The sequence below is a fragment of the Ictalurus furcatus genome, chromosome 9 (genome assembly GCF_023375685.1).
Source record: "Ictalurus furcatus strain D&B chromosome 9, Billie_1.0, whole genome shotgun sequence".
NCBI lineage: Eukaryota > Metazoa > Chordata > Actinopteri > Siluriformes > Ictaluridae > Ictalurus > Ictalurus furcatus.
The window spans coordinates 16,854,679-16,998,857 of record NC_071263.1 but is presented as its reverse complement, the minus strand read 5'-3'; the positions used below and the strand labels follow the sequence as shown (position 1 = coordinate 16,998,857).

At 39.4% G+C, this 144,179-nt stretch overlaps 9 protein-coding genes, 1 long non-coding RNA gene and 1 pseudogene across 13 annotated transcripts in view; 7 read left to right on the top strand and 4 right to left on the bottom strand.

Moving 5' to 3' along the window:
- Positions 1 to 1,895, bottom strand: part of psmc1a (proteasome 26S subunit, ATPase 1a) — a 7,781-nt gene extending 5,886 nt beyond the window's left edge. Inside the window, exons 1-2 of the mRNA XM_053632915.1 lie at positions 1,793 to 1,895; positions 1,371 to 1,424 (exon numbers count right to left, since the gene is read on the bottom strand). Of these exons, the coding sequence (XP_053488890.1) occupies positions 1,371 to 1,424; positions 1,793 to 1,795 (57 nt within the window). The 5' untranslated portion in view covers positions 1,796 to 1,895. The remainder of the gene's footprint in view (positions 1 to 1,370; positions 1,425 to 1,792) is intronic.
- Positions 1,896 to 25,049: 23,154 nt separating this feature from the next.
- LOC128612744 (antimicrobial peptide NK-lysin-like) lies at positions 25,050 to 26,273 on the top strand. Its single transcript, XM_053633123.1, has 5 exons — positions 25,050 to 25,248; positions 25,348 to 25,412; positions 25,613 to 25,735; positions 25,824 to 25,981; positions 26,097 to 26,273. Coding segments are annotated over exons 1-5 (390 nt in total). The 5' UTR covers positions 25,050 to 25,205; the 3' UTR covers positions 26,098 to 26,273.
- A 7,240-nt stretch (positions 26,274 to 33,513) lies between these two features.
- LOC128612563 (tonsoku-like protein) lies at positions 33,514 to 52,606 on the bottom strand (annotated as a pseudogene).
- Positions 52,607 to 64,833: 12,227 nt separating this feature from the next.
- On the top strand, positions 64,834 to 67,234 carry LOC128612735 (antimicrobial peptide NK-lysin-like). The gene is made up of 5 exons (XM_053633108.1): positions 64,834 to 65,736; positions 65,898 to 65,959; positions 66,167 to 66,271; positions 66,358 to 66,515; positions 66,631 to 67,234. The coding sequence occupies exons 1-5, from the start codon at positions 65,694 to 65,696 to the stop codon at positions 66,686 to 66,688; spliced, it is 426 nt and encodes a 141-aa protein (XP_053489083.1). The 5' UTR covers positions 64,834 to 65,693; the 3' UTR covers positions 66,689 to 67,234.
- Positions 67,235 to 70,710: 3,476 nt separating this feature from the next.
- LOC128612774 (uncharacterized) lies at positions 70,711 to 72,847 on the top strand. Of its 3 annotated transcripts, none has more exons than XR_008386797.1 (4): positions 70,711 to 70,928; positions 71,358 to 71,465; positions 71,552 to 71,706; positions 71,830 to 72,847. It is a non-coding gene; the product is annotated as an uncharacterized LOC128612774 (long non-coding RNA). The 3 variants fall into 3 exon arrangements; XR_008386798.1 differs by having other exon boundaries at positions 71,325 to 71,465; XR_008386796.1 differs by having other exon boundaries at positions 71,322 to 71,465.
- Positions 72,848 to 74,739: 1,892 nt separating this feature from the next.
- On the top strand, positions 74,740 to 76,201 carry LOC128612772 (antimicrobial peptide NK-lysin-like). The gene is made up of 5 exons (XM_053633173.1): positions 74,740 to 75,173; positions 75,273 to 75,337; positions 75,538 to 75,660; positions 75,749 to 75,906; positions 76,022 to 76,201. Exons 1-5 carry the CDS (start codon positions 75,131 to 75,133, stop codon positions 76,077 to 76,079), a joined length of 447 nt encoding a protein of 148 aa, XP_053489148.1. The 5' UTR covers positions 74,740 to 75,130; the 3' UTR covers positions 76,080 to 76,201.
- Positions 76,202 to 76,857: 656 nt separating this feature from the next.
- tonsl (tonsoku-like, DNA repair protein) lies at positions 76,858 to 105,022 on the bottom strand. The gene is made up of 28 exons (XM_053633174.1): positions 104,693 to 105,022; positions 104,282 to 104,377; positions 104,034 to 104,176; positions 103,745 to 103,928; positions 102,473 to 102,602; positions 102,190 to 102,361; positions 101,535 to 101,649; positions 101,257 to 101,402; positions 99,787 to 99,939; positions 99,557 to 99,682; positions 99,216 to 99,408; positions 99,079 to 99,134; positions 98,836 to 98,925; positions 98,679 to 98,751; positions 98,324 to 98,487; positions 97,136 to 97,259; positions 96,451 to 96,671; positions 95,108 to 95,564; positions 94,717 to 94,892; positions 92,155 to 92,255; positions 91,269 to 91,425; positions 89,986 to 90,064; positions 89,550 to 89,857; positions 86,336 to 86,507; positions 82,793 to 82,968; positions 81,125 to 81,198; positions 78,952 to 79,085; positions 76,858 to 77,657 (listed from the first exon to the last, which is right to left on the bottom strand). The coding sequence occupies exons 1-28, from the start codon at positions 104,715 to 104,717 to the stop codon at positions 77,470 to 77,472; spliced, it is 4,233 nt and encodes a 1,410-aa protein (XP_053489149.1). The 5' UTR covers positions 104,718 to 105,022; the 3' UTR covers positions 76,858 to 77,469.
- Positions 105,023 to 108,674: 3,652 nt separating this feature from the next.
- On the bottom strand, positions 108,675 to 123,267 carry edrf1 (erythroid differentiation regulatory factor 1). Its single transcript, XM_053633043.1, has 25 exons — positions 122,414 to 123,267; positions 120,810 to 121,018; positions 118,719 to 118,785; positions 118,458 to 118,583; positions 118,170 to 118,294; positions 117,926 to 118,082; positions 117,313 to 117,408; positions 117,036 to 117,157; positions 116,559 to 116,670; positions 116,323 to 116,470; positions 116,092 to 116,203; positions 115,859 to 115,970; positions 115,492 to 115,764; positions 115,300 to 115,371; positions 114,226 to 114,364; positions 113,892 to 114,083; positions 113,579 to 113,779; positions 112,065 to 112,286; positions 111,674 to 111,900; positions 111,250 to 111,408; positions 110,996 to 111,145; positions 110,583 to 110,736; positions 110,204 to 110,322; positions 109,849 to 110,021; positions 108,675 to 109,481 (listed from the first exon to the last, which is right to left on the bottom strand). The coding sequence occupies exons 1-25, from the start codon at positions 122,510 to 122,512 to the stop codon at positions 109,346 to 109,348; spliced, it is 3,702 nt and encodes a 1,233-aa protein (XP_053489018.1). The 5' UTR covers positions 122,513 to 123,267; the 3' UTR covers positions 108,675 to 109,345.
- Positions 123,268 to 123,703: 436 nt separating this feature from the next.
- LOC128612696 (creatine kinase B-type-like) lies at positions 123,704 to 128,761 on the top strand. Its single transcript, XM_053633044.1, has 9 exons — positions 123,704 to 123,822; positions 123,928 to 124,040; positions 124,875 to 125,079; positions 126,175 to 126,329; positions 126,435 to 126,567; positions 127,415 to 127,586; positions 127,879 to 128,002; positions 128,114 to 128,303; positions 128,431 to 128,761. Exons 3-9 carry the CDS (start codon positions 124,887 to 124,889, stop codon positions 128,607 to 128,609), a joined length of 1,146 nt encoding a protein of 381 aa, XP_053489019.1. The 5' UTR covers positions 123,704 to 123,822; positions 123,928 to 124,040; positions 124,875 to 124,886; the 3' UTR covers positions 128,610 to 128,761.
- Positions 128,762 to 131,749: 2,988 nt separating this feature from the next.
- tex36 (testis expressed 36) lies at positions 131,750 to 133,582 on the top strand. 2 transcript variants are annotated; one of them, XM_053633701.1, is made up of 4 exons: positions 131,750 to 131,939; positions 132,134 to 132,271; positions 132,480 to 132,557; positions 132,960 to 133,582. In XM_053633701.1, the coding sequence occupies exons 1-4, from the start codon at positions 131,889 to 131,891 to the stop codon at positions 133,281 to 133,283; spliced, it is 591 nt and encodes a 196-aa protein (XP_053489676.1). In that variant the 5' UTR covers positions 131,750 to 131,888; the 3' UTR covers positions 133,284 to 133,582. The 2 variants fall into 2 exon arrangements, with proteins under 2 accessions (XP_053489676.1, XP_053489675.1); XM_053633700.1 differs by having other exon boundaries at positions 131,752 to 131,939; positions 132,477 to 132,557.
- Positions 133,319 to 137,342, top strand: vcpkmt (valosin containing protein lysine (K) methyltransferase). Its single transcript, XM_053633699.1, has 6 exons — positions 133,319 to 133,430; positions 133,701 to 134,280; positions 135,064 to 135,177; positions 136,101 to 136,173; positions 136,278 to 136,397; positions 136,540 to 137,342. The coding sequence occupies exons 2-6, from the start codon at positions 134,015 to 134,017 to the stop codon at positions 136,645 to 136,647; spliced, it is 681 nt and encodes a 226-aa protein (XP_053489674.1). The 5' UTR covers positions 133,319 to 133,430; positions 133,701 to 134,014; the 3' UTR covers positions 136,648 to 137,342.
- The last annotated feature ends 6,837 nt before the right edge of the window (positions 137,343 to 144,179 follow it).

The following is a 144,179-nucleotide window of genomic DNA, read 5'->3' as shown; positions in this document are numbered from 1 at the left end:
GGGCCATATTCACACCGAATCGGGCACTGCGGAACCTTCCCACAGGGTTAACAATCAGAAAATAATGTTTGATTTCTCCCGTTCACCGGTTTTCTCTCCAACACCACTCGCTCTCTTCATTCACTGTCTAGCTCGCTCTCTCTGTGCAGTCAGCTTGCGCTCATCTTTTTAAAAGTGAGTCGGGATGCCGACAACTATGCGGTTAAAATCGTTTCATAATTCCAAATAAATAGATTCCGATCCACAAATAAATGTGAGATTTACAAAAATTCAACAAATTCACAAATGCACTGAATGAGATCCACAAATATGTTAGTAGTTTCACAAAAATAAATTAAATTGACAAATACAATGAGATTTGCAAATTATATATATATATATATTTTTTACAAATATTTTAATGTCACAAACAACTCTACCCTACATTCATTTGTGGATCGCATCCTGTGCATTTGTGGATTTTGAAACTTTTCTAGCATCAAGAGTGCACACAAATCCACAAATAATTGGACTCCACCCACCTTCTACTGCAATATGACTCTTTTCCTGTCCAGATTGTAAAACAAAACGTGATTGGTTGGAGCGAGACCGTGCTACGATTGGTCAAGTGCAATGTGGCCGTTATCTGATTGGCCAGAGTAGACTGTGGGCGGAGTCTAACTTTTAGACTGCTAGAAATGTTTCAAGATCCACAAATGCACAGGATTCTATCCACAAATGAATGCAGAGTTGTATTTGTGACATTAAAACATATTTAGAAAATATTATTATTAATAATATTAGCAAATCTCATTTTATTTATTTGTCAATTTAATTTATTTTTCTTAAACTACTAACATTTGTGGATCTCATTCAATGTATTTGTGAATTTGTTTCATTTTTGTCACTCACCACATTTATTTGTGGATCATAATCTATTTATTTGTAATTATGAAACAATTCTACCCCCATAGACAACAAGCCTGACTTAACTTTTAATGTTATTAAATGAAGATGGATCTGCCCCTGAAGCATACCTCATACCTCTACAGACAGCCTTTGGGGGAAAAAATATTCCAAGAGAAGGAAAATGAAATGTTTCAGCAAGCAATGCGAACTGTGCAAACAGGCACATTTGAAAATATATTCCATAATGTAAATTATTTATTTCAAAAGTTATTTCTTTTGATGTATTTATTTATTTAAGTTATTTATGTTGACATGTGGATAGTTATTTCTTTTGAGCAGTAATTCGTTTGCAATAAACAGTTGATTCATAACCCTTTGTTTGACTAGTTTATTACTGACCCCGCACAGTCACAATTAAATTCTCATCCTGTGGGAAACACTGAGCTGCATCACAGTCAAGGGGAAATAAAGCAGATACTTACTTTATCATCTTTCTTCCCTCCTCCAGGGCCATGTCCTCCACTCTGATTCTGTCCCTATTCAACACAAGCGTACAGCACATTTTATGTCCTCATGATGTCCTTAATGACTTGTAAGGTTACAATAATTCACATAAGGCCTTTGTATTTAACTAAATGGTTACCCGAACTGCTATAAAACTACGGGTAATTTACTGACCGAGGCAGCGGCTGGCTAAAATCTGTTATGCTCCACAGCATGCTAGCGAACGCTAATGTTATAACTCTAACACTAAAAACATAAAACATTCTAAAATTACTTTTCACAGTTAAAATTGTATGATTAAACGAGATCTCAAAGTATTCCTGCAAATTATCCGATTTACTCAAATACTTATTTAAGACTGAAATGTCTAACTAGATAGGAAATAAAATCGCTTGCTCACCATTGTCGCTTGTTTGCCAGCTACTGCTTCCGGGTTAAGAAACACAACTTCCGATTCCTTCGCCGTTTTTTTTTGGCATTAATGGCAGTTGGGAGAACACGTACAATAATGTAATACTGCCACCAACTGTGCTGGAGAAACAACAAATATGTTGAAAGTGGCAGATTTCTAGGCCTTGTTTCAATACTCTTTTTTTAACATACCATCATCTACGTGCTCACTACAGAGGGGTACGATTATGCAATATTCATTATATAGTGCATTTTCAAGCTCTGACATTTTGTAATGCTGTCCCAGATGCTGTATAAGTGTACTTTAATGCAATTTTTAATAATAAAAAAAATGGGTATAAAGTTAAAAAAGTTTAATATGTTAGGTGGTGTGGTGGTGGATGATTATACCTCACAGCTCCGGGGTCCTGATCCTGAGGTTGGGTGATTGTGGATGCTTCTCATTTCTTATTTGTGCATCCTCATTTCCTTTCCTCTTAGGATGTGAGAGAAAGGTGCAAGGATGAGATGCGAGGAAGCTTTACCCAAGCTTACTGAAGCTTTAGCAATACAGATGTTAATATTTGTCATGCCAATAAAACAACCTTTTGCTTGTCTTTGGCTTTGATTTGTGATGTAAATCTTTTCTGGATTATTACAATGCTTCAGCTTCACCAGAAGTAAGATGCTTGGAGAATCAGGAGACCAAGAGCTATGGTATAGTCAAAGAGATACCCTGGGCACTACAGTGTTTCGTAGTCTCAGTCTTAGTCTAAATATAAGTTGGATACAGTTGGCTTTTATACTCAGCTGTACGTGCAAGCAACATACCCAAGGCTGGTTAAGGAAAACATAAGAGAAAAACATAAAACAAAAGATAAAACACCTTGACAAAAACATAATCAAGGACAGAAACCCAAAAACTTAATAAGACCATGAGTAAGCAAAAATCACATTGAACTGATCTTAAATGATTGAAAGGAGAGAGGAATCAAAGCAAGTCAGATGGAATATCCTCACTTTCTCAAACGTCACGTCAAAGTGGCGTCAATCAATGATGACTGTGCTTGGCTGGATTCCCTCACTGCGCTTCAGGGATCCGACATTATGTTGTTGGAGGTTGGTTAATAACAACATTCTTAATAAAGCTAAATGCACTGATAGTATGTGACATGTCTGGGTTATTCAACAACAAATTAATGAATAATACATAATTTATCGCATCTTTTGTATAGCTTTGCATATCCAAACATGCAAGGATCAATTAATTACAATACTAATTGTAAGCATATTATTATTTAATTATATTTCACACAAAATGCCATCACATCATCAAATGACTTTTTGTTAGAGATTGTGGCAGATGTAAAGGAGGTGGGGAATTTAATCATGTGTCAGGTTTTTCGACAAGAAACACTTTTCGACAAGAAACACTTTTTGTTCCTAGCTCCTCTGGCAGCTTCCTCAGTCCTCGTTCGTTGCCTCCTCATGGTGCAATTAGAAAATTGATATGTTCTTCAAGATGGTTGACTTTGATCGATTTCTGGTTCACGGGCTGGAGGGCAGAGGTGCAAGGAATCAAGGAAGCTTCAGTTTGAGTATTAAGAAGCACCCTGTGTGAAAACAGGTCTGTCACAGGTTGTCCCTGTGTCCATGTGGGTTTCCTCCAATCCAAAAGATTTTAGAGCTTTGAGTCATGACTGACTGAACAACTATTTGTTAGCTAGCTGATAGTATCCATCATTTTAATCAAAGTAATGCAAGTATAAGTAGCTAATGTAAGGTACCAATATGCTACACTGTAAGACAGAACAGAAAAAGTTTGATAAAGCTAATTTGATCAAGATAGCCAGTATACTGAAGGAATTGCCAGAGTGTCACCCAAATACAAGGCTTATTTCACTACACATAATTGTAAAACTCTACAGAAATAATAAATAATAATGAAACATTCTGCAGCTGTAATAACAGATAATGTAAAAACTTTTAAACACTTTTTACATTTGTCAAGTGATAAGCTTGACAGATGGAACAGGTTTGTTTTTTTTGTTGTTGTTTTTTTTTTTTTTTTTAATTTTAGGGGCTATGTTGGGCTATTGTTTACCCAACATTTCAGCACATTACCAGTCTTTCACTTGCAAGAGGGTTAAGACTCTTGACAGGCAAATGCCAATGTTCACCAGTAGCTCATATCATGTAAAAGATAAAAGTCAGATAAATGAACATGCCACTTAGTCAGAGGCTGTTGCACATTTATAGACCACAGAAAACAACAAACCTGAAGTGAAGAAGTAGAACTGACATTCAAGCATTTGGCTTTTAAAATCGCTTGTCCTGCCACTCACCCAACCTTTTGCTACAGTGTGTGTTGTGGTTGGCATCAATATTTACACTTATGGAAAATTTCTGCTCAGATTTTTGTCTGGCCAGTGACAGCATTTTTTGCAGTGTACACCATGAGCACTCAATTTTTCCATAATTTTCACATCTCTCTCACACCTTCACACACCTAAAACATCGTCGTATCAATCTTAGAGCCACCTTGACTTTTTCACTCCAGGTCTAAACATGTAAGAATCATAACCTTTTGTTGGTCACAGAGCTTATTTTCTGCAATAATCCAAAAGCCAATTGAAATAATCCTATTGTTTTTTTTTTTGTCGAGGGAACCGGGGTTACGCTAACTTCCGTGGTGGCCTACAAAAATACCTCATCCCTGCAGGATTGAAGACTTCCACATTAATGTCTGACACCTGAGAAGGGGACACAACTCTCTCTTAATGTGGAGATAAAGTCCATCTCTACAGACGGCAATTATTACATTTATAATGGCAAAGATGCCAATGTGCACGTAACACCAGTCCCATTCACAAAGCGTGAGACTTTCTCGCATTAAAATTATTTGGTGAGAAAACAGCTTTTGGTTATGTCAAGAGCACAAGAAAATTAAATCGAGATCACGAGAATACAACAAAGAAAAAAATTAATCATGCATGGCCGCTAAGGGCTTCAGTAGTTTCCTATACATAAATGTAGCCCATTTAAAAAGACCATGCTCTGATAAGTGAGTAAATTAAATGCAGTAACTGTTGATGCCCCTAGATGGCGGTTACCTCTTTTTTTTATGAACACGTGGTCTGATCGCGTTTAGTAGATTTTCATCTTCAGAGAGTGCAGAGCTACTCATTAGCCTGCTGATTAATCAGTTCGTGTAAAACATCTGAGAAGCGTGTTTAAAGTGTTCATTTTTAGAGGAGTTGTCTTTCTTTGAGTATTTTGCTTCAGACATCTCCGGTGAATTTGTTTGATCTGAGTTAAATTTTAAGATATGTAATCCCTGCTTTAGTTAAGGCTATATCACCTATTCAAAATGAAGTGTTATACCACTGGTCAGAAGTTGATTCTTTTTTCTTTTCTTTTCTTTTCTTTTTTAACAACAGCTCTAACACTAGCACTGGCTCCTTCAGTGAAAATCTAAAGAAACAAAATGTGTTTAAATTCATTCATGATGTATTATGAATTGATGTATAATCATACAGTGTTTTTTGTGTTCAAGTAATCTCTCTACCCACTTAAATCTCATATACATGGCTTCTTTTAGTGAAATTGAAGTAGAATTGATCAACCTTCAGTAAACACTTTATCCTGGTCCGGGTCGAGGTGGAGTCGGAGTCTATCCTGGGCAGGGGTGCAAAAATGGGGTTTTGGCGCCATTTACGAAAATCATTCTTTGAACATCCATCCATCCATCCATTATCTACACCACTTATCCTACTAGGTCACAGGAAACCTGGAGCCTATCCCAGGGAGCATGGGGCACAAGGCAGGGTACATCCTAGACGGGGTGCCAATCCATCACAGGGCACAATCACACACACATTCACACACTACGGACACTTTGGACATGCCAAACAGCCTACCATGCATGTCTCTGGACTGGGGGAGGAAACCAGAGTACCCAGAGGAAACCCCCACAGCACGGGGAGAACATGCAAACTCTGCACACACAGGGCCACAGCGGGAGTCAAACCCCCAAACCTGGAGGCGTAAGGCAAACATGCTAAAATCTTCTTTAATAAAATGTTATAAATTATGTGTTATAAACATTTTTATTTAACTTTTGTTTAGCATTTTAGATGAGTTCAAAAATGTATTTTATTACATCAGGTGATTGCATATCACTTTATTTGCACAATTTGTAGATGCAGTTTTTCACAGATTGGTGAACCTTTTTACTTCTGAGAGACTCTGCTACTCTTTTTACACCCAATCATGTTACTGGCATGTTTCCAATTAATCTGATAAATTACAAAGTGTTCCTCCAGCTGTTTATTTTTAGTAACACTCACTTTTCCAGGCTTTTGTTGCCCCTGTCCCAACTTTTTTGAGATGTGTTCTGGCCATCAAATTTAAAATTACATTATTTTTTCCTTAAAATTTTATTTTAGTGTAATTTCCCCAGTTTAAACATTTGGTGGAATTTTCTAGCTGATTATTTAACCAGATTTACAGAGCAGCACCTTTACTGCTGTTGCTTTGAGTCATTTACACCAACATTTATATTTTAGGACAGTGGTTTTCAAAGTGGGGGCCGCCAGGGGGCGCCCGGGGGCCTCAACAATTTGGTGTGCCCATTCCTCCCACTAGTATGTTTTCTCTTTCTCACTCTCAGACAACCACACACACACACACACACACACACAATGTAATGTAAAGATGTAAGATGTTATTATTATTAATTATTAATTATTAATTAAAAAAGGGGGATATATTCAGAAGTCTGTATTTTTAATGTGTTTTAAAAACATCTTGCAAAAGGGGGGGCCTCGGTCAAATGTTAATGTCATTTGGGGGGCCTTGCCTGGAAAAGTTTGGGAACCCCTGTTCTAGGATAAAGACCTAGATCATTTGTGCAGCATTTTTTTTTTAACCTTTTTTATTTTTTATCTTTTTACCAATGTTCACTTATTCAGAAAAGAAGAATCTTGTTACTCTGAGTGTGTGTGTGTGTGTGTGTGTGTTTACAGGTGCAGTACACATGTTAGATATTGTTATATAACAATAATTGTAAAACCTTTTATCTTGGTATACAATATTATTGCAAAACTGTATTACCACTGCACTATTCTAGATCAAAATATTGCATTCTAAAGTATTGTCTCTAAATGTGCTTTATTTATTTAGAATAGACCCATTCAATAATATTGCTGCCCGCCCTCTGCACTACCTGGGCGAGGTAAGGCTTGCGCTCCTCTCTGCTCTTAGAGAGAGATACATGCACCGGCCTCTTGCCCAACATCTTTCCATTCGCTCCTTTAATGGCCGCCATGGCTTCTGTTGAAGATGAAAAATTAAAGAAGCCAAATACTATGGAGCGGCCATTCTCCATCATCACCTGTAGGGGACAGCGAGGAGGAACAGAAAGCAAAGAATGAGCATTTTATGCACACTAAAATCTAAACAGATCAGCTATGTTATAGGGCTGCACAATTAATCGGATATCGATCGTGATTACGATTTTGACGGCCCATGATTACATGGACATGATCGACTGCGATATTAATGTTTAAAGTTCGTCCTCCGCTCATAGAAAACTCCCCTGCAGATCAAAACAAGCGCTTCCTAAACTTACAGCCAGTCACCATAGAGTGGCACAGGGATGACTTCATTTTGTAATGCCAAAATCCTGGAAACGAGAGCATTTTAGCGCTCGAGTGCTAAATGGCACTACAGAGGTTGTCGGGGACATTAAACGTCATTACGCCAAACAGGAAAAAGCTTTGCAGATAAACTCAGGGTGCTATAGTGCAACCATTTCACTCGCATTTGCGACTGAAAAGTACTTTGTGCGACTGTGAATAAATATTTATTGGCACCGGTGCGAGTGACCTGTTCGGAGTTGTGTAATACAATCGGGATAAAAACTACAGGAAGTCCAAAATGCATCTACACTGAGCAAATTACTTTCACACTGCTTTTCGTCACCTCAGTCAAACAAACAAGTGTGTAAATACTGCAGAGAAGCCATTATGATGACAAGTAACACTGTACATCATCTGCTTCAACTTCCTGATCTCACAAACCACCATCTTTTATTGATCCCGCAATATGACCTGAACCTGTGACTGTCACCTTGTATAGACACAGCGGCGTCGGGCGGAGTAAATTAATAATAATGCTAACGCTACAAGGTGGGTTTTAATTCAAACTTCTTTATTAAATAATTCCTCACCAATCATAATCAAGAGTAGCAACTGTTCAGTCTGTAAACATACAGAACACTGCTGCTCTCCTTCACTAACTCTAATTCACTTCATTTAAACTCACAGTTGCCAGATATCACTAGAAAAGTCAACTCCAGTTTCCATGTTTTGATTTAATCCCCCCGAAAACACAATATTATCAGCAGACATGGAACAGTGTACTGGGGGAACCAATCTAAAACTGATAAACAAACAAAATTAAAACTACTAAAATGTAAAGAAAAGAAAATGTGCTTAGTTATAAATAAATCATTTAATATAAAAAATAGATATTATAATAACTTCATAAAATATAAATAAAATGAGAAATTAAATAATGTTTAATTACTATGGGTTGCATTTAATATCAAATTGACATTAAGCTTAGTTGGCTATTTCTTTAGAAGGCTATTGGCCTTTTTCCTAATATGGATCATATTTGTGTTAGTCTACTTTTAATTAGGACTCTTTATTGTTTAAGATATTTTAAAATAAATATTTTATGTTGTTTATTTAGCAATTAACCAACAGTATCTCATTGCTATTGTTTTAACTCAACAGTGACCATGAGCAGAGAGCTTACATTTAACTGTTTATGACAGACCTCCTGATTAAAGCGTAAACAAAAAAGATTGGTATCTGGATCGGTATCGGCTGTAAAAATCCTGATCGGTGCATCCCTAATGAACACCATTAAACTAAAGCAATTTGCATCTGGCGGATAAATTAACTCACCCAATCACATCCTATATGAGATTATTCAGATATATGCACAGTGCACACAGAGTGGTTCGAGAACTGGCTCCAGCCCAGAACTATGACAGTGGAAATAATAGTGTAGCTTTAAATATATTTAAGAGGAGCAGACTTCAAAGACTGAACATTGATGTTTATTGTATTTGTTTACAAGGTGGAACAGGTTAAGGGTTGTTTTTTGCATACAGTCTGTAAAATTAACTGAAAATATTAAATTTAGTTTATCAGAAAGTAAATTAATGTGCACTGACTCACACTATGTTCCTAAATTCTGTCATAATTGACAAGCTCAAGTTTTCTCATGCCTACTTGTGTGTTATATTGTAGCACATTAATGTTACCATCTCTAAAAAAAAACACCAAAAAAAACTCCCCCTAAACTTCAACCGTGCACCTAAATTTTTGACTGTGCTCCTAAAATAAATTGTTACCGTAGAGCCCTGAGAGGAGGCAGCTGAAAATAAAGATAAACATCACATACTTTATTGCGAAAGAAGAAGAACCTTTCGTCAAATTTGGGCCGCTTATCAGACTCCACCACAAAAACGGAGTTGACATTAATCCCACATACGATAATAATGTAAGATGTGTGGAGATGATGACATAATCAAATTTCTGACACAATGAGAAAGAGCCTGTCAGCGAAGCTGAAAGCCACGAAGTATCTAGCCATTCTAATAGACGGAGACACTGATATATCAAACACCGAATGTGAGATTTTTTATATACGCTTGTTGGAGGATGGGAAGCCAGTCAACCTCCTAGTCGGATAACGGACCCTTGAGCACTCCCATGCTATTGGTAAGTTGTTTCTCTTGATAGGATTTATTCTTGTATAAAGTTGAATAGGGAAACTGCAATAATTTGAATACTTCGTCTCCGGGGTATAAAGTAAATTAATCCCTTTCCATTGCGTTGCTAACAATCACTCCGCTAGCTAGGTTAGCAGCAAGGCTGACAGTGTCGTATCTGTGGGGCAAACTGTGGCTTTTGCCGTGTAAAACTCTGCATGATGTAGGTCTATACACCAACTCAAACACAAATTCTATGCTTTCATTCATAGCAACTTTATCTTCCACTTATCTAACTTAATAAACAGATTAGTCGATTACCAAAATAATCATTAGTTGCAGCCCTAAAGTTGAATCATTATTCATAATGGAGATAGTATTTAGTTTGTCAGAAAGACTTTTGTATAATTTAATTGTTTTTTGTGTTGTCATTTGAGGTGTTTTGGATGCCACCAATCCTGCATTTTGTGCTGTTTGCCCAGAGGAGGATGGAGGGTCATGTATGAAGAAGTGCATCTCCTTTGGGACAGATGGTGCCTCTGTGAACATGGGCCACCATGGTGGAGTGATTGCCCACCAGCAGAGAGAGGCAGGGAGGCATATAATCCCAATCCACTGTATGCCACATAGGTTTGTAATTAATGAAAAATGATTCTCTATGGTTTATTTGTATTTATTAGCAGAGAATGTTAAACAATACTCTGTGTGTGTGTGTGTGTGTGTGTGTGTGTGTGTGTGCTAAGTGCTGGAATGGAAAATATTTACCACCAAATTATTTACAAGAGAAAGACAGTGAATTGTTTGAAAGATTCTGTTCTGACTTTCACAGGCTAGAGCTGGCAATACTGACCATTCAAAAGAAAGAGCCAAAGCTGTCTGTTGTAAACAATCTTCTGCATCTGATATGGAAGACTTATCACTTCAGTGGAAAATCCAAACGAGAGCTCTATGGTCTCGGACAAGAGCTCAATGTGGATATTTGCACACCATCTAGCGTCAAGGGAACTCGCTGGATTCCCCATGTCCACAAAGCCCTTAAAGTGTTCCTTCGGCATGGACAAGACAAGGACCTCGCCACTGACCAAGGCCAGTACTCAGTTGTTCTCCAGCACATGCAGCACCTGGCCATAGCATCAACAACATTGGAAGTTCAAGGGCGGGCAAAGAAGGTCAGTTTTAGTCAGTAAATTTAATACAACTAATTTTAAAAAAGAATCAAGTAATTGACAGATGGCTAAGGAAAAAAAACCTAACACTTTTACTGTGTATTTATTTACTCACTACTTAACAGATAAAGCAGGAAATGGAGAATGCACTCTTTTGTGTATTCTGCCATTTTCTCTCAGACATGTTTTATGAGCTATCCTCACTTAGCCTCACCCTGCAAAAGAATGACCTAATCCTCCCCCAAGCCATATCAGAGTTGAGGAAGACAGTGACCAGACTGGAAGCACTAAAGTTTAGGGCAAAGGCATGGGGCATGCTGGAGTAGATCCAGACCATGACTGCTCAACTCAGGGTGATGAGAGGACATTCCAGGTGTGTTATGATGAGAGTTTGTTAGGATGGAAGAGAAATTGATTATTAAGACAGATTCTTAGTGTGAGAATTAATGTATTAATTGCACAATACAACCAATTAGAGGATAAGGAGGGAAATGCAGTGAACATTGGAGAAGTCTATAAAAAAATTTGAGGCTGACAAATGGCCAGACATTTCGTTGTCTGTTGGTGTGTCTGTGTGTGTATGTGTATGTCTGAAAGGCTTCACGGACCTCACCAATCCCCAGTTGAAGCAGCACATGGAGGCGGCCATAAACATCGGCATGGAAGATCTCAAAGCCAGGTTTGGTGGTTTGGTGAAGGATGAGGGTGCTCAGACCCCAGTGGAGTCTTTCAGAGTGCTAAACCCTGACACATGGCCAGAGGACCAGGCCAGCCTTCTCACCTTTGGTGATGATGATGTGGCAGACCAGGTGAGGCATTTCAAGGAGCCTCTAGAGAGGTAAGAATTTATTTGACACTGCACTACCATATGAGGCAATGCTATATAAACTCACTTGCTCTGTTCAATTCTGCAGATCGGGGTGCAACATGGCTGCAATGCAGGATGAGTGGCAGGGGCTGAAAATCCTGGTCAGCCACAATTTCAAGGACAAGACCTACAGTGGCCTGTGGGAGACCATGTTGACAAAGGAACCCTACAGACTAGATTACAAGATAGGCCAGCAGTAGTACTGAGTGGTTGGTATGGTATCCTTCTATGGTTGGTTTTGATAAGTTAATGGTAAGAGTTTAAATGAAATTGAAAAGTATCATCTTTTCTCTAGAACATACTGGAGTTGGTGCAGATTATGCTGGTACTGCCCATTTCAGCCGCTCAGGGTGAGCGAGGCTTCACTACGCAGAACCGCATAAAGCTCTCTTGGGGTCTCCACCACCGAAGACCTGATGAGGATTAGCCTGGAGGTGCCTTCTGTCGAGGAGTTCGATCCTACTCCTGCTGTGGACTGCTGGCTGATCTCTAAGCGTTCCAGACGGCCTACGTACAAAAGCAGCTGGACAAACTATATCCTTTGTGTCTAGGCCAATGTGTGATTTTGCACGAGCAGTATGTATGAAATAAATCATTTGTTTAATAATCTAATTTTTTAGAGAAAACCTTTTTCACTGTGTTCCTAAAGTTCTTTGTGTGCTCCTAAATTTTTTAATTTAAAATCAAACATTTTGGCTGCAACAATCACATAAAAGTAGTATATTAATCTTTTCATTTTTCACACCATTATGTGTAAGGTTTAAGTGCCAAGTCAGGAATTAAAAACATAAAGACTGTCATTTATATATATATATATATATATATATATATATATATATATATATATATATATATATATATATATATATACACACACATGTACATGTTTACTAACCACAAAATCAAGGTCCTGTGTCCTGGGTCAAGGGGCGTCGTTGCCGCCCTGCTCACTCTCTCTCTCTCTGTGTTAAGGTACCATTTTTGGGATGTTTTACTCGGTTAATTCTCTTCTAATGACCGACCTGTAACCATGCGTAAGCCTATGGTATCCTGCAGTGTAATAAACGAAGAACAACACTTTCAGTTTGTGTCCGGCTGAGTTATATTAACTTTCCTGAGAAACCCGTTAGGATCTAGCCGGATCCTTACAAGTGGCGCCCGAACTGTGAATGAACATCCTAGGAAATAAAAGTTTGGACACCAGAGAGTGAGTGAACTTTAAATGTGGCTTTCATACTTGATGCTGATAAGGCAAGTGAACTGTAAGTGAAGTTTCATTCGTACTGGACTTTTAGTTAGCTGGCACGCATGCTAGCAAGATAAACTAGCAACCACCACAGTCTCACTACTGCGTTGGTGGAGATAACCCACTGTGGGATAATTTTCTTCTTTTTTTTGCCACTATAGGTTTTCTAAGTGTTGCCGTCTACATTTTTCGAAGGGTATTTCCCTCGCTGTTTTTCTGCATGTTTCCGAGTTCTTACTTTTAAAAAAAAAGACCTTTTTGTGATTTTTGTTTGTGTGGTTCTGCTGTGAGAAATTGTGTGCAGTGGCATCATCAGAGACCCGTGCATGCAAGGCAAGGACTTTGGAAAAGGAAAGGCATGCTTTTGGTTGATTGATTCGACAACACACCTCGGCAAGCTCCGGCTACAACTGGCCTGCATAGTGGAGGAGAGGACAAGGCAGGACTTTTGTGTCTGGATTCTATGGACAAACGAGCTAAGTAGCACTTCGTGAGCAGAGAAAAACGCACCTTGTGTTTAATACTTTTATGTGATCGGGTGATTTAAAAAAAAAAGTAAACACCCATTCATTTAAACTGTTAGTGTTTGATTTAAGGTCATCTGTTGCTATTGGGAGTACATGCAGTGACTGGGTATTTTGGGATACATGTATATATACATGCATATATCTTTTCTTCTATATATGTGTCTTAGGATCATCACTGCTGTCCATTGAGATACATTTTCTTACTGATATTAATGTAACTAATTTTAAGCATTTTTTTTCAATTCTCATTTAATTATTGATAGGGTGTTCTGCAATAGTATAACCACATTTCTCCCTAGATTCTTACACAGCTTTTGCAATGGCTAAGTGTTTGGATACATTTAAATATGGGGTGGCAGTGATGAGGGTAGTTTGGTTTCGCCTGAAATTTTGGATGGTGGGTCTTTCATAGTTCAGCGTCTTGCTGTTCAGGTAGATAAGCTGCAACGACAGGTAGACACACTGACATCGGCATTTAGTATGTATGTTGACTTACAACGCAGCTGTCTGCAGCAGTTAGAAGATCAGACTTCTCAGCATTCATGTAGACAGGACACAAAGGCACACCCTATACTTACCTCAACCCCTGCAATGTGCACACTCGCTACCCACACCAACCAAGATCATCAGACTTCTCAACAGACACAGGGACAAGCCTCTAATGCCTATCCTGTAATTAGCTCAACCCCGGTTACACACACTCTCACTAGCCACACTGAGCAATTACATCCACGGACACCTGCTGTTCATTCAGCCCATCTCCCTGGATTTATGCCACCCATGTTTGATGGAGGTAACTCTCTTGACCCAGAAGAATGGCTTCAGTCTGTTTCTTTGTACAAGACAACGCTTGGTTTATCTGACACTCAGCTTTTCCTTGAGTTGACAAGTTTATTTGGAAAGGAGCCCCGGAAGTGGTATTCTGCCTTGCAGCCTCACCTACTCTCATGGGAGCATTTCTCAGCTCTCTTTCGACAGGCCTTCCTGCCTACAGACAATGTAGAGAAAATCTGGAGAGGGATTTTGGACAGAGTTCAAATGAGCCACTCCCCACTTTTGTAGCTCACCTAGTGACTGAGTTCAAGCGACTAAAGCAACCCCCCTCTGAGCGATAACAGATTGAAGTAATCTGCTGGCATGTTTCTGATCAGTATAGACTAGCCCTTCATGCTGCCGCACCTACAACTTTAACAGAGCTACTTCTGACCGCCCATGAGCTACATGCTGGATTAGGGCCTGTTTCTTCTAGTAGAGCCCTCATTGCCCCGACACCTCCTCGCCAGGACCTGCACTGCTACAAGTGTTTGACTCTGGGGGTCACCACACGCAATTGTGGGAACTGTAGGAAAAATAGGCAGAGTGGTAGTGCTGAACCTACCGGAGGGGTTGCTGTAGTTTCTAAGATAGGCCAGGAGACCCCAGGTACTTCTGAGGTCACTAGAGGTGGGACTGGTGCTTGGCCTCGTAGGTTTCAAAGGGCTCGTGAGTGTAAGCAGAGAACGGAGTCAGGGACCAGTGCACAACAGACAGTGAGTTCACACACAGTTAATTTGGTGCAAAACAGCCCAAAGAGGTCAAAGAATACTCCACTGACAGCAGTGGTGGTTGTCAATCAGGTTTCACTGAAGGCGACCCTGGATGCAAGCACATCCATTTCAGCAGTCCATCCATTCACCCTTCTTAAATGCGGGATAGAAGAAGATGTCGTTCTTCCTTGGAATTTTTCCCTGCTGTAGTTGGTGGACTCAAAACAATGCACCCCATCTGGTGTTGTATGGCTACCTGTTCAACTACTGGAGCAACCATTTACTCACCGCTTTGCGGTGTTTCCAGACCTGTCTTGTCCCATTCTCTTAAGGACAGATTTTATGATTCAGGTTGACTTTCACATCCACCCAGCCAGAGGAAGCATTAAATTAGGAGATAATGCCATCTCAGCGCCAGACCTATGCTTGCTGGAGTTTGATGATTTGGAGGGCCACGTAGCTTGCCTCACCTTTAAGGATGTCCAGACCGATCTTGGTCCAGTGGTGGAACAAGCAGCCCTGCCTTCAGTGGACAAGAAAAAACTGGCACACCTATTGGGAGACTTTGTTCATCTTTTTGGGGCAAAGCTGGGACGTACTTCATTGGTTGAGCACATAATAGACACTGGGACTCCAAAGCCACTCTGTTTTCCTCCCTACCGTGCTTCACCTGCAATAAGAAAGATTATCGAGGAGCAGATTTCCAGAATGTTGGAGGATGGCATTATTGAGCCTGCTTCAGGGCCCTGGGCCTCTCCAGGCACAGATCCAAGATTTTGTGTAGACTTTAGGAAAATTAACAAATATACAGTGAAGGACTCTTACCCACTTCCGAGAGTGGATCACTCTCTGGATTTTTTGGCACGTGGTAGATTTATTTCTACACTGGACCTTGCATGGGGTTACTGGCAAGTGTCAGTGGCCCCAGACGCAAAACCAAAGACAGCCTTCATGTCACACAAAGGGTTCTATCAGTTTAAAGTTATGCCTTTCAGGTTATCAAATGCACCTGCAACATTTCAAAGATTGATGAATACTGTATTGGCAGGGCTCACCCACAACTGCTGTATGGTGTATCTGGATGACATTGTGGTCGCCTCACCGACCTTCGACCAGCACCTGGCAGACCTCACCAGTGTGTTAGGGCGTTTGGCAGATGCAGGCCTTTCATTGAAGCTGGCTAAGTGCCATTTTTGTAATCCAAAGTTACGCTACTTGGGTTACCTGGTGACACCAGAAGGCCTTGGACCTGACGAGGGTAAGGTGGCTGCGATTAAACAGTTTCCCACACCGAAGACAGTTAAAAATGTGCGACAATTCCTAGGAATGACAAGTTACTACTGCAGGTTCATCTCAGGGTATGTCGTATTGCCGTGCCGATGATGGTCTCAAGAGGGAGGATGCCCCATTTGTGTGGTGCACTGACTGCCAGGTGTCTTTTGATTATTTAAAACAACAGCTAATCAGTGCCCCAATCCTTATTTTGCCTGACTTTGAGAAGCCTTTTGCAGTACACACAGATGCCTGTGATGTGGGCCTTGGTGCCTCATTGACCCAAACTGGTGAGGATGGCTTGGAGAGGGCTGTCGCTTTTGCAAGCCGTACCCTGCACAAGTCAGAACACCCATATTCCACTTCAGAGAAGGAGTGCCTGGGGGTAATTTGGGCTCTGGAACATTTTCGTCTGTACATTCAGGGCTCTAGTGTCACAGTGGTGACGGACTACAATAGCTTGAGGTGGTTGATGGCAAGGCCCTCCCCATCAGGACGGCTAGCTCTCTGGTGCTTGCAGCTGCAGGACTTTGACTTTGAGTTTGTCCACAGACACAGGCTAATCTAGTTCTGGATACACTCTCGCAAAACCCTACCAGTGACCCTTTGGCACCTATAGACCTGTTACCACCTTATGCCACAGTTGGCTCATTAAACCTAAGGCGCCAGCCACTAATGGTATTGGAAGACAAGAAACAGCTTCAGTTGCTCCAGCAGTCTGACAAAGTCATCTCATCAATATATACTGAATTGGAAGGCTGCCCCTGTGTGGATTCCTCAGACTTCTGTATTCTGGATGGGCTGGTTTACTTTGTGGACAAGAGAACTTCCTGTCAGCATCATCTACACAAGGATCTACGCTTCTATGTGCCAGAAGCTCTGAGGGGCACTCTGCTGAAATACTTCCATGATCACCCCATGGCTAGTCACTTGGGTGTAACCAAGACACTTGGGCGCTTACAGAAGCGGGTCTACTGGCCAGGTATGTGGGGTGATGTTAAGAAGTATGTACTGTCCTGTGTAACCTGCCAGCTGTCCAAGCCGACCAACCAGAAGCCGGCGGGCTACCTAAAGCCAGGGGTGGCTATTTACCCGTGGGTAAATAGCCACTTTGCTGGCATTGATTTCATGGGACTCCTCCCCAGATCTTGCCGTGGGAATATGTACATTTTAGTATTTATTGACTACTTCACCAAATGGGTGGAAATCCTATTCTGGAAGCCACAGCAGTGGTTTGTCTCTGAGGTGTTTGCAAGACATGGCGCTCCCACACATCTAGTCTCAGACAGGGGTGTCCACTTTGTGAGCGACTTCTTTGAAGCGGTAGTTGCTGCTCTCGGCTCAGACCACAGGCTGACAACAGCGTATCACCCTCAGGCTAACCAGACAGAATGGGTGAACCGTACCATCAAGGTGGCAATCCGCACTTGTGTGGGACATAAACATAGGGATTGGGACCTCCACTTACCTTTGATCTCTTTTGCGTTGAGGACAGCGCCCCAATTTCTCTTGTATGGCAGAGACCTGAACACACCTCTCGATTTAGGGATATCGCCAAGCCCTGGGTGCGTGGCTGACTCAGTTTCTGATTACAAGATGGAGCTCACTTCAACTTTGCAGGAGGCGTATGACCATGTGAGAGGTTCTCTGGCAAGCAGCCACGCTGCACAGAAGAAACACTATGACAAGAAACGGCGCAGGATCTTGTTCCATGTGGGTGACTTGGTTAGGCTGAAAGCTCACCCTCGGTCGATGGCTCAGCTAGTTTTACTGCCAAGCTAGCCCCAGTCTACAAAGGCCCATACAGGATTGCCGAAGTGATGTCAGACCTGAATTACAGGCTGGCCAGAGTAGCAGATGGTGCGGAGGGTGGTGTTCACCATGTTTGTAATCTGCTGCCCTTTTTCACTTGGGCTGAAGGTGAGGAAAAGCTGGAGAGTGCACCCCTAGAGTTGGCTGAAGCTAATGTACAGGACAGAGTAGTGGATATCCCTGATGACCAGGGGGAGTATGGATTGACTTCTTATTTGAGGAACCACGATCCCATGACCAGTTCACAGCCTGTCCAGCCATGGTGGCACAGGCTCCCTCGGACAATACGCCTGTGTCCACACACCCTGACTTTGTCTTACCTCACACTGATGTGCACCTCACTCACACACAGTCTGTGCACACAGAAACCCACTCATACGCCCTTGGCCCTAGGCATGCAGAGGTTCCTTACCTCACACATCTGCATACACAGCCTGCTTACACAGGAACGCACTCATACGCCCTTCACCCTAGGCACACACCAAGGGTTACCTGTAACTGGGAGGTTAACAGGTGGACAAATCCTTATTTTGCTCCTCTATTTGAATATTGAAGTGATCTGTTTTCAGTTTTTCTCATTCTCTGGTCTTATTCTGCTTTATTTTTTTTTAATGCTGTCTGTGAAGGCCTTATATTGGTTTGGCAGTCTATTGTCTTACAAGAGTGAACGTTTATTAATATGGTAATGTAACATACTGCTTTGTTTTTGCAATACTGTTAATGCCTGTGTGCCTTGAGGTTTTGATGTTACGATATTATTTCAGGCAAGTGTGAAGTTCTGAAGATGTTAATTCAGTGCACATTGAGAAAAAGAAATGCTGTTCTTGTTGCAGAATGTTGGACTATATTTATGTGGAACAGGCAAAGGTGTGATTAATGGTACTGCTTTCTGTAGCCCTACTTATGTCAGCTGTCACACAGGCACCTAGGTGCTGTTAAGTTTCCTTTATGTTACGGCCTGAGGACAGCCCTTGTTTTAAGTGGGGGGGATATGTAATGATCGGCTATGATGATGTCACGTGGGGTCAAGGGGCGTGGTCGCCACCCTGCTCGCTCTCTCTCTCTGTGACCTACACATCAAGTGCTGACACGCGGTCTCATGTTAAGGTACCATTTTTGGGATGTTTTACTTGGTCAATTCTCTTCTAATGACCGACCTGTGACCATGCATAAGCCTATGGTATCCTGCAGTGTAATAAACTATGTGTCCGGCTGAGTTATATTAACTTTCCTGAGAAACCCATGAGGATCTAGCCGGATCCTTACACCTGCCATGGCCATCTCAGTCCCCTGACTTGAAACCCCTAGAAAACCTGTGGGGTGAACTGAAGAGGAGAGTCCACCAGCATGGACCTCGAAATTTGAAGGATCTGGAGAGATTCTCTATGGAGGGATGGTCTCAGATCCCTTGCCATGTATTCTCCAACCTCAACAGGCATTATAGGAGAAGACTCAGAGCTGTTATCTTGGCAAAGGGAGGTAGCACAAAGTATTGACTAAAAGGGTGCCAATAATTGTTGTACATTTGTATTTAACAAAGATATTTTTTTCTGATGAACCTGTGTTGTGTTTGCAATTGTTTGATATCCATGAGAGTAGAGTATTTTTGTGATTTTTTTAAACAAAAGATTAAACAATGAAGACAAATTTTCACAGCCTTATTTGCTCATATTAAGGGTGCCAATATTAGTGGAGGGAACTATATATATATATATATATATATATATATATATATATATATATATATATATATAATTAGTTGCAATCAAAATTATTCAACCCTCATTGCAAATCAGATTTAGACTTTAAGACTTTAAATCAAACAACACAACAAGTTTTCCCCAAAGTTAATTGAAAATGCAACTTATAATTACTTCTCCAGTTTCAACATGATTTTTGAATTTTTGATTTTGATTTTGATTTTGATTTGAATCTTTAGTATTTAGTAGAGCACCCTTTTGCTGTTATGACCTGCTGCAAATGAGATGCATAGCGAGACACCAGCTTCCTGAGGAATCGTATCCCATTGCTCATTGCTCACCGCCTTCTTCAAATCCCACCAGATATTTTCTATGAGGTTCAAGTCAGGTGACTGTGATGGCCCTGTAGAATCTTCCAAGATGACTTCTACAAGCAAGTCTTGGTGGAATTTGAGGTATGCTTGGGATCATTGTCCTGCAGGAAGGTCCAATGACGCCCAAGCTTCAGCTTCCTCACAAATGGCATGACGTTTTCTCCTAGGATTTCCTGATACTTCAATGAATCTTTCCAGTGACAGAGGATGCAAAGCAGCCCCAAAGCATCACTGAGCCACCACCATGCTTGACTGTGGACAGAGTGTTTCTTCATTCTTCTTTCTCCAGACATACCGCTGATCCATCGTGCCATAAAGTTCCAGTTTTCTTTCATCGCTCCACAGAACCGAATCCCAAAACTTCTATAGCTTATTTATATGTTTTGAGCCGACTTTTCCTGTGATTTTGCGTTGGGCCTAATTGTGCTCACTGAAACCTCAGTGCCTGTTGCCACCAACAGGCACACACACACACACACACACACACACACACACACACACATATATATTTGCACTTCTAGTTATATGCTAACTGCATTTCATTGGCTCTGTACTTGTACTCTGCACATATGAATAATATGTGAATAATAAAATAAATGAATAAATGATAATAATAATAATAATAATAATAATAATAATAATAATATAAAATACATAAGTTGTAATTAAACATCATAAAATGTTCTTTCTTGTAAGATAGGTGGTAGGTGCACTGGAAAATACTGAGCATGACTTTGAGCTGGTCTGCATCAGCATTTCTGGTTTGTGGCTGTTGTGGGAAGATCAAAATGATAAAAGACCTCCAGCAGATGCTATATAAAGACAGACTATTCGGATCTCAATAAGTCACTTACCTTGTGCATCTTCAACCAGTATGCTCTGAAACATCCTCATTGCTTCTTTCCTCATAGGTGCAGGTAAATACACACAATTCTAATCAGTGTGGTTATTTTACTAAAAATTAATCAAAAGGTAAAACACTAGTCATTATGTCTATTCTTAAATGCTCAGAACTAGGAGGTCATATAAATTCTATGATTATTCAGTTAAAAGGACAATGTTTTGTTCCCTCTGCTTCTCAGCCTATGCAGTGCACCTGGAATACCTGAAAGTTGATTCTGAGAAACTCCTTGATGGGACTTGGGGTTTATTCGATAAATTGCCTATTTGATGTTATTTTTTAAAATCAGTACAATGTATGCTCAGTCTCATCAGAGTCTACTCTAAACACCACCAAACTGAAAAAGTCTCAATTGTAAAATGGAGTTTTACTCAGGTTTAATTTGTTTGCAATATTTACTCTTTGCTCAGGTGCTTTCAGCCACTTATAATGTTTCTGCTGATCAGGATGACGATTTGCTGATGCTCGAGGAACAGTTCGCTAATATCCTGCGTGGGATGTGTAAGAAGTTCATGAAGAAAGTGAAAAAACATCTTTGTAATAATGAAAATGTGGTGAGTGATAAGTATCATACAGAATAGGTAAAATAAAGAAATTGGTACCTTTAATTTTTCCTCACACAGTTTAAAATTTACCACAGATAAAGATTTTTTAAAAACACTGAAGAGCATCTGTAACATATTCAGAGGTGTGAGATTCCTGTAAGAAAATGGTTAATAAGAACATTGATCTCTTGGTGGAGGAACTTTCTACTGTTGATGATCCAGAAACAATCTGTGCTACAGCTGGCCTTTGCAAGTGAGTTATGAACACTTATTCTGACTAAATAATTCCACTTCTCCATGCAGCATCCAGTATTTGTTTTAAGAACACTTTTATAAGATTTATTCTAAACATTTATCTTGCATTAAACAATTACAGGTCAGTGGGCATGTGGGAATTGATCCAAGCTTTTCCACAAAACTACCAGTAGCACAAAACTCCCGCATTCTCTGCTAATAAAATATTTGAAAGCATTAATTCTCTCTCTCTCTCCTTCTATGTGTACAAAATAGTTAATGATGGTTGAATGTGTAAAGAGTCTGTAAAAAGTGCTATGTCAGATTTATTCAAAGAACTTCTCCAACAAAGTTTTACAACAAAGTTTTACAAAGTAAAATTTTATTTGCAAGTGTAGACCACACCAAACGGTAGTGACATGGAGTGTGATTCAGGAACTATAATAAAGAAGAACGGTGAGAACTTGGACTGTGGTTTTAGATGGCTTCTACTCTGCTCTAGACAACCATGTCCCCCCAAGATGAAGTCTTAGGTAGAAGTTGTTGTATAGTAGGGAGGACAGTGTTGGGGAAACTTCATCACAAGAAACAAAATGGAGAGATGAGGATCTTCTGTGTTCTAAGTTGTTAGCTGAAGTTGTTAGCTTCTAAGTTGTTAGCTTAAAAAAAGGTGCAGTTTCAGGCATGGTCTTTCTCATAAACTTCTTTTACTTTATCACTCCATTTGTAGCTTTGAGAAATAATAAAAAGGGAGAAGCTGATTAAGATACATAAAACAAAGTTAAATTCAAAGACATTAAAACTTTATTTTAGAGTTTTCTTCTTAAGCAATCACATCACTTTCAATCGGACTGATTTTTCTCCTCATTTTTCATATGCAAAAAGAAAATACTCCCACAATGTCTGGCTTGTATATGTGTGTGAGTATGAGTCATAGTCCCAGTCCCTGCATAAGACCCTATTTATACCTTACATTAAATCAGAATATCAGTCAATATTCAGTGAATAATTAAGCTAAAAGCCGTACTGGTTCTTGCAGACTTGGAATAAATGTAATAACGAAGAGTCAACCCATTATAAATGAATTAATTATAAATGTACATATTTAAATATATTTTCATTATTTTTCAGGATTGATTATTAAATAAAAAAATATTTAAAAATGCTTGTGAGAAATCATTAATATTTATTGAGCAAGGATATCAAGATATTTCATTATTCCTTTGAAATATGATGGTGATTAGAAGTAAAGTTTTTTTTTAAAAAAAAAGCATGTTTATATCTCTTTTTATAATAAATTTTACTTTTTGAGTACATCAAAGTAGCTCTCTAGATTATTTTATCCTATCAGGGAGCCCTCACTTACAAAATGTTTGGAGACCCTTCCAGTAGACAGTTGTTTAGCCAGGTCTCAGTTTTTTGACAAAATTCAAGATAGTTGACAGGAAGTACACTTAAATTTCAGATGTTGGTGTTCGTTCACCGCAGCATACTCCTGGGAATTATAGGAAAAAAGACCTGTGAATTTAGCACAAATTTCTCAAATGATATGAGGAAAAAATTGAAGTTGTTACAGTTCTTGAGCACAAGGTGGCACAGTCACAAAACCTCTTGAGTACATTCGGGTGTGATCCTGAAAATGCTTATCAATTTTTGTAATATGTAGATGCACTGCTGAGATACACCCTCATATCCTGGTTTTTTGTTTTTTTTTGTTTTTTTTGTTTTTTTTTTGCATTTGCCAGCATGTTACAGGAGAACGGTTTTGAATATCAAAATTTCTTTGATAATGTTTTTAAACTGGTCTCAAGATGATGTGAACCAAATTTGGTGAAGAGTGCACAACATTTGGAGGAGGAGGAGTAGCAAAAATGTTTAGACATAAGCATTTTTAGGATGTTATCATTACTCTTGACCAGTAGGTGGTAATGGCATGAAAATAGTCTCAGGTAATGGTTCTGAAGGTGCCTACCACGTTTTGTTTCAGTGCACAAAGTCGATGCTGAGATTGCACCTCACTTCTTGTTTGGTGGCTTTGCTGCCAGATTCATTGGCCCATTATGGACAAACCGTTTGGAGTATTCAAAATTCATTTTGTAGGAGAAGAAGTCCACTATGGCGGAAAATCTAATTAGTTGGAAATTGACTTCATAGGCTGCGTTAAACTCATCTTCACTCAGGTAATCCAGGGATACCTGGCTTTTAAATTGGACACACGGTTCAAAAGTTACAACCATGTACTTTCAAATTAGTACTTTCAAATTTGTCCCAGTGGTGGCGCAAGAGCATTGGCAGGACTTGGTTCCAAATTTGGTCAGAATGTTCCTTAGAACCTCCGCAATCAGTGTGCCAAATTTCACAACTTTTTACTAGATGGTTCTGTGGGCTACCTCAGACACTCTAGCCAGAAGACGTAGATGATAATAATAATAATAATAATAATAATAATAATAAGTAGAAAAGGTAGAATAACAATAGGATGCCTATGCACCTTCAGTGCTTGGCCCCCTAATAATATCAATAATAATAACAATAATAATGATAAAGAAAGCCACAGGGCATCTAAGATATCTGAAAGTTGAATTGGCTGAGAATCAATTTAAGAGTTCATTCAACCCTTTATACCCAGCCTAAACTTAATTCTAGCCTAATCTCTGCAAAATAACTTACTTTGGATCTAGCCAGTTTTCTTTATCTGTCTTCAAAAAGTCAAAGCTCTCTTTTCACCTGACTATACCCTACTTCTGAAGTAAGACACAGCAAAACAAACCTACTTCCTACATAGCAGCATAATAGGCATCCCACCCAGTGTGTATTTCTTTCTCATGTTTATAGTGTTCCTGGGGATAGGTCTGGAATCCACCCTGACCAAAATGAAGTAATTACTTAGATGAATGAATGGATAATACCTGCATCTAGTATCCAGTTCAAAGCAACTTAAGTAATCATTATCAAATTTAATGACATGAATTCTATGCATGTTTTCATCTGGTATTCTTAAATAACACTGCAAGAGGTGGGGTAATAGTTATAATAAAATAGAAATTAAGCAAATAAATAATATATATAAATAAAAATTACTGGACCTTTATTTACTAAAAAAATATAGATCTGTAAATAAATACACATAATAAATACTGCATAAAAATTAAACAAATTGCATTTAAACAAGATAGAGATGTAATTTATCATCCTAAAATAATATTACTTTGAGGGTGCACTGATAAATATTGAGCATGACACTGGGCATATTAGCATATTTCCGGATCAGAACATGAGCAATAATGAGCAGGCATTTTGAGTTACAGAACAGGATATATATAGTTTTGGGTTGTGGTCACAGAAGGGGCAAACTTACTGTAGGAAGTCAACGGAGATATAAAGCCCACCAGTAGGTGTTGCATTAAAACAGACTCTTCTACTCTCTGGAAATCACATATCTTTTCCATCTTTAACCATCACTATGTTCTGGAACCTCCTCGTTGCTTCTTTCTTCATAGGCTCAGGTATGATTTATCAGACAATTCTAGTCAAACAATTTTATTCAATGTGGTTATATAAAATCTATGTTAAAAGTATATTGCTTTGTTCACTCTGATTCTCAGCCTGTGCAATGCACATGGAATACCTGAGAGTTGACTCTGCTGAGGAACTCCTTGATGGGACTTTGGTATGTTATTTAAATTGCAAATAATATATATCTTTTGCATTGTACAATGTGCACTCAGTCACACTAGAGCTTAAAAGGCTATGAATGCCTCCAAACTGTACACATCTCTAACTGTAATACGCAAATATAAAATGTTTTACCCAGGCTTCATTTGTTTGTAGTATTTGCAAGTTGCTCAGTAATATTTGGTCACTTCTCAGGATTCTGCTGATAAGGATGAGGATTTGCCGATGTCTGAGATTCACCTGTTCCCTGGTGCCTGTTGGGCTTGTCAGTGGGCCATGAACAACGTGAAAAAACATCTTGGCATTAATCCAACTGTGGTGCGTGATAAGCATAATACTATATAGATAAAAACTCAAAGCAACTGGTGCCATGAACATTTTTCACACAGTTTGTGCATTACCACAGGACATGATTAAAGCACAATTGGCGGAAGTCTGCAATTCAATCGGATTCCTGCGAGGTCTCTGCAAGACAATCATTAATAAGTACTTGGATACCTTGGTGGAGGAACTTTCTACCACAGATAATCCAAGAACAATCTGTGTTAATATTGGTATTTGCTAGTAAGTTACAAAAGCTTGCTCTGATTAAATACTTCCATTTACTCACTATCTTAGTTTTAAGAGTAATTTAATGCCACGTAACTATAATCCTATATCTTTCATTCAAAAATTACAGGTCATTTGGCATGTTGGAATTGTTCCAAGCTTTTCCACAACACCACAAGCAGATCTGAAGGAGAACTCGACAAGAAATTAATAAAAGAGGAAATAATAAATGTTTGAAATATAACATGCTTTCAAATCATGATAAATTCAGTGATTTTGTGCTAATAAACATATTTGAAATCAACAATTCTCTCTCACATTCTATATGCACAAAACAGTTAATGATATTTGAGCCTGTTAGGAATCTTGAGTTCTTGAATGTTGTTCCAGATTTATACAAACTTTTCTAACAAAACAGGTTATGAATCACAACTTTTTTTTTTTTTTTGCTGGTGCAAACCACACCTTCAAATACGGAGAGAGATAGTGGAACTGTAATAAGGTAGAACTCAGAGAACTTGGGCTGGGGTTTCGGATGGCTGCTTCTTAGCACTAGATCAGGGGTGTCCAATCTTATCCAGAAAGGGCCGGTGTGGGTGCAGGTTTTCATTCCAACAAGCAGAAGTATACCTGAATCTATTGAAAGCCAAGATCAACTGATTAAACAGATGGAATCAGGTGTGGCTCCTGCTTGGTTGGAATGAAAACCTGCACCCACACCGGCCCTTTCTGGATAAGATTGGACACCCCTGTACTAGATAGTCAGCCATTCAGGAGCTATATATTAGAGAGGATGCAGGGAGGTGCAGATGTGGAATCTCCATCATGAGGAACAAAATGGAGAGATGAGAACCTTTAGGAAGTTTACTTGAAGGAAAGTACAGCTTCAGGCATGGTCTTTCTCTTAAAATAATAACTCTATTTGTAGATAACATGGCGTGTGTTTTTGTGCGTGTGAACATGAGTCATGTGTTGGGAGAGTTGCAAATGTTGAGACATTCAACACACTGCATTCTCATATTGTTTGAACCGTACCACAGAACACAAATAGAAACTGACACCGTGTGGTACTGTATGGGTTGCTTACATGAGAAAAAAAAAGTGTAGTTTTTGTTATGAAGTCCAGTTTGAGTCTGCTGTTTTCAAATCAGGTTAACTTGCGGCTGACTTACTATATCACTGGCACACATTCATATAGTTTCGTATTTATCAGTACATTTCCTATACAGGATCCTCATCATTATTAATATAAATGCAAAAATGAATATCACTCTGCATCATGTGCAGCTCTGCTGAGCTCTTCTGTCAACTCACTGTCTATTTTTTAAGGCTGAAAGTTGCTTATAGACAGGGCTGCATAAGGAACAGAGGCTGCTTCTCATAAACAGTGGATGGGCACAAACACCGTTACTGCTTCTGCAACACACATGTACATTCTGACTGACACTGAACACCAAATCACCAGATTTGCAGGGCTAGTTAGTGTGGAACAGGAGCAACACTAAGCAGGCACTTAGAGTTACGGGACAGGATACGGCCTGGCCAGCTCCGCCACAGTATTCAATTCAATTCAATTCAATTTTATTTGTATAGCACTTTTTACAGCAGACATTGTCTCAAAGCAACTTTACAGAAACATATAAACACGGTATACAGATTTTAAATGTGCGAATTTATCGCAATTGAGAAAGCCGGTGGCAACAGTGGCAAGGAAAAACTCCCTAAGATGTTAAGAGGAAGAAACCTTGAGAGGAACCAGACTCAGAAGGGAAACCATCCTCATCTGGGCAACAACAGATAGTGTGAAAAAGTTCATTATGGTTTTATATGAAGTCTGTTTGACCTTAGAAGCAGCCGTAGTCCCAGCATTCTGGAATTGGAGCAGATGAGAGCTCCATCCAGAGGTAGGGCATCCAAAACGGATCAGGCAGGTCCGGAGAGCAGAAAGGATCAGGATCTCTAGTATCTCCATAAAATCGCGTGTGGCTCGACAGAAGGAGAGAGGGGGAGAAGATATTGTTAGGACTATGCTTAGCGTAACAGAAAGTCTAGTCATGGTAGGTTTGAGTAAACAAATACATTTTAAGCCTAGACTTAAACACCGAGACTGTGTCTGAGTCCCGAACACTAATTGGAAGGCTATTCCATAACTGTAGGGCTCTATAAGAGAAAGCTTCCCCCTGCTGTAGCCTTCGCTATTCGGGGTACCGTCAAATAGCCTGCATCTTTTGATCTAAGTAGGCTTGGTGGATCATAGAAAACCAAAAGGTCGCTTAGATACTGTGGCACGAGACGGTTTAGTGCTTTATAAGTTAATAATAGTATTTTATAATCAATGTGAGATTTTACTGGGAGCCAATGCAGTGTTGATAAGATCAGGGTGATGATGTCGTATCTTCTGGTTCTAATTAGGACTCTAGCAGCTGCATTCTGGACTAACTGGAGTTTGTTTATGCACCTACTGGAACATCCAGACAGTAAGGCATTACAGTAATCTAGTCTAGAGGTGACGAAAGCATGAACTAATATTTCTGCATCATGTACTGACAATATAGTTCTTATTTTAGAAATATTTCTGAGATGAAAGAAGGCTATCCTAGTCATATTATCTACATGAGCCTCAAATGATAGACTGGAATCAACAATCACTCCAAGGTCTTTTACTGCTGTACATGACGTAACAGAGAGTCCTTCCAGAGTTACTATGTGATCAGAAAGCTTACTTCTAGCTACATGTGGTCCTAATACAAGTACTTCTGTCTTATCAGAATTAAGTAATAGGAAGTTAATAAGCATCCAGCATCTAATGTCCTTTACACCTTCCTCAACTTTAATAAGCTGGTGTCTGTCCTCTGGCTTCGTTGAAACATAGAGCTGTGTATCATCAGCATAACAGTGGAAGCTAATTCCATGATTAGAAATAATTTGACCTAGAGGTAGCATATATAAAGTAAAAAGCAGTGGGCCTAAAACAGAACCTTGTGGAACACCAAATTTAACCTCGGTATGCGTGGAGAAGTCGCCATTTACATCTACGAACTGATACTGATCGGTCAAATAAGACCTGAGCCAGGAGAGGACCGTTCCCTTAATGCCAACAACATTTTCTAATCTATCAGGGAGAATAGTATGATCTATAGTATCAAAAGCTGCACTAAGGTCAAGTAACACAAGCAGCGAGACACAACCCTGATCAGAGGCCAGTAGTAGGTCATTTACCACTTTAACTAACACTGTCTCTGTGCTATGATGAGGTCTAAATCCTGACTGATACATATCATGAATGTTATTCCTATGCAAGTATGAGCATAGCTGCTGTGCTACAACCTTTTCTAAGATCTTGGAGGTGAAGGGGAGATTTGATATAGGTCTATAGCTGGACAGTTGAGAGGGGTCAAGGTCAGGTTTTTTAAGCAGGGGTTTAATAACTGCTAATTAAAACAATTTTGGTACATAGATAGTGCTAAGGGAAGAATTGATTATATTAAAAGCGGTTCAATTACCCCAGGACAAATCTGTTTAAAGAAACATGTAGGTACAGGATCTAGTATGCAAGTTGATGATTTCGCTAAAGAGATTAAGGAAGCTAGTTCGGTCTCTCTAAGGGGAGTAAAACATTCTAAACGTTGATCTGATATTGCTACATTATCATCTACAGGGTTAGTTATAATACTGTTTGGTTTTAATTTAATAGCCTGAATTTCCCATCTAATATTTTCAATCTTACCAATGAAAAATTTCATGAAATCTTCGCTGCTATGTAATGATTGTGTGCTTCTTTCTGCAGTGGTTTTATTCCTAGTTAATTTTGCTAACGTGTTGAATAGAAATCTCAAATTGTTTTTGTTATAAATTTGCTTGTATTTTTCTCATTTGTAAGTCGCTTTGGATAAAAGGGTCTGCTAAATGAATGAATGTAAATGTAAATGTTATCTACTATTAAGGTGGAGAGATAGACTTTTCTAGCATCACTAAGAGATTTTCTATAATTCAGTAGGCTCTCCTTCCATGCTATTTGAAATACTACCAATTTGGTTTGACGCCATTATGTTCTAATTGTCGAGTGGTCTGTTTTAAGGTACATGATTGATCGTTATACCAGGGTGCTAATTATCTCCTGATCCAGCTTGTCAAGCCTTTGAGAGCACAGCCGCAGATCCTGAACACGCTCGGCCAGGCTGTCCAAACCCACCGCGTCCCATGGCCCACACACCTGGCAACCTGACAGAGATCCATGCGCTGAGATGTTTCATCAGACAGACACTCACAAGTAGGGCAGCAATAATGATTATTTTTATATTAAATTATTCAAGGATAGCTAAAACACAAAGAGGCATGGTAACTGCAAATTCTCTGTATTCAAGTTCATGCAGATGCTTCAAAACAAGGACTTTTCAAGCACCAAATTCCTGTTTTCAAAATAACATGATTTTTAATATTTTCCTTCTGTTTTGGGAGTGTAATGTATTCAGTGATTTTGTGCTAATAAACATATTTGAAATCAACAATTCTCTCTCATATTCTATATGCACAAAACAGTTAATGCTATTTGAGTTTGTAAGGAGTCTTGAGTTCTTGAATGTTGTTCCAGATTTATACAAACTTTTCTAACAAAAGACGTTATGAATCACAGCTTCTTTTTTTGCTGGTGCAGACCACACCTTCAAATACGGAGAGTGTTAGTGGAACTGTAATAAGGTAGAACTCAGAGAACTTGGGCTGGGGTTTTGGATGGCTGCTTCTTTGCACTAGACCAGGGGTGTCCAAACTACGGCCCGCGGGCCAACTGCGGCCCGCGGTCCAATATTTATTGGCCCGCGGCAAATTCTGAAAATATAATTGAATATGGCCCACACAAGAAGCTTGAGCTCGACTCTGTTGCACTTCTCAGTTTCAATACTAGATGGAGCCAGCCACGGAAACGGTGCTTCTCAACCGTTAGCGCTACTAAACAAAATTAAGCAAAGAAAAACTTTTACCGCGAGTCACCATAAATGGCAGCACTCAAAAAACGAAAAATAGCAAGTGAGTGTAGATTTCAAACACGGTGGGAAAATGAATATTTTTTCAAAGAAATCAATGGAAAGTGTGTCTGTTTGATTTGCAATGAAGATGTTGCTGTGATGAAAGGCTATAATGTCCGTCGGCACTATGAAACCAAACATCAGAGCTACACATCGTACACCGGTGCCGAACGAACACAGAAAGTCAAGCAAATAGCAGCTAGCCTGCAACCTCAACAACAGTTTTTTTTCGTGCTAACAAAATACAGGAAAACGCCACAACAGCAAGCTATGAAGTCGCTAAACTTATTGCCCAGCATGGCAAACCGTTCTCAGACGATGGTTTCATAAAGCAGTGCCTCATCAAAGTCACAGAAATAATGTGCCCGGAGAAAGTGCAGGATTTCAACAACGTGAGCTTATCCAGAAATACAGTGGTGCGAAGAATCGAGGACTTGTCAGCTAACTTGAAACTTCAGCTGAGAGACAAAGCTTGTGCTTTTGATTTTTACTCGATAGCATGCGATGAGAGCACAGATGCTACAGACACTGCGCAGCTGTTGATTTTTTTGCGGGGAGTAGATGATAATTTTTGCTGTACTGAGGAGCTGCTTGATATGAAAAGCCTAAAAGGCACAACGATGGGTAGAGATATTTTTGAAGCTGTGTCAGAGGCAGTTGAAAAGATGGGGCTTAAATGGGACAAGCTCTGTGGAGTAACAACGGATGGAGCTCCGGCCATGACGGGCGATCGTAAAGGAATGGCATCGATGGTGTGCGCCAAGGTAAAAGAGAGTGGAGGTGAGGCTTTTAGGATGCACTGTATAATCCACCAAGAAGCACTGTGTGCCAAGACTGTCCAGCTGGGCGATGTGATGAACACTGTTGTACAAACTGTCAACATAATTCGAGCTAGAGGACTGTACCACAGAGAATTTCAAGCTTTCCTTTCTGAAGTGGATGCTGAATACGGGGATGTACTCTACCACTCTGAGGTGCGCTGGCTGAGCCGCGGCTATGTGCTGCAGCGGTTTTATTCGATGAGATCAGAAATCGATCAGTTTATGAAAGAAAAGGGCTGACCTCTTCATGAACTGAGTGACCCTCTGTGGCTAGCCGACCTGGCATTTTTAGTTGATCTTACTCATCATCTGAATACACTGAACAAGAACCTACAAGGCAAAGAACAGCTGGTGCCACACCTGTATTCGCACATGAAAGCCTTCTGTGTAAAGCTCCGCCTGTTTGAGACGCAACTACGAAGCTTTAATGCTGCACACTTCCCTGCGCTGTCTGAAATCAAGTCTGCGTTTCCAAAGGCCGACCTTTCTGCTAAAAAAGAGAAATATGTGTCTGTGATTGCATCTCTTGTGACAGAATTCAACCAGCGTTTCCAAGATTTTTCTGTCATTGAAAAACAAATCAAGCTGTTCTCGACCCCCTTCCTGGTGGATGCAGAAGAAGTGGAAGAGAGTCTGCAGTTAGAACTGATTGAAATGCAATGCGATGATTCTCTGAAGAGTCAACATCAGCTTCTCTCCCTCTTTGATTTCTATCAGAGTTTGGATAGTGCCAAGTTTGCTCTGATGAGACGCCACGCAAAAAGAATGATGAACATGTTCGGCTCAACATACATCTGTGAACAAGCATTTTCTCTGTTAAATCAGAACAAAGGCAGATTGAGAACCAGAATGGCTGATAGCCATCTCTGTGAAGTCCTTCGTGTCTCAACCACCAAACTTTCTCCTGACATTTCAGCCATCCTTCAATCCAAAGGACAGCATCACTGCTCCCACTGAGTGCAATGTTCTTCACATTATAGGTGAGTTAGAAATAGACACACTGTTACGACCCCCTGTGCCACCTACAGGCCTGTTCGTTCCAGTGCACGGGCAGTGCAGTTCCAGTTATTAACCTGACTCTTTGCAAACACACACAACTGACATTGTATTTAATTCATGCCACACTTTTTACTTTAATAATAAACAGTTCTTTATTCATTTTAAATTTTAAACCCTAAACTGTTTGTTCGTATTCATGTGTCAATATTTCACCTCTAGTGTGTGGCCCAGCCCGTTGTTTATTTTCCTGTATTTGGCCCTCACTAAAAAAAGTTTGGACACCCCTGCACTAGACAGTCAGCCATTCAGGAGCTGTATATTAGAGAGGACACAGCTAGGTGCAGATGTGGAATCTCCATCATGAGGAACAAAATGGAGAGATGAGAACCTTTAGGAAGTTTACTTGAAGGAAAGTACAGCTTCAGGCATGGTCTTTCTCTTAAAATAATAACTCTATTTGTAGATAACATGGCGTATGTGTGTGTGTGCGTGTGAACATGACTCATGTGTTGGGAGAGGTGCAAATGCTGAGTCATTCAACACACTGCATTCTCATATGGTTTGAACCGTACCACAGAACACAAATAGAAACTGACACCGTGTGGTACTGTATGGGTTGTTTACATGATAAAAAAATGTAGTTTTTGTTATGAAGTCCAGTTTGAGTCTGCTGTTTTCAAATCAGGTTAACTTGCAGCTGAATTAATATATCACTGGCACACATTCATATAGCTTTTTTTTATTTATAAGTACATTTGCTATACAGGATCCTCATCATTATTAATATAAATGCAAAAATGAATATCACTCTGCATCATGTGCAGCTCTGCTGAGCTCTTCTGTCAACTCACTGTCTATTTTTTCATGCTGAAATATTGCTTAAAGACAGGGCTGCTTTAGGAACAGAGGCTGCTTCTCATAAACAGTGGCACAAACACCGATACTGCTTCTGCAACACACATGTACATTCTGACTGACACTGAACACCAAATCACCAGATTTAAATACATCTTACACAAATATATTTGTACAGTAAAATAAGTGATCAAACATGAAGTGAGGGAAAAAAAAAGAGTGCATCAGACACAGGAAAACACCAGCATTGGTGCTGGCTCAGTTCAGTTCTCCAGCACAGCGTGACTGCACCAATGCTGCAGTGCTAGTTAGTGTGGAACAGGAGCAACACTAAGCAGGCACTTGGAGTTACGGGACAGGATACGGCCTGGCCAGCTCCGCCGCAGTATCTCCTGATCCAGCTTGTTAAGCCTTTGAGAGCACAGCCGCAGATCCTGAACGCGCTCGGCCAGGCTGTCCAAACCCACCGCGTCCCATGGCCCACACACCTGGCAACCTGACAGAGATCCATGCGCTGAGATATTTCATCAGACAGACACTCACAAATAGGGCAGCAACTAATGATTATTTTTATATTAAATTATTCAAGGATAGCTAAAACACAAAGAGGCATGGTAACTGTGCAAATTCTCTGTATTCAAGTCCATGCAGATGCTTCAAAACAAGGACTTTTCAAGCACCAAATTCCTGTTTTCAAAATAACATGATTTTTAATGTTTTCCTTCTGTTTTAGGAGTGTAATGTATGCAGTGATTTTGTTCTAATAAACATATTTGAAATCAACAATTCTCTCTCATATTCTATATGCACAAAACAGTTAATGCTATTTGAGTCTGTAAGGAGTCTTGAGTTCTTGAATGTTGTTCCAGATTTATACAAACTTTTCTAACAAAACAGGTTGTGAATCACAGCTTCTTTTTTTTTTTTGCTGGTGCAGACCACACCTTCAAATACGGAGAGTGATAGTGGAACTGTAATAAGGTAGAACTCAGAGAACTTGGGCTGGGGTTTTGGATGGCTGCTTCTTTGCACTAGACAGTCAGCCATTCAGGAGCTGTATATTAAAGAGGACACAGGGAGGTGCAGATGTGGAATCTCCATCATGAGGAACAAAATGGAGAGATGAGAACCTTTGGGAAGTTTACTTGAAGGAAAGTCCAGCTTCAGGCATGGTCTTTCTCTTAAAATTATAACTATATTTGTATATAACATGGCGTGTGTGTGTGTGTGCATGTGTGAACATGAGTCATGTGTTGGGAGAGTTGCACATTCAACACACAGCATTCTCATATGGTTTGAACCGTACCACAGATAGACACAAATAGAAACTGACACCGTGTGGCACTGTATGGGTTGTTTACATGAGAAAAAAAAGTGTAGTTTTTGTTATGAAGTCCAGTTTGAGTCTGCTGTTTTCAAATCAAGGATAGCTAAAACACAAAGAGGCATGGTAACTGTGCAAATTCTCCATATTCAAGTTCATGCAGATGCATCAAAACAAGGACTTTTCAAGCACCAAAATCCTGTTTTCAAAAACTTCAAGGGGTCATAACATGATTTTTAATGTTTTCCTTCTGTTTGGGTGTGTAATGTATCTGTTTGTGCATGTATGAGCGCTGCAAAGTCCAAAAGCTCATATTTTCCCCCAAAGGGATTTATTCTATCTAATAGAACACTGCTCCAGACCTGCCTGAAACGCATCGCTCCAAGTCATGATTTACTTCCGTAATTTCTGTGTTTTGGTATGAAAGCAAAACCTCTTTGTTTAGCCTTCTGAAAATGGACGAAATCAGTGTTTACCGTTTATTTATAATGCTGCTCCTGAGCAGTACAACCCAAACGTTTACTTGTGCACAGCACATTTTATGGAGGACAGCTTCCTGAACATGAACAAGGCAGGCTATACACGAAGGCTACTCCTGAAACGTGGGGCGGTTCCCACTTTGCTCAGACAATCTTGCGCTTCTGAATCAGAACCTGGAAGTGTGTTTGATTATTTTATGAAGTATCTGCTATTGACTGTCCAAATATGGAGTTTTGTGTTGTGGCTCAGGTGTAGACCTCTGCTAACGTGCTAGCTAAAGTTTGCTAAGTTGCCTCATTTTTTTAAGTGTTTGTTTGTATGTCGGTGGTCTGACAGAGATGTTGACTGTAACTGCTGTTGTGATTGTATCTTGAAACGGTTTATATCAATTGAATCACAAGAATCCTCACTTTCCTAAGATATACTGCATGAGTATCCATATACACACAGTAGCTGTGTACATAGCATAGACTGCTGTGTACATAGTATAGGCATCAGAATTGACATCGTATCTGAAAAGTAGGAGAGTTACAAAATAAAAATTTACCACTGTGAAATGTACTGCTCAAGCTGTGTTTGCAAACTTGTTTCCGCTTGATCATTGAGATATTCTGCATAATCAGGCTCAAACTGATACAGTAAAACCGAGGACATGTTGCTTAGGAGCTTAAAATTGCTTTAGAAGCCTTGGAGGCTAAAGCTAAAGCTAAGGGGCGTTACTTTTCTGACGCACTCATGAGGCTTTCGGCCAATCATAACGCAACGGGTCAGCTGGCCAATCGTAGCACTCTGTACTTTTCGGAAGGAGGAGCTTTGGTGAAATCGGAGCCTTTCAGGCAACCTGGGAATAGAGGTACTGCAATAATGTACATTATTTGACAAATGATGCATTTTTTGAACATTAAAGCATGTTAACCTATTTTATTACACCCAATAAACAAAAATAATTAACATTTAAAAATCATGATTATGACTCCTTTAACATGTTCACCAGACGATGCCTCATTTCCAGGATTTCCAACATTTTCCAGGAATCACAAATTATTTCATCATTCAGTCATGAAGTCTGGCCAGTATGTGTGAAGTGCAATGTGTCCTGGTGCCAGTACTGATTAGGGGGATAAATATATTACTAACTGTTATTCTGTTTCCCATAGAGCTATGCGTTTGCCTCTGATATGATTTAATGGACATGCACACATGGAAAAAAGGAAATCTTCTGTTATACTGGTGATGTTCCTAGTTTACATCTGCGTGGAGGCCTATGTTCAATTAAACAAATCTTGTCATCCTATCCATATTACATTACGGCTGCAAAAAACATGCATTTTAATAATCTGAAAAATTATTTAGTTATTATATCATGAAAAGTAAAAGGATATATCATCAATGATAATCCATGCGACTTAATGGACAAATAATAAATGGCTTAAATTTAGCTTACAAATAAGAATAGTTGTTATAAAGATCATTTAGCATTTTTGTTTGTTTGTTTGATTTCTCAAAAAGTTAATTATGCAAAACAAAACTGTGAGGATCAACATTTAACATCTTGCTGCTCTAATGAAATTTGATTCTATCTATTTAACAGTACTAAAAATCACATAGACAATGCCTCATCATTAATCTTAATGGGCCAAAATGTGCCATTATTAAACTGACATTTATTTGTTCATTTTCAGTAATTACTTTATCCTGGTTAGGTTTGTGACGGATCTGCAGCTTATCTAGAACACCGTTCACAAGGTGGGAGAATTCCTCCCAGATCAGATACCAGCCCACTGCAGGGGCACCATGCACATTCACATACTCATTTACACTTTACCACAGCCAGGCCACCTACTGGAATGTTTCTGGACAATGGGAACCAGAGAACCTGGAGGCCACTCAGCAAAAAACACAAGCAGACACAAGGCGAACAAGTAAACCTCCACACAGACAGTAACCTGGGCTCAAAATTGAACTGGTGACCCTGGTACCATGAGGCACCAACACTTTTTGCTATGACACCATGCCACCCACACTTGAACATGTTTCTGTTAAGTAAACAACAAATCAAATGTCAAAAAATAGTCCATATATAACAATGTACCAGACAATATAATGCTATCACAAAGACATATAAAAATCTCAGTTGACTAACCTTGAAGGTTAAGATAAGTCAACGGTTGTCGTGCTTCGCCAAGAGCACTGAGGAGGCTCTGAAGTCCAGCTGAAGTCACAGAGGGATTAGCTGACAGGTCCAGAGACACAAGGGATGGACAAAGAGCAAGACACCGTCAATGTCAACAGACAATTTCTGATTAATTGCAGTATATTCCTATACACAGAGAATCTTACAGTCACTGACAATCTGCACTTACTCACACTAGCTACCTGATTTTACACACTGAACCAGTCCCCAGAGGGAAAAACCAGAATCACTTTGAATAGAACTAGGAAAACGTCATGATACAGTCTCCTCCAAAAGTATTGGAACAGCAATGCCAATTCTATTGTTTTTTGCTGTACACTGAAGACATCTGGGTTTGAGCTCAAACGTTGTACAACCCCAACTGGGATACTGTGGGACACTACCAACATTTACTTTTCCAGCCTTTTGTTGACCCATCAGATTCAAAGTGACCTTATTTTTTTCTTCAAATGGTACATTTACTAAGTTTAAACATGTGATATGTTTTCTATGTTCTATTGTGAATAACATATGGGTTTATGAGATTTGCAAATCATATGAATATCAATATGAATGCATGTATAAGAATGAATATGAGTCAACAGACCAGAGTTTCAGCTTTCGTTTCCTCATATTTACATCCAGATGTGTTAAACAACTTAGAACATGGCACCTATTGTTTTAACTCATGCATTGTTTCGATCAAAAATATCTGAACACGTGACTGATGTTTCTTGCTGCCCAGGTGTGCCCTGTTAAACTGATTATTTAAAGAATTAATAGCTGAATGTCTTCTCTTGGTCTGAGCCCTAGGTTTCGACTTTGAATAATGCATTTTTTATTAAAAAGGATAAAACAAAATGAAGACCAGAGAGCTGTCTATGTTAGAAAAGCAAGTCATTTTGAAGCTGTGAAAAGATGAGAAACTCTATCAGAGGCATTGCAGAAGCATTGGGTATAGCCAATACAACAATTTGGAACGGCCTGAAAAGAAAGAAACAACTGGTGTACTAACAGCCAGACATGGAACAGGTCGTCCAAGGAAAACAACAGCAGCTGATGACAGAAATATTCTGAGATTTATGAAGAAAAACCCCCAAACCACAGTCAGTGACATCCCCAACAGTCTTCACAATGCAGGGGTAAAGGTACCACAATCTACCGTTCGAAGAAGACTTCACATGAAGAACTATAGAGGCCATACCACAAAATACAAACCACTCATGAGCAGTAAGCATCAGAAGTTCAGTTTAGAATTTGCAAAGAAATACAGAGGTGAGTCACAAAATTTCTGGTGAAAAGGCCAAAGTGTGGAGAAAGAATGTATCTGTTCATGATCCAAAACATAGAAGCTCATCAGTCAGGCATGGTGGAGGTAGTGTCATGGCTCAGGCTTGCATGACTGCTTCTGGAATGAGCTCACTAATCTTTATTGATGATGTAACTCACAACCGCAGAATGAATTCAGAAGTTTACAGAAACAATCTGTCTTCCAGTTTACAGAAATTTACATCATGCAGCCAGTGCAGCCAATGACCTAAAAAAGCACTGCCAACACAACAAAGGACTTCATCAGGGGCAAAAAGAGAAGTCAATCACCAGACCTTAACCCAGTTGAGCATGCATTTCGCCTTCTGGAGAAAAGACTGAAGGGAGAAATCCCCAAAACAAACCATAACTCAAAGAGTTTGGTGATATTAGTGGGTCACCGGCCAGATGCACTTATTGCAAGCAAGAGATATGCAACCAAATATTAAGTATTATTTAATTTAAGACTATTTGGTCCTACACTTTTGCTCACCTATAAATTAGGTGGCCTGTCACCAAAGGTGCCACATTTTAAGTTGCTTAAAATGTAAACAGAATTTGGCCTATAATTCTTTTGTTTTTGCTGTACACTGTCACCTGCCCTTCAAATCAAAAGATGAATATGAGATGATATATGAAAATTCCAGCCTAGTTCACAGAGTCCATTGCATTTCAGGGTAACAAAAAACACCTCAGCACAAATAAGAATGAATATAAGAGGTAGGCTTTGGGTAGAACACATAAGACTTCACCATGTGAAAGATCTGACACTTTGATCATTCAGGCCATTTGCAGCTAGGCCCAGATGTGCAAGTGAGCAGTCACCCTGAAATACGAACACACGCACGCACACACACGCACGCATGCACACACACACATGAGCACACATATGTGCACATGCATGCATGCTCACACAGACAGACACACACAGGTTACATTGGTTTGCACACAGCAAAGTAAAAACATTTCAGAAACATTTACTTAAATGTATTGAGAATAATTAAACCAATAAGATAAAACTAAATTTGACAAACTGACAACTAAATACATGAATAGAATGAAATGCAGTGCTGCATGACACAGACTGATGAAGGCATATTAATCAGTTTCCCACAACTGGTCACACTCACTGGGCCAGAAAGAAGCAAGATGCAGATCTAAATGTGTAAAGCCTGCTTTAACCACTACCTAACCTTAGTGTGCAAAGTTCTCAAGAACAGCTCATGCAAACATCACACACTGCCCACATTTCTGTTCTATCAGTGAGTGTCACCTACCTATATATCTAAAGCCTAAGGAAAATATGACTTCTAAGGAAATTACTTCCTTATGGTCAGTATTGTCTCTTTATAAAGCTGAACAATTACTTTATAAGATAGTCAATGTACAAGACTTTTTCAATAACACATTATCATATAAATGTGACCTTGGCCTCAAATGACACTTTTTTTTTGTAGAGGTCAGACTACATAATATTGCTTGCAATGGCCCAGATAAGCAACTAACATGACTGAATCGTGACAACAGTTTTGATTTAATGCTTAAACATTTATAATTCATGTATGATTATAAATAAAACAATTTGAAGTGGTTGTTTTGTTTCTTAGAGGAGCTTCACATTCTAAATGAATGTCTTTAAATATTTCGTTCCAATCGTGTCATCAGTTTGCTAATCAGACAAAATGTAATCAAAATTAAATTTCTATGCAAGTCTCTGGCATGATGATCTGCCGTCATCTAAATAAATTACATACAGTAAATGCTTCTACGGCATATATGTCCATGTTTTATTCCTTACATTTATCGTCTCTGTCACAGTAAAGTAGTAAAGTACGCAGTTTGGTCTGCTGAAACACTTTGCTGGGTTCACATCTGGCCAGTTGTTGAGCCCCGATACATAGCAACATACTATAATTTAAATTATACAAATATTTAAGTCAGCTCTCTGAATCTTTAAAGTAAAAAGTTACTACTTACTATGTTGAGGTTGATGTCATTGGCTCGTTTGTGACTTCCTGAATGAGTCACTGTTGTGCTCTTGGAGGAGTTTTGGAAGGTTGGCCACTTCTGGGAAGGTTCACTACTGTGCTGGGTTTTTCCATTTGGAGATAATGGCTCTCACTGTGGTTCTTTTTAAATAGCTTTGTAATTCTTCCCAGACTGATGTATTTCAATCACATTTTCACACAGGACCCATTGGTATTTGATAACTTTCTTGCTTCAATAAATAACATTATCATTTAAAAACTGTATTTTGTGTTTACTCAGGATGCTTTTATTTTATCTTAGATTTTGTTTTAATTTCTGAAACAATTAAGCATACTAAATTGTTTAAGATATACACAAAACATAAGAAATCGGGACCAGCAAATACTTCTTCACAGCGCTCTATATACACACACGTGTGTGTGTGTACTATGGGAGTAGATGTACCCGTGTTAGAAGTTTGGTGAGGGGGTCCAGAGCAGGCTGATCAGAGGGGCCTTTACATACAGCATTAAGCTCCAAGTGTGTGAGGTGGTGTAGTGGCAACGTCTTTAAAACCAACTCAAATCCTGTGGATCCCAATGCATTCTGGGACAGACACACTGACCGTAAGTGACCCGTACCTATAAAGCAAACAATGTCACAGAAGTGGTACATAAGGGAAGGTAAGACAATGTACTGTTTTGTTGTGTGCTTGTAGTTTTACAGAAGATTCATCAATCATCGTCAGTAACCGCTTTATTTTGGGCAGTGTCACAGTGCATCCTGAGCCTATCCCAGGAACACTAGGCATGAGGCAGGAATACACACAGGACAGCATGCTAGTACACACACCCATTCACACCTTGCCTCACTTGGGGTGAATTAGACTGGCTAAAACAGAGGAAACCCACATAGACATGAGGAAAAACAAGGCCGGTAGGTAAATTTGCATTTGCTGTCTAAGCTCTTAAACTTGGAACAGTCTTCCTCGTATACAATTCTATAATAATTTTTTTAATAATATATAATATAAAGTGTAATTTCCCCCCTATTATTGTTATTTTGAACTTGTTCCATAATCATACATGTATTTCAAGGCAACATTATTCAAATTTAAAGATTGTGCCTTAAATGATTAGGCTAAATAAAATATTCATGTCATCACCGCTGCTACTGCTGTCTGACATCCACCTGGAATGTGGGGCACATAATTCACTTGTACAGCTAAGAAAAACAGTTGTGATTTTGTATTTTTACTCTTCCCTCCGAAATTAATTTCTGAACAGCCATTGCGAGCACAAAAAAATTGCGACGAGTTGTCTCAGAGAGTGATTAGTTCATTTTTGTCCGCGCATGCGCTCTAGCATCCCCATAGGTTCTGTAACAGAAACAGAAATGATTAGTTCACGTCTCGAGTCATTCGTTCTTCTGGTAACCGCTGCATAGACAATGTACCATGCAGTACCGGAAATGGGATAAACGAACGACTCGAACCGTGAACTAATCATTTCTGTTTCCGGGGAACAGACGTGACAAATGTGACAAAAGAAAGAACTACTCGGATCGGGAGGTGAACTAACCGACTGCATAGCCTGAAGACCTAATGATAAACTATTACTTAATCATTTCTGTTTCTCATAATTTGGTCTTGACTGCATTAGCCTATAGTTTATTTTATAGTTTATTAAGTACTAGATGTGTTGGGGGAATTTAACATGTAATATTTTAATAATATTCTGCTGAAATGAACGAAGTGTCTTGAAAAAAGATTTGTTCATTTTGCTGAACGAGATTCAAAGATCCGAGTCGGTAAAATGATCCGGACTTCCCATCACTAATATATAGCGGTTTACGAAAACTACCTTTGCATGGCGATCTGCTGTGAATTCTGGATAGCGTGAAAATGTTGAGCAGTAGGGTACCAGACCTACAGGCCGTTCCATAGGATTAATTTTTCCAAGTTCATGCAGATCATATAAAACAAGGCTGTGGGTTGTAACGCTTACTTTTGATTAGCTGAAGGTTTTTTGGACTATTAGGTAAACATGATACAGTTATGCAGTTAGATTCCCAGTCTAAACTTCATGCTCTCTCTGTACGTAAGAAGAGGTAGAGCTTGTATTAAATATTAAATGGAAATATTAGCCTACAATATACCTCAGAGAAGCTAAATACGTCTCACCAGTATATTGTATGACAACATATGGAGGAGAAGCTAACTAAAAGTAGCGACGCTACTAACTTCACTACATTCAGGGGTATGACAGGAAATCCTCTACTTTAAAAATAGTAGTTTTCCCAGTAACGAGTTACTGTTTCAAACGTATAGCGATGTAGTGAGACCAAGCGTTGCGTTTTTTGTTTGTTTGTCTAATTATAACTCATCCTCCTTGCCCGCTTGCTTCCCAGGAATTAAGAGCCTCATGTAGCTCACTTGAACAGGAAGTGACCGTCTGATGGACAAGTAAAGCGACCAATCACAGTCTGTTACAGTGCATCCCGAAACTATTCACGGCGCTTCACTTTTTCCACATTTTATTATGTTACAGCCTTATTCCAAAATGGATTAAATTAATTATTTTCCTCAAAATTCTACAACCAGTACCCCATAATGACAACGTGCAATAAGTATTCCAGAAGCCAAACTTTATAGCACGTCAGTGGAAGACCTTTGGGGCTGATAAACCACAAGAATGTGCATGTCATGATAGTAGTAACAGCCATCATTTGTGCACTCCAACAAGCTTTAATAAAACATGCCCTTAAATTTAAACTCTGTTGTATTTTTGTAAGTATTTTTTTGGAGAATCAGAATATCACTGATTGTAACAATACTGCACTGGATCATCCTGCCCGAATGCACATCCAAGCAGCTCTCTCATTCTAATAAAGACCACTGTATCTTAAAAACACAGAAAGGCAACAGCAACTGAAAAGACATTTGCCTTCTAAAGTAATTTTATGTTACATATAAACTATTGTAAATTTTATTCAATTATTTAAACATTCAAAACTGGTGTAGCTTAGTCAGAGACTTAGTCTGAGCATGTCCTCAAGCACAGTCAGGGTCATAACTAGTTGACTGGAATTCCTTAAAAGTGTAGAATTATTAACTATGCATATTCTGAGCAAACTGACCTGATCTGATCTGATAACATCAGTACTGTCCTTAACATGCATCATCGTCGTTTCTGCCTAAACTTCATGGATGAGCCTGTTGAATTCTTTCCCCCCATTATTACACTCTACACTACTTTGTACATTTTTGCATGCATGTCAAAAAAACAATGTAGATAACACACTTTTTTAAAAAAAATTCTAGGACATGTATGAAGCATGTATTTCGGGGAAAACAAGATACTTTTTGATAAACCATTTTGTGGGTGAGTACTGATGAAATGTGGTTAGTGTACGTTGGAAAATGCTGATTCATTCTCGCAGTGGTTTCATTTTGATAAAAGTTGTGGTTAACAAGAACCACACTGAAGACTTTTTCTCAAGGCTACTACAATTACTAATATAAAAACAAATGTTATATTCTTAATGACATACAGATTTTTATTTGTAAGCTGTGATCTTGCACTCTCTGCATTTAAAGCTGTCATAGAGAAAACTGAAAATTCTAATTTGACCACTGATGTCACCAAGGTTTTTTCAAAATAATTACATCAGTTAAAACCCAGATGACTTCTTATTGAATATACACTGCAATAAATAGATTTTAAAAGATGCTATTAAAGCATGAATAATTGTGTGTGTGGGGGGGGGTCTATGAATTGAGATATAAAACAAAGTGTGTTTTGAGGACAGTGTTGATCAGTTCCTGACCAAAATTCTTTTTGTCACAACAAATTTATCATCATTAATAAGTTTAGATCTTATAAATTCTAATAACTGGCCTGACAATAAGTGATAAAGGGTCAGCTGTTTATGGGAAACCTCAAAATTTGAGCTCGAATATGGAATCTGTTCGGTTGGGTGTTTTACAAATGAACAGTATCATAAAGAGCTGTGGTCTTGTTTCTCACTGTAACTACAGCCCAGAAGTCACGTACTGCTTTTATCACAAGAGAAACAACACCATAGCTCTGTTTATGACACATATGTAAAACACCCAACTGAACACTGTCAGTCCATATTTGGATAAAATCTATTCATGCATACCAATGATACACCAGTACCAACATGATAGATCAGGCTGGTACGTCAAATCTGGCCCTTGAGGTCCACTGTCCTGCAGAGTTTACCTCCAACCCTAATCAAACACAGCTGAACAAGCTAATCAAGATCTTCAGGATTACTAGAAAATTACAGCCAGGTGAGTTTGGAGGTTGGAGCTAAACTCTGCAGATTTGAAGAACCCTGTGATAGATCATGCTTCACTGTTGTTAATATCAAATCTAGTAACATTTTAGACCTCACTGACAAGCATAAGTTATTGTATGTCAATCATAAAGCCAGCTTGGTTGCCTCTGCCAGCCAGCAGTTTCCGACTGCACAGCTGGTAAAATTATTATGGTGTCCCATACTTTCATCTGGACCAGTAGAAATGTTCCTGTCTTTTTTAGCATTCTGTATGATTAAATTGGTAATCTTTAAAAATGGTAAATCATGAAGACTGAATCATCATCATCATCATCATCGCCCAAGCCTAATCTGATGATACTAAAATGCTACTAATTATTTTTCTAGGTCATTAGGATTACCAATTTTGAAAAATAAAGCTAGTGACCCCTGTCATTTCTAATTGTAGAAATCTATATAAAATCACATAACCTTCCTAATAACATACAAGACTGGGAGGTGAAAATACTAGCAGCACTCAGAAAGAGTAAAAAGTACCGGAAAGGCATGTTGAGTCCTTCCCTCCAGTGCACTAGCTGCCTTCTTTATGCCTTCTCCTGTGATCTGATTGGCTGAGATACTATGAAGATGAAGGCGGGGCATGGTGGTTGCTGCAGAGATGAGCTCAGGGAGGAGGTCATCATTAAGACGGTTGCCGGAAAGGCTGAGCTCTGTGAAGCTGCTCTGGAGTTTGAGGGCACGCAGGAGGGGAGACAGACTTGCAGGAGCCAGACTAAGACCACAAACACACATGTAAGGAGAGCCGTCCTGCACCTCACATAGCCGCAACACTCTCCTATTCTCTTCTACAACAAGTACACACAAACAAAGGGAAGGGAATAAACAAACAAGCACAAAATGTTCTTGGCATAACCTCCAATTTAGACCAATTGTGCAGGAAAGATGATACTGAACTAGCAAGAAAGGCACTCACCCACGTCTAAACTCTTACAAGTTTTCTTACAGTATCTCACAAAAGTGAGTACACCCCTCACATTTTTGTAAATATTTTATTATATATTTTAATGTGACAACACTGAAGAAATGACACTTTGCTACAATGTAAAGTAGTAAGTGTACAGCTTGTATAACAGTGTAAATTTGCTGTCCCCTCAAAATAACTCAACACACAGCCATTAATGTCTAAACCACTTGCAACAAAAGTAGAAGACAGTAGGTCTTCTGTGGGATCTGACCAGACAGGCTAGCCTTTGCTCCTTGTGCATCAATGAGTCTTGGGCACAGATGACCCCATAATAATAATAATAATAATAATTATTATTATTATTAGTATTATAGTATTACCTTAATAATAGTCCAATTCTTCTTCTAACTAATTTGTATGCCTGAAATACCCTTAAAATCTACTTTAAACAGGAAGGAAAATATTGAAGTATAACTGTTTCAGATGTTGACCTTGTTGTGCCCTTAATATGTGACCTAAAATCGAATTAGTTCATCTGCTGTTTACAACGATAATTCCATATAAATTCTACAAACATTCAACCACTAGCACCAATGAGAATCTTGGACGGATGTACACACAACCCGAATAAAATAATGCCACCACCTCCTAGTGGCAGAGACATAAAAAGCAGCCATTACTTTTAAAGAACAATGGCTCATAACCTAATTAAATAGCCTATAGTAAACTTTCTACATACAGTACATATCAACTTATTATTGTGGATGGCAAACATAAGAATGTAGGCTCTAACCTACATTCCTACAATATCTCTAACGTATTAAGTAAGTATTATCATTCTCTGCCATTGTGTATTGAAAGTTGGTATTTTTTTAAAAATCAGAAACACATTCTTTCCCTAAATTTAGAATAAGTCTGAATGACTGAATTTCTCACACAGGGGATCAATAAAAGTACATCTTAACTAAAGTCCATATGAGCCATGACCAAAACATGCAAATGGCATACTAATGACTATGCACAACTAAGAAGACTATGCAAGACTATTAATAAATGACTATTTGTTAGCGAGGGTATTGATAATGGTGTTACAATGTCTCTAATTAGGGCCATTACCACAGGACGCCATACGCTTTGAGTAATACTCCAGTTACTATACATAATCCAGGGTTTCCATTGTGAGGACAAAATTATTGGTGAGAAAAAAAGACTATTGTGTGGATATGGTCTTAATTATATAAGGTTTCACAGAGCTTCCACTAGAGAGATTAGCTGACTAGTCACTGATTAGTTGGCAAGAGCTACTAGATAGTTTTTAAAATCTGTACTTTTTACCATAGCAATTTACAAAACGGTGTTTAACGTCAGAGAATGAGATAACAAGGGACTCTCTCACCACTGCCTGTGTGCTGTACTGCTGAGGAGGGCCATCAGCAGGGGTAATGATGGGACTGGGTGACCTGGTGACCTCTCTTCTGCCCACCATCACCATATCGGGCAGTTGGCTCATCTTCACTTGTCGAGCCTTGTTATTCTTTTTCAGAGACAGACTCCTGCCGGAGGATGACTGACCTGCATAAGAAATATAATTACAAAGCGCTTAGAGACACAACAACAAGCCTGAAAATATATCTCCGTTCCTTTATGGTCACACCACAGTTTCACATGTTTTGAGCAGATACATGCAGAATAAATCTGAAAAACTAAAGTTTCATTATTTCAAAAAGACCAGATGCACTTAGTGATAAGTAATTTTCATTAATAATATCATCACATTTGTTCCACACCTCTAGCAGACAACTCAAATGATCCAGATGCACGATTCTGATTTCTAGATGCCACACTGTCCCATTCTGAGACAACCCTCCGTTTCTTTTTTGGCTGAGCGCACCCCAAGTCATCTTCCAGCCAGTCGTCTTGCATATAATGCTCCTCGGGGACTAAAGCTGACACATGATTGGTTGACACCGCTGGTGTGCTGCTGAAGGCTGGTTCTGACAGGCTCTGAGAGAGAAGACGGGACTTTGCACTGCCCAGGTTTTGAATGGCCCTATGGTATTCCTCTCTGCCAGAGCGAGGCTGTGAGGACAACTCTGTCTCTCTACCACCAGGTGGAGCAGGGATATCCTGAGTGTCACACACTTCTTGTGGGGATCGAGAGACGTCTGGAAAGCGAAGTCTTGGCCGAACGGGGCGCAGTGGGCTGATGTCAGAGTCCGAGTGCTCAGAAGAGCTGCTCTCATTCTGCGAGAGTAAGTGGAGAAAAAGGAAGAAAAACGTACAAACACTAAAATTCCTGATCTTCTCTAATATGCGGCACAAACTGCTGAACCCAAAAACTCCCACCACCCACAACAGTACAAAACTCTCTCAACCATTAAAATTCCAACTGAATCAATAATAAACATTAAAAATAAAAGAAACCAGCAATGCACATGCTACAATGTGGCTTCAGAAAGAGCCCATATTAAATATAAAAGTAGCTGCCTATTAGTTAATGACAAAACAAAACCTATACTGGACAAGCTCGATACAAAGCAGAGGGCTGTTACCATTCCAACATTTTCCTATAACAGCACATCCTAGAGTTTTCTTTTTTATTCATCTTATAACACAGCTATTTACTAACCAGCACAATTTTTCAAGTTACATTTAATATTGTGCAATGTTGGCAAAACAAGTTAGACTCTCCCATGCTGAAATCATAAAGGGACAGCTTCACCTCTGATTGTTTCAATGCGCTGCTTCCATAAATGTTAATAAACATCTCCTTGACAGAAGAACTGTGCAAGTTGTAACCACAGAAATGATAAAATATTACAACAAGCACATTAATATAAAACTAGTATTTGCAGCTGGAACTACCATCAGAGCTGTGCTGTTACAGGAAATTAACAGATTCTGACCAATCAGAATTGAGAATAGACCAGCTGTAGTATAACACTGTATAATTTATGATGTTGCTGCCCCCTTCAGTCCACTAGGAGACCCAAGTTCCCAACATCTGTTTACGTAAACCTATATAACTTGAGTGCCAGTTCAATCTAATAGCTTGGGCACATACAATAAGTGCAAACAGGAACAATAGTTGCCTACTGAAACAATCAAAGACATTAATATCAGTGAAATCTCACCCCAAACAGAACATTCTCCTCAGTCCCCCTGGGTCGGTGGCAGGGGCCAGTGGATCGCCTTGGTCTGGGAGGAGTACTGGCCTCTGGAGGAGTATGTGCATTGAGCAAGGCATGCTGGGATATGGGGAAGGGCTCACTCTGTTGTAACAGTGTCTCTGAGCACTCAGCGTCAAACAGCTGACTGTCCTGCAGAGACTATGGAGTCACAGGTGCAGCTGCTGCTACAACACAGAGACAGAAAATGTCATTACTGATTGATAAAAAGCCTAATGTCTAATCTGACATGTACAAACAGAAGGCCAGTGCCATATAAAACAATTCATAGTTAGTTTTACATTTTTAACACCATGCCTACTGAAATGATTAGTACAATTATTACATTAATTATATTATTAATATGTGTATTATATGTATATGTGACATGTGTAAGATCTGTGAAAGAAATTTAGCACACTCTACTGAAGAAGGTAAAAACAAGTTTGCCAGCACAGTGACGCTCATGCCAAAATTACTGAAAGAAGTTAATGCTTACAATTGCAACTGGCTGTTTTAATTCAGTATCGTAAGGATCAATTTTCAGAAAATTTCTCTCTTGCATTATTATAAGTCCTTAACACTGTAAATGTGTTTCCTGAGACATAAATGAATCAAATCCCAATACATAAAGCCAAATTCTCTTAAATTACTGAACAACTTCTCACCTGCTCCAGCCAGAGCTCTCTTCAGGAGTTTCTCAGTTTCTAAACAATCCTGCCGTGTTTCCTGGTCCAGTTCACGACCATACATCTTTAGCCAATGTCGCAAGGTGTGCATAGGTTCGTCACCCTGACAGACACACAGAATACACACGTGAATATATCCATTAACACTGAAACAAAATCAAAGTCCAAAAGCTCTAAACATCAGATTGATCACACATAGTGTGTATATTGTGTGTGTGTGTGTATATATGTGTATATATGTGTGTGTATATATATATATATATATATATATATATATATATATATATATATATATATATATATATATATATACCCACACACTATATAAATAAGTAATACATTAAGCAGACCTAATCTATAATGTAGGTGCAGTCACTCTCTCCCCATCATATGACAGCTACCAACTGGGGAGGGTGAAGGCTAACGTGCTTCCTCTGAGACATGCAGCCAACCAACTGCATATATCCAAACTGTTGTACCTGCTGCATCAGAGGGCAGTGTGACATGGGAAAGACAGTATACCATTCCTCCCAACCCAAACAATTTTATCCAGGAGCTCCTGGTCAGGTTTAGCTGTAGCATTGTCGGGATTTGAAATAGCAATCTCCAGACAATAAGGTGAATGCCACTCAAGATTTGTGTGAATTATTATTATTTTTTTTTTAATGAATTCTTCAGCCATAGGTTTTTGGAAATCTCTGTACTTCCACCATTTCAGAAACAATGCTATTTTTTTAGAGGTAAAAATATGTGATTATATGTTACATAAATCAGCTTTGGTAACAAATTCAGTCATGACCCTTAATTGGAGAATGCCATATACAGATGTCACTGTGTATTTGTATTTATATCTGACCTTGTTATTGCAGACGTTTACTGAAGCCCCACTCAGCACCAGCAGCCGTGCTACCTCAAAGTGCTCACAACTCATGGCATCTTGCATGGGCGTTACCCCTTCACAGTAACCACCACCAGGATCATTTACGTTTGCCCCTTTGTCCACCAGCAAGGACACAATCCCTAAAAGGTACAAAGGAGGTACAAAGGAGATCAGTTGTCAAAACGAGAAATTTCTAAACTTGTAAAAAAAAAAAAAAAAAAAAAAAACAAGGTTAGCTACAGGTGAGGCTAACAGGAATGTATCTACCAGTTTATACAGAGGAGGTTACAATGAAAGAAAAAGACACAAGCATCTCAGTACCTAGATGGCCATGGTTGCAAGCTTCATGCAGTGGAGTCCAGCCACAGTGATCTCGAGGATTTAGTGGGTGGCCCTGTTGCGGAAAAAGAACAGGCAACAGACATAGTCGCATCATCAGAGCTGAACTGTTGGCTTTCAGTGATGAGTTCAACTCACCTGCTCTACTAGGTACTGGACCTGCTTCATGTTGCCCTCAATGCAGACTCGATTCAGTGCCGTTTCACCCTTCTCATTCCGGCGGTTCCACTGTGTGTGTTTACAGATACACCCAGACACACACACAAGAAAAAGTAAGAACCAGAACAGACACTTATAAAGAAATATTGAGAAAAACATAAAAGAATGATGAGACACAGACATAAGAATATGCAAATAATATGTAAAGCAGGTTTGAATAATCCGCACTTACCCTGCCAGTTTTCCTCCTGCCAGTCACAAGCTTACTGTAACCCTCCAGATCATCATCTGCACAGAAAACAACAAAGCATATTACATATCAGCTACACATTCATGGCTATTATAAATCATCTTTTTTGCTCTCTGTACCAGAATCTGAGTGCTGGATGTCACTGTCCAGAGGTTCACTATTCTGCAGCTCCTCTTCTTCCTCTTCTTCATCACTGTCCTCCAACCGGCAGCCCTCTGCCTCACACAGCTCCTGGAGACCTCTGTGGCATCAGCGCCTGCTGAGCTAGCACGCTTTTGCGCCTGCAACCATACCCTCAGAACACGTCTCTGCAGCCAAGAACATGAAACACACAACCAAAGAAAATACAGAGATTATTCCTGCACTAAAATGCTAACAATCAGTTTGAATGGAGTTCTTGGCGTTCTGTACACACGTGCGATGTATGAAAGTAGAACATGAAGGAGAGTGAGGAACCTGGAGTTTGCTTTGAGCTGCTCTCTCAGCACAATTCAGAGCAGCAGTGTAACTTTGGTCCACCTCCTCCATGCTCATGCCATACTCCTCCTGACAGCTCGCTATGTTCAGCCACGTTTCACACTCCTGCCACACACGCATGAAACATACAATGAGAACAAATCTGATGAATCCTTGTAGTCTTTTATCTATAAACAAGATAAAAGACCAGTGTATGTGTTTTGTGGTACCTCTTTGGGATTGCCTTCCCTCAGCTTCAGCTCGTGTCTGTAGTGCTCTAAAGCTTTGTTGTGCTGTCGCAGGTCAGAATAAGTGGCCGCCAGAGAGACATGGATAACAGCCAGCTCTCGAGCAGGCTTCCCCAACTCTTCAGCACATGACAGCTGGAAACATAGATGTGAAATAGAAATACTAAGGTATCTACTCAATACAATAAAACCATTTAAATAGTGTACAAATAAACAGCAAGAGCACTGCATTAAACAAATAGTTCAGCCACAGAAAATGGTTCGCCAGGAGATGGCAATTTTGCACACCGGTGAAGAGATGATAAAGGTGATTCACGTCCCAAATGGCTGCGGCTCAAACCACTGGAATGACATTGTATGTGACTACTAATTAAAGCTGTGACTGAAAAAAATGGGAACTTTCCAGCTGACACAGTGATTAATTATTGGTACTACATTATCTGTTGCAGAATTGCAGAACATCTTTTCAAGCATGGAAGATGTGTGGATGTTTCTGTCTCAGTACTGCTACCTTTCACTACTCAAAACAGTTTGAGACGCCTCTGCAACACTTCTAAATAAAACGTTTTTGTGCATTACTTTTATTCTTAGGCCCAGGTATAGGAGTAAATTTTCTGATTTCTAATAATTACTTGCCATTTAAGACCATTTTTATTACTCTGAGCAGCTATATACATACTGAGTCTGCTTCTTAAGGTTTTAACACTTATATTTAAAATGAATATACAATTAGATATACAAATCAGTCATTTGAATCACTTGTAAGGTACACCTTCAAGATTTGGGTGTTACGCCATAGTGAACTCGCAGCTGCAGCGCGAGACAAGAACTACACTTCCCAGCCGCACCTGCGCTCGAGTACGCCGGAGTACTGATTGCAAACACCTGTGCTTCGCCCAAGTTTATATAAGACCTCGTTAACAACAGCTCGGCACGAAGTAAACACTCAGTATCTTTAACGCTGTCGGTCTACCAAGCCGTTTGTTTACGTATCGGATTTCCATGGTTCACGGATTCTTTTCTTGTACCTGACCACGATTCTCTGGATTACCCCTTTTGGATTGTTTACGCTACATTAACTGGACAGTGTCAGTCGTGTGGAGAGTCGGTGGAGAGTCCCCTGTCTCATGTCCCTGTCACCATCCCGCCAGAATATCGTGACCTCAGTGAGGTGTTTAGCAAGGAAAGGGTATGTTGCTTATCACCACACAGGCCCTATGACTGCGCGATAGACCTCCTCCCCGGAGCTAGCCCACCACGGGGCCGAGTGTACCCACTCTCCCAAGCTGAACATCGGGCCATGGAGGAATACATTCAGGAGGCTCTCTAACAGGGGTATATCCGGCCGTCCACGTCTCCCGCATCCGCTGGGTTCTTTTTTGTAGAAAAGAAGGGAGGGGGTCTTCGACCATGCATCGATTATTGGGGTCTCAACCAGGTGACAGTGAAGTACCGTTATCCCCTGCCTCTAGTACCCGCAGCCCTGGAACAGCTAAGGTCCGCAACCTTTTTCACGAAATTAGACTTACGCAGTGCTTACAACCTGATCCGCGTCAGGGAGGGAGACGAGTGGAAGACAGCCTTTAGCACCACCTCAGGGTACTACAAGTACCTGGTCATGCCGTATGGGCTCACTAATGCTCCCTCAGTTTTCCAGAGCCTGATCAATGACATCCTGAGGGACATGCTAGGGCGGTGCGTCATCTCCTACATTGGTGACATCCTAGTGTATTCGACATCCTATGAAGAACATACCAGGCATGTCTGACAGGTGTTGCAGCGCCTGCTACAGCATCAGCTATACGTGAAGGCTGAGAAGTGCGAGTTCCACCAGCGCACCATCTGTTTCTTGGGGTATGTCATTAGTCCAGAAGGGGTCACCATGGAGAAACGCAAGGTTCAGCCGGTGGTGGAGTGGCCCACTCCCCGAACCATCAAGGAATTGCAACGTTTCCTTGGCTTCGCGAACTTTTATCGGCGATTCATCTGGGAATTCAGTAAAATAGCACAACCCCTGACGTCCCTCCTGCGGGGTAAGCCTCGGTGACTCCGTTGGGACCCTGATGCCCAGGGGTCTCTGGATAAGCTTAAGTGGGCATTCACTACCGCCCCCATCCTCCAACACCCGGATCCCTCACGACCGTTCGTCGTGGAGGTTGATGCGTCTGAGACGGGAGTGGGGGCCGCTACTGTCTCAGCGGTTCAGGGACAGACCCCGTGGCCTTCTTCTCATGAAAACTGTCGCCCGCTGAACGAAATTATGATGTGGGGAACCATGAACTCCTGGCCGTCAGGTTGGCCTTAGAGGAGTGGAGACACTGGTTGGAGGGGGCCGACCATCCGTTCATGATTTACACTGACCATAAAAATTTAGAGTACCTGAGAACCGCCAAGCTGCTCACGCCCCTCCAAGCACGCTAGTTTCTGTTCTTTTCCCGGTTCCAGTTCACTCTGTCATACAGGCCGGGAACAAAGAACTCGAAGGCCGATGCTCTGTCTCGAATTAACTCTCCTGAACGTCGAGCAAACCACGATGAGTATATCGTGCCCCCATCCAGTATTGTTGGCAGCATAGAGTGGGTTCTAGATCAAGCCTTAGCTCGCTTCCCCCGATCACAAGTTCCGGCAGCCTGTCCTCCCGGGAGACAATTCGTGCCCACGCGTTACCGTTTGGAACTTGTCACCTGGGCCCACACGACACTCGCGACAGGGCATCCGGGAGCTCGTCGCACTTACCAAATGCTGGCCAAGAAATATTGGTGGCCCCACATGTCCAGGAAGGTGCAGCGCGTCGTGTCCTCATGTTCCACCTGTGCTCAGTCGAAGGTGCCTGGTGAACAGGTCTGGGAATGCGCCCATCAGCAGTTGGTGCAGGCCTCCCGCATCGCCAAACAAAAGGCGGACAGGCGCCGCGGAAGTCACCCCAACTATCAACCCAGGGACAGGGTGTGGCTTTCCACAAGAGACCTGAAGTCGCCACTCCCAAGTAGGAAACTGAGACCCAAGTATCTCGGCCCCTTCCAGATCCTGAAGCAGATTAACGAGGTCACATACCGCCTGGACCTACCCAAGCACAGCCGCATCGCCCCGTCGTTCCATCTCTCTCTCCTCAAGCCGGTGACACCGGGTCCCTTGGCCACAGCGGTTCCAGAGGACTCTCCACCGGAACCACTAGAGATTGAGGGCCGCCCAGCCTACCACGTCCACGAGATCTTGGACTCCAGACTTAGAAGAGGAGGACTCGAGTATCTGGTATAGTGGGAGGGTTACGGCCCAGAGGAGCGGTGCTGGATCCCATACTGGGACGTTCTGGACGCACACTTGTGCGAGGACTTTCATGTTGCTCACCCAGAGCAATTGGGACCCCGAAGGAGAAGAAGACCTCGGAGGAGTTCGGCTCCTGGAGTGAGCCCTTTGGGGGGCAGGGGGGCTCTGTTACGCCACGGTGAACTCGCGGCTGCAGCGCCGACGAGAACTATACTTCCCAGCTCCACCTGTGCTCGAGTTCACCGGAGTACTGATTGCGAACACTGATGCTTCGCCCAAGGTTATATAAGACCTCGTTAACGACAGCTCGGTGTGAAGTAAATGTTCAGTATCTTCAACGCTGTTGTTCTACCAAGCCTTTTGTTTACATATTGGATTTCCATGGTTCACGGATTCTTTTCTTGTACCTGACCACGATTCTCTGGATTACCCCTTTTGGATTGTTTATCCTACGTTAACTGGACAGTGTCAGTCGTCACAGACTTCTCACGCCTGTGAATTCCGCGTCTCCCTGCTGCTGCTTCACCCGCGCTTGTCTCCTCGCAAGGTAACGTTACACTGGGGACCTTCTACCTGGTCTCATTGTTTCATAGAATGACACCTAACTATTTGCTGATGGTTTAATTCTGGCTTCAAGATGGCCATCGCCACCGTTTTCATGTATGCAGTGTATGTGTGTCCATTTTTTTAAATAAGCAGTGTGTCAGATTGAGAAACCACACACAAAAAACAGTATATATACGATTATTTAACAACTTGATATACAAGGTGTCCCAAAAGTCTCCATACATAGGGGAAATTAAAACTTTTTTTTTGCAAAATGTCTTCCAAAATTTTTCATACTTAGTTTATATTCTACTTTTTCATACTGACATCATTCTCATGGCTGGATCGGGAAGCTGTTGTGGACTTTAACAGGAAACATGGCGAGCATCATCACACACAACACTGCTGCCAAACTTATGAACAAATTTTTCTTTTTTTAAACTGGAAGTGTTGCAGACCAACTGAGAAGTGGACGTCCATGAACATCCACTGACGAAGGCACAACCGACGTGGTGCTGATGTACATAGTTCCTTATGTATGGAGACTTTTGGGACACTCTGTAGTTTTTGGCAAATGTGTGATTTAAAAACACCTTTTATAGGCAAGATTTTGTACAGTGTGTTTACCTGGCCACTATAATCTTCCTTTTTTTATTTAAGAATTAGATTTAAATACAACAGCTTCTTGCCTGTGTGTGATAAGCTTCCAGAGCTTTGGAATAGCAGCCCACTTTGCAGTAGAGATCTCCCAGTTCCTCTGCAAGTCCCAAAGCCTCCTGGGATACGGGGTTATTGACAGCTGCCATAGCTTCCTCCAGCTGCCAGCCACGGATTGCTGTGGAAACATACAACAGCACAGAGAATGAACTGATAAAGAATATGCTAACACAGACCCCCCCCCCCCCCCCACACACACACACACATACACATTTTCCAGACCATAAAAAGGCTCAATCACAGCCTCCCCACTTTCCCTCTTACCATATCTCAGGTCTCTCAACTGCCTCTCGTTCTGTAGGTTGCTGGGAGCCGAGGAGGAAGGCCTTCTTCAGAGAGCACTGGGCTGCCAGCAGGTCTCCCAGATTCAGAAGAACCTACGCAGATATAAAATACATAACACTTAGAAATAAAACCAGAGCAGTCCACATAACATCTCTATAACCCTTGAATAGTTATACAGACTTGGGATGTTAGAACACTACACTCTGCAAAGTATTACTGTCTTTACGGATTTGCTTGTTCATAATTGTTACATTATTTTGATCAGTCCAATTTTACCTTATAATATTTTACTGGGTTTTTTCCTCCCTGCAGCCTGTTGCAAGTATTTCATTTCCCAAAGTTCTTTTTTCTAGTATCTGTTCTGAACATAGCTGAAAATATCTGTTCATTTCGAATGATTTTACAATATTCTAGTGACATTTCAGCACAATGCATGGTTTAGGTGTTCACTGAATAGCAGCCTATATTATGCAACATCAATGCATTTGGCACAGTAAAGTCACTGTAAAGTTTTATACTTTCATTTTTTTTTGTTATATTTTAAAATGACAGTCCCATCCCAAACTTGCGCAGCCCCTGCCAGCCACGTCAGCCGGTTAATTTACTGTTCACCTACTGCTCACCTTGCCAACGGTGTAGAAGCACTCACTCTCACTAAACTTGTCACTCATCTTGCGTGCACACTCCTTGCTCTTCTCAAAGCAGCGCATTGCGAGAGAGTGCTGTCCATTTCTGAAATGAATGCTGCCCAGATTGAAGTTGGCATGGTAGAGATCCTCCAGCAGATTGTTCTTCCTGAGACAGGGGGAAAAAAAAAATCTGATTTAATTGCAGCATCAGTGGTGTCCACGTAGAGCAACAAGGATTCAATGCAGAGTGACACAGGTTATAATTGCGAGTGTCTCACTCTGAGATATAGATGCTCTTTCGGATGAAATCGCTGCAGCATTGTGGTTCTTTCAGGCAGTCAAACACAAAGTCCACGTTCAGCAACAGGCGTGCTCTCATTTCACTCAGCTCCTGTGCAGACACGGTCCCTGCAATGCATACACAGCTATATTATTCACTCTGTCATTAACATTCTGTCACAACCAAAACAGAGGAATCACTGGAAATTATCTTGTTTACTAAGGAAGAGGTCAGAATAAAGTGCAACGAAACAGTCATTCAACTCTGAATTCCAAGTCGGGAACTCGGGCAACATCCACCTTGCATGAGTTCTCTGACATAAACACACCTGACATCACAACTATATGGGGGAAACACAGTCAACAGTAAAAAGAGGACCAGGCCAGCCTTGTCATCTTTGATGATGATGATGTGGCAAGCCTGGTGAGGCATTTCAAGGAGCCTCTAGAGAGGTAAGAATTTATTTGACACTGCACTACCATATGAGACAATGTTATGTAAACTCACTTGCTCTGTTCAATCCTGCAGTTCGGAGTGCAACATGGCTGCAATGCAGGATGAGTGGCAGGGGCTGAAAATCCTGGTCAGCCACAATTTCAAGGACAAGTCCTACAGTGGCATGTGGGAGACCATGTTGACAAAGGACCCCTACAGGCTAGATTACAAGGTAGGCCGGCAGTAGTACTGAGTGGTTGTGTATGGTATCCTTCTATGGTTGGTTTTGATAAGTTAAAGTATCATCTTTTCTCTAGAACATACTGGAGTTGTTGCAGATTATGCTGCCCATTTCAGCCACTCAGTGTGAGCAAGGCTTCTCCACGCAGAACCCTGACTTCTAAGCGTTTCAGATGGGTTACAAAGAAAAGCAGCTGGACAAACGATATCCTTTCATTTAGGCCAATGTGTGATTTTGCACGAGCAGAATGTATGAAATAAATCATTTGTTTAATATACAAATTTTTAAAGAAAACTTTTTTCACTGTGCTCCTATATTTTTGAATTTAGGAGCACATGTACTCCTTGTGAAAAAAGGTAGCGTAGAGCCCTGTAAAGTAGATGTTTTAATCAGTCCCTCCAGTGTTATGATATTGTGATCGCAAAAATTAACGCAAAATCAAGCGAACTACAAAAGAATCGGAGGGGCTTGCAATTTTTCAAAATTACCGCAGATTTTCCACAGATTTAGGCCAAGGTACGCCATGTGACATTATCGCAACACGCATTCAGCAAAAGCCCTCTTTGATTCATGTGTGTCGAACATTAGTACAGCTAAAAAGTCTCATTTACCAACAAACATCACCGCAAAAGACCATGCAAAACAATTTCGATCAAAGAAGCAAAAAAAACTCTGCAAGTTGCATCGCAAATTTGGAAAAAATCCACTGCAAAATCAAATATTTTGGCTGCAACAATCACAAAAAGTCATATATTAATCTTTTCATTTGTTACACCATTATGTGTAAGGTTTAAGTGCCAAGTCAGGAATTAAAAACAAAGACTTTTATATTTATATATCCATCCATCTTCTACTGCTTACTCCTTCTTCAGGGTCGCGGGGGAACCTGGAGCCTATCCCAGGGAGCATCGGGCACAAGGCGGGGTACACCCTGGACAGGGTGCCAGTCCATCGCAGGGCACACTCACATACACTCACACACCCATTCATACACTACGGACACTTTAGACACGCCAATCAGCCTATCATGCATGTCTTTGAACTGGGGGAGGAAACCCCCGCAGCACGGGGAGAGCATGTAAACTCCACACACATGGCCGCGGCGGGAATCGAACCCCGGACCCTGGAGGCGAACGTGCTAACCGCTAAGCCACCGTGCGCCCCATTTATATATATTTATACAGAATATTCAGTTTATCAAATTAAAATGATCATCTAAGTCAGTCATTTCTCTTCTGGGAAAATAATGGAACCTGGTCACAATGCAGGCAGCACAGCATTGCTTAGAAAGATCCATGGGGAAATTGTATTTACAACATATATAGTGTTGAATTTAGGTTCACAGGTAGCCATCCTTTCTGAGTTTATTTAAAAGTCGTGATTGCGTGTTTAAGTGTTAGCGTGTGTGGTTTGTCTGCACACATCTGTGCTTGCCTCTACTTGGTGTGGTAGGTTTCATGGTAGGTTATGGAGCAGAGAATACATCTGCCCACAGGACGCCCACGGCACCCCACAATTTCCCCATGCTGTGGAGCTTCTATCACTCAGAAATCATGTGAATTCAAACGGTAACTGTAATCCTAAAACTATGTTCTAAATATGTTAATTTTCAGTATCAAACTTTGAATGTTGGAATGTCCATACTATGGTTATGCCCTTCGCAGTTTGTTTAAAAATTAATGACTGTCTGACTTTACCAAGAGTGTTTGCTAAGGTCATACAATAAATTGTAGATTATTATGAAATTTAGCTAGTGTTAGCTGCCTTGGTTTGTGCCATCACTTCATTCACTCACATTGGTTTGTTATATCAGTACATCAAAATACTGGAAAAACTTCAATGAACTCTCTGCTAAAGGTCTGTCAGAATAGTTTACAACAAAACAAGACATGGCTGTGAAACAGAACTGTCAGGAGCTTCAGGTGTGTGCTGGAAAATGCATGCACCATCATGAGACTTGGCTGCCAAAACTGTCAATTACCTGATTAACCATGACCTTTTTGTGTATTGTCAAATACCCCCTTTAAAACTCACTTATCATAAATAAATATTAAGGGAGATATTAGGGACAACTGAACTTTATATTCGAAAACAACAGAACACTATTCCAGAAAATTATTTGTGGAGCTTTAAATGAAAAATTGCCATTTGTCGCATTCACTAACAATGGAACAGGCACAGCTAAAAAATAAAAATTGTACTGCAGCCAGCCACTAGAGGGCCTCAAAGATGTTTTGACTCACTTTTGAGTCCCTGTTCTGACACCCACTCATATACACTGAGCAGTCATAACATTAAAACCACCTGACTAATATTATATAGGTCTCCCTTTTGCTGCCAAAACAGCTCTGACCCGTCGAGGCATGGACTCCACAAGACCTCTGAAGGTGTGCTGTGGAATCTGGCACCAAGACATTAACAGCAGATTCTTTAAGTCCTGTAAGTTGTGAGCTGGGGTTTCCATAGATCGGACTTGTTTGTCCAGCACATGCCAGAGATGTTTGTTCGGATTAAGACCTGGGGAGTTTGGAGGCCAAATCAATTGTCATGTTCCTCAAACCATTCCTGAACAATTTTTACAGTGTGGCAGGGAACATTATTCTGCTGAAAGAGGTCACTACCATTAGGGAATACTGTTGCCATGAAAAGGTGTACTTGGTCTGCAACAATGCCAGGACACAAGGTTTCCCAGCAGAACATTCCCCGGAGCATCAAAGTACCTCAGTCAGCTTGCCTTCTTCCCATGGTGCATCCTGGTGCCATCTCTTCCCCAGGTAAGCGATGCACATGTACCTGGCTGTCCACATGATGTAAAAGAAAGCATGATTCATCAGACCAGGCCACCTTCTTCCAATGCTCCATGGTCCAGTTCTGATACTCACATGCCCGTTGTGGGTGCTTTTGGCAGTGGACAGGGGTCAGCATGGGCACTCTGACTGGCTTGCAGCTACGCAGAAAGCTGTGATGCACTGTGTGTTCTGACACCTTTCTATCATGGCCAACATTAACTTTTTCAGCAATATGTGCTACAGTAGCTCTTCTGTGCCATCGGACTAGATGGGCTAGCCTTTGCTCCCCACACACATCAGTGAGCTTTGGGAGACCATGACCCTGTCAGCGGTTCACCAGTTGTCCTTCCTTGGACATTTTTGGTAAGTACTAACCACTGCATACTGGGAACACTCCACAAGACCTGCTGTTTTGGATATGCACTGACCCAGTCATCTAGACATCACAATTTGACCCTTGACAAAGTCACTCAGATACTTATGCTTGCCCATTTTTCCTGCTTCCAACGCATCAAATTTAAGAATTAACTGTTCACTTGTTGCCTAATATGTCCCACCCCTTGACAGATGACATTGTACCGAGATAATAAATGTTCTTCACTTCACCTGTCAGAGGTTTTAATGTTGTGGTTGATCAGTTTAAAAAGCCACTGGTTTCCTCTGGGGTCTCTAGTGTCCTCCCAACTCCCAAAACCATGCCAGTGGCTGATTGGCTAAGATACCTTGCCTGTAGGTGCAAATTAATGTGTGTGTGTGTGTGTGACCATGGTGCCCTGTGATGGACTGGAGTTCTATCCAGGATGTATTACTGACTCACGCACAGTGTTTAAGAGCCCTTAATATACAGTGCTGTGAAAAAGTATTTGATTTCTTCTGTTTTTGTGTACATCTCATACTAAATAGTTTTACATCTTTAAATGAAATGCAACGTAAAACAAAGGCTACCTAAGTCAACACACAATACAGTTTTTATTTATTTAATTTTTTTATTATCCAACACCTATCACCCATGTGAAAAATGAATTGCCCCCTTAAACTTAAATCTGGTTGTTCATTTAGCTGCAATAACTACAACCATATGCTTCTGATCTACCTGTTTAAGGTCATGCCACAGCATCTCAATTAGTTCAAGTCAGGCCACTCCAAAACATTAATTTAGCTTTGTTTAGTCATTCAGAAGTGGACTTAGTCCTATGCTTTGGATCATTGTCTTGCTGCATAACCAGCTTTCAGCTTACAGATTGAGGACCGGACATTCTCCTTTAGGATTTTTTGGTAGAGAGCAGAATTCAAATTTCCCGCAATTATTGCAAGTTGCCCAGGCCCTGAAGCAGTAAGAATCCCCACACTATCACACTTCCACCACCATGCTTGACCATAGGTATGATGTTCTTTTTGTGGATTTCTGTGTAAGTTTACGCCAGATGTAACGGGACCCATGTCTTCCAAACAGTTCCACTTTCGACCAGTCAGTCCACAGAACATTCTCCCAAAAGGTTTGAGGATCATCAAGGTGTGTTTTGGCAAAATTCAGACAAGCCTTAATGTTCTTCTGGGTTAGCAGTGGTTTTCACCTTGCCACTCTTCCATGGATGCCATTTTTGCCCAGTGTCTTTCTGATCGTGGAGTCATGAACAGTGACCTTTATTGATGTAAGAGATGCCTTTAGTTCCTTTGATGGTGTCCTTGGCTCTTTTGTGACTTCCTGGATGTGTAGTTGCTGTGCTCTTGGAGGAATTTTGGAAAGTTGACTATTTCTTGTAAGGTTCTCTACTGTGCTGAGTTTTTCCATTTGGAGATAATGGCTCTCACTGTGGTCCTTTGGAGTCCCAGATCATTTGAAATAGCTTTGTAACCCTTCCCAGACTGATGTATTTCAGCCACCTTCTTCCTCATCATTTCTGGAATTTCTTTCAACTTTGGCATAGTGTGTTACTGGGTAAGATCTTTTAACCAACTTCATGCTGTTGAAAAAGTTCTATCGAAGTGTTGATTTGATTGAACAGGGCTGGCAGTAATCTAGTCCTGCTGAGCCCGATTATGAATGCGTAGGGGGCAAATACATTTTCACATAGGCTCAGATGGTATTAGACAACTTTTTTGCTTCAATAAATAATATTATCATTTAAAAACTGTATTTTGTGTTTACTCAGGTTGCGTTTGTTTTATCTTAGATTTTCTTTTCATTTCTGAAACAATTTAGTATGAGATATACACAAAAACAGAAGAAATCTGGATGAGAAATACCTTTTCACAGGACTGTATCTATCATAACTAAAATAATAAATAAGTAACAAAAACCTGGGGTTGAGGGTTTGAATTCTACCTCAACCCTGTGTGCACGGAGCTTGCATGTTCTCTCAGTGCTTCAAGGGTTTCCTCCAGGTACTCCAGTTTCCCAGTCCAAAGACATGAGTTGTTGGTTGATTGGCATTTCCAAATTGTCCATGGTGTGTGAATGAGTGCGTGATTGTGCCTTGCGCTGGGTTGGTACCCCGTCCAGGGTGTCTCCAGGCTTGTGCCCCGAATTTCTTGGGATAGGCTTCAGGCTCCTCCGTGACCTTTAGTGGGATAAGTGGTACAGAAAATGAATAGATGGATAATAAAATAAAATACAGTCCCCTCCAAAACAACGGCAAGGCCAATTAACTTTTTCTGCTATACATAAAAGACGGATCAAGAGATGGATATGACACGAGTTTAGGATTTCAGCTTTTATTTTATGGTATTTACATCTACAGTAGATGTGTTAAACAACATAAAACATGGAACCTTTTGTATCAGTTCACCCAATTTTTAGTCAAGCAAAAGTATAGGAACATATAAATCTTCAAGTAAATTAATGTAAATAACACTTAATATTTGTTGCAAATAACTGCATCAAGCCTGTGACTCATTGACATCACCAAATTGTTTGGTTCTTCTTTTGTGTTGATTTTCCAGGCTTTTATGCAGCCTCTTTCAGTTGTTTGTTTCGGGGGTTTCTCCCTTCAGTCTCCTCTTCAGGAGGTGAAATGCATGCTCAATTGGGTTAAGATTTGGTGATTGACTTGGCCAGTTTATAACCTTCCATTTTTCCACCTATAAAGTTTGTTTAGTTGGACATTTAGTGACCCATCTCTGTATTTCTTTGCGAATTCCAAACTGGCTTTCCAATTCTTACTGTTGATTAATGGTTTGCATCTTGTGGTATGGCCTCTAAATCTGCTCTCAAAGTCTTCTTCCAGCGATGGATTGTGATACCTTCACCACTGCTCTGTGGAGGTTGTTGGTGATGTCACTGCCTGTTGTGTGTGGGGTTTTTTTCACAGCTATCACAATGTTTCTTTCATCAGCTGCTGCTGTTGTTTTCCTTGGCCGACCCATCCAGTGCCTGTTGCTCAGTACACCAGTGGTTTCTTACTTTTTCAGGACATTCCAAATTGTTGCACTGGCTATGCCCAATGTTTGATTATCCCTCTTTTCTCAGCTTCCTTATGGCTTGCATTTCTCCCATAGATAGCGTTCTGATCTTTGTGCTGGTTTATCCTTTTTAACAGCAAATGCAGTCTTCACAGGTGAAACTGAAGGCCAAAACCAATAGTAGATGTTCAGAGTTATTCATTTTTCAAACAATTGATCAAACAGGACACACCTGGATAACAAGTAACAACTGTCAGTCACATGTTACAATATTTTTGCTCACCTACAAATTGGCTGGTCTGATACAAAATGTGATATGTTTTATGTTGTTTAACACATCTACATATAAATCTCAGGAAATAAAATCGGAAATTCTAAACTCTCCTCATATTCATCTTTTGATCTTAATCCCGGACGTCTTCAGTCTACAGCAAAAATAAAATTTAATTGGCCTTGTTCCAATAGTTTTGCAGGGCGGTGTACATAAATTATATTTAAGCATGATCAAATGGTCATTCTTGTAAAAGAGGTGGTAGGTGCACTGGAAAATATTGAACATGACTCTGAGCTGCTCTGCATTGTGTGAATCAGCACTTCTGGTTTGTGGTTTCAGAGAAAAAGTTACTGTGGGAAGGCCAAAGGTATAAAAGACCTCCAGCAAATGTTGCATTAAGACGAGACTATTCAGCTCTCAAGAAGTCACTTACCTTGTGCATCTTCAACCAGTATGCTCCGAAACCTCCTCGTTGCTTCTTTCCTCATAGGCGCAGGTAAATACACACAATTCTAATGTGGTTATTTTACTAAAAATTAATAAAAATGTAAAACACTGGTCATTTTGTCTATTCTTAAATGCTCAGAACTAGGAGGTCATATAAATTCTATGATTATTCAGTTAAAAGGACAATGTTTTGTTCCCTCTGTTTCTCAGCCTATGCAGTGCACCTGGAATACCTGAAAGTTGACTCTGAGGAACTCCTTGATGAGACTTGGGTTTGTTTGACAAATTGTCTTGCCTGTTATTTTTATATCAGTACAATGTATGCTCAGTCTCACCAGAGTCTACTACAAAGGCTACCAAAGCCCCCATACTGAAAAAGACTCGATTGTAAAATGGAGTTTTACTCAGGCTTAATTTGTTTGTAATATTTACTCTTTGCTCAGTAGATTTTGGCCACTGATAATGTTTCTGTTGATCAGGATGAGGATTTGCTGATGCCCGAGGAACAGATCCCTGGTCTGTGTTGGATTTGTAAGCAGCTCATGAAGAAAGTGAAAAAACATCTTGGTAATCATGAAAATGCGGTGAGTGATAAGCATCCATAATATATAGGTAAAATAAAGAAATTGGTGCCTTCAATATTTCACACACAGTTTAAACTTTACCACAGGAAAAGATTAAAGAAAAACTGAGGAGAGGCTGTGACAAACTCCCAGGTGTGAAGGATTTGTGTAAGAAAATGGTTAATAAGAACATTGATCTCTTGGTGGAGGAACTTTCTACTGATGATGATCCGAAAGCAATCTGTGCTAAAGCTGGCCTTTGCAAGTGAGTTATGAAAACTTGTTCTGAATAAAATAATTCCACTTCTACATGCAGCACAATTTAAGAACAATTTAATATGACTAATTGTAATCTTTTATCTTTCAATAAACAATTACAGCTCAGTGGACATGTGGGAATTGATCCAAGCTTTTCCACAAAACTACCAGAAGCTCTGAAGGAGCACAAAACTCCAGCATGGCAAGAAATGAATGAAACTGTAATTAGATGTTTAAAACATTAATGGTTGCAAATCATTCTCTGCTAATAAATTTTTTTTAAGCATTAATTCTCTCTCTTTCTATGTGTACAAAATAGTTAATGCTGGTTGAATCTGTAAAGGGTCTGTAAAAAGTGCTATGTCAGATTTATTCAAAGAACTTCAACAAAATTTTTTTTTTTTTACAAATGATCATTTTATTTGCAAGTGTAGACCACACCAAATGGTAGTGACATGGAGAGTGATTGTGGAACTATAATAAAGAAGAACTGTGAGAACTTGGACTGTGGTTTTAGATGGCTTCAATTTTGTCTAGACAACCATGTTCCCACCAGATGAAGTCAGGTAGGAGTTGTTGTGTAGTTGGTTTGCTAATTATAATATCAGTACATCAAAATGAGGAACATACTGGAAAAACTTCAATGAACTCTCTGCTAAAGGTCTGTTAGAATAGTTTACAACAAAACAAGACATGGCTGTGAAACAGAACTGTCAGGAGCTTCAGGTGTGTTCTGGAAAGTGCATGCACATTCAGGAGACTCGGCTGCCATGTACAAAACTGTCAATTATATGATTAAGCACAACGTTTTTGTTTATTGTCAAATAACTCCTATAAAACTCATTTATCACAAAGAAATATATTAGGGGAGATATTAGGGACAACTGAACTTGTAAAAACAAAAGAACGCTGGAGCAGTAAACTTAAATGAAAGTTTGGTTCTGGATCCACCTTGACCCTGACAGGGATACTTTTTAGTAAAATAACCACATTGTTTAGAATTGTGTGATTTACCTGAGGCTATTAGGAAAGAAGCAATGAGGATGTTTCGGGCATACTGGTTGAAGATGCACAAGATACGTGACTTCTTGAGAGCTGAATATTCTGTCTTAATGCAGCGTTTGCGGGAGGTCTTTTATCACTTTGATCTTCCCACAGTAACAATTCTGCACTTACAGAAGTGCAAATAGCAATATGTTTATATATATATATATATATATATATATATATATATATATATATATATATATATATATATATATATATATATATATATATATATATATATATATATATATATATATATATATACATATACATATATATATATATATATATATGCAGTGCCATCCACTAATATTTGCACCCCTGGTAAATATGAGCAAAGAAGGCTGTGAAAAATTGTCTTTATTGTTTAACCTTTTGATCTTTTGTTAAAAATACTCTACTCTCATGGATATCAAACAACCGCAAACACAACACAGGGTTATAAAAATATATACCTCATAAAATAAATATACTTAATAAATATAAAGCTCAGTGGTTAGGATGTTGGTCTTCTGACTGGAAGGTTGTGAGTTCAAATCCCAGCGCTGCCACTGCAGGTCCCTTGAGCAAAGCCCTTAACCCTCAACTGCTCAGTTATATTTAAAAAATGAGACCACTGTAAGTCGCTCTGGATAAGGACGTCTGCCAAGTGCCGTAAATGCAAGTATATTCCCATTGATATTTAAAGCAATTTTTTAGTACACCTGGGTGACTAGGAACAGGAAATTGTTCAACCATAACTTCCTGTTTCACAGGGGTATACATATGAGGTAACACATAGGCCAAATTCCCTTAGTCTTTCACAACAATGAGTAAGACAAAGGAATATAGCTTGTGATGTGCTGCAAAAGGTTGTTGAGCTTCACAAAATGGGAAGTGGCTATAAGAAAATAGCACAAGCATTGAATATGCCCATTTATACCATCAGGGCAATAATTAAGAAGTTGTAGTGAACTGGAAATGTTATGAAACAACCTGGAATTGGATGCGTGTCTATATTGTCTCAACGCACTGTAGAGTGGATAGTCCAGGTGGCCAAAAAATCTCCAAGGATCACAGCTGGAGAATTGCAGAAATTAGTTGTATCTTGGGGTCAGAAAGTCTCCAAAACTACAAACGCCGAATTACCTACATCACCACAAGTTGTTCGGAAGGGTTTCAAGAAAAAAGGCTCTACTCTCATCCAAAAACAAACTCAAGCGTCTTCAGTTTGCCAGACCCTACTGGAATTTCAAATGGGATTGGGTTCTATGGTCAGATGAAACCAAAATAGAGCTTTTTGGTAATAAACACCAGAGGTGGTTTTGGTACACACAGAGAGGTAGCCATAAGGAAAAGTACCTCATGCCCACGGTTAAATATGGTTGTGGTTCTTTAATGTTTTGGGTCTGTATTTCTGCCAGAAGACCTGAACATTTTGTTAGGATACATTGCATCATGGACTCAACAGATATTAAATGAAAGCCTCTGCCAGAAAGCTTAAAATGGACCATGGTTGGTTAACTACAGGACAATGATCCAAAACATACATCAAAATCAACACACAAATGGTTTACTTATCACAAAATCAAGGTCCTGCCATGGTCATCCCAGTCCCCTGACTTGAAACCCATAAAAAACCTGTGGGCCGAACTGAAGAGGAGAGTCCACTAGCATGGACCTCGAAATTTGAAGGATCTGGAGAGATTCCGTATGGAGGAATGGTTTCAGATCCTTTGCCATGTATTCTCCAACCTCATCAGGCATTATAGGAGAAGACTCAGAGCTGTTATCTTGGCAAAGGGAGGTAGCACAAAGTATTGACTAAAAGGGTACCAATAATCGTTGTACATTTGTATTTAACAAAGATATTTTTTCTGATAAACCTGTGTTGTGTTTGTAATTGTTTGATATCCATGAGAGTAGAGTATTTTTGTGATTTCTTTTGACAAAAGATCAAAAGATTAAACAGTAAAGACAAATTTTCACAGCCTTCTTTGCTCATATTTACTAAGGGTGCCAATATTAGTGGAGGGAACTATATATATATATATATATATATATATATATATATATATATATATATATATATATATTAGTTGAAATCAAAATTATTCAACCCCCATTGCAAATCTGATTTAGACTTTAAGCTGTTTGCAATAAAAACATTTTTTTTTTTAAATCAAACAAGAAATTGAAATAGTTCAACACAACAAGTTTTCCCCAAATTCAATTGAAAATGCAACTTATAATTACTTCTCCAGTTTCAACATGATTTTTAAATTTTTGATTTTTGATTTTTGGCAAGCATCTGTAGTATTTAGTAGAGCACCCTTTTGCTGTTATGACCTGCTGCAAATGAGTTGCATAGCAAGACACCAGCTTCCTGAGGAATCTTATCCCATTGCTCATTACTCACTGCCTTCTTCAAATCCCACCAGATATTTTCTATGAGGTTCAAGTCAGGTGACTGTGATGGCCCTGTAGAATCTTCTAAGATGACTTCTACAACCAAGTCTTGGTGGAATTTGAGGTATGCTTGGGATCATTGTCCTGCTGGAAGGTCCAATGACGCCCAAGCTTCAGCTTCCTCACGGCATGATGTTTTCTCCTAGGATTTCCTGATACTTCAATGAATCTTTCCAGTGACAGAGGATGCAAAGCAGCCCCAAAGCATCACTGAGCCACCACCATGCTTGACTGTGGACAGAGTGTGTTTCTACATTCTTCTTTCTCCAGACATACCGCTGATCCATCGTGCCATAAAGTTCCAGTTTTCTTTCATCGCTCCACAGAACCGAATCCCAAAACTTCTGTAGCTTATTTATATGTTTTGAGATGACTTTTCTTGTGCTTTTGCGTTTAGTATGCGCCTAACTGTGCTCACTGAAACCTCAGTGGCTGTTGCCACCAACAGGCGCACACCCACACACACACACACACACACGCACACACATATATTTGCACTTCTAGTTAGATGCTAACTGCATTTCATTGGCTCTGTACTTGTACTCTGCACATATGAATATGTGAATAATAATATAAATGAATAAATACTACTACTACTACTACTACTACTACTAATAATAATAATAATAAATATGAATAATAAAATAAAATAAATAAGTTGTGATTAAGCATCATAAAATGTTCTTTCTTGTAAGATAGGTGGTAGGTGCACTGGAAAATATTGAGCATGACTTTGAGCTGGTCTGCATTTCCTGCATCAGCATTTCCGGTTCGTGGTTATTGTGGGAAGATCAAAATGATAAAAGACCTCCAGCAGATGCAATATAAAGACAGACTATTCAGATCTCAATAAGTCATTTACCTTGTGCATCTTCAACCAGTATGCTCTGAAACATCCTCATTTCTTCTTTCCTCAAAGGTGCAGGTAAATCACACAATTCTAATCAGTGTGGTTATTTTACTAAAAATTAATCAAAAGGTAAAATACTGGTCATTATGTCTATTCTTAAATGCTCAGAACTAGGAGGTCATATAAATTCTATGATTATTCAGTTAAAAGGACAATGTTTTGTTCCCTCTGCTTCTCAGCCTATGCAGTGCACCTGGAATACCTGAAAGTTGATTCTGAGAAAATCCTTGATGGGACTTGGGGTTTATTCGATAAATTGCCTATTTGATGTTATTTTTTAAAATCAGTACAATGTATGCTCAGTCTCATCAGAGTCTACTCTAAACACCACAAAACTGAAAAAGTCTCAATTGTAAAATGGAGTTTTACTCAAGTTTAATTTGTTTGCAATATTTACTCTTTGCTCAGTAGATTATGGCCACTGATAATGTTTCTGCTGATCAGGATGACGATTTGCTGATGCTCGAGGAACAGTTCGCTAATATCCTGTGTGGGATGTGTAAGAAGTTCATGAAGAAAGTGAAAAAACATCTTGGTAATAATGAAAATGTGGTGAGTGATAAGCATCATACAGAATAGATAAAATAAAGAAATTGGTACCTTTAATTTTTCCTCACACAGTTTAAAATTTACCACAGATAAAGATTTTTTAAAAACACTGAAGAGCATCTGTAACATATTCAGACGTGTGAGATTCCTGTAAGAAAATGGTTAATAAGAACATTGATCTCTTGGTGGAGGAACGTTCTACTGATGATCCAGAAACAATCTGTGCTAAAGCTGGCCTTTGCAAGTGAGTTATGAACACTTATTCTGACTAAATAATTCCACTTCTCCATGCAGCATCCAGTATTTGTTTTAAGAACACTTTTATAAGATTTATTCTAAACATTTATCTTGCATTAAACAATTACAGGTCAATGGGCATGTGGGAATTGATCCAAGCTTTTCCACAAAACTACCAGTAGCACAAAACTCCCGCATTCTCTGCTAATAAAATATTTGAAAGCATTAATTCTCTCTCTCTCTCCTTCTATGTGTACAAAATAGTTAATGATGGTTGAATGTGTAAAGAGTCTGTAAAAAATGCTATGTCAGATTTATTCAAAGAACTTCTCCAACAAAGTTTTACAACAAAGTTTTACAAAGTAAAATTTTATTTGCAAGTGTAGACCACACCAAACGGTAGTGACATGGAGTGTGATTGAGGAACTATAATAAAGAAGAACGGTGAGAACTTGGACTGTGGTTTTAGATGGCTTCTACTCTGCTCTAGACAACCATGTCCCCCCAAGATGAAGTCTTAGGTAGAAGTTGTTGTATAGTAGGGAGGACAGTGTTGGGGAAACTTCATCACAAGAAACAAAATGGAGAGATGAGGATCTTCTGTGTTCTAAGTTGTTAGCTTAAAAAAAGGTGCAGTTTCAGGCATGGTCTTTCTCATAAACTTCTTTTACTTTATCACTCCATTTGTAGCTTTGAGAAATAATAAAAAGGGGAAGCTGAGTAAGATACATAAAACAAAGTTAAATTCAAAGACATTAAAACTTTATTTTAGAGTTTTCTTCTTAAGCCATCACATCACTTTCAATCGGATTGATTTTTCTCATTTCCCACATGCAAAAAGAAAATACTCCCACAATGTCTGGCTTGTATGTGTGTTTGTGAGCATGAGTCATAGTCCCAGTCCCTGCATAAGACCCTATTTATACCTTACATTAAATCAGAATATCAGTCAATATTCAGTGAATAATTAAGCTAAAAGCCGTACTGGTTCTTGCAGACTTGGAATAAATGTAATAACGAAGAGTCAACCCATTATAAATGAATTAATTATAAATGTACATATTTAAATATATTTTCATTATTTTTCAGGATTGATTATTAAATAAAAAAAATATTTAAAAATGCTTGTGAGAAATCATTAATATTTATTGAGCAAGGATATCAAGATATTTCATTATTCCTTTGAAATATGATGGTGATTAGAAGTAAAGTTTTTTTAAAAAAAAGCATCTTTATATCTCTTTTTATAATAAATTATACTTTTTGAGTACATCAAAGTAGCTCTCTAGATTATTTTATCCTATCAGGGAGCCCTCACTTACAAAATGTTTGGAGACCCTTCCAGTAGACAGTTGTTTAGCCAGGTCTCAGTTTTTTGACAAAATTCAAGATAGTCGACAGGAAGTACACTTAAATTTCAGATGTTGGTGTTCGTTCACCGCAGCATACTCCTGGGAATTATAGGAAAAAAGACCTGTGAATTTAGCACAAATTTCTCAAATGATATGAGGAAAAAATTGAAGTTGTTACAGTTCTTGAGCACAAGGTGGCACAGTCACAAAACCTCTTGAGTACATTCGGGTGTGATCCTGAAAATGCTTATCAATTTTTGTAATATGTAGATGCACTGCTGAGATACACCCTCATATCCTGGTTTTTTTTTTTTGTTTTTTTTTTTTGCATTTGCCAGCATGTTACAGGAGAACGGTTTTGAATATCAAAATTTCTTTGATAATGTTTTTAAACTGGTCTCAAGATGATGTGAACCAAATTTGGTGAAGAGTGCACAACATTTGGAGGAGGAGGAGTAGCAAAAATGTTTAGACATAAGCATTTTTAGGATGTTATCATAACTCTTGACCAGTAGGTGGTAATGGCATGAAAATAGTCTCAGGTAATGGTTCTGAAGATGCCTACCACGTTTTGTTTCAGTGCACAAAGTCGTTGCTGAGATTGCACCTCACTTCCTGTTTGGTGGCTTTGCTGCCAGATTCATTGGCCCATTACGGACAAACCGTTTGGAGTATTCAAAATTCATTTTGTAGGAGAAGAAGTCCACTATGGCGGAAAATCTAATTAGTTGGAAATTGACTTCATAGGCTGTGTTAAACTCATCTTCACTCAGGTAATCCAGGGATACCTGGCTTTTAAATTGGACACACGGTTCAAAAGTTACAACCATGTACTTTCAAATTAGTACTTTCAAATTTGTCCCGATGGTGGCGCAAGAGCATTGGCAGTACTTGGTTCCAAATTTGGTCAGAATGTTCCTTAGAACCTCCCCAATTAGTGTGCCAAATTTCACAACTTTTTACTAGATGGTTCTGTGGGCTGCCTCAGACACTCTAGCCAGAAGACGTAGATGATAATAATAATAATAATAATAATAATAATAATAATAATAATAAGTAGAAAAGGTAGAATAACAATAGGATGCCTATGCACCTTCAGTGCTTGGCCCCCTAATAATATCAATAATAATAACAATAATAATGATAAAGAAAGCCACAGGGCATCTAAGATATCTGAAAGTTGAATTGGCTGAGAATCAATTTAAGAGTTCATTCAACCCTTTATACCCAGCCTAAACTTAATTCTAGCCTAATCTCTGCAAAATAACTTACTTTGGATCTAGCCAGTTTTCTTTATCTGTCTTCAAAAAGTCAAAGCTCTCTTTTCACCTGACTATACCCTACTTCTGAAGTAAGACACAGCAAAACAAACCTACTTCCTACATAGCAGCATGGTAGGCATCCCACCCAGTGTGTATTTCTTTCTCATGTTTATAGTGTTTCTGGGGATAGGTCTGGAATCCACCCTGACCAAAATAAAGTAATTACTTAGATGAATGAATGGATAATGCCTGCATCTAGTATCCAGTTCAAAGCAACTTAAGTAATCATTATCAAATTTAATGACATGAATTCTGTGCATGTTTTCATCTGGTATTCTTAAATAACACTGCAAGAGGTGGGGTAAAAGTTACAATAAAATAGAAATTAAGCAAATAAATAATATATATAAATAATAAATAACAGTACATTTATTTACTAAAAAATATAGATCTGTAAATAAATACACATAATAAATACAGCATAAAAATTAAACAAATTGCATTTGAACAAAATAGAGATGTAATTTAACATCCTAAAATGGTCTATTAAAAATAATATTACTTTGAGGGTGCACTGATAAATATTGAGCATGACACTGGGCATATTAGCATATTTCCGGATCAGAACATGAGCAATAATGAGCAGGCATTTTGAGTTACAGAACAGGATATATACAGTTTTGGGTTGTGGTCACAGAAGGGGCAAACTTACTGTAGGAAGTCAACAGAGATATAAAGCCCACCAGTAGGTGTTGCATTAAAACAGACTATTCAGCTCTCTGGAAATCACATATCTTTTCCATCTTTAACCATCACTATGTTCTGGAACCTCCTCGTTGCTTCTTTCTTCATAGGCTCAGGTATGATTTATCAGACAATTCTAGTCAAACAATTTTATTCAATGTGGTTATATAAAATCTATGTTAAAAGTATATTGCTTTGTTCACTCTGATTCTCAGCCTGTGCAATGCACATGGAATACCTGAGAGTTGACTCTTCTGAGGAACTCCTTGATGGGACTTTGGTATGTTATTTAAATTGCAAATAATATATATCTTTTGCATTGTACAATGTGTACTCAGTCACACTAGAGCCTAAAAGACTATGAACGCCTCCAAACTGTACACATCTCTAATTGTAATACGCAAATATAAAATGTTTTACCCAGACTTCATTTGTTTGTAGTATTTGCAAGTTGCTCAGTAATATTTGGTCACTTCTCAGGATTCTACTGATCAGGATGAGGACTTGGCGATGTCTGAGACACAGCTACTCCCTGGTGCCTGTTGGGCTTGTCAGTGGGCCATGAAGAAAGTGAAAAAACAACTTGGCAATAATCCAACTGTGGTGCGTGACAAGCATAATGCTATATAGATAAAAACTCAAAGTAACTGGTGCCATGAACATTTTTCACACAGTTTGTCCAATACCACAGGACATTATTAAAGCACAATTGAAGAAAGTCTGCAATTCAATCGGATTCCTTCGAGGTCTCTGCAAGAAAATGATTAACAAGTACTTGGATACCTTGGTGGAGGAACTTTCTACCACAGATGATCCAACAACAATCTGTGGTAATATTGGTATTTGCAAGTAAGTTACAAAAGCTTGCTCTGATTAAATACTTCCACTTACTCAGTATCTTAGTTTTAAGAGTAAATGAATGCCACGTAACTATAATCCTATATCTTTCATTCAAAAATTACAGGTCATTGAGCATGCTGGAATTGTTCCAAGCTTTTCCACAACACCACAAGCAGATCTGAAGGAGAACTCCACGACAAGAAATTAATAAAAGAGGAAATAATAAATGTTTGAAATATAACATGCTTTCAAATCATGATAAATTCAGTGATTTTGTGCTAATAAACATATTTGAAATCAACAATTCTCTCTCACATTCTATATGCACAAAACAGTTAATGCTATTTGAGTCTGTTAGGAGTCTTGAGTTCTTGAATGTTGTTCCAGATTTATACAAACTTTTCTAACAAAACAGGTTATGAATCACAACTTTTTTTTTTTTTTTTTGCTGGTGCAGACCACACCTTCAAATACACAGAGTGATAGTGGAACTGTAATAAGGTAGAACTCGGAGAACTTGGGCTGGGGTTTCGGATGGCTGCTTCTTAGCACTAGAGCAGGGGTGTCCAATCTTATCCAGAAAGGGCCGGTGTGGGTGCAGGTTTTCATTCCAACAAGCAGAAGCCACACCCGAATCTACTGATGGGCCAAGATCAACTGATTAAACAGATGGAATCAGGTGTGGCTCCTGCTTGGTTGGAATGAAAACCTGCACCCACACCGGCCCTTTCTGGATAAGATTGGACACCCCTGCACTAGATAGTCAGCCATTCAGGAGCTGTATATTAGAGAGGACACAGGGAGGTGCAGATGTGGAATCTCCATCATGAGGAACAAAATGGAGAGATTAGAACCTTTAGGAAGTACACTTGAAGGAAAGTCCAGCTTCAGGCATGGTCTTTCTCTTAAAATTATAACTATATTTGTAGATAACATGGCGTGTGTTTTTGTGCATGTGAACATGAGTCATGTGTTGGGAGAGTTGCAAATGTTGAGACACTATATGGTACTATATGGGTTGTTTACATGAGGAAAAAAAAAAGTGCAGTTTTTGTTATGAAGTCCAGTTTGAGTCTGCCGTTTTCAAATCAGGTTAACTTGCGGTTGAGTTAATATATCACTGGCACACATTCATATAGTTTCGTGTTTATTAGTACATTTGCTATACAGGATCCTCATCATTATTAATATAAATGCAAAAATGAATATCACTCTGCATCATGTGCAGCTCTGCTGAGCTCTTCTGTCAACTCACTGTCTATTTTTTCATGCTGAAATATTGCTTAAAGACAGGGCTGCTTTAGGAACAGAGGCTGCTTCTCATAAACAGTGGACGGGCACAAACACCGTTACTGCTTCTGCAACACACATGTACATTCTGACTGACACTGAACACCAAATCACCAGATTTAAATACATCTTACACAAATATATTTGTACAGTAAAATAAGTGATCAAACATGAAGTGAGGGGAAAAAAAAGAGTGCATCAGACACAGGAAAACACCAGCATTGGTGTTGGCTCAGTTCAGTTCTCCAGCACAGCATGACTGCACCAATGCTGCAGTGCTAGTTAGTGTGGAACAGGAGCAACACTAAGCAGGCACTTGGAGTTACGGGACAGGATACGGCCTGGCCAGCTCCGCCGCAATATCTCCTGATCCAGCTTGTTAAGCCTTTGAGAGCACAGCCGCAGATCCTGAACGCGCTCGGCCAGGCTGTCCAAACCCACCACGTCCCATGGCCCACACACCTGGCAACCTGACAGAGATCCATGCGCTGAGATGTTTCATCAGACAGACACTCACAAGTAGGGCAACAACTAATGATTATTTTTATATTAAATTATTCAAGGATAGCTAAAACACAAAGAGGCATGGTAACTGTGCAAATTCTCTGTATTCAAGTTCATGCAGATGCTTCAAAACAAGGACTTTTCAAGTGCCAAATTCCTGTTTTCAAAAACTTCAAGGGGTCATAACATGATTTTTAATGTTTTCCTTCTGTTTGGGTGTGTAATGTATCTGTTTGTGCATGTATGAGCGCTGCAAAGTCCAAAAGCTCATATTTTCCCCCAAAGGGATTTATTCTATCTAATAGAACACTGCTCCAGACCTGCCTGAAACGCGGCGCTCCAAGTCATGATTTACTTCCGTAATTTCTGTGTGTTTCGGTACGAAAGCAAAACCTCTTCGTTTAGCCTTCCGAAAATGGACGAAATCAGTGTTTACTGTTTATTTATAATGCTGTTCCTGAGCAGTACCACCCAAATGTTTGCTTGTGCTCAGCACATTTTATGGAGGACAGCTTCCTGAACCTGAACAAGGCAGGCTATACACGAAGGCTACTCCTGAAACACAAACGGACAATCTTGCGCTTCTGAATCAGACCCTGGAAGTGTGTTTGATTATTTTATGAAGTATCTGCTACTGACTGTCCAAATGCGGAGTTTTGTGTTGTGGCTCAGCTGTAGACCTCTGCTAACGTGCTAGCTAAAGTTTGCTAAGTTGCCTCTGAGCTTTCCTAAGATATATTGCATTAATCTTCATGAGCCAAAATGTGCCCTTATTAAACTGACATTTATTTGTTCATTTTCAGTAATTACTTTATGGTTAGGTTTGTGATGGATCAGGAGCTTATCTAGAAAACTGTTCACAAGGTGGGAGAATTCCACCCAGATGAGACACCAGCCCACTGCAGGGGCACCATGCACATTCACATATTCATTTACACTTTACCATAGCCAGGCCACCTACTGGAATGTTTCTGGACAATGGGAACCAGAGAACCTGGAGGCCACTCAGCAAAAAACCCAAGCAGACACAAGGCGAACAAGTAAACCTCCACACAGACAGTAACCTGGGCTCAAAATTGAACTGGTGACCCTGGTACCGTGAGGCACCAACACTATTTGCTATGTCACCATGCCACCCACACTTGAACATGTTTCTGTTAAGTAAACAACAAATCAAATGTAAAAAAATATTCCATATATAACAATGTACCATACAATATAATGCTATCACAAAGACATAAAAAATCTCAGTTGACTAACCTTGAAGGTTAAGATAAGTCAACGGTTGTCGTGCTTCGCCAAGAGCACTGAGGAGGCTCTGAAGTCCAGTTGAAGTCACAGAGGGATTAGCTGACAGGTCCAGAGACACAAGGGATGGACAAAGAGCAAGACACCTACAATGTCAACAGACAATTTCTGATTAATTGCAGTATATTCCTATACACAGAGAATCTTACAGTCACTGACAATCTGCACTTCCTCACACTAGCTACCTGATTTTACACACTGAACCAGTCCCCAGAGGGAAAAACCAGAATCACTTTGAATAGAACTAGGAAAACGTCATGATACAGTCTCCTCCAAAAGTATTGGAACAGCAATGCCAATTCTATTGTTTTTTTGCTGTACACTGAAGACATTTGGGTTTGAGCTCAAACGTTGTACAACCCCAATTGGGATACTGTGGGACACTACCAACATTTACTTTTCCAGCCTTTTGTTGACTCCATCCCAATTTTTTTGAGACGTGTTGCACCCATCAAATTCAAACTGACCTAATTTTTTTTCTTCAAATGGTACATTTACTAAGTTTAAACATTTGATGTTTTCTATGTTCTATTGTGAATAACATATGGGTTTATGAGATTTACAAATCACTGCATTCTGTTTTTATTTACATGTTACAGTGTCCCAACTTTTGTTGGAATTGGGGTTGTATATGAATGCATGTATAAGAATGAATATGAGACAACAGACCAGAGTTTCAGCTTTCGTTTCCTCATATTTACATCCAGATGTGTTAAACAACTTAGAACATGGCACCTTTTGTTTTAACTCATGCATTGTTTCAATCAAAAATATTTGAACACGTGACTGATGTTTCTTGCTGCCCAGGTGTGCCCTGTTAAACTGATTATTTAAAGAATTAATAGCTGAATGTCTTCTCTTGGTCTGAGCCCTAGGTTTCGACTGTGAATAATGCATTTTTTGTTAAAAAGGATAAAACAAAATGAAGACCAGAGAGCTGTCTATGGGAGAAAAGCAAGTCATTTTGAAGCTGTGAAAAGTTGAGAAACTCTATCAGAGGCATTGCAGAAGCATTGGGTATAGCCAATACAACAATTTGGAATGGCCTGAAAAAGAAAGAAACAACTGGTGTACTAACAACCAGACATGGGAACAGGTCATCCAAGGAAAACAACAGCAGCTGATGACAGAAATATTCTGAGATTTATGAAGAAAAACCCCAAAACCACAGTTAGTGACATCCCCAACAGTCTTCACAATGCAGGGGTAAAGGTACCACAATCTACTGTTCGAAGAAGACTTCACGTGAAGAACTATAGAGGCCATACCACAAAATACAAACCACTCATGAGCAGTAAGCATCAGAAGTTCAGTTTAGAATTTGCAAAGAAATACAGAGGTGAGTCACAAAATTTCTGGTGAAAAGGCCAAAGTATGGAGAAAGAATGTATCTGTTCATGATCCAAAACATAGAAGCTCATCAGTCAGGCATGGTGGAGGTAGTGTCATGGCTCAGGCTTGCATGACTGCTTCTGGAATGAGCTCACTAATCTTTATTGATGATGTAACTCACAACCGCAGAATGAATTCAGAAGTTTACAGAAACAATCTGTCTTCCAGTTTACAGAAATTTACATCATGCAGCCAATGCAGACAATGACCTAAAAAAGCACTGCCAATACAACAAAGGACTTCATCAGGGGGAAAAAAGAGAAGTCAATCACCAGACCTTAACCCAGTTGAGCATGCATTTCGCCTTCTGGAGAAAAGACTGAAGGGAGAAATCCCCAAAACAAACCATAACTCAAAGAGTTTGGTGATATTAGTGGGTCACCGGCCAGATGCACTTATTGCAAGCAAGAGATATGCAACCAAATACTAAGTGTTATTTAATTTAAGACTATTTGCTCCTATACTTTTGCTCACCTAAAAATTGGGTGGCCTGTCACCAAAGGTGCCACATTTTAAGTTGGCTAAAATGTAAATAGAATTTGCCCTATAATTCTTTTGTTTTTGCTGTACACTGTCACCTGGCCTTCAAATCAAAAGATGAATATGAGATGATATATGAAAATTCCAGCTAAGTTCACAGAGTTCATTGCATTTCAGGGTAACAAAAAACACCTCAGCACAAATAAGAATGAATATAAGAGGTAGGCTTTGGGTAGAATACATAAGACTTCACCTTGTGAAAGATCTGACACTTTGATCAGTCAGGCCATTTGCAGCTAGGCCCAGATGTGCAAGTGAGCAGTCACCCTGAAACACGAACACACAGGCACGCACACACACGTGCACATGCATATGCAATGTTACATTGGTTTGTACACAGCAAAGTACAATTTTAAACATTTCATAAACATTTACTTAAATGTATTGAGAATAATTAAACCAATAAGATAAAACTAAATTTGACAAACTGACAACTAAATACATGAATAGAATGAAATGCAGTGCTGCATGACACAAACTGATGAAGGCATATTATTCAGTTTCCCACAACTGGTCACACTCACTGGGCCGGAAAGAAGCAAGATGCAGATCTAAATGTGTAAAGTCTGCTTTAACCACTACCTAACACTTAGTATGCAACGTTCTCAAGAACAGCTCATGTAAACGTCACACACTGCCCACATTTCTGTTCTATCAGTGAGTGTCACCTACCTATATATCTAAAGCCTAAGGAAAATATGACTTCTAAGGAAATTAGTTCCTTATGGTCAGTATTGTCTCTTTATAAAGCTGAACAATTACTTTATAAGATAGTCAATGTACAACACTTTTTCAATAACACATTATCATAGAAATGTGACCTTGGCCTCAAATGACACTTTTTTTTTTGTAGAGGTCAGACTACATAATATTGCTTGCAATGGCCCAGGTAAGCAACTAACATGACTGAATCGTGACAACAGTTTTGATTTAATGCTTAAACATTAATAATTCATGTATGATTATAAATAAAACAATTTGAAGTGGTTGTTTTGTTTCTTAGAGGAGCTTCACATTCTAAATGAATGTCTTTAAATATTTCGTTCCAATCGTGTCATCAGTTTGCTAATCAGACAAAATGTAATCAAAATTAAATTTCTATGCAAGTCTCTGGCATGATGATCTGCCGTCATCTAAATAAATTACATACAGTAAATGCTGCAACAGCATATATGACCATGTTTTATTCGTTTATCGTCTCTGTCACAGTGAAGTAGTAAAGTACACAGTTTGGTCTGCTGAAACACTTTGTTGGGTTCACATCTGGCCAGTTGTTGAGCCCCGATACATAGCAACATACTATAATTTAAATTATACAAATATTTAAGTCAGCTCTCTGAATCCTTAGCATTGTACAGATGCATAAGGAAAAAGTTACTACTTATTATGTTGAGGTTGAGGTCACTGGCTCGTTTGTGACTTCCTGAATGAGTCACTGTTGTGCTCTTGGAGGAGTTTTGGAAGGTTGGCCACTTCTGGGAAGGTTCACTACTGTGCCGAGTTTTTCCATTTGGAGATAATGGCTCTCACTGTGGTTCTTTTTAAATAGCTTTGTAACTCTTCCCAGACTGATGTATTTCAATCACATTTTCACACAGGACCCGTTGGTATTTGATAACTTTCTTGCTTCAATAAATAACATTATCATTTAAAAACTGTATTTTGTGTTTACTCAGGATGCTTTTATTTTATCTTAGATTTTGTTTTAATTTCTGAAACAATTAAGCATAATAAATTGTTTAAGATATACACAAAACAGAAGAAATCAGGACCAGCAAATACTTCTTCACAGCACTCTATATACACACACACGTGTGTGTGTGTGTGTGTGTGTGTGTGTGTACTATGAGAGTAGATGTACCTGTGTTAGAAGTTTGGTGAGGAGGTCCAGAGCAGGCTGATCTGAGGGACCTTTACATACAGCATTAAGCTCCAAGTGTGTGAGATGGTGTAGTGGCAACGTCTTTAAAACCAACTCAAATCCTGTGGATCCCAATGCATTCTGGGACAGACACACTGACCGTAAGTGACCCGTACCTATAAAGCAAACAATGTCACAGAAGTGGTACATAAGGGAAGGTAAGACAATGTACTGTTTTGTTGTGTGCTTGTAGTTTTACAGAAGATTCATCAATCATAGTCAGTAACCGCTTTATTTTGGGCAGTGTCACAGTGCATCCTGAGCCTATCCCAGGAACACTAGGCATGAGGCAGGAATACACACAGGACAGCATGCTAGTACACACACCCATTCACACCTTGCCTCACTGGGGGTGAATTAGACTGGCTAAAACAGAGGAAACCCACATAGACATGAGGAAAAACAAGGCCGGTAGGTAAATTTGCATTTGCTGTCTAAGCTCTTAAACTTGGAACAGTCTTCCTCGTATACAATTCTATAATAATTTTTTTAATAATATATAATATAAAGTGTAATTTCCCCCCTATTATTGTTATTTTGAACTTGTTCCATAATCATACATGTATTTCAAGGCAACATTATTCAAATTTAAAGATTGTGCCTTAAATGATTAGGCTAAATAAAATATTCATGTCATCACCGCTGCTACTGCTGTCTGACATCCACCTGGAATGTGGGGCACATAATTCACTTGTACAGCTAAGAAAAACAGTTGTGATTTTGTATTTTTCCTCTTCCCTCCGAAATTAATTTCTGAATAGCCACTGCGAGCACAAAAACCCTGAATCTGAACCATTTTAGAGGCGAGTGTGATTACATCAAGCGCAGCAAAAAGGCACTGATATTAACCTGCACTTTAGACCATGGGAGAAACCGGAGTGCACTTATATACGGTAATGGTGTGTCGTTCATGAATGAGTTTGAACGAATCTTTAATATGACTCGGGAACAACGAGTTGTCTCAGAGAGTGATTCTTTCATGTTTGTCCGCGCAGGCGCTGTAACATCCCCATAGGTTCTGTAACAGAAACAGAAATGATTAGTTCACGTCTCGAGTCATTCGTTCTTCCGGTAACCGCTGCATAGACAATGTACCATGCAGTACTGGAAATGGGATGAACGAACGACTCGAACCCGAAGACTCGAGACGTGAACTAATCATTTCTGTTTTTCTTTTGTCACAGAATCATTTCTGTGACAAAAGAAAGAAGGACTCGGATCGGGATGTGTGTTGTGGCGGCTGTGGCTCAGGTGGTTGAGCGGGTTGTCCACTAATCGTAGGGTTGGCGGTTCGATTCCCGCCCGCATGACTCCACATGCCGAAGTGTCCTTGGGCAAGACACTGAACCCCACTGGCAAGTTAGCGCCTTGCATGGCAGCTCTGCTACCACTGGTGTGAGTGTGAATGAGAGAATGAGACACCGTGTAAAGCGCTTTAGATAAAAGCGTTATATAAGTGCGCCATTTATTTCACCATTTGAACTAACCGACTGCATACCCTGAAGACCTAATTATAAACTATTACTTAATCATTTCTGTTTCTCATAATTTGGTCTTGATTGCATTAGCCTATAGTTTATTTTATAGTTTATTAAGTATTAGATGTGTTGGGGGAATTTAACATGTAATATTTTAATTATATTCTGCTGAAACGAACGAAATGACTCGAAAAAAGATTCGTTCATTTTGCTGAACGAGATTCAAAGATCCGAGTCAGTAAAATGATCCGAACTTCCCATCACTAATATACAGCGGTTTACGAAAACTACCTTAGAATGGCGATCTGCTGTGAATTCTGGATAGCGTGAAAATGTTGAGCAGTAGGGTACCAGATCTATAGGCCGTTTCATAGGATTCATTTTCCCAAGTTCATGCAGATCATATAAAACGAGGCTGTGGGTTGTAACGCTTACTTTTGATTAGCTGAGGGTTTTTTTGAACTATTAGGTAAACATGATTCAGTTAGATTCCCACTCTAAAAATTCATGCTCTCTCTGTATGTAAGAAGAGGTAGAGCTTGTATTAAATGGAAATATTAGCCTACAATATACCTCAGTGAAGCTAAATATGTCTCACCAGTATATTGTATGACAACATATGGGGAGAGAAGCTAACTAAAAGTAGCGACGCTACTAACTTCACTACATTCAGGGGTATGACAGGAGATCCTCTACTTTAAAAATAGTAGCTTTCCCAGTAACGAGTTACTGTTTCAAACGAATAGCAATGTAGTGAGACCAAGCGTTGCGTTTTTTGTTTGTTTGTTTGTCTAATTATAACTCCTCTTCCTTGCCCGCTTCCTTCCCAGGAATTAAGAGCCTCATGTAGCTCACATGAACAGGAAGTGACCGTCTGATGGACAAGTAAAGCGACCAATCACAGTCTGGACGTGATGTATGGGGCGGGTAAATGATACCATAATACTAATAATACTGGAGTACATTCTATGAATATTAATTAGATTAAACCTCTGAATATTACAGGTGCTTTGTGGGTAATAGGCAGCACAATACAATGTTTACATTTACTGACAAATAAAATAAAATAATTCAAAAAGTTATCAGTGCATGCCGAGGGATTTATTTCATGAAATTGTATTTCAACATCTTGTTTAAAGGAGCAAGAGAAAAAAGTTCCTATCTTAACTTTATTATTATTATTATTATCATCATCTCCATGGTTAATTAATTAGTCAGTGGTAAAAACAACATAATTTATACTTGCATGTATTATTGCAACGATTGCATTGTATATTATTGGCCTATCGGAAGTATAGATTATTAAAGTTTGACACACTCATCCTTATTATCCATGAAGGAGTGGGAGATGGTGACTGATTATGATAATGAGAAAGTCAATTCCCATGGCCTTATTTGAAGAAGTTCATGTGCTTTAAGGAATCAAATAATACATCTTTATATGTTATCTTAGCAAACCAAAGATTAAAATATCTGGTCCAATACTTCGATAATAATACGCCTTTCAAGAGTTCAAGCACAAATTGAAGGACACATATAGAAATTATTATTTATATGTAATATAGATATTACATTTTTGTAATAATTGTTCTGAATTATTTTTAAATTGTTTAATTCCTTCATGTTAAATTATAGTTATTCATAAGCTGGTTCACAATCATGACATACTCAAAATGTTGCTCATTTAAGTAGCTTCAATGACATTAGCAACTTTTTGGAGCAACTTGTAGTGTAACTAACTACTTTTATTTTTAAGTATAGCTTGACTGTAGCTTAAATACTTCAAACTATGAGTAGCTTGAAAAGCTACAGTTTCAAAGTAGCTTCCCCAACACTGATGCCTAGTTTCTACTATTTTTTAAATCAAGCCATCTTGCTATGATATTGCATGCATTTTGTTTTTTATAGCTCTGTGCTTCATGTTTTTACTAAATACTGTGATAATGTGTAGTACTGTGAAGCTTGCTATAACTAAAGTTTAGAAGAATTAGAAGAGAATCAGTACCTGTGAGGGCACTGGCCAGCAGGAGCCGGTGTTGCTGAAGGAAGCGGGCAGTTAGGCCACAGGCCTGCAGAGACAGAGTAGCCAGGAGGGGACAGGCAGACAATAAACAGGCCAGAGCCTGAGACCAGCCATCTCCAAGAGGATTCATACTCACATTCAGCTCCTCCAGACACTGAGTGGAAGGAAAAGACCTTCTTAAACAGGAGTAACATATACTCTTCATATACTAGAAATGCATATGCTGTATGGTTCATTAAGAGCAACCTGGGGTTTTTAAACATACACCAGCAGTAGTTAGTAGTATCAGGAGAGTAGACTGAAAGGAGAAACAAACAAGTGAAAGAAGCTGCAGTATAAGCCTGGAAAATAATCACATCATAAAAGAAGAACACAACATTTTGGTGATGTCAGTGGGTCTCTTGCTTGATGCAGTTATTGCAAGCAAGGGATATGCAACCAAATATTAAGTGTGATTTACTGTAAAACAATTAATTTAAATACTTTTGCTCACCTAAAAATTGGGTGGACTGCCACCAAAAGTGCCATGCTCTAAATTAACACATCTAGGTGTAAATATCAGGAAACGAAAGCTGAACTTCTAATCCATCATCTGATATTCATCTTTTGATCTCAAACTCAAATGCCTTCAGTTTAAAGAACAAACAATCTAACTGGTCTTGCTGTTTCAGTACTTTCAGAGGGGACTGTATTTAATGAAATGACTTGACTTCCTCTTGTTTATTTGTGAAAACATTGAAATTAAAACATCATTGTGTTCATAGACTTTTAAATGTGCCACTACCGCGTTACTATTTGCTGGTGCCAAGTGTCTGTGTCTAGTGACAACAGAGCAAACAATCACCAATCGATTTAAAAAGCCAAATAAAAAAATATATAGAACAGAGAAGTCAGCTTGCAAAAGTTTTCCATCATGCATAGTCACTTCCACATACGCTCACCCACAAACATGCACATCACACACCCTTCTTACTGCTGGGGACCACGAACACTATTATTTTTGCACTTTCTTTTCTACATGCTGTGTGGCCAAAATTTATAGTATCGGTGGAAGATCTTTGGGGCTGATAAACCACAAGAATGTGCATGTCATGATAGTAGTAACAGCCATCATTTGTGCTTTAATAAAACATGCCCTTAAATTTAAACTCTATTGTTCTTCTGTAAGTATTTTTTGGAGAACTAGAATATCACTGATTGTAACAATACTGCAGTGGATCATCCTGCCCGACTGCACATCCAAGCAGCTCTCTCATTCTAATAAAGACCACTGTATCTTAAAAACACAGAAAGGCGACAGCAACTGAAAAGACATTTACCTTCTAAAGTAATTTTATATTACATCCAAACTATTGAAAATTTTATTCAATTATTTAAACATTCAAAACTGGTGTAGCTTAGTCAGAGACTTAGTCTGAGCATGTTCTCAAGCACAGTCAGGGTCATAACTACCTGACTGGAATTCCTTAAAAGTGTGGAATTATTAACTATGTATATTCTGAGCAAATTGACGTGATCTGATCTGATAAGATCAGTACTGTCCTTAACATGCATCATCGTCGTTTCTGCCTACACTTCATGGATGAGCCTGTTGAATTCTTTCCCCCCATTATTACACTCTACACTACTTTGTACATTTTTGCATGCATGTCAAAAAAACAATATAGATAACACACTTTTTTTTTAAAATCTAGGACGACATGTATGAAGCATGTCTTTCGGGGAAGACAAGATACTTTTTGATAAACCATTTTGTGGGTGAGTACTGATGAAATGTGGTTAGTGTAGGATGGAAAATGCTGATTCATTCTCTCAGTGGTTTCATTTTGATAAAAGTTGTGGTTAACAAGAAGCACCTTGAAGACTTTTTCTCAAGGCTACTACAATTACTAATATAAAAACAAATGTTATATTCTTAATGACGTACAGATTTTTATTTGTAAGCTGTGATCTTGCACTCTCTGTATTTAAAGCTGTCATAGAGAAAACTGACCAATGATGTCACCAAGGTTTTGTCAAAATAATTACATCAGCTAAAACCCAGATGACTTCTTATTGAATATACACTGCAATAAATAGATTTTAAAAGATGGTAATAAAGCATGAATAATTGTGGGGAAAAAAATTCTATGAACTGAGATATAAAACAAAGTGTGTTTTGAGGACAGTGTTGATCAGTTCCTGACCAAAATTTGTTGTGACAAAGAATTTATCATCATTAAGAAGTTTAAATCTTATAAATTCTAATAACTGGCTTGATGCTAAGTGACAAAGGGTCAGCTGTTTATGGGAAACCTCAAAATTTCAGCTCAAATATGGAATCTCTTTGGTTGGGTGTTATACAAATGAACAGTATCATAAAGAGCTGTGGTCTTGTTTCTCAATGTAACTACAGCCCAGAAGTCACATACTGCTTTTATCACAAGAGAAACAACACCAGAGCTCTGTTTATGACACATATGTAAAACACCCAACTGAACACTGTCAGTCCATATTTGGATAAAATCTATTCATGCATACCAACTATACACCAGTACCAACATGATAGATCAGGCTGGTACGTCAAATCTGGCCCTTGAGGTCCACTGTCCTGCAGAGTTTCCTCCAACCCTAATCAAACACTGCTGAACAAGCTAACCAAGGTCTTCAGGATTACTAGAAAATTACAGGCAGGTGAGTTTGGAGGTTGGAGCTAAACTCTGCAGTTTTGAAGAACCCTGTGATAGATCATGCTTCGCTGTTGCTAATATCAAATCTAGTGACATTTTACACCTCACTGACAAGCATAAGCTATTGTATGTCAATCATAAAGCCAGCTTGGTTGCCTCTGCCAGCCAGCAGTTTCCGACTGCACAGCTGGTAAAATTATTATGGTGTCCCATACTTCCACCTGGACCAGTAGAAATGTTCCTGTCTTTTTAGCGTTCTGTACGATTAAACTGCTAATCTTTAAAAATGGTAAATCGTGAAGACTGAAACATCATCATCATCATCGTAGCCCAAGCCTAATCTGATGATACTAAAATGCTACAAATAATTTTTCTAGGTCATTAGGATTGATAATTTTGAATAATAAAACTAGTAACCCCTGTCATTTGTAATTGTAGAAATCTATATGAAATCACATAACCTTCCTAATAACATACAAGACTGGGAGGTGAAAAAACTAACAGCACTCAGAAAGAGTAAAAAGTACCGGAAAGGCATGTTGAGTCCTTCCCTCCAGTGCACTAGCTGCCTTCTTTATGCCTTCTCCTGTGATGTGATTGGCTGAGATATCAAGAAGACGAAGGTGGGGCATGGTGGTTGCTGCAGAGATGAGCTCAGGGAGGAGGTCATCATTAAGACGGTTGCCAGAAAGGCTGAGCTCTGTGAGGCTGCTCTGGAGTTTGAGGGCACGCAGGAGGGGAGACAGACTTGCAGGAGCCAGACTAAGACCACAAACACACACGTAAGGAGAGCCGTCCTGCACCTCACATAGCCGCAACACTCTCCTATTCTCTTCTACAACACGTACACACAAACAAAGGAAGGGAATAAACAAACACGCACAAAATGCAACCCTGCATAACCTCCAATTTAGACCAATTATGTAGGGAAGATGATACTGAACTAGCAAGAAAGGCACTCACCCACGTCTAAGCTCTTACAAGCTTTCTTATATCGCTCAGGAAGAGGAGGGAGATCCCAGGAACAGACCTCTGCCAGAACCTGCAAACACACAGATCACACAAAAAAAATTACAATTCAGTGCATCAACTCTACAAAACATACTGGACTTTCCATCAAGAATATGACACATTTAAACTACACTATATGGGCAAACTTTTGTGTTTGTGGACACCTGACCATAAAATTCGTATATGCTTTCAGTAAATCCCATTCCAGATTTAGTCTCTCTGTGCTCCACTCTTCTGGGAAGGCTTTTCACTAGAATTTGGAGATTTGGAGTGGGGTTGTGGGGCTTTACCCATTCAGCCACAAGAGCATTAGTGAGATAAGGCACTGATGCTGGGTGAGAAGGCCTGGGGTGCAGTCTGTCACAGTTCATCCCAGTGGGGTTGAGATCAGGGCTCTGTGCAGGCCAATCGAGTTCTTCCACATCATCCTCATTAAACTCATTCACAGTCTCAGTGTTTAAGTCTAGGCTTAAAACGTATTTGTTTACTCAAGCCTACCCTGACTAGATTCTGTTCTACTACTTCGCAGTCATAATTATCTTTTTTCTCACTCTCTCCTTTCGCCGAGCCCCACATGAATTTATGGAGATACTAGAGATCCAGATCCTTTCTGCCTCTGGATGGAGCTCAAATCTTCTCTAATTCCAGACTGCTGGGACTACGGCTGCTCCTAAGGCCATACAGACTTCATATAAATCCATAATGAACTTTTTCACACTATCTGTTGTTACCCAGATGAGGATGGGTTCCCTTCTGAGTCGGGTTCCTCTCAAGGTTTCTTCCTCTTAAAACATCTTAGGGAGTTTTTCCTTGCCACCGTCGCCACTCAGTGGCTTGCTCAGTTGGGATAAATTCGCACCTTTAATATCTGTATACCATGTTGATATTTCTGTAAAGCTGCTTTGAGACAATGTCTATTGTAAAAAGCGCTATACAAATAAAATTGAATTGAATTGAATTAAACCATGTCTTCATGGACCTCGCTTTTGTGCCAAGTGCACATTCTTGGGCTCAACCCTTTAATTCCAGTAAAGGGGAAACCTAATGCTACAGAATAAAAGACATTCTATACAATTATATGCTTCCAAATTTGTAGCAACAGTTTGGAGAAGACCCACAAATGGGTGTTATGGTCGGATGTCCACATATTTTTGGCAAGATAGTGCATTTCACTTTATTCATATTTCTAATGCTAGTATGGCCACAGCAAGAAATATATTTGTATATGTTGTCACCTCCTCATTTGTGTGCAGAACAGCCAGCAGCAGGTCAGCGGGTGAGAGCAGAGCACCCTCTTTCTGCAGAGAGAGATGTGGCAGAAGCCCACAGGTCTGATAGTAACGTTGCGCGGCCTGCTCACACAGCCATGACACGGTGCAGGAGTCAGCCTCACTGAAAACACACAGAATTAAGATTAATACACACACTCAACATAGGAGCGCTTCAGTTTCTAAACGATCTAACAGGTCTACAAACACATAGCACAAGAGTCAGCCTCACCATGAACACACTAATGAAGACTGATTAATGCATAAACCCCCACACAATACACACATAAACAAGGGTGAACATTAGCATTAGGTTCTAACACAGCATAAGGTTCTACAAACACACTAAGCACAGGAGGGGGTCATTAAAGCTGTCAAAACTAAACATAATAAAAATAATAAGAATAATAAATAAGGAATAAAGTGCACAATCCCATACCCTCTGTAGTGAGTATACATAGCAAAATAGCAAACCACTGGAATTTAGCCTAAATGAAAACTGAGATTACATAAAAAATAATTCCTTTAGTCGAAGATGGCAGATTTTTAAACAAGCATCTCAGGTAGCTTAAGGAAAAGCTAAATGAATAACAATAAATAAAAACAAAAGGTGAAACAGAAGCTTAGTATTATTCAGATATTTCATACTACATCTTTAATGTGATTAAAATTCTAATGTGGTTTTTTTTAAGAAACTTGACGGCCTGACCCATGTGCAGTGTCAAATTTGACAGCTTGCAACACAACTGCTATTCACACATACAGCACAGAGGTGTCAGTAAGAACACAAAATAAAAGTTACACACAAAGTGTAAAGTTAAAAAAAGAAAAATAACAGACAAGCAGATCAAACCTGTGTGGAACAGGAATCAGGAAGACGTTGTTCTGAACTCTGACCCTCATCCTGATTGGTGTAGGCATAGGAGCTGCTGAGCTGTGAGGAACAGCCTGTGGCTACAACATACAACGAACACAAACACATCAATGAGTGAGTTACTAGTGATTGGTCAGAATGATGTAGTAGTAGTAGTCTGTGGGACCGTTAGTCAAGGAGTCATTTAGTGAGGTTTTTAAAATGTGTTTATTTTTCTAATAGTTCAGTCATACGACACTCTGATTACAGTAGCTCTTATATATATATATATATATATATATATAGGGGACTAGTACGATTACTATGATAGCTTTAAGACTACATTTGCGATGAACAGTTGCAGTCAAGTCTCCATCAGGGAACAGTGGGTAACTTCAACAAAACAGACTTGATGTGAAAACTATCATTAATTTCCTGTTTATACAACTCCACTTTTTGACCATGTAGTACACAGTTACAGAAGGGATTTATTTATAATTGCACTAATCGCTGTCATCCAGAAGAGGATGGGTTCCCTTGAGTCTGGTTTCTTCTTCATATTGTCTCAGGAAGTTTTTCCTTTCCACCATCGGCTCTGGCTTGCTTATTAGAGATAAATTTATCAATATAAAATTTATATCCTAAATGTATACACTGATCAGCCATAAAACCACCTGCCTAATATTGTGTAGCTCCCCCTTGTGCCACCAAAACAGCTCTGAGCCTTCGAGGCATGGACCCCACAAGACCTCTGAAGGTGTGCTGTGGGATCTGGCACCAAGCTATTAGCAGCAGATCTTGTAAATCCTGTAAGTTGTGAGGTGGGGCCTCCATGGATCGGATTTGTTTGTCCAGCACATCCCACAGATGCTCGATTGGATCGAGATCTGGGGAATTTGGAGGCAAAGTAAACACCTTGAACACTTTGTCATGTTCCTCAAACCATTCCTGAACAATGTTTGCAATGTGGTAGGACGCATTATCCTGCTGAAAGAGGTCACTACCATTAGGGAATACCGTTGCAACATCCTCATGAATGCCAGGACCCAAGGTTTCCCAGCACAACATTGCCCAGAGAACCTCCGCCGCCTTGCCTTCTTCCCATAGTCCATCCTGGTGCCATCTCTTCCCCAAGGAAGTGACACACATGCACCCAGCTGTCCACATGATGTAAAAGAAAACGTGATTCATCAGACCAGGCCACCTTCTTCCATTGCTCCATGGTCCAGTTCTGATGCTCACATGCCCATTGAAGGCGCTTTCGGCGGTAGACAGGGGTCAGCAAAGGCACTCTGACCGATCTGCGTCTACGTAGCCCCATACACACCAAGCTGCGATGCACTGTGTTCCGACACCTTTCTATCATAGACAGCATTAACTTTTTCAGCAATTTGTGCTACAGTAGGTCTTCTGTGGGATCTGACCAGACAGGCTAGCATTTGCTCCACGTGCATCAATGAGGCTTGGGCACAGATGACCCCATAATAATAATAATAATAATAATAATAATAATAATAATACCTTAACAATAGTCTAATTCTTCTTCTTACTGATTTGTATGCATGAAATACCCTTAAAATATACTTTAAACAGGAAGGAAAATACTGAAGTATAACTGTTTCAGATGTTGACTTTATTGTACCTTAATCTGTGAACTAAAATCTGCTGTTTACAACGATAATTCCATATAAATTCTACAAACATTTAACCACTAGTTTTTGAGATACAGCGCCAATGAGAATCTTGGACGGATGTACACACAACCCGAATAAAATAATGCCACCACCTCCTAGTGGCAGAGACATAAAAAGCAGCCATTACTTTTAAAGAACAATGGCTCATAACCTAATTGAATAGCCTACAGTAAACGTTCTACATACAGTACATATCAACTTATTATTGAGGATGGCAAACATAAGAATGTAGGCCTGAGAAATGAACACTTAGGTCTCTAATGTATAAAGTAAGTATTAAGTCCTAACTTAAAAAGAAGTCAATAGTCATTCTCTGCCATTATGTACTGAAAGTTGGTATTTTTTTAAAAATCAGAAACACATTCTTTCCCTAAATTTAGAATAAGTCTGAATGACTGAATTTCTCACACATGGGATCAATAAAAGTACAGCTTAACTAAAGTCCATAGAAGCCATGACCAAAACATGTAAATGGCATACTAATGACTATGCACAACTAAGAAGACTATGCAAGACTATTAATAAATGACTATTTGTTAGCAAGGGTATTGATAATGGTGTTACAATGTCTCTAATTAGGGCCATTACCACAGGACGCCATGCGCGTTGAGTAATACTCCAGTTACTGTACATAATCCAGGGTTTCCATTGTGAGGATAAAATTATTGGTGAGAAAAAACGACTATCGTGTGGATATGGTCTTAATTATATAAGGTTTCACAGAGCTTCCACTAGAGAGATTAGCTGACTAGTCACTGATTAGTTGGCCACAGCTACTAGTTAGTTTTTAAAATCTGTACTTTTTACCATAGCAATTTACAAAACGGTGTTTAACGTCAGAGAATGAGACAACAAGGGACTCTCTCACCATTGCCTGTGTGCTGTACTGCTGAGGGGGGTCATCAACAGGGGTAATGATGGGACTGGGTGACCTGGTGACCTCTCTTCTGCCCAGCATCACCATACCAGGCAGTTGGCTCATCTTCACTTGTCGAGCCTTGTTATTCTTTTTCAGAGACAGACTCCTGCCGGAGTATGACTGACCTGCATAAGAAATATAATTACAAAGCACTTAGAGACACAACAACAAGCCTGAAAATATATCTCCGTTACTTTATGGTCACACCACAGTTTCACATGTTTTGAGCAGATACATGCAGAATAAATCTGAAAAACTAAATTTTCATTATTTCAAAAAGACCAGATGCACTTAGTGATAAGTAATTTTCATTAATAATATCATCACATTTGTTCCACACCTCTAGCAGACGACTCGAATGATCCAGATGCACGATTCTGATTTCTAGATGCCACACTGTCCCATTCTGAGACAACCCTCCGTTTCTTTTTTGGCTGAGCGCACCCCAAGTCATCTTCCAGCCAGTCGTCTTGCATGTAATGCTCCTCGGGGACTAAAGCTGACACATGATTGGTTGACACCGCTGGTGTGCTGCTGAAGGCTGGTTCTGACAGGCTCTGAGAGAGAAGACGGGACTTTGCACTGCCCAGGTTTTGAATGGCCCTATGGTATTCCTCTCTGCCAGAGCGAGGCTGTGAGGATAACTCTGTCTCTCTACCACCAGGTGGAGCAGGGATATCCTGAGTGTCACACACTTCTTGTGGGGATCGAGAGACGTCTGGAAAGCGAAGTCTTGGCTGCACGGGGCGCAGTGGGCTGATGTCAGAGTCCGAGTGCTCAGAGGAGCTGCTCTCATTCTGTGAGAGTAAGTGGAGAAAAAGGAAGAAAAACGTACAAACAGTAAGATTCCTGACCTTCTCTAATGTGTGGCACAGACTGCTGACCCCAAAAACTCCCACCACCCACAACAGTACAAAACTCTCTCAACCATTAAAATTCCAACTGAATCAATAATAAACATTAAAAATGAAAGAAACCAGCAATGCAGAAGCTACAATGAGGCTTCAGAAAGAGCCCATATTAAATATAGAAGTAGCTGCCTATTAGTTAATGACAAAACAAAACCTATACTGGACAAGCTCGATACAAAGCAGAGGGCTGTTACCACTCCAACATTTTCCTATAACAGCACATCCTAGAGTTTTCTTTTTTATTCATCTTATAACACAGCTATTTACTAACCAGCACAATTTTTCAAGTTACATTTAATATTGTGCAATGTTGGCGAAACAAGTTAGACTCTCCCATGCTGAAATCATAAAGGGACAGCTTCACCTCTGATTGTTTCAATGCGCTGCTTCCATAAATGTTAATAAACATCTCCTCACAGAAGAACTATGCACATTGTAACTACAGAAACGATAAAATATTATAAGCACATTAATATAAAACTAGTATTTGCAGCTGGAACTACCATCAGAGCTGTGCTGCTACAGGAAATTAACAGATTCTGACCAATCAGAATTGAGAATAGACCAGCTGTGGTATAACATTGTATAATTTATGATGTTGCTGCCCCCTTCAGTCCACTAGGAGACCCAAGTTCCCAACATCTGTTTACATAAACCTATATATCTTGAGTGCCAGTTCAATCTAATAGCTTGGGCACATACAATAAGTGCAAACAGGAGCAATAGTTGCCTATTGAAACAATCAAAGACATTAATATCAGTGAAATCTCACCCCAAACAGAACATTCTCCTCAGTCCCCCTGGGTCGGTGGCGGGGGCCAGTGGATCGCCTTGCTCTGGGAGGAGTACTGGCCTCTGGAGGAGTATGTGCATTGAGCAAGGCATGCTGGGATATGGGGAGGGGCTCACTCTGCTGTAACAGTGTCTCTGAGCACTCAGCGTCAAACAGCTGACTGTCCCGCAGAGGCTGTGGAGTCACAGGTGCAGCTGCTGCTACAACACAGAGACAGAAAATGTCATTACTGATTGATAAAAAGCCTAATGTCTAATCTGACAAGTACAAACAGAAGGCCAGTGCCATATAAAACAATTCATGGTGTTTACATTTTTAACACCGTGCCTATTGAAATGATTAGTACAATTATTACATTAATTATATTATTAATATAATAGTGACATTTGTAAGATCTGTGAAAGAAATTTAGCACATTCCACTGAAGAAGATAAAAACAAGTTTGCCAGCACTGTGACGCTCATGCCAAAATTACTGAAAGAAGTTAATGCTTACAATTGCAACTGGCTGTTTTATTTCAGTATCATAAGGATCAATTTTCAGAAAATTTCTCTCTTGCATTATTATAAGTCCTTAACACTGTAAATGTGTTTCCTGAGACATAAATGAATCAAATCCCAATACATAAAGCCAAATTCTCTTAAATTACTGAACAACTTCTCACCTGCTCCAGCCAGCGCCCTCTTCAGGAGTTTCTCGGTTTCTGAACAATCCCGCCGTGTTTCCTGGTCCAGTTCACGACCATACGTCTTTAGCCAATGTCGCAAGGTGTCCATAGGTTTGTCACCCTGACAGACACACAGAATACACACATTAATATATCCATTAACACTGAAACAAAATCAAAGTCCAAAAGCTCTAAACATTAGATTGATCACACATAGCGTGTGTGTGAGTGTATTTTATATATATATATATATATATATATTATATATATACACACACACACACACACACACACACACACACACACATATATATATATATATATATATATATATATATATATATATATATATATATATATATATGTGTGTGTGTGTGTGTGTGTGTGTGTATATATATATATATATATATATATATATATATATATATATATATATATATATATACACACACACACACACACAAACACACACACATATATAATGTGTGTGTGTACACATACACACACACACACTGTGTGTGATCAATCTGATGTTTAGAGCTTTTGGACTTTGATTTTGTTTATACAAAAATGTGTATTGATTATACACATACACATATACCCACACACTATTTAAATAAGTAATACATTAAGCAGACCTAATCTATAACGTAGGTGCAGTCACTATGCAATATGGTCATCTGCTAATTCCCACCCACTAGTTAGTAAGCTCTCCCCATCATATGTCAGCTACCAACTGGGGAGGGTGAAGGCTAATGTGAGACATGCAGCCAACCAACTGCATCTTTCTTCAACTGTTGTACCTGCTGCATCAGAGGGCAGTGTGACATGGGAAAGACAGTATACCATTCCTACCAACCCAAACAATTTTATCCAGGGGCTCCTGGCCAGGTTTAGCTGTAGCATTGTCGGGATTTGAAATAGCAATCTGCTGACAATAAGGTGAATGCCACTCAAGATTTGTGTGACTTATTTTTAATATATTTTTTTTTAAACGAATTCTTCAGCCATATGTTTTTGGAAATCTCTGTACTTCCACCAGTTCAGAAACAAGACAAATTTTTTAGAGGTAAAAATATGTGTTTATATATTACATAAAACAGCTTTGGTAACAAATTCAGTCATGACCCTTAATTGGAGAATGCCGTATACAGGTGTCACTGTTTATTTGTATTTATATCTGACCTTGTTATTGCGGACGTTTACTGAAGCCCCACTCTGCACCAGCAACCGTGCTACCTCAAAGTGCCCACAACTCAGGGCATCATGCAGGGGCGTTACCCCTTCACAGTAAGCACCACCAGGATCATTTACATTCGCCCCTTTGTCCACCAGCAAGGACACAATCCCTAAAAGGTATAAAGGAGGTACAAAGGAGATCAGTTGTCAAAACAAGAAATTTCTAAACTTGTAAAAAATTTTAAAAATTAATAATTTTTTTTTAAAAAAGGTTAGCTACAGGTGAGGCTAACAGGAATGTATCTACCAGTTTATACAGAGGACGTTACAGTGAGAGAAAAAGACACAAGCATCTCAGTACCTAGATGGCCATGGTTGCAAGCTTCATGCAGTGGAGTCCAGCCACAGTGATCTCGAGGATTTAGTGGATGGCCCTGTTGCGGAAAAAAACAGGAATTTCATACATAATCACATCATCAGAGCTGAACTGTTGGGTTTCGGTGATGAGTTCAACTCACCTGCTCTACTAGGTACTGGACCTGCTTCATGTTGCCCTCAATGCAGGCTCGATGCAGTGCCGTTTCACCCTTCTCATTCCGGCGGTTCCACTGTGTGTGTTTACAGACAGACACACGAGAAAAAGTAAGAACCAGAAGAGGCAGTTATAAAGAAATATTGAGAAAGACGTAAAAGAATGATGAGACACAGACATAAGAGTATGCAAATAATATGTAAAGCAGGTTTGAATAATCCGCACTTACCCTGCCAGTTTTCCTCCTGCCAGTCACAAGCTTACTGTAACCCTCCAGATCATCATCTGCACAGAAAACAACAAAGCATATTACATATCAGCTACACATTCATGGCTATTATAAATCATCTTTTTTGCTCTCTATACCAGAATCTGAGAGCTGGATGTCACTGTCCAGAGGTTCACTATTCTGCAGCTCCTCTTCCTCCTCTTCTTCATCACTGTCCTCCAACCGGCAGCCCTCTGCCTCACACAGCTCCTGGAGACGGGCCTCTGTGGCATCAGCGCCTGCTGAGCTAGCACGCTTTTGCGCCTGCAACCACACCCTCAGAACACGTCTCTGCAGCCAAGAACATGAAACACACAACCAAAGAAAATACAGAGATTATTCCTGCACTAAAATGCTAACAATCAGTTTGAATGGAGTTCTTGGCGTTCTGTACACACGTGCGATGTATGAAAGTGGAACATGAAGGAGAGTGAGGAACCTGGAGTTTGCTTTGAGCTGCTCTCTCAGCACAATTCAGAGCAGCAGTGTAGCTTTGGTCCACCTCCTCCATGCTCATGCCATACTCCTCCTGACAGCTCGCTATGTTCAGCCACGTTTCACACTCCTGCCACACACGCATGAAACATACAATGAGAACAAATCTGATGAATCCTTGTAGTCTTTTATCTGTAAACAAGATAAAAGACCAGTGTATGTGTTTTGTGGTACCTCTTTGGGATTGCCTTCCCTCAGCTTCAGCTCGTGTCTGTAGTGCTCTAAAGCTTTGTTGTGCTGTCGCAGGTCAGAATAAGTGGCCGCCAGAGAGACATGGATAACAGCCAGCTCTCGAGCAGGCTTCCCCAACTCTTCAGCACATGACAGCTGGAAACATAGATGTGAAATAGAAATACTAAGGTATCTACTCAATACAATAAAACCATTTAAATAGTGTACAAACAAACAGCAAGAGCATTGCATTAAACAAATAGTTCAGCCACAGAAAATGGTTCACCAGGAGATGGCAATTTTGCACACCAGAGAAAAGATGATAAAGGTGATTCACGTCCCAAATGGCTGCAGCTCAAACAGCTGGAATGGCATTGTATGTGACTACTAATTAAAGCTGTGACTGAAAAAAATGGGAACTTTCCAGCTGACACAGTGCTTATTTATTGGTACTACATTATCTGTTGCAGAATTGCAGAACATCTTTTCAAGCATGGAAGATGTGTGGATGTTTCTTTCTCAGTACTGCTACCTTTCACTACTCAAAACAGTTTGAGACGCCTCTGCAGCACTTCTAAATAAAACATAGGAGTAAATTTTCTGATTTCTAATAATTACTTGCCATTTAAAACCATTTTTATTACTCTGAGCAGCTTTATACATACAGACTCTGCTTCTTAAGGTTTTAACACTTATATTTAAAATGAATATACAATTAAATATACAAATCAGTCATTTGAATCACTTGTAAGGTACACCTTCAAGATTTGGGGACCTTCTACCTGGTCTCATTGTTTCATAGAATGACTCCCAACTATTTGCTGATGGTTTAATTCTGGCTTCAAGATGGCCATTGCCACCGTTTTCATCTATGCAATGTATGTGTGTCCATGGTTTTAAATAAGCAGTGTATCAGAGATTGAGAAACCACACAAAAAAAGTCTATATACGATTATTTAACAACTTGATATACAAGGTGTCCCAAAGGTCTCCATCCATTAAAACTTTTTTAGCAAAATGTCTTCCAAAAATTTTCATACTTAGTTTATATTCTACTTTTTTCCCCAGATAGCCTTTAAGAATGCCTTTGACAAAAGAAGAATGTACTGACATCATTCTCATGTCTGGATCGGGCAGCTGTCATGGACTTTAACAGGAAACATGACAAGCATCATCGCACACGAGACTGCGGCCAAACTTACTAACAAATTGGAGGAAAAAAAAACTGGAAGTGTTGCAGACCAACTGAGAAGTGGACGTCCACAAACATCCACAGACAAAGGTACAACCAACGTGGTGCTGATGTACATAGTTCCTTATGTATGGAGACTTTTGGGACACTCTGTAGTTTTTGGCAAATGTGTGATTTAGAAACACCTTTTATAGGCAAGATTTTGTACAGTGTGTTTACCTGGCCACTATAATCTTCCTTTGTTTATTTAAGAATTAGATTTAAATACAACAGCTTCTTGCCTGTGTGCGATAAGCTTCCAGAGCTTTGGAATAGCAGCCCACTTTGCAGTAGAGATCTCCCAGTTCCTCTGCAAGTCCCAAAGCCTCCTGAGAGACGGGGTTATTGACAGCTGCCATAGCTTCCTCCAGCTGACAGCCACGGATTGCTGTGGAAACATACAACAGCACTGAGAATGAACTGATAAAGAATATGCTAACACAGACTCTTTTTTCCCCCACACACACATTTTCCAGACCATAAAAAGGCTCAATCACAGCCTCCCCACTTTCCCTCTTACCATATCTCAGGTCTCTCTTGACTGCCTCTCGTTCTGTAGGTTGCTGGGAGCCGAGGAGGAAGGCCTTCTTCAGAGAGCACCGGGCTGCCAGCAGGTCTCCCAGATTCAGAAGAACCTACGCAGATATAAAATACATAACACTTAGAAATAAAACCAGAGCAGTCCACATAACATCTTTATAACCCTTGAATAGTTATACAGACTTGGGATGTTAGAACACTACACTCTGCAAAGTATTACTGTCTTTACGGATATGTTATTTGCTTGTTCATAATTGTTACATTATTTTAATCAGTCCAATTTTACCTTATAATATTTTGACTGGGTTTTTTTCCTCCTTGAAGCCTGTTGCAAGTATTTCATTTCCCAAAGTTCTTTTTTCTAGTATCTGTTCTGAACATAGCTGAAAATATCTGTTCATTTCGAATGATTTTACAATATTCTAGTGACATTTCAGCACAATGCATGGTTTAGGTGTTCACTGAATAGCAGCCTATATTATGCAACATCAATGCATTTGGCACAGTAAAGTCACTGTAAAGTTTTATACTTTCATTTTTTTTTGTTATATTTTAAAATGACAGTCCCATCCCAAACTTGCGCAGCCCCTGCCAGCCACGTCAGCCGGTTAATTTACTGTTCACCTACTGCTCACCTTGCCAACGGTGTAGAAGCACTCACTCTCGCTAAACTTGTCACTCATCTTGCGTGCACACTCCTTGCTCTTCTCAAAGCAGCGCATTGCAAGAGAGTGCTGTCCATTTCTGAAATGAATGCTGCCCAGATTGAAGTTGGCACGGTAGAGATCCTCCAGCAGATTGTTCTTCCTGAGACAGGGAAAAAATAAAAACTGATTTAATTGCAGCATCAGCAGTGTCCATGTAGAGCAACAAGTACTCAATGTAGAGTGACACAGGTTATAATTGCGAGTGTCTCACTCTGAGATGTAGATGCTCTGGCGGATGAAATCGCTGCAGCGTTGTGGTTCTTTCAGGCCATCAAACACAAAGCCCAGGTTCAACAGCAGGCGTGCTCTCATTTCACTCAGCTCCCGTGCAGACACGGTCCCTGCAATGCATACACAGCTATATTATTCACTATGTCATCAACATTCTATCACTTAACCAAAACAGAGGAATCACTGGAGATTATCTTGTTTAGTAAGGAAGAGGTCAGGAAAAAAAATGCAACGAAACAGTCATTCAACTCTGAATTCCAAGTAGGGAAACTCAGGCAACAGTAAACAGACTTCAATGACCGAATTGTCCAAATACACTGGACTGCAGAATTACAACTTGCAAACAGATCATTTGCACTATTAGATTTGTATAAACAGTTTCAAAGACTGCAACTAATGTTAGGGCTCAAGGGCAAGGTTAGCGTTTGTAACTTATCTTATGACTTCATGCATATTAAATAGAGCAAAATCTAACCACATCGCCATTTTCATATGAAATAAGGAAATTCTGCCTCGGCCACCCTAGGTCAAGTGTAGCATTCTTGGTAGTAAGCTAGGTGGCATGATGGTGAACCCAATCGCATTATTTTCTCACAGCTCCAGGATCCCCTGTGCATGGCTTTCTTATGGTTTCTCTGATGCCAGTAGGTGGATTGCCCTAGGTGTGAACACAATTGTGTCTATGTGTGCATGGTTCTTGTAATGGACAGGCGTCCCATCAAGTGTGTATTCCCACCTCGCGCACAGTGTTCCTGGAACAGGCTGCAGATTCAACACAAGCCTAACCATGATGAAGCGGTTACCGATTGTATGTTTGTATATTGCTTTTTAACACCATGTCAACAACAAGGCTATTTCATTTCGAGGGCAATTAAACTATCATCTGATAGTATCAAAGGCTTTGTAGATCAGTAGGATATACTTGATAGTCAAAGGCATCAGATGAGGAGGACATAATGGGGGAGCTTCCACTGTCAGTAGAAACCGGTGTGTGTCTCGAATGACCCAGCCCGGCACCTAGTGAACACAACTTGCCTAGTCATGCCTAGACATAGGAGAGGATCTTCTATTTATAACGGAGTTTATTTCATACAATTTATTATTGTTGAAGCAGGGAAGGAATGAAAAAAAAATTTAAAAAATGAATGAATTAATACATGCTAGTAAGCAAAAGGGACTACACTCTCCACTGCTGTCACCTGATAAAACCCCCTAGTCTTTACTTCGAGTAGGTCAACAAGAACGCGCAAACCTTCTAGACGGCCATCCAGTATAGCCAGGCTCTTCTTGAATGCGTCCTCTGCCTGCTTCAGGCTGTCCCGTGACTGGTCGGAGTCATGAAGGAAGAGGTAAGTGCGACCAATGGTGGCCAAAGCTCTCTGCTCCTCAGCCGCATCATTTACAGAGCGAGCAAGGTCCAAATGCCGTCTCTGATGCTGGAAGACCATGAGCGTTGTGTTGAAGCCACTGATCATTTCACAGACACTGGAATGTCAATCTAAAGGCTAAATCTGGATACAGGTTGTTTTGACTGTCTTTACCTTGAGAGCAGCTTCAATGTTTCCAAGTTCTGCATAGCATTCTCCTATCTTCCGATTGGCTACAGCACAGCCGATGACGTCATGCAGAACCTCACACAGCGCGAGCTCCTGCCGATGCTCTTCTATGGCCGCCTGGTAATCACCTGAGTCAGGGAGAAAACAGGCAAATCCAGTACAGACAGACAGATAATCAACTGTAAAATCAGACAGGCAAATCTGAGAACCATTAAGAATTTGAAGTTTCTTACCATTCTTGGCTAAAAGTTCTCCGAGGTGATTGCACAGATTGGACTCCTCCTTCAGATTACTGGTGATCTGGGCTTTGCTTTTGGCTTTCTGTAGTTCTGCATTAAATAAATAAATAAATAAATAAATAAATAAAAAGGATGAAGTGACTTGAAGGTGAAACACGTGTAGCTCTGCTGAACAAAAATCAGTAACTGATGCAATGTCTAATCCTGACAACGGTATTAACCAACTGTGTAAAAAAAAATAAATAATAATAATAATAATAATAATAATAAAAATACGTTAGTTATGAGACCGTGTATAAATCCTAAAATTAGGGACACTTGTGCGACCTCCCTAACATCATTTACCTAATGCTAAAGTGTAATCTCCTCTGATCGTTAAAAGCTACATTAACAGGAAGAACTTACGCTTGATCTCTTTAGAAGTACTCATTGTGCTGTTACGCAGCAACCGCTAGCTAGTCTGCTAGCCGGACAGACAACAGTGACAAATCAATCAAAAGACAAAACATAAACAGCAGCTGGCATGTACTGAAAACCCCCGCGTGTTTTTAAATAATCAGAAGATTCATTTAGAAGCGCGATCCAGCGTTGGTAAATGAAAACCTATCTCGGTGATTAAACATCTCAGAGAAGCCGAGTTTGATCCAGCCTCCGTTCACAACAACGCGCCAAGAACTCTGCCGCACGCTGATTGGCTGTTGACAGGACACGTCACAGGCTAAAGGTCCTACAAAGCCCCTCCTCCACCAACATGACTAACCAACGACGACATTTTAGTAAGGGCAAGTGAAAGCATCCGTGTCTTATTTTTTAGTTTATGTTTTAAAACCAATTTTGAATACGGTTAAGAAGACCAGTTAATAAGTCGAAGTTGTTCTACTTTGTCACTCAACTGGTTCTTTAAAGTGACACTACTGGTTTAGTGTTATCCCTAGAAATGTAAATTTCTTTTAAATAAAATATAGGCTGTCTGAGATGGCGTCCTTCCAATTTCCTACAAACATCTAGGTGTCTTATGAGTATTCTGAATAGCTTTACTTTAAACATACTCGAACCATTCAAAAATTATCCCTGATGGGAAAAAAACAACAGAACCCCTCCTAGAATTTGTAATGGTTTTAATGGTTATAATGGGAATTGTAATGGTCCCTGTGGGTCTCTACTGGTACTTTGCTGACTAATTTCCCAATTAGGGTGCCGTCTAATGAGAGCAGTGGTGCCGTATAAAAATCCTTCAAACGTTTCTAAAATGTGTATAAAACATTTAATAGGCCTATATATGAGAAATATCTTATGCCTGAAATAATAACAGACACACATGCATAACAATAATAATAAAATATATAATAATAATAATAATAATAATAATAATAATAATTCCCTCCCCCTTGACCCCCCCTTGCGCGCGCACCTCCCCAAACCGACGAAGCGTTTATACTTGACGCGCTCACTGTTGTAATATTCTTTGAAACGATAGGGGGCGACTCGTATTAATCGTCCTATAAACCAACAGGAAGTAGCTGAGAGAAGTAGTAGTTTGTCGGAAAAACCATAGCAACGCTTACAAACCATGCGTCTCACGTGGAGTTGTTGAATGCTGAGGAGGAATTGTTGTGTTTGTTGTTGACGATGTTTGTTTTCAGTTCACTTCACTCAAACCCACAGTATAAAAAAAGAGCAAAGAATCATATAAGAATCATATAAAACCCAGTAAACCTTGAGATTATCACTTGTCACATTACAACAAAATATAGCTATAAATATGAGAACATGTATACAACTAAATTCAACAACCTCAATTTTTTTTTATTAATTTCATTAAGATTTTTATTAATACATGGACCTTTACTTTCATTAAATAGACTTATTATTTACAGTAGGATCATTTTGTAAATGTTAGCAATTACTGTAGACATGACAATTGCAGGAAGCACCCACTTTTTGTTTATTTCTCACATTTACAAAATCAGGTGATTATGTTCATCCATCAGTGCAAATATCTCTTTATTTATAGAAACAAAAGAAAGTTATTAAACGATCACTATGTATGTTCACACATCCATGTAAATGTCTCTATGTATAAAGACAAGAGAATGAGGTTTAATCACTGTCTGACAGTGTAGTGTGGTGACTGTGTTTATTTGTGAAGATACTGATGCAAGGGCGTAACCATGGTATGGACATGGGGGTCCGCTTAGTGTACCCACAAATGTAGTGTAAAGGAACGAAATGCTGTGCAACTTTCCTCACTTTCACTCGCATTTATAACGGTCTGTCACAACGTGAGGGTTCACAACAAACTCGGCGGGAGGATATACAAGTGAATGTAACGTTCATGGTCAAAAACTGGAACTGACGTTAGCCTAGCCTACTTCGTGGGTGTGCAAATATCAAAATTTGATTGACGTTCTTAAGAACAAACCAAGCCATCGTATGATGCTTCTATACTAAGCTAAGGTTACCTACTATTTAGGTATCTAGTTACTTACTGTCTGAAAAATAGCTCGTATGCTCTGCTATACTTTTCTACGCTTGGCTGCTGTCTCCATTTCTTACAGACTGAGCTGCTAAAATATATCAACCAATTTGCGTTGAGTATGGGTGCAACCAAGTGTACAATTGGAGGGGGAAACACACCTATTTTCCTTAACAAACGGAAATATATTAAAAACGAATAGACATAAATAAATAGAATAGATGAAGAAAATACAGATCCATTGGCAGGGTTCATTAAAGGGGGACATATAGAAATATTTTGTACTGTATATTGGGGGGGGACAAATTGGTATTTCCTCAACAGTGGGGGGGGGGGGGGGGTTACGCTCTCTCTATGGTCCCGCATGGACGGGTAATCTCTGTCTCTATGGTACCGAGATTATTTCTGAGATAATCATTTGAATGCTAAAATAATAAGTGAGCATCATAACTATGCATTCTAAAAATCATGCATACATATTTTGCCTACTTATTTCAAGTATTATTAAGTAACTTAAGAAAAATTGCATCTTACTAGTAGTAGTTTTCGATTCATGCTGACAAACCGAAAGCTTCATTTGACTATAGATGCATTACCTCACAGGTTTTTTTTCTGTGGTGCATAAACACTCATGCAGCATTTTATTAGGAACACTATACTAATACTGGGTAGGGCCTTGGTATTAACGGGCCCAAAGTGTGCCAAGAAAGCATTCCCTACCCCATTACACCACCTCAACAAGCCTGGACTGTTGACACAAGACAAGTTGGGTTCATGGATTCATGCGGTTGGTGCCAAAGTATGCATACTTTAAAAGCAAGTATACATACTTAAAAATGAAGTATTTAAAATAAGAATATAAGTATTCAAGCCAAATCCAGAATGGTTCTTTCTCAATCACTGAGACTGTAAAGTATGATGTAATCAAATTTTTACAATAAGGAAAAAACAGACCCACAAAAGCAAAGTTTCATAATTATATACACTCTCTGAGCATTTTATTAGGAACACCTACTCATTCATGCAATTATCTAACTATCTATTAATTAACGGCAAGTTACAAAAAATGCAGTGCAGGCCGCCACGCGGAATGAGGCCTCGCCCACTCACTGCGCTTGACCGCCCAGTATAAACCAGGCTTAACGCTGTCTGGCATTAGTGTTTGTGTAGGGTGCCACAAATTTCTGAAAATTTTCAAAGGGTGCCATGATTGAAAAAAGGTTGGGAAACACTGGTCTAGTGGATACCATTAAAGACCAATAATGGTAATGGTTTTAATGGTTAGCTGATGGTTTGTAATGGTATTTGTAGTGGACACAATTTGAATTTCTGTGATGGTTTCTATTTTTTTTTCCAGCAGCGATGCTCATTATTTTAATGTGTATAATTATACTTTGATTGTTTATTGGAACCGTAGATCTTTCATTCCACTGACAAAACATATATAAAATACATATATACACACCCCCTGGCTAAGCCTCACAGACCCCTGAGGGACCCCAGACCCCACTTTGAGAGGTACTGGTTGCACCACTTGAACAGTAACCAAGTGTTTTTAAAGTGAACTGGATATTCAACTTTGTGTTTCAGACATGACTGCAACATAAGCATGCAAGTAGCAAACCCCACAAAATTGTGCACTATATAGTCAAAGTGCAGTTTGGACATACTGCATGTTTTGTGAAGCCTGGATATGATCTTTGTGAGGTTGCATTACGGCTTGAGAATGTCTGTTTTCTCTAATTTACCAAAGTCAATTACAGTACTAAAACTGTACTTTTACAGTCTGGTTGTCATTCCACTGTCCAGGGGCCAAAAAGATTCATCAGTCGCAAGATTCTTTGTCCAAAGCCGTACCCTTTGAACAATATAACACTAGTGTAACCTGAGACAGAATCAAGACAAATGGCGTTCAATCAGCTTCCAAAATTTTAATAAAGAATTTTCATAGCACGCATGTATATAAAATACGGCATCAGCTCTATCAGACAGAACTTTTCCTGTACATTGCCTTATTATTGCACATATTAATCATTCATATTGTGACCCTTCTGGGGGGAGGGATAAATAAATAAATGTTTGCTTATTCATCTAAAAGTAAAATATTGAAGTATCTTTTTTTCTCTGAAGGATCAGAAACAAAAGGCATTTTAACTAGTTCACATTAGTCAGTTTTGGAAAATATTTCTGACAGTTTAACCTCACTAAATACAGTTGCAATCAAAATTATTCAACACCCATTGCAAATCAGGTTTACAAACAGCTGAAAGTCTGTAAATTTTGGCAATAAACCTGTTTTGCAATGGGGGTTGAATAATTTTGATTGCAACTCTAATACCTACAAAAAAATAACCAAAAAAAGGAAGGGCAAAAATCTAGTGAGTAATCAGCCATGAGTGTGAGAACAAGGCACTGCTGGTGAGAACTCATTCACATCGAAGTCCCATTCCAGAAACCTCTTCATGAGTCTTTCATTACAGGGTCTGGGTCTGGTCAGACGGTCGATACCCTCAGTCAGACTGGAGAGCTCACAGATGATTCACATTATAATTCACATGTAGAATTGGTGGTGTGTCTTTGGTTTATGCTGGCGAGGCCAGTTGATCAAGAAGTTCCATATAGAGGGCTATGCGCTGGGTCAGGGGGGTGTTCTTTTCTGATCGCAACAGCCTGGAGTAGACCTGCTTGTAGACCTTCACTTGCTCCTCTTCTTTACTGCTGCTTATACAGAAACAAACACACAAACGAATATTAATAACATCAGTATCTTATTGGTCTACATGGGTTAATTTCCTTCTGTTTATAAAGGTCTCCCAACATATCAAGTGGGTTAAATTGCAAATCTGTCTCATGAAGTTAAACAATATCTGTAATAATAAATGTAGAGGTACAAATTGCAGTATCGTACACAAAGTTTCCAGAAAAACATGGTGTTTCAGACAAAAGTCCTTCACCAGCCATGCAAGCTGTACAAGCATCTAAAACACCTATTTTGGATGCAATTTGTACAAAATAATTTGTCAAAAACCTACTATAATCAGGAAATTCTACTCTATGGGCCAAAAAAGGGGTTTCTCCCTCTTACCTGGGTTTGCGTTTGCTGGTGGTACTGAGTTTAATCAGCTGCAGCAGCAAGAAGGAGATGCTGGGCTCAAAGATGCCAATCAGCTTCACCACTTCCTGTGTGCTCAACCCTGTAGAGGCAGGGCTATCTTCAGAGGACTCAGCAGGTTTGGCCATGTCTTCTCGTACCACTTCCTGTAGCCACATATAAACACGCACAAACAATGAATATGGTTTCAGAACCTTCTAAAAGTGAAAAGTCTCTTTTTGTGTCCTCAAGTTTGTGTCCAGGGTCAGCTCCCAGAGCAGTGGGGCTCATTGCTTAATGTTCTGGACTAGTGTCCCAAAGGTTACGAGTTCAAACTGTAGAGCTATACCTCTCTTTGCTGTTGCTCCTGCAGCTCTTTGTAGATCAGGCTGAAGGCATGGCGAGTCTCGCACATTATTTCCAAAGCTCCTGTTAAGGTTTTCAATTTCACTGCACTACTGCTCTGTCCTGAACCATACAAGCACACAGACAAACACACGCATTAATGATGTAAAAGGAATGCATCATGTATTGGTAGAAACAATATAATAATGCAAATCTAATCGCAATGTTAATCCTAGCCCTAACCCAGAGGATATACATTATGAAACTAGAGATTTTTTCATGCAGATAAAAACTATTTAAGTGTCATAAAAATGGTTTTACCAATAATCTGCACAAATTGAGTTGGACTAATAGCAAGTGTGAGACCAGTGTGTGAGACTGACCTGCCATGGTGAACTCAGCGAAGGCCACACGCTCCAGCAGTGTGCGGAGCAGCTCACACGGGGCATCACTCAGACTGAGGAACAGACGCACTGCTTTGGAGTAATGGAGCTCTGCTAGAGACCTGTGCTGCTTCCGTACACTCTCATCACCCACCTTAAATGAACACATTGTTCATTTGGCATTTGTTATACCAATACACTGCAATATTCTTTTGCTATCAGCGTAGCTAAATGTATGAGCTCTGATCTTACATAGCTTGCTCTTTAGTACAAGCATTTAAAAGCCTACTTTCAATGTTTTTTCATTCAAGTTGAGAAGATAATGAGTGTGAACAAATATCATGAGCATAAGCAGGTGCACTGGTGGCTGCTCTGAAGGTCTACTCTGTAAGAAAATACATTTGCATGCATACCTGGTTACGGTAGCAACTGTGGTACATAGAAGCCAGCCTATGGTGGATAGTTGCTGCTCTGTACTGGTATAGTGGCTGGCGGGCTGATTCTGTCTGGAGGTCACAATAGCGCAAAGACTTCATCATAGCCTCTGTCACTTCCCTCTCAACCTGAAACAAACAAACAAAACAGAACATGAAACATGCTTCCACAATACATACAAAAACAGTCATCTATATAATCAAATGAGTATGTGTGTATATGCGTATGTCACCTGCTCCTGAGCTTTGCGGGACAGTGGAGCGTAGTCCTGCAGTAGTGTGGCCAGGGTGAAGTACGTGGTGGAGAGCTCCCAGTTCACTGAATCCCACACTGCTGCATGGCCCTCTCTACTGCCCAGACACTTCATGGCCCTCTGATAGTAATCTACTGCCTATGTTTGGATACATAGAGAGAAGGATACATCACACTTTACTTAACAAAACCAGTGACATTTAAAAGACACTGTTAAGAGGGTTTTGCTCTGCAATGAAATGGACCAATTAATTTAAACTCCAACATAGGCTACTCATTCAGGTCAGCAGCAAGTAGCAGCCTTAATTCTTTTAATGCTCACCCCCTTCTTGTCTCTTGTAGAATCCCAGTCCCGATTCTCACAACTACGTTACCCGTTATACCTGGCTATTGTCAGGATGTACCTTGTTGTAGTAAAGAGCCTCCTCAGGTGAGAACTCTCCTCGGCTCTCTTCTGTGGTCATGGTGCAATGGGCCTGCGCGCAGATCCGCATCAGTCTGCCGATGTTACACAGCAGCAGAGCTTTGTTAACCGAGTCTGAAATGGCCTCAAAATTCTGCATGCCCTTCTCAAAACAAGAGAAGCTCTTCTTCCACAGCTCTTGCTCTGCTGCACACACTGACTTCCGTACTGAGGCGCAGACACAGTGAAGGTAGAGAAAAACACAATTAAAATGCTGCAATGCAACATTCAACAGGTCAATGATACAAAATCCTTTGTACAAAATCCTGAGAAAGTAGACAGATATATAAGCCTAGGTAAAATATTTCAAGGTGGTAAAAGGCTGTACTCACCCCCTTCTTTCTCTGTCTGCAGTGCTGCAGCCTGGTTCATATAGAAGACGCCCATCTCATTGCGGATGTTTCCAAGCCTCTTCAGAACCTGAGCCAGCTTCTCTGGGCTCAGGTCTTTCAGAGCTTCAGAGGTTAAAATTTCATAGGCTGCCTCATAGCACTTACTGCTGACAAACAGTTGGTACTCTGGGTCAGTGGCCAGGTCAGTGGCCATGTTGAAAGCTAAGAGTAAAAAAAAAATAGACCATAAGACAAACTGTCAAAAAACATCCTTCTCAAGTAGAAGTCGACCAACAGATTGGTTTTGGCAATTAATCGGCATCGATAACCGATTGCTGGCTTCAAAAATCCATGCTGATAGTTTTTCCTGGTTGCGTCCATTGCAGGAGCGGCTGTGAAGGGTCTGCTGTCATTATACAGTACGAGAGCAGCCTCTAGAGGCGAAATATAAACTATCACTGACAACTTATTGTTATTTGAAGTGTTTTTGAATCATTTTGGATGTCTCTATTTTTATTTCTTATTTGGAGTGTTACTTTTTGCTTTAAATATTACTTTATTATTTTTAATAGTTAATGTATATTAATATTTATTTCATAAAAAAAAGTACTGTACATTTCCATGGTACAGTCAGTACTGTTTGTTTTTGTAATACAGTTCAGCACTATTTAACTTTGAGTGTTATGTTTTCATTCAATTCATTTAGTCGGTTGATCGATTGGTTATTGGCAGGTACTGCCCAACTTAGTTATCAGTATCGGTAAAATACACTATCAGTCGACCTCTATTCTCAAGCATATACAAATGGTTGTTCTCTTTTGGTGTCAATGTTTACAGTATAGCTGCACTGATTCAAAACACTTTTAGTCAGGATAAAGTTTGGTAGCAACTGTAACTGAATCAATACACACAGATCTCAGTAAAGTATCAGTATTGGTGAAATCCAATTCCATAAGCCTCTTTTTTTATTTTTTTTTTATTACCAGTGTACCATTATTACTATTAAAATGGGAAACATGCATTCTGAATGGCCAGCCTTTATACAATATAAACATCGAAAACAAAAATAAATTTGGATAACTGCCATATCTATAACTTCAGCTGTTCTACCAGACTGTCCACACGAACACATTTTAGGAATTAGTGCATCCTTAAATAGTGTAATAGGATACATAGATGTATTATTTGGCACATTTATTGCATCAATTTATTTATTAATGCTGTAGCCGAAAAAAGTATTGAAGCTATACAAGTCAAATGTAGCTTAGATATGAACGTTAACTGCATTGCAGTTGGACACAATCTTTGCTGTTTTCAGCATTTAACTTCCTTAAGAAAATTTAAAAAGTGATGCCATGAATGAGTTCTTGAGATGGAAAAAGATGACAAGTTGCCTAGCTTTTTAATTACTTGTCAACTATTAAACTGCTAGTCATGCAACTCGTTCCTGTTTCCTTGCTCATGAACACAGAAGGATTATATAATACTGATGGAATATGGTTGGTGAGTGAAACCTTGGCAGGAGCTCTCCCGGTGAAGGCAGTGAAGGATCTCCTGGTCATCTCTGGTCTGGTAGCTGTACTCCTCCAGATAGGCAGCTCTGTTTGAGGCATTCTGGGCCAACATCAACTGCACATCTCCACAGAGAGACAGACAATGGCTATGGAAGAGCAGCACAGATTGGTGCAGCCCACTGCATATAGCACAATACGCATCTACACACACGGAGGAGAGAGAGAAATGAACGTACTGTCAGAACACAGGTTAAAACGATTATATTATCTTGTGCTGATATTAGTTTACTCTTTTCTATTTTTGTTCTCTCACCATGACACTGTAGTGACAGTTTGATGTAACGCAGTGCACGGCCGTACTTCTGCAGGTTGGTAGCAGCCTCCGCCAGCACGTAGTAAGCTTTCGATGCCTTCAGGAAGAGCTGAAGCTTCATCTGGTGCTGCCAGGAACCAGGCAGCATGCCTGAGCGCATGGGCAACTTCAGCCCCTCACCACATGGAGCAGCTGAACAGAAACACAGAAAGAGAGTCAATAAAAGGAGCTCATAGTGAAGAACAGATAGAAAGCAATATCCAATAGATGAAAAGTATAATATGGCATAAAGCAAAAGTATTCTAGTGAAAATTGTAAGTGAGTGCTTCCTGACCTCTGTCAAGCAGCAGAGCGATCTCTTTCTCAACTGCTCTAGCTCCACTCTCCTCATACTTCAGAGGGATAGGAGTGTTGGGGTCAGCTGCCGGCAGGTCACTCTCCTTCTTGATACTGCTATCCACTGCCTTCAGTCCCTATAGCACAGACAGCAAAGTGTTTAATATACAGACAATTATCAAACATGCTATCGGCATGGGAACTCAATCTCTATCACAAACAATAACTTTAGAGGAAAAGGGAATTTTTAACATCTTGACATGTTGGAATTATTTGGTTCTAGTGAAAACTTCTGCCATACTAATACATTAAGAAATAACATTTTCAACTTCAATTAGTGAAAGTAGAACTTTTATTTACTTCTATACTTTTACTTTTAATATAACACAAGGCGGGGTACACCCTGAACCAGGTGCCAATCCATCGCAGGGTGATGCAAAAATCCCTCCCAAAGTGATGCCATGAATGAGTTCTTGAGATGGAAAAAGATGACAAGTTGCCTAGCTTTTTAATTACTTGTCAACTATTAAAAAACTGCTAGTCATGCAACTCGTTCCTGTTTCCTTGCTCATGAACACAGAATGATTATATAATACTGATGGAGGATACGCCACTGTATGTGGCGTATCCTCACATACACATTCACACACCCATTCATACACTACGGATACTTTGGACATGCCAATCAGCCTACCATGCATGTCTTTGGACTGGGGGAAGAAACCGGAGTACCCGGAGGAAATCCCCGCAGCACAGGGAGAACATGCAAACTCCGCACATACAGGGACGGTAGGAATCGAACCCCAGGTTGTGAGGCAAACGTGCTAACCACTAAGCCACCGTGTGCCCTACATATATCAGTGAGTCAGTAAGTAAGTCAGATAGAATATTAGACCCTAGGCCTCGACCTGTTAACGTGAATTTGAAAAACCTGAATGGCATAACTATGACTCTACCCAAAACATAAAATGTTATGCTCATTTATAAACATCTAGTCTTGTCTTGTCTTGAGTAATTCTGGATCATTTCTATTGATCCATTTGTCAATCAAGTGAAAAAGCAGTGTTCTCACCTTTAGCACATAGCTAAGTACAAGTCTACATTTCTCTTCTTTGTCTTGGGACACAGGAAACGAACAATTGGGCTGGTTGGGAAAAAGAAAGTTAGAAATAATAATAATTTCATTTCACAATTTCATGAAGAAGCAGAAAGGACATATGTATGGTTATTAACAGCTCCTGCTTCATGTAGATCATAGGCATACCCTTATCTTGTGGGTTGATGTGTACTTCTCTGGAACAGACAGCTCCTCAACAGATTTAATCACAGCCACAGCCTTGCAGTCCTCTGGCCGCTCAGATGCCATGCTGTATGAGCAGCCATCATCATCTTCTTCTTCATCCACCTCTTCATCCTCGTCCTCACTATAGCTGTCCTCCGAGCCCCCGTTGCGCAGAGACTCCTCGCTGCCCTCCTCCTCACTTGAGTCATCCAGCTGAAACAGCTCTGACAGCATGTAGTGAGCTGAGGCAATGATCTAAACAGTCAGAAAGGAAACATGATGAACCACCGTCCTATCAAAGTGAAGCTGAGCTGCAACTAAGGTATAGCGAGATACACAGCGTGTGTACCTGAGTGTGTTTCTCCTCGTCTAGTAGTTTAACACAGTTGAGCAGCAGAGTTCTAATGGTCCCATAGTGTTTCCTATTTTGGTTCTTTTTCAGCATCATATTACTTGCTACCCTGCAATTTAGAACAAATCAGCTCTGTTCATATCACCATACTCACAGTGATGACCCAGAAAACACAAAGCACTAAAGTATACACTATGGGATAGGATGCTTGCTTGAGATGCAATACACACTTATAAAGTAGCACTGCCACTGGCAAAGTGAAGGGGTTCTGGCATTTCTCTTCAGGTGCCTCCTCACAGAGAGTGGTCAGATCATACAGCTTTACAATGTCACTCCCACTGGCTACAAGTAAACAGAGTCAGACACACTTAGATGTTTTCTACTGTTTCACATATTTATACCCACTTTTGCAAATGACACGCAGCTATACCGCAAAGAGACACTAACATTCATAAACTCACCTTTGAAGAGCCAATATGTGTGCCCCTCTTTGGTACAATTGGATTTAAGAAAAGAAAGAATATTTTGGGCAATGTCTTTCACCACCCTAGTGGAGAACGTGGAATTGTCCAGATCTGGGATGTCCTCTGTTTTTATCATCTCGTATTTCTGTTAATAAGGATGGAAGCAAAAGCTGTACATGTGTACATATACTAATATGAAAAAGAATAGAGTACTGAACAAATAGACGTTTTACCTGCACTATGCCATTCACATGGAAACACATGACAAGCTCTGGTACATTGCACATCAGATTATCCAGCCAGTAATCGATACCAGTGAGAATGTTGATTGGTTTGTTGTTATCCCTAAATCAAAAGAAAAACAAAACATCCATTTTAATCCAAATTAAATACAGACACAATTGTAACTTTTAAATAAAATAATGTCACAATGTCAGTGATGCAAGTCACTACTGCTAAACCACCAACCCAATTATTTTAAACAGAATCCAATAATAGTATGTGTATTCTTCTTTCTTAGGGCATGATGGGAAAAATGACACTGGTACACAGTGACACTACATTATTAAATTAGAAGCCAGGTCTTTTAGGTGCTTTGAATTTAAAATGCCTGGATCTTATTACTGTGTAACAAACAGAGCATAAATAATTAAATAAAATATCTAATACTATAAATGCCGTCACCATATAACTGGGACAGGGAATCTGACCTGAGCCGCAGACTCACTGCTGGGTAACGGCCTCCTCCAAAAATGGGCATGTTGGATCCCACTAGCATGTGAATGTCCTCAAAAGTCCAGAGGATGTTCCGCACAAAGTCATTTTTTAAACCCTGCATCCATAAGAGAAAACCACAGCTGCATAATACTAGTAAGCCATAAAATATATCAAAAACTGTTTTATCATACTCTGTAGTAATCATAAGTACTTGGACTTTGAATCAAGCCTCATACAGACTTCCGCTGGGGTGATTTATGAGACTGTTACCTGGCTATTCTCTCCTTCATTAAAGAGCGTTGGCAGGTTCTGTTCTTTAGGAACAGAGGTAACATGGCCGAGCGCATACGTGTTCTCCACTCGCTCCTAAACAACAGAAAAGAGTATTAGAAAATATAACATCCTCTAAAGCAGTGTTTCTAAAAGTAAGGTCTGGGAACCCCAAGGGGTCTGTAAAGCACAGCCAGGGGGCGAGCCATGAGTTTTTCATTTAGTTACAGAGATGGAACCCACCATTATCAAACAGCACATTTACTATTGAGTTCTTATAGTTATTAGAATATTTAACTGGTCATTTGAATTGAAGGAGTTTAATCCAAAAACTCAATAACTCAAATATATACAGGCCTATAAATAATATCAGCTTGGACCCAATGTGTTCTGTCAGTGCAATGTTCAGGAATAAAAAGCTCTGTTAAATAAAAGGCTCCAATAAATGGAAACAATATTATTGTACATGTTTAAAACATTCATGAAATAAATCTGTACGGAGGAAGTCCATGGAATTAGTTTGACAGCAAAAGGTGTACTTGGCTCTAAAGCATGCATTTTTTTCTCTTTCTCTCTCACACAAAAACACACGATAAAAAAAACAGGAGATTACCTCCTTAGGAATAGAGGACTGGGCTGAATCCGAGGTTGAGCTGCTGAAGGTAGCAGGCCAGGACGGGCCATATTCCTCTCTTCCACAAGCCTCATCTGCTTCAGCACAGCTGTCTGATTCTGAAGCCACAGGCTCTGCAGCACCATCTCCATTTATACTGAATAACAAGACAGACTTCTGAATATAGATGATGATAGATGATAAAATACACAGTTACTTTGTTCGATGTAAAACTGAAACTCACCTGTAATAAAGGAATTTGGAGAGGATGGCCTTTTCATACCAGTGCTCTTTACTTTTCTTCTTCCTCTGCCATTTCTGGTCAATGAGCCGCTGGTAAAATTCCTTCAACCATGTCCAGTCTCCAGTCTACCATAAAAAATTACACACACACACACACACACACACACACTAGGAGGCTTGTGGAAGTAAAACTTGTGAGCAGTTCCACAGTCTCTCACAGTTTCGCCCGTGACAGAAAGAAACTGGAAAGCTTATGAGTAGTTACATTAGTAAAAGAGGATACACTCACCTGTGATGATCTCATGAATAGCTCTTGAATGTCAAGCTCATCTAGCAGTAGAGTCCTGCCCACACGATGCACTGCCATGCTGACATGAGATTTACTGTATGGGATCTTCAGCAGCTTCTTTATGTTCTGCACAAATCAGGCACACACACACACATTCAAAAACGTTATCTCCCGTGCGTACATGACTATAAGATGAGCATCAGACCTATATGAGATCTACATATTCACCATGTAATGATGATAAAACCAAACCGAACTCACCTCAGAGTCAGACACCACATCAACATCGTTGCCGATGGAGTCAATGAATTCATAAGCCATACCAAAGCTTAAACAAAAACAAACATAAGGCACCACATGACTCAAAGTTATAGTTCAGGTTAAATTAAGTGTAGCAAATTGTTCAGACACATAATAAGTGTGTGATTTAAATTACAATGCAATACTATGCAATGTTTCTTATTTATTATACCAAACTGTTCCAATGCACACAAAGTCTAACTTTAACTTGTCATACAACATTGATGATAAAGCATAGAAAACAATGAAGGAGAAATTTAATGTCCATTTGAAATGTGATTTGTAAATGGTGTACCATTATTTTTTTTTAAATGATCGTTTCTCAATAATTTAATAAAACATTGATCTGGGGAGTGTTGTTTATGAGACCAGCTATTGATGTCACTGAAAACTTAATGGCTTTGGCTTTATCAAGTAAATAAATATATCAAAAATATTTAGAGGATAACACGATAAAGGAATAGTATTTGGGGTGGTCATGCTACCACTTCCCTCATTGGAGGACCACTGAGACTTTTTATTGTTATTAGATGCTTCACGTAAAAGGATACTTTTAACCAAGGAGCTTGTGTGCTAAGCAAGCTAGCTAACTAAATAAACTAACTAATGTAGCAATGAATAAAAAGGTTCGTTATAATATATTCAGACAGGTTGAGCATCTTATACTGAAATCCCATGTATGTCCACCTGTGATAATTGTGACTACTAGCTGGCTAACTATTTGGAATGGTAGGAGGACATGGGGGTGTTTCCACATTGTATAGTCATATACACTCACCAAGCACTTTATTAGGAACATTATAATAATACTGGGTAGGGCCTTCCTTTGCTCTAAAAACAGCCTAAATTCTTCATGGCATGGATTCCACAAGATGTTGGAAACATTCCTTTGAGATTCAAGTCCATGTTGATATGATTACATCACGCAATTCCTGCAGATTTTTCAGGTGCACTTTCATGCCACAAATCTCCTGTTCCACCACATCCCAAAGATGTTCTACTGGATTCAGATCCTTTGACTGGGAAGGCCACTGAAGAACACTGAACTCACTGTCATGTTCATGAAATCAGTTTGAGTTGACTTTTGCTTAGTGATATGGTGCATTATCATTCTGGAAGTATCATTATAAGATGAGTAAATTGTGGGCATGAAAGTATGCACTTGGTCAGCAACAACATTCAAAATAGGCTGTGGCATTCAAGTGATGACTTATTGGTATTAATAATACCTCATCAGAAATTGAGATTCATCAGACCTAGCTACGTTTTTCGAGTCATCAACTGTCCAGTTTTGATGAGCCTGTCCAAACTGCAGCCTCAGCTTTCTGTTCTTGGCTGACAGAAGTGGAACTCGACATGGTCTTCTGCTGTTGTAGCCCATCTGCCTCAAGGTTTGACATGTTGTGCATTCTGAGATGCTTTTCTGCTCACCACAATTGTAAGTGGTTATCTGAGTTACTGTAGCCAGCTCGAACCAATCTGGCTATTCTGCGTTGATCTCTCATCAAAAAGGTGTTGCCATTCACAGAACTGTCACTCACTGGATGTTTTTTCTTTATTGCACCTTTCAGAGCAAACTCTAGAGACTGGTGTGCATGAAAATCCCAGGAGACCAGCAGTTACAGAAATACTCAAACCAGCCTGCCTGGCACCAACAATCATGCCACAGTCAAAATCACTGAGGTCACATTTTTCCCCATTGTGATGGTTGATGTGAACATTACCAGAAGCTGCTGGCCCATATCTGCATGGTTTTATGCACTGCACTGGCTAATTAGATAATCACATGAATGAGTAGGTGATAATAAAGTGCTCTGTGAGTTTATATTCATAGAACCTGTCATTTTTAATAAAGGTAAAGAGAAGTTCCCAGATGTATTAGTTGTTTCCTAGGCATTAAAAACACCCATCCATTAAACAATCCTACATAGATTATTTTAATGACCCAAAAGGTTTATGTTCATGACTTCCCAATGACTGCTATGCCATGTATGAAAACGTGTTAGTGGCAACCTGTGAAAGTGATAAAAAGAGGCCATAAAGCAATCATACCTAGAGAAGGGCTTGCTTTTGCTGCGGGAGCCAAACACAGTGGTGCCAGCGGAGCCGAGCTGGGCACTCTGGCGTAACCAGTTTGCTGGAGGAAGCTTGAGATCCGTTTTCTCCTGAAGGAGTGCATATGTGGCTGGAGGCGGTGCTGCAGAGTACTTCACCACAGCTCGACTCTTCACCTCATTGTTGCAAAGACATAAGACTGCCCCCTGAGAAACAGAAAACTCACAAATCAGACTTGCAACTACATGAATCAAACAGTATTTGCAAATTAACCTGACATATAAACTAACAATAGATTGCTTTAGGAAACAATAAGGTCATGCTTTATATATTGGCAGTTTAGAACTCCTGTAGACTGAGACAGCACCGTAAATGGGCTATAATTTGAAAATCGTGTCTTTCTTGTTTTCAAGCATTTTTAAACTTTAAGGAGTTTCACTGAGCAAATAGCATCCAGAGCACAGGTCAGTGCAACTGTACGCAATCAATTTATTATGCAGGTTCAGGACATCCATCTTCTATATGGCTTGTCCTACACAGGGTCTCGGGAGAGCCTGGAGCCTATCCCAGGGGACTCCGGACACAAGGCGGGGGACACCCAGGACGGGGTACCAACCCATCGCTGGGCACAATCACACACACATACACACACTACAGACAACTTGGAAATGCCAATCAGCCTACAATGCATGTCTTTCGACTGGGGGAGGAAACCAGAGTACCCAGAAGAAACCCCCGGAGCACAGGAAGAACAGGCAAACTCTGCAAAACACAGCGCAGAGGCAGGATTTGAACTCCCAACCCCAGATGTAAATGGTCTGCACTTATATAGCTTTTATCCAAAGCGCTTTACACTGTGTCTCATTCACCCATTCACACACACAGACACAGACACATACCAATAGTAGCAGAGCTGCCATGCAAGGCAGAAACTTGCCATCGGGAGCAACTTGGGGTTCAGTGTCTTGCCCAAGGACACTTCGGTATGTGGAGTCATGTGGGCCGGGAATCGAACCGCCAACCCTACGATTAGCGGACAACCCGCTCACATGAGCCACAGCCGACCAAGATGTGCGAGGCACATGTCCGCCCAAGCGACAGATGTGTGAGGCAAATGTGCTAACCACTAAACCTAGTTTCAGGACAATTCAATAATTAATTAGCATATTTCTGCTCAGATGTCAAAAGAAAAGACATCTGTACTGACATGTAAAAATCCTGCTCCCGTCACTAACCATGCAACTGGCTGTAGTGTAAACTTATTTTAACTTATGAATATTAATAAACACAGAGTGGCTACTTTTGAATATTCATTAGAAGTGGGCGGTCTTAATGGCAGCATGCTGCAAGCTGGCACAAAAAAATTATTAACAATACATAAACATAATACACACATTATATATACGTATATGTATATACATGAATACACACACACACACACATCACTTGTGCTTTATAGACACTCATAAGTAATAAACCATTCCTGAAAACAATAGTACATAACATCTTTAATGACGCAATGACTCTTTACACATGACAAACTTCATTCTGACAGCTTCGACAGGTTATGTTGTTTATGATGTTTCTGTAGCGTTAGTTACCTGTTTTGTGTCTTCACTGGCCGAGCTGTCTGCTTCCACTTCTTCATGTTTGTGGTGTGGACACACAGACGAGTCCTTCCCCTGATCTGCACAGCTCATGTTTAACAGGACAGCACTATTCACTCAGCTCTCTCAGCCATCCAGACACTTCCAGATAAAGCGGCCGTACAACTCGTCCAAGTTACACTGAAGCAACATTCACAAACAGTGATGGTTACTGATCTAAATCTGGCTCAATCAGTCTGACTAACCAGCAAGCCGAATGTGTCTAGCTAGATAACTAAAACTGGCTTAGAAGACACATTTCTCGTACATAGCTGTGCATCCTAGCTAATAACAAATGCTATTTCTCCCCCGGAGCCATCAGCTTCATTAACCACATCGACCGGGAATACTTTAGACAAATTAACAGGCCAACGATTTGAATCGCTTGTCACAAAAACGAAAGATAGAAAGAGACCTTACAGCTCGCTCGAGAAAAATTTACCATCACGAACGCTGAACTTGCTTAACCCGGAAGTACATATGACGTCGGCAAAATGTTCTAGAAAAAATTGCGCTTGTTATCAAAATGTTTGTTTTTTTTTTCATTTATTATTAAGGAAAGTTTAATAATATTTATATATTTATAATGAATATATTTTATATTTAATTCTTCATATATGCACTAATGGTGCCCAGTGTTTCTGAGTAGTACGAATGTAATATACATTTAACACGTTACAATCCATGCTAAACTCTTTTACAATACTTTTGCAGTATTTTACAATAGTATCTAAAATATCTTATTACTGATTACAATACAAATAGATAATATGTATTCTCAAATAATGCATAGGCCTATCTTGTATATTGGCATAAAGGTGGCTTGACGTTGGATGTTAGATATGCGGAAAGTAAGGGACCGTCTCTAAAATTACATACGACATTGTTAAACACGTTTCTAACTTCAGTAGCATTTGAAGGGAATGACTTACAGTCACACAACCAACTGTAGAGTGTTCTGGTTGTGTGACTGTAAGTCATTCCCTTCAAATGCTATTGAGCTTTAAATAATGGCATATTTTGTATGGGCCCATTCTGTAGTGAAATTCATATAAAAATGACGGTATTTCATAGTTTATTTTATTAAATATCAAAAATCTAAAAGGTGTGCGTAATACCTGACAAATAGATGAACATTTTACAGTTTGTTGTGTGACTGTAAGTAATCCCCTTCAAATGCTATTGACGTTAGAAACGTGTTTAACAATGTCGTATGTAACTTTAAAGACGGTCCCTTAATTTCCGCATACCTACTAATATCGAACGTCCAACGTCAAGCCAAGTTTATGCCAGTTCCAGAACCGTTATTATTCGAATTCTATGTTCCAATAAACATTTGAGGACAAGGTTAACACGGAAAAAGTGTATGTCTATACACAAACTGTGTAACTTTACTGAGAACATACAAAATATTACCAAACTACACTTCATTTAGAACAATATCACTTCTTTTTTTTCTCTTTCTCCAGCACTTCAGTCACTGTAGCGGTCTTGGTTTAGAAGTTTACAGCGAGCCAGCTAGCAACTTTTCCTGGTACTCCGAGAAGTTTTCACAAATTGAACGTCAAATTTATTCTGCAAGGTAAGTATAGACAAATGCCCTCATGTCCAAATGTTAAAACTACACATTGTTTTCTTTGAAGTTACATATTTCTAACTTGACTAAACAACTTTACAGAAAGCATACCATCGATCATGCTTTAGCCAATTTAGCCCTGGACTGTTACTACTATATACATTACTGCTTTCAAAATCTTGAGTGCTTGCAGCAACTCATTCATCAGCTCATGTTAGCTATTTGTGTGTTATTTGTCTATAAAGTAACTCTTCATAAAGTAATGGTTGGTTACATATGACTTGGTTTTAACATGTCTGACCCAGTTATATGCGTAGTCAGAAAATCGTTCCTGTTTGTTTGTGTTTTCTGGTAGTGTTTAATCAGAGATAGGGCATCAACCTAGTTTTTGCACTTCTCCTAGCCCAGACTGTACATTTCAGCTTGTTTTAACAATGATCCGAACAATGAATTGTTCAATTAATGAACAATTAATATTCGGGCAGTTTTTTTTTTTTTTTTTTTTTTTTTTTGCGTGTGGCCAAATGTTACAGGATGCGTGTTTAATCTGACTTTACGGTAAGGAGCATTTGATATGTGATAAGCACGCAATCATTCAGCCGTCTGTGTATTCGCTACATTCATGATTTTTTTTATTTATAGTCTGTTGAGTCAAGCTAAGTTTATTCTATTTTAACAAACGAACATTAGGCTATACCCTCGTAATGTGCGTTGAATTTGTCGAACTGTCGACATTATTTATTAAACAAAACCAAGTCCTTGTTTGGATGATTGTATTGTCCGGTTTATGTGGAAAAGCTGACGTGTTTTTGTATGGGTTCCCCTCCTCGGTGCACGCAGGGAGTCTCCGCCATGCCTTTCGGAAACACTCACAACCAGCTGAAGATGAAGTACTCGTCTAAAGCAGAGTATCCCGACCTGACCAAGCACAACAACCACATGGCCAAAGTGCTCACCCCTGCTTTATACAAGCGCCTGCGCAACAAACAGACATCGAGTGGCTTCACGCTGGATGATGTGATTCAGACTGGAGTCGATAACCCAGGTAAAGCTGCTTAAATGGCTTTTACCCGAACACAAAGCTAAAATCCTCTCCAAAGCATCAAAGTTTAATAAAGAGTGCATAACTCCATTATTAGGTCCTTTATCCCTGCTGCCAACAAACCAGGTTCAGCCCAATAGATCGAGCTCTTCATGGTCTGTATCAGGTGTGTAGGGAGTAGGGAAAGTTACTGGAATTGCAAACCAGTGTCTTGCATTACAAAATCCAAAGAGATTAAACTCTAATATTAAAGTTGATTCTCCCGGTGGCATGTTGGCTGAACACTTCAAATAGTTTGTTTTAGAGCCAGGCTTAGCCAGACTGGTTTCAGATTGTGAATACAAATTGATGATGATCTATAACAGAGTAGAATTAACTACTAAATCCATAAAAGGCATGCTGTACTGGAACCTTGCTGAGTTTAAAAAAAAAAAAAAAAAGGAAAAAAAAAAGATGAGTAATGGCCTTATTATTAGTCTTGGCTCTCCAACAGTAGTGGAGTATTGCAGATAAAAGCTGATTGAGATATAGTAACAAACACTTTTTATGAATCCAGGATGATACACTCTGTATTGTGAGATGAATTCCAGATGACTTCTCAATAGATTGTGTTCTTGTGTTTTGTCTTGTAGTTGTCTAGCAACCAAAAAATTTTTTAGCTCTTACCATCAATACACTCTCTGCTGAGGATGAATACCCAGACCTCAGCCAGCACAGCAACCATATGGGCCAAAGTTTTGACACTGGATATGTGTATAAGAAGCTCCATGAGCATTTTACTCCCAGTGGCTTCACCGTACATAGCCATTCAAACTGGTGTAGATAATCCTGGTAGAACACCGTCTGGTTATAGTAAGTCTTTCTGTTTTCACAAAAAGAAGTGAATCAGAGTCTAGGACTGAATTTCATCTTCAGTGAGTAGGGTTTTGTTTTTGTTTTTTTCTTCCAGTGAAAGCTTAAATTAGATTAGCAAGAAAATGTTTTTTCCAGTCAGAATATTTTTCATATTGCTAATTGTACCTTGTGTACTCTAGTGTGTCTTTAGTGAAACGCCATCTATTTGCGCATAGAGCTGATTTTTCCATTTTTCCATCCTAGGCCACCCCTTCATTATGACTGTGGGCTGTGTGGCGGGAGATGAGGAGACCTATGAGGTGTTTAAGGAGCTGCTGGACCCTGTCATCAAGGACAGACATGGTGGATACAAACCCACTGATAAACACAAAACTGACCTGAACCCAGCCAACCTCAAGGTACCGTTATGACTTGTAGTGTGCCAGCTAATGCAATATGTGCAATCTTCTTGATTATAGGCTTTACTAGTTGACGTATTCACGCTAATTAATTTTTTTGTGAAGGGTGGGGATGATCTGGATCCCAACTACGTGCTGAGTTCTCGTGTGCGAACAGGCCGGAGCATTCGTGGATTCTGCCTGCCACCACACTGCAGTCGTGGCGAGAGAAGAATTATTGAAAAACTCTCTGTGGAAGGTATAGTTCTACAGCAGTTCAGGACTCCATCTAGTAGCAATCTTCTGGGCATGTGGGGGAGCTAAGGGTGCAAGTTATGATTTGAGAACTTTCAGAGGTTGTAGCAAATTTCTAAGAATGAAATGTGGAAATAATGGCACTAATCCAAGTTACTTTCATTGTTGCACTTCAAGTCATATCCACAGTGAATATCTGAAATTTCTATGAATAAACAAACTGCTAGATTCAAATTTTTAATGGTACATATGCACCACTTTCTTACCCATTGCACCATTTTGAGCATAAACCTACAAATTCATCTGGGTATGCTAAGACCCATTTTAAAAACTGGCACAACCATCAATCAGTTACTAATTTGACCTTCACTTTGCTTCTGATTGCAACCCCAGTAGTTGCTGTTTTTTTGTTTGTTTTTTTTTTAAAAATAAATTTATTTATTTTTCCAGTTCTCCCCTTGTGATTGTTGCAATGCTCTTGAGTTGAGATGTTGCATAGACCAAATCGGGTTTCTGTGAATTTTATGTATTTGGAGCTTTATTTACCAAGCGGTCATGAATGATGCTTACAACTGAAACCACCTGACTAAAAAGTAAATGTCAGTATTTATTGGGGATACTAAATCACATCTTATGCAACTAACTTTTTTTTTTTTTTTAATCTGTTGTGGTGATTAAGCTACAGAATGTGTATAATCTCTTACTTTTCCCAATAGACTTTTTATTTATTTATTTATTTATTTAAAAGGTTGTTCCTGTAAAAGATAGTAATGCATACCCATTGCTGTAATGGTAGCAAAAGGGAAAGGTTTAAAATTGACCATGCATGAATTTTTCTGTCTGTTTTGTAGCTTTAGGTGCCCTGAGTGGCGATCTGAAAGGGAAATACTATGCTCTGAAAAATATGTCAGAAGTAGAACAGCAGCAGCTGATTGATGACCATTTCCTCTTTGACAAGCCTGTGTCTCCCCTGCTGTTGTCCTCTGGAATGGCCCGTGATTGGCCTGATGGCAGGGGAATATGGTAAGTGTTGGAGCACCCCAATACAGCATTTGTACTGGGGTTCCACCACTTATGTGAAGGTAGAATTGCCAAACCCTACACTAATATGCTTTATATCCTATAAACATGACTGTGTGCTAACTTCTTGTCCCAGTTTAGTGGTCATGTTCATATCATTCCTCTATTCAGAGAACTATTCACACCACATGACTTGGATAATTTTTGATAACACTGGCTTTAAAAAATAAAAATTTTAAAGAAAATTGGGACCAAACAGTTCCATTAACTAATCATTCATTTTAATATTTGTCAGGCACAATGTCAACAAAACATTCCTCGTGTGGGTGAATGAGGAGGATCACTTGCGTGTCATCTCCATGCAGAAAGGTGGCAACATGAAAGAAGTGTTTACTCGTTTCTGCACAGGCCTCACCAAGGTAATCTGCTCATTAACATTCAAGAGTGATTTAAAGTTGTTGAGGAGAAACTGTGAGTCTAATGAACTGTGCTGTAAATTACTGCTGCTTACTGATTTGTACCCTTTTCAGATTGAGGAGCTATTCAAGAGCAAGGGACATGTGTTCATGTGGAACGAGCACCTGGGCTATGTCCTCACCTGCCCATCTAACCTGGGTACAGGGCTGCGTGGAGGTGTGCATGTCAAACTCCCGAATATGAGCAAGCACAAGAAGTTTGAGGAGGTGCTCAAGAGATTACGCCTGCAGAAGCGTGGAACAGGTAAATGTTACAAATGAACCATATAAGACGACAAGCTGTTTGTCTAAAGCACAGTGCTGCCCTCTATAGGCTGTTGGTAGTGAATATAAGCTCTGTATTGGATCTAATGCTGTATTCAACGTGTCAGGTGGTGTGGACACTGCTGCGGTGGGCGGTGTGTTTGATATCTCTAATTCTGACCGGCTGGGCTTCTCTGAGGTGGAGCTCGTTCAGATGGTGGTAGATGGAGTCAAACTGCTGGTGGAGATGGAGAAGCAACTGGAGAAAGGCCAGGATATTGATGACCTCATACCTGTTCAAAAGTAACTCCAGCAACTATCCTTCAACCTCACTCATCCAAAATTCCCCTCTTCGTTCCCCCACCACATCCCATTCCTAGGAGATTAATAAAAGGATGTGTATTATATTTAAGACGCCCTTAATATGGTGACAAATGAATTAAATGCTCTGCCAGTTTACACCTGTCTATTGTATTGTCTCAAAAATCAGTAGTGGTTGAAGCCATAACATATGGACCTGTTAAATGGTATGAAATCTAACTATTATCTGCAATTGTTTTAAAGTTAAAGCTAAAACAAAACACAATTGTATTTATCATAAATCAGCATTCACGTTATCAGTTGTTTAACATAAGGTAACTAAAGTATTCAGAACATTTGTCATTCTGGGACAATGCTGGGCAATCCCCTCGGTGTACTATTGCTTTGAGTGCGCTTGTCTGGCTTCCCACAACCAAGTCAAGCTGAATCATGTATTTTATATTCACAACTATGGGATACACCCCATAACATTTTAGAAGAAAGGATGGTTTATGAATGAGTAATGAGTATAGACTGAAAGAACAATTTAAGCTAGCAAATAAAGCCAGTCATGTACAGCTGATTTAATAGAATCCATAACTGTGAGCAATTACAAGTAGCTCTTTAAAATATTAGAGCTCTTGAGAGTATGAGCAAAGGCAACAATGTAATAACTAAAATCAAAAGGTGCATTATTTACACATGGGTAATGGGCATAAAATAAATAAAACTTTTCACTTCGGTCTTGCAGCATTCACATAGTGAAAGTAAACTCAAACTGGGCCGCTGGATCACATTCAAGTACAAGCACAAAACCTTGACAACAAACCTGACTGAGGTGCAGAATAACTGAAGCAATTTAAAAGCATGTTGGCTCTTCAAAGATTTTACATCGCCTTTACATACAGGCTGCTCAAAACACCAAATACCTATAGCATTAACACTGTCTGAAGAGGAATAATGTATATCCCTGGTTTTACATTTTTATGCCACATCTTGACATTGTCACACTGTAAGAGAGATGGCGTGTGTGTGCCTAGGCGTGCACATTCTTGAGAAAAAGATTCAAATACATTCTCTTTTACAGTGTTAAACAACTTGTGACACTTAAATTATTGCTTTTAGAAATGTTAAAGTCTATACACTTGAAATACATAGGGTCAGTGGTTTGTTAAAAAAACATACATTTTGCAAACTGCTACGTTTGTGATTGTACAGCTTTGTTTCTCTATATAGGATTTAAGTTTCATTTTTCTTCTACATGAATATATATAGACATTCATAGCTTGAGCTCACTGGCAACTTTAGAAGCAATGTTTTTAAAAGTGATGGATATCCCAGATACCCCTTAAAACGGACACCGTTGAGTGAGAGGCGGGGCAGTTTGCAGACCTCCATCTCCCACTGGACAAGGCTGTCAGCATGTCCATCACCATGGACTCAGAGAAGCAGGAAGTGTTCACGCTGTTCATAGTCGCAGCTGTTGGCGTCTGGAACTTTGCAGATTTTGTTCATGATGGCGGCTGGCTCCATGCTGCTGGTGGTGTTCATACTCCAGGTGAAACGGAGAGAGCGGGGTTTCACGTCTTTTCCATCATTCCCTTCATCTTTTTGCTGATCCCCAGATACATGGCAAATGAGAGAAAGAAAGAACAATGTAAGAAGGGAATATGCAAAGAGAAATGGGTGGAAAAGATAGAAAGGATTGGTTGCAATATGTGCAGACATTTTTATACAATATAATCATGACATTATGAGCTAGCAAAACAATAATTAGAAAAAATAAAAATCAGTGTCTCCTGTGACATTTTGTGTAATCTTAAATTATGTAACAGGAAAGGAGGAAACATTCAGTACCAAAATATATTTTTATTCTTCAGTGAGCTACGTGTTATGAGTTGATCAGTTTATCAGTCAATGTTTTTCTCCCCAAAATCAAAATGTATTGTGGGGTTTTTATTTTTTTATTTTGTAAGAAATTAAATACACACACACACACACACAAATATATATATATATATATATATATATATATATATATATATATATATATATATATATATATATATATATAAACAGTAGATTATATCAGTGCATCACACACACACACAATTTCCTGTAACAATTTTTGTTTCTTTGTCTGTATTCACTGGTTGCTTTTTTAACGGTTACATATATTTTTTGTTTTGTTTCTTTTTGTACTCCGTTACTTTGATCCACCACTGACTAATTCCAGGTAACAGAAGATTATCTACCTGCTTTGGGAGACGATCTTGTAAGAACTTGAAGCCAGACATCCATCATATCCTATCTATATCTAGGTCTTCCTTTCTCTATATTTATGAGTTTTATCTTGTTTGAGAAAAAATATATATTTATGAACTATACACTTTGGCTTCACCAGTCACGTCCATGTTTGTCTCATATCCAGCTCCAGCTTTGTTGCAGGACTTTGTATAACCCTTACTGTATGTACCTGTTGGCTACATGGCACTATGTGAAGTTGGATAGGTGGAGTGTGTGTGTGCGCACGCATGAGTGTATTACACATTACTCCATTTATGGACTTTAATGTGTGGATTTCTTGAGTTCATACACTCTAAAAACAAATGTTTTGGCTCAACAAAAAAAAAATTAACGCAACAGTTTGTGTCAATCTTTTTGAGTTGTGACAACTTCTAATGAAATTAAGTTCAACCAGCAAACTATATTGAGTTAGACGAATTACCTTTTCCTCTACAATCAAATGTATTTTCAATTAACACTAACTTAATATTTTGTAGAATAAACACACATTTTTAAGTTGATTACTCATAAAAATTAAGTTGATCCAACGAGTTTTTTTTTCACATTATTTAAAAGTAATTTAAGTGTTATGATGTGGGCCCATTCTGTAGTGAAATACATGGCAAGTTTATATATGATTTAATAGTTTATTTTGTTAAATATCAAAAATCTAAAAGGTGTGCGTCATACCTGACACCTAGATGAACATTTTAAAGTTGGTTATATGACTGCAAGTCATTCCCTTCAAATGCTATTGAAGTTAGAAACATGTATAACAATGTCGTATGTAACTTTAGAGACGGTCCCTTAATTTCCGCATATCCGCGAATATCGAACGTCCAACGTCAAGCCAACTTTATGCCAGTATCTTGTATTCTGTTGTCATGGATACAAGTGTCCTACAGAGAGCAGGCACAGTTTTATCACAGTGAGATTTTACGGACTTCGGTCTCTTAATCTTTAAGTCATAACTGGAATAAATTCTACTTTAACAGATAATATGCCTAAAGGAGGAAAGAGATATGCAAATATGGACCAAGATGGCAAATGGGTGAGAGTACTTTTGAAATATTGTGGTTTTTAATATGTGATGGTTATTAAGGATTATTCAAAATGCATGGGTTCAATTCAGAATAGCTTTTTGAAATGCAGTGGTAAAATCACATACATAAAAGGGTATTCATTTTTGTCTTTAATAATCTAATCTAATATAATAATATTAAACTATAACTTTTTTTTTTGTAGTTTGCCCATGTTGTCTCGCAACAGTGTGAGGTAACACGAGAAGCCTGTACCACCACAGGAGAGATGCTTTCCCAACCCATACCACAACACATGCAAGGACAAGAGAGATATACCAAAACTTGTATCAACCATGAAAAGGTTAAAAGCTTTGTGGAATTAACTTTACCATATTAGCAGACCATTCACATACAGCAGCGGTTTCCTAATAGATGTTGTGTGAGAGTACAGTTTAGTACTTAGCAGTGTTAGTAGGGGTTGAGAACTGAGTGAACAGGTGAATATTTATCTTAATACGGTAACTTGAAACCGCAAAAAAAAAAAAGTAAATAAATTTTTCTTTCAGAAGACAATGGGCAGGAGCTATCCATTTTCAGAGCACGATAACCAAGGTTCACTGCAAGATAATATAGATACATATGGCCAGGTAAGTCTAGTCACACTGTTTAATAACAAATGTACTAATATAGAGTAATAGAAATATCTGTAAAAATAATAATAATAATAATAATAATAATTTCTCTATGTATTGTGTTTTTTAAAAAAATATATAATACATCTTACTTATTTAAAAATGTGACTACATGTCAACCACCCACAAGGACAGGAATAGCTGAAAGTTTTGCCCTTGTGGGGACATTTGTCTGATACCTACAATTTACAATCTACACTTTACAATTTGTATAATTTACAACAAGCAATAAGTGTAATTTTGGTTACTGAGGTTGGGTTTAGGGTTCATGTTTAGGTGAAAGCATAGTATTAATTAGTTGCATTAACAATTATGTCAATGGAAGGTCTCTATAATATCACTATAATGTGTGTGTAGGGCTTGGGTCGGAAGAAGTGTCTGGATGACCGCCGGCAGCATAACTCTCATTTCTGCCTCTGTCATGATAGCAGTGTGAGTGCAGCATGGTTGGGGAGCAGGGATCATTCAGCTTATCAGACTGACTTCCTGCCCAAGCAAAACACAGAGAGCACAGAAGACACACAGCATATACGCCGTTTTCCCAGGAACCATTTGAAACGGTCAAATGAGGCTGCTGTGGCCCAGGCTGAGGAGGGCTACATGTGGTTTGGAAGGCATGATTTGAATCACCGCACACCTCTTCATGTACTGGCAGCTACCAACCACTCCTTAGCCTTGTAATTGTTATAATCCGGTTATAATGTGGGTGGCTGTGGCTCAGGTGGCAGAGCGGGTTGTCCACTAATTGTAGGGTTGGCGGTTTGATTCCCGGCCCACATGACTCCACATAGCTTGGACAAGACACTGAACCCCAAGTTGCTCCTGATGGTAAGTTAGGCCTTGCATGGCAGCTCTGCTACCATTGGTGTGTGAATGGGTGAATGAGACACAGTGTAAAATGCTTTGGATAAAAGTGCTATGTAAGTTTACCATTTACCATGATCCAGTCACAGAAGAGCACATTAAAGCATCCATGTGTATTTTTTCTTGTGTGAGTTTTTTTGTGTGTTTATTATCTGTATTATGGCAGCATATACCTGTCTAAACACATGCTATGAGGCATAATTAATTGCCTTTAATTTCTTTGTTCATATTCAGCTACAATAGCTGTAGCAAACCACCAGAGGGAAATCAAGTAACACAAACACGCTTCTGCAAAAAAAAAGAGATATGGCTTACTACAGTAACATAATAACTTGATTCATTTCTACCAATTTAACCAAACTTCTAAATAATGTTAAATTAAATACAGTAAAATATTTCTTAATATACCGTGAAGAATTATCTAAAACTGTAGTATAAATTGTAAATACTCCAATCGGAACCAATCCCAATCTGGCAACCAGCAGGTCGACTTGGCTTGTCTCCGTCACTGCGCATTCTTCATTGGCTGGTCTGAACCCGGAAGCAACATGGCGGTCTCGCCTGAGCAGCAAATTTCGACCAGTCATTTTGTTAGAGAGATTGAGAAAAATAATGGCTCTGTTCTGAAGATATATCAGTACAGCACAGGCGACGTTGGCTGCGTGGTTTGGGATGCGGCTATTGTGCTTTCAAAATACCTCGAAACAGAACAGTTTTGTCATTTCCGCTCCGGTGTTAGTACATGGTCCTCTAAACACATGCTCGAGCTTGGCGCGGGGACAGGAGTGGTGGGTCTCATGGCCGCCTCTCTGGGGTGAGTTACAGCTGCAGCAATACAGGAAACTGCATTAAACCATTGCCGTACTAAAGAGTGGGGGCAGCGTTGTAGAGAGAGTTGTAGCGGCGGGCAGATGTAACACTATCAGTTTCACCAATCAGCAACAAGCTACAGTGGTGACACTCACTCTGCGCATGCTCAGTAGTATCCCGTCTGCTGTCTGCAGAAGAACAGCAACCTAATCAAAGCTATGATTCCTGGAATTCCTGAAAACGTGTTAATTTTCTATTAAATAAAACCAAAACGAGCTAGTTTAGATCACTGTCTAATTGCCTGTCATTTAGCATGATTGATATTTGATAATGCAGGTTTAGTTGTAATGGTGTTCCAAATACAACTGTTTAAGATATTTAACAGAACACAAAAAAGATTCCACTTACTTGAAAAATTCTTTCCTTTCTCATTGCACAAGGATAACGCTCAAAAACCCAAGCATATCAGCTGTTATTCATGTGATCGACATGTTTGTGTGTTGTGTGTCATGCTGTGCCATATATTTAGGCACCAACTGATGAATTATTACATGGGCTTTAGAAAATTTACAAAAACTGGCCCCACTCTCCTCTGTGTGAACAACTACTCACATGTAGGCGATCATCAGGTTGCTGTAGTACAGCTCTGCTTACAGTTGCCCTCTATAATCATTTCTTACCCCGCTCTACAGAGCCATAGTCAAGAGTATTGGTGAGGTTATTTGCCAGGGACTTTTGTCACCCTGCAGTTTGCTAACTTAACACCTACCCTATTTTATGCACACAGAGCCAATGTCATAGTGACAGATCTGGAGGATCTCCAACCTCTCCTTGAACTAAACATCCGGGAAAACCAAGGGCTCTTTGGTACAGGCTCAATCACAGCCAAGGTACTGAAATGGTTTGTACCGTCCTTCTGGCTCTTGATTTACCTAGGTTAACAATTTTTAGATTAAAGTGGTTCATAATGGCTTCTTGATCAGGCACACACAGCACACAATCACTGGCCCTTTTAACAGATAAACCTATATACAATATATGTTCATTTTGTAGGTGAGCAATTACTGACTGTAGCCAAGCCACCTAATGCTATCAGTGCAAAGACACCCTATAGGATTACCACTGACCGGATAATATTATCAGCACAGCAGTGACACTGGCATAGTTTTAAGTTCCACTGATACACTGGGATTTACACTTACTAGCCACTGTATTAGACACACCTACCTATATTTAAAAATTATTGCAATTTTTTCCATACTTAGTATGTGCTAAGGTAGTAGAGTTCCTGGTTCAAGCTCGGTTTACTGTTTCTGTGGAGTTTCGCATGTTCTCCTCGGTTCCATCTTGGTTCTCCAGTTTCCTCCCACTTCCAAGTGCCACATTTGGCTTGATAGTTTTGATTGGTGGATAGTTCTCGATCCAGCAGTGACATTAAGCAGTTTAAAAATTCCAGCAATGCTGCAGCACCAGTACCACTACAACACCCACTACCATTCCACCATGTTGTCAGTGTCACTGTTGGGCTACAATGGTCCACCACTCAATTAATATCTTTGCAGCAGTGGTTCCATGGTATTCCCTTTCTCTGTTGATGCAGAGGCATAGAAATGGCTAACCAATTGACCATAGTGACACACGGCCTTTTGTCAGTAATCATATACATTGAAAGTGCACCTATATTGTAGGTATTCTTGATAAAATTGTCAGTGTGTAGGTATAAATTAGTAGTATCTAAACAAGTGGTATATCAGTGTATATATTACTAAATAAAGTGTGGCTATTCCATTACTTGATAAATAATACACTTGATTTCTTTAAAAGGGGTGAAAATGTGACAGAGTTTTTGCCACATCCAGATTACATTCTAATGGCTGACTGCATCTATTATGAACAGGTAATTATTAAAAGGCATTATCTTCCACCAGCTACTTTACACTAAGTGTATTTGTGTATGGAATAGAACTGTTTTAACTGTTGATGGCGTCCTAATATTTGCAGTCTGTGGTGCCTCTGGTGGAGACGTTGAAGCTCCTGGCTGGACCTGAGACTTGCATCATCTGCTGCTATGAGCAGCGCACTATGGGAGTGAATCCTGAAGTGGAGAAGAGATTTTTTGAGGTGAGTACAGATAATCAGTAGACTTCATGTCTAAGCGTGAACATAACTGATTTGAGAATGTGTGCTTGGAGAAAGCTAAATTGGTTCTGAGATACTGTTTTGTGACCTATTTGGCATTTCATCCACTACGTGTGTTATATAGTTGCTGTTGCAAGACTTTGAGGCTGAGGAGGTGCCAGCTGAAAGACAAGACCCTGAGTTTAATAGTCCCGACATCCATATTCTCCATCTACGGCGCAGACATGGCTGAATGGCTTTCAACTTGTCAGCCATTTATGTATATTGTTCCACAATTGAACATCACTGCTACGAGTAATCACTCAGAAATACACCCTAAGTGTATTTGCTCAGTAAAAATGGCAGATAAGCCAATCAGCATATGATTCTGTAAGGATTGCATATGTGTTTTAAACTGTACTGTATTAACTGACCCCCGGGAAGCCCGAGCTGTTTTGACTTGATTTTCCTGTTTGAAAGATGAGGCAGTGAGGTAACTGGAAAATGTTTTATTCACTGTATATTGTATACTGTATAAACATATTGTATATGTTTGACTTAGCTAACATTAGACAAGGAAATACTGTAGTTATTACTTAACTATGTTTAATAGGGAAATGAAAACATTTGTCTGACAATGATCAAAAATGGCACAATAAGTCTGAAAACGTTGACCAAAAATTTAGGCCTACAGTTAAGCATCAAATCCAACACTTTACAAACATTATTAATAGCAATGATAATTACACATTAGTCTTCTTTGGGGTTGTTATTTAGGGGCAGGTGGGGTGTAAATCACAAGTTTATGATTGTGTTCTGCATTTTTAGTGTAGTAGCTTTAAGTTTCATCTACTTAAGAATAAATGTCATACCTCCTAAGATAATATTTAAGGCATGCAAGCTTGTTTGGTCATACTGGATTGTAAATAAAAACAGACTTTTCAGGCACTGGATTTATGCCATTCTTTGAGTCTCTGTCTCCAGACTCCTGTTTAGACAGATGGTACATTTTTTCCCCCTCATCACTGTATCCTATCCAGTCTTTTTCCTTGAAGTCATTAAAATATTTTCCATCCCTTTTTGCTCTTGGTACTTTTAACCACTGTACAAAATAACTGTTTCATCTTACATAGCTCTGTGAACCATCATATCATATATTATCCATACTGAAAAGTATACTGTAAAGCTCTTAATATTTCATAAAATCTTTAATGTTATTCTTTTTGTGTTTGATGATTGATAGATCCTTGCAATAAATTAGATTATATAGTAGCCATTAACTATAAAGTACATACAGTCCTATCATGGCAGGAGATTTAACTTCTCATTAAACTTTGTGTAATGCTTTTTTTCAAACAGCAGGTGGTCTGGTTAAGCAGAACTAACACGTGGAAAGATGAAACCTGAACTCAAGTGTAATAGACAAAACACCATAAACTTTTAGACTGGATGAGTGGAGAGAAGAAAAATGGGCGTGTTTCTTGAAATATTACTTATGTTGGAATATTTATGTTGCAGTTAATACTCTAAAATGATTTTCCTTATTTTGAGACAAATCATTTTAATGGTCTCAGGTGTCTGTATAGAAAATAATAGAGAAGTCAGCACCACTATCAAAAAGTTTGTCAAATAGTTTTATGTTATAATCTGCTCATCTGATTTTCTCTAGTCCAGATATTGCAATTTGTAGAGTGTTGGTGGCCAGCATCCCCCAGTCTGTGTTGGGAATTCTGCAATGAATGCTGGGGAGATTAGTGTAGAGATTAGAGCACTTTCACAGAACTATAGCATGAAGCAAGGTCCATGCTCCTCTAGGCAAACACAGGTCTCTCACTGCTTTTCACAGAGCCGCTGTTTACACAGCAGCGCGGCTATCCCTGCCACATGTGTCAGCCTGCCTGTTTCTCACACAGCAAGGCTGCTGCTGAATTTTTTTCTTCCCGTGAAGGTTATTCACAGATATTTCCTGGAAATCCTTGTGAAACATTTCTTAACATGATCTACTGTCTATGGTCTGCACTTATATAGCGCTTTTTAACCTTAGTGGTTCTACAAAGTGCTTTACACTGTGTCTTATTCACGTATTCACACACTCACACCAATGGTAGCAGAGATGCCATGCAAGGTGCTAGCTTGCTATTGGGAGCAACTTGGGGTTCGGTGTCTTGCCCAAGGACACTTCGGCATGTGGAGTCATGAATTGGGCTGGGAATCGAACCGCCAACCTTAGGATTAGTGGGTTTGATGCACCTTTATGCAATCAAACATCTATTTAACACGTATCCACTAGTTTTATCATAGAGAAAGCATGGAGGACACAAATTGGCACCCTTCAATAAGCCATTCTGGAAACATTTTCATGTTATCTTTTTTTTAAGATTGCTAATATTTATAGTCTTTTTTTTATTATTAAATTCAAAACATAACTGTCATTTTGTTATTTTACTATCATTATTCCATCCCTATTTTTCCTGTATTTCCTTGACCCTTATTACACCAACAATAAACAACAAATCCACAAGAAAGTCATCACAGAATTACAAGCAAAAATAAATAAACCACACAACAACGGGAGTTGGGGGGCATAAAATTTCAATTTATCAGTATGTGAACACCTGACCATCATACCATCCTATGTGGTATGTGCTTGTTATACATTTTACTATAAAGTTGGTCCCCCTTTTGCTGCTATAACAGCCTCTCCTCTTCTGGGAAGACAATCAGCGTTTCAATTCATCCCAAAGCGTTCAGTAGGGTTGAAGTCAGGGCTCTGTCAGACCTCTCGAGTTCTTCCACTCCAACCTGGGAAAATCATGTCTTCATGGAGCTCACTATGTGCACAGGGGCATTGTCATGCTGGACAGTTTTGCGCTAAATTCCAGTGAAGGAAAATCTTAATGCTACAGCAAATAAATACATTTTAGACAACTGTGTTCTCCATTTTGTGGCAATAGTTTCGGGAAGGCCATATAGAGTATACATAAAAACAATAAAGAAAGAGAAAAGATTTTATTTTCCTTGATTTTTCAAATGATTTCATATTGTTTCTGAGTTTCAATGATCTGCCAAAAAGTTAAGCCTAATTATGTTCTATGGATAATTTGGTTCAGTCTTTCCGAACAGGTGATATAGTATTATGCAGTTCTTAATATCAATAATGCTTGGCCACATTCTGGAACGTTCCTCTTATGTTCATTTATTTTCAGTAACTGCTTTATCCTGGTCAGGGTTGTGGTGGACCCACAGCCTATCCTGGGAATACTGTCCATAAGGCAGGACTGGGAAGAGTGAACACCATGCACACACACACACATTCGCACACTCATTCACACCTAGTGGCAATTTAATATAGCCAGTCCGCCTACCTGGAGAAACCCCTTTTGGACACAAGAAGAACACGTTTAACTAGACAGACAGTAACCTGAGCTCAGGATCAAACCAGGGACCCTGGAGCTGGGAGCAAACAACAGTACCCACTGCACCATTATTCCCTGAAGTTGAGATGCCAGTCAGCAGCTTGTTAGCAGACATCAATATCTCTGTGCCCCAGAGAGCACAGTGACGTTACACAGGCTGCTAGGGTTAAACCCATTAAAACCCAAGCAGAGCCATCTGTGCTGAACGACCTCACTGTAGATGTCTGCTCACACTAAGTGGAGTCCATTTTCTCACACATATAATGCAACATGCCACTAATGTGATAAGATTTTCTACACACAGATACACAAAGATACAAAAAGCTACAAACAGATACAAAATAATAAACAGATTAACTGCTATTTAGGCCAAATCTATACAAAGTAATAATGGAGGACTTGAAAACCCCAAACATCTCCTCTGTATTGTTTGCTTTAAAGATCATTAAGAATCCCAATTCATTTTTTTGACATTAGGTCATGGTTTTTTAAAAGCCATGCAGGCGTGTGAACTAACTAAGGAAAAGAAACATCATAATGACTTCCATAAACCACATCTCTTCATAAAGTCTACCCGATGGTGAATTGCATCCAAAAACATTGGCCTACTATTCCCTCACTCACAAAAGTAAAGCACTGTAAATTTCTCATACTGGGAATGTTCTCTCCTCATCAAAAAGAGGATAAAAAGATCATAAAGAAAAAAAAATGCATTTCCCACCCCCACAGAGAAGTGGTTCAGTGGTTCACAGAGCCATCAAATGACTATACCTTAAATATTACCGAGAGATATTTTTGCTCAGACATCTTAACGAAAGGCTACATTTAATCTAGCTGGTTAAGATTGTCACAATGATATTGCTTCATTTCTTCTCTTATTTCCAGCTCAGACACCCACACACATGGGTTTGGGTTACTATATTTAGTGTAATACTACACTGCTACTATTTCTGCTGTGGGGAAGACAGATTAGTGAAATTAATTGACATTCCCTTTGAGAGACTCTAAACGAATAAGAAATGTGTGTATTTCAAATTGGATACTCAATATAAACACGTGAACACTTTTAATCATATTTTTTCCCCTTTGTATTCCCTATAACCGACAGGTGGCATGCATGATGTAAACTCTCCCATTGTTGTAGAGTACAGTACAGTATAGTAACTTTACCATGTGAACGTGTGTGTTTGAGTTTATAATGAGCGTTATTGAACATGCTAGCATTTGGACTGGTTTTTAAAAAAATAATACTAAGGTCCTAAAACCTTGCTCTTGTAACAGCCGTAACCTCTGATCCTTTATTTAAAAAAAAAATCATGATCTGATTGCAACTCAGACATGACGCATGTAACGCCCCTTTACAATTCACTTCCTTAACAACAGTTACTAAGGGAAACCCACACTTCCTCTCTTTGAGGCTTAGATGTAAGAGATCAGAAGTTGCTCAGACACACAAATGCCAATGAGGTAGAAGCTATGCAACGCTATTGGTAGTGGTATGGAGAGAAAACCATGTCTCTTTGACTTTGAAATGCTTAGGGCATTGATCTCTAGGTGACAGAAGTTTGCACTGTAGGTCATTTGATAAGAACTGAGGACTGTTGTACTCTTTGAATGCTCAGAGCTATGTACAGTAAAAGGTTTCCGCGTTATTTACACAGGGACCTGTTAGGAAAATTATAGGCAAGTAGGACACTGAAGACTTTTCCTTGCTACACTAGTGATAGAGGTGTGGAGCCAAGAAGTTCTTGAAGGGTTATCATGCAAACACAGAGGCAAATGAATAACTTTAAAAAGCTAATTTGATTAATATAAAGTACACTGAAGTGATACCATGGAACTGAATCAACTATGATTATCAAATGAAACTTTGCGTTATTTCCCCATTAGCAAGAAAGGAGTTGTGACATACTGTTTTACATCACATGTCATCTGTGCCTCTCATTGGTGGGCAGTGACATCATATGGACTGTTTCTCTCATGCCTTGCTACTGACTGGCAACTGCTGGGTGTTAAATATGCCTTCACACGTAAAAAGCTGTAGTGAGAAGCTCTGTTCACTTGTGAATCATAGTGTAGTCACAAAGCTGTCAGCAAACACATTGATGTTGTTATGGTCCAAAACAGAATTCCGTTTTAGTGAGGTTATCTCTCAGGCACACTCGTAGACCCCGTCCATATTGCACAAATCAGGTTGCCACACAGTGTCAGTGTTGGTAAGAACGTGTAAGCGCAGTACTCTCAATGGGCCAGTTGAGTCAGTGGAGAAAGGGGAGTGGTGACAATGTGCCAAGGATCTGAGACGAAGTTGTAAGCAAACCCTGTGCTGACTCAGCAGGGAATACACACTGAAGACTTTCCATACAGAGAATAGTGGCTCAACAAAGAAATCTCATTGTTCATGATCACCTACAGGTCAGTGCAGGAAAAACTTCCTTCACTTGAATGATCTGTGATCAGATGTCCCTCTCTCACACGTGGTTTATCCATTATGAGTCAAGCAGCAGTGCAGGTCCATGATCAGCCATCTCACGCTTCATGTCTGGGCACAAACGAGTCATTGTTTAGCTCAGAAAGAATGCTCCAGAAAAAAGCCAACCTCATCACACTTCCGATTTAAAAAACAGACTCCAAAATAGAAATGAGAATGGGGTGATTAAAAATAGGCTCTGATTCCAAAACAGATGTTCCACAGACATTTTAGCAGATAACTTGAACTCAGCTGACCTCATCTGTGCGTGTGTGTGTGTGTTGGAGAAGGAGACAAATCAGACAGCAGTTAGAAATTATATTAGTAAAACAACTCTGCCAAAATGAATATGGTGGCTTAGACAGGAATGCTTATATTTAAAATACAGACAGTGAAGCAAATCAGTCTGCAGATGATTGTGGCTGCTTCCTCACCAGCTACTATCGTTGGTGTAGCAAGTGATTTGTTGTTATTACATTGTGATTCTGGGGAAATACACAAATATATTGTATACACCCAGAGAGATAAGAGTAACTACTCATGTTGCCAGTACGAGAAGCTGGCCACACTGTCAACTTGATATGTAGGATGTGGAGAGATTGGTTCTTTGTAAAAGTGTCTGTGTTTTATAGTCAAATCATGAGACTTACCACATGCTGGTTCAATTCACATTTTAAGCAAATCAGGCATCTATTCAATTGACGTTTGTATTTGCTTATAGCTGACGTATTAAAATGGCATTCAAAAGCACGGACTTCATTCATTCATCTTCATTAACAGCTTTATCTTGGTCAGGGTCGTGGAGAATGCCGAGCTTATCCGGCAGGGACACATTCCAGTCCACTGCAGTGCAGTATGCATACACACATTCATTTACAACTAGGGGCAATTTAGAGTAAACAATCCACCTAGTGCTATGTGTTTGGGAGGTGGGAAGAAACTGGAGAACCTGGAGGAAACCCACATGTACACAGGGAGAACATGCGAAATAATATAATCTGAGCTCGGGATTGAACCGGGGATCCTGGAGCAGTGAGGCGGCAGTGCTACCTACATGTTTTCTGATCATCTTGGGTCATTCAAGTGTCCCACATAGACAAATTTAATCAATACTCATTCTCTGTCAACAAGGGGGAGCTGATATTATGTTTATTGCAGTTTTCAGAGAATGAATTTGTTACCTTGTCTATAATTCATAAAACATACCAATAAGATATAAAGAGACATATTAATAAGGCAAAATAAATGTGTCTGTCAGAATGAATTTATTTACTTACACTTCACCAGTGCTTGGCAACAGGGAGCTGTCTTTTCTCAAGTCTTTAGCCAAAACAGCTAAGCATTTCAATATTATACTGAAGACAATTGATTCCAGTTGGATCCCTCTCCCTTTGCGTGCTCAGTATCAGAGCAAAGAGCCAAGCTCTCCTCCCGCCCTGTCTGTTGCAGCTGTTCCTACTGAGATCTTTGCGGAAGACTATTGGCATTGTACAGCAAATATAAATCAGCTCTTGTTCTGTTTGCACACACAGAGAGCCAGGCCGAATGCTAGCACTAGTGCACATTTTACTGTATTTACTGCACAGTAAAGGAGCGAGTATTGCTGGATGGGGCTGTTTGAGATGTATGCAACTCATTTTGAAAATGGAGTGAAAATATGTGATACTCATAGATGGTGGGAGTACCCGAAATCAGGCAAATGAGGAAAATGTAAATTCTTTACTCAAGTAGCAGTGCAATTACTCATTTAAGTAAATACTGTGGTAAAAGCTGAAGTACATAAGGTAGAAAGGTAGAAATACATGTACTTAAAATATGTAAGTAAAATTAAAAGAAGGATTCACAAAAGAAAATAATATCTCAAATCAATCATTCATTCATCTTCAGTAACCAGTTTAT

Coding starts and splice junctions, on each gene's coding strand:
- LOC128612744 (XM_053633123.1), top strand. CDS start 25,206: ATGTTCTGGAACCTCCTCGTTGCTTCTTTCTTCATAGGCTCAG. Junction 25,413..25,612: donor AACTCCTTGATGGGACTTTG/GTATGTTATTTA, acceptor GTCACTTCTCAG/GATTCTGCTGATAAGGATGA. Junction 25,736..25,823: donor TTGGCATTAATCCAACTGTG/GTGCGTGATAAG, acceptor GCATTACCACAG/GACATGATTAAAGCACAATT.
- LOC128612735 (XM_053633108.1), top strand. CDS start 65,694: ATGCTCCGAAACCTCCTCGTTGCTTCTTTCCTCATAGGCGCAG. Junction 65,737..65,897: donor TTCTTTCCTCATAGGCGCAG/GTAAATACACAC, acceptor TCTGTTTCTCAG/CCTATGCAGTGCACCTGGAA. Junction 66,272..66,357: donor TTGGTAATCATGAAAATGCG/GTGAGTGATAAG, acceptor ACTTTACCACAG/GAAAAGATTAAAGAAAAACT.
- LOC128612772 (XM_053633173.1), top strand. CDS start 75,131: ATGTTCTGGAACCTCCTCGTTGCTTCTTTCTTCATAGGCTCAG. Junction 75,174..75,272: donor TTCTTTCTTCATAGGCTCAG/GTATGATTTATC, acceptor TCTGATTCTCAG/CCTGTGCAATGCACATGGAA. Junction 75,661..75,748: donor TTGGCAATAATCCAACTGTG/GTGCGTGACAAG, acceptor CCAATACCACAG/GACATTATTAAAGCACAATT.
- tonsl (XM_053633174.1), bottom strand. CDS start 104,717: ATGAGTACTTCTAAAGAGATCAAGC. Junction 104,177..104,281: donor AGAACTTTTAGCCAAGAATG/GTAAGAAACTTC, acceptor TCCCTGACTCAG/GTGATTACCAGGCGGCCATA. Junction 89,858..89,985: donor TTGTAAGAGCTTAGACGTGG/GTGAGTGCCTTT, acceptor TACGTGTTGTAG/AAGAGAATAGGAGAGTGTTG.
- edrf1 (XM_053633043.1), bottom strand. CDS start 122,512: ATGAGCTGTGCAGATCAGGGGAAGGACTCGTCTGTGTGTCCACACCAC. Junction 111,901..112,064: donor GCAGACAGAGAAAGAAGGGG/GTGAGTACAGCC, acceptor TCTGCGCCTCAG/TACGGAAGTCAGTGTGTGCA. Junction 111,409..111,673: donor AGGCTCTTTACTACAACAAG/GTACATCCTGAC, acceptor ATCCAAACATAG/GCAGTAGATTACTATCAGAG.
- LOC128612696 (XM_053633044.1), top strand. CDS start 124,887: ATGCCTTTCGGAAACACTCACAACCAGCTGAAGATGAAGTACTCGTCT. Junction 126,568..127,414: donor TGAAAAACTCTCTGTGGAAG/GTATAGTTCTAC, acceptor TCTGTTTTGTAG/CTTTAGGTGCCCTGAGTGGC. Junction 128,003..128,113: donor TCTGCACAGGCCTCACCAAG/GTAATCTGCTCA, acceptor TACCCTTTTCAG/ATTGAGGAGCTATTCAAGAG.
- tex36 (XM_053633700.1), top strand. CDS start 131,889: ATGCCTAAAGGAGGAAAGAGATATGCAAATATGGACCAAGATGGCAAA. Junction 131,940..132,133: donor TGGACCAAGATGGCAAATGG/GTGAGAGTACTT, acceptor TTTTTTTTGTAG/TTTGCCCATGTTGTCTCGCA. Junction 132,558..132,959: donor ATATAGATACATATGGCCAG/GTAAGTCTAGTC, acceptor ATGTGTGTGTAG/GGCTTGGGTCGGAAGAAGTG.
- vcpkmt (XM_053633699.1), top strand. CDS start 134,015: ATGGCGGTCTCGCCTGAGCAGCAAATTTCGACCAGTCATTTTGTTAGA. Junction 136,174..136,277: donor ACTGCATCTATTATGAACAG/GTAATTATTAAA, acceptor TAATATTTGCAG/TCTGTGGTGCCTCTGGTGGA. Junction 136,398..136,539: donor TGGAGAAGAGATTTTTTGAG/GTGAGTACAGAT, acceptor TGTGTTATATAG/TTGCTGTTGCAAGACTTTGA.